This window comes from Neofelis nebulosa, chromosome 1, assembly GCF_028018385.1.
Source record: "Neofelis nebulosa isolate mNeoNeb1 chromosome 1, mNeoNeb1.pri, whole genome shotgun sequence".
Lineage (NCBI taxonomy): Eukaryota > Metazoa > Chordata > Mammalia > Carnivora > Felidae > Neofelis > Neofelis nebulosa.
In genome coordinates this window covers 80,003,964-80,148,142 of record NC_080782.1, presented here as the reverse complement: position 1 = coordinate 80,148,142, position 144,179 = coordinate 80,003,964, and the positions used below count along the sequence as shown (strand labels likewise).

General features: G+C 37.0%; 1 long non-coding RNA gene across 1 annotated transcript; it reads left to right on the top strand.

Annotated features, from left to right (window-relative positions):
• Nucleotides 1–40,373: 40,373 nt before the first annotated feature.
• On the top strand, nucleotides 40,374–116,591 carry LOC131509977 (uncharacterized). The gene is made up of 5 exons (XR_009260839.1): nucleotides 40,374–40,558; nucleotides 83,979–84,217; nucleotides 85,834–85,955; nucleotides 113,365–113,402; nucleotides 116,486–116,591. It is a non-coding gene; the product is annotated as an uncharacterized LOC131509977 (long non-coding RNA).
• The last annotated feature ends 27,588 nt before the right edge of the window (nucleotides 116,592–144,179 follow it).

Genomic DNA, 144,179 nt, shown 5'->3' with positions numbered 1-144,179 from the left:
GATAAAATAGTAATGATAAGTCCTAGTTATTGCTGGGGAATTATTCATGGGTATTCATTTTATTTTTATTTTTCATAATACACATATGTGTTGTGGTTTTCTTTTGCAGTTCTCAAATATTATATGCTAAAATGTAATTTTAAAAAACACATAATAAGCACTCAATAAATATTTGCCTAGTGAACAAAATTATTAAGATAATTGGTGTACCAAACCTACAGAACAGCCCACCAAGACTTTTAGGTGGTGACCAATGGCCAATGTCCAGAGAGTTGTTAAGATAACAGAAGCCCTTGCAGAGCCTGAAGGGTGGTAGGACCTAATACTGAGAGACTAAATTTTCTGCCATCCCCTCAAAGTGGAGGACTCAGACACAGACCTGGAATATTTAAATAAAATTAAGAAAAGTGATATTTCACACACATTGGCCAATATTCATACTTAACACACTTTTACTTTTGAAAATAGTCAACTACTGTAGAGCAAATCTAATACCCAGTGATATAAGGTATTGTATTTGACAATAGAATCCTAACATTGGAGTTCTTTCTGGATGTCACCTTCTGCATCATCATGATGCATTACAATAATATAAATTACTGTTTGGCTCATGGAACCTCCTTCTTGTAAGATGGTAACGCGTTCAGCCACAAAATGCTGGGTGATGCCGAGACTCCAGCTGTTTATTCAAAGGACCAAAAACCACAACAGAACTAAATCACAAAGTAAGGAAGGCTTTGTTGCTATTGCAAGCATCAAAACTTCCAAAAATATCTTTTTTTTAATTAAGATATAATTGACATATAACATTATATTAGTTTCCGGTGTAGAACATGTTTCAATTTACATATATATTGCAAAATAATCTCCACAGTAAATCTAGTTAACATTCCTGACCACATTTATTTATAGTTTTTTTCCTTTGAAAAGAACTTTTAAGATCTACTTTCTTAGTGACTTTCAACATGAATAGATATTGAGGGTATTAGACTAAGTGAAATAAGTCAGTCAGAGAAAGATAAATATGATCTTACTTATTGTGGAATCTTAAAAAGAAGTGTTTATTATCCATTAAATAGGGACCCTCAGTATCCAGCCTCCCTACTGTAGTGGTTTTTAAAAGGTGTTTCCCTAGACCAGTAGCATCAGTGTCACCTAGGAAATTTTCAGAAATGTAAATTCTTAGGCTTCACTCCACACCTACTGAATCAGAAAATATGAAGATAGAGCCCACCAAGCTGTGTTTTATCAAGCCCTTCAGATAATTCTCACACTCATAAGGTTTGAGTTCCACTGCCCCAGAGTAATAGAGAAATCCTCACCTAAAGAACATTTTATTGGTTAAAAGATTATTTTTAGCTGGGGCACTTCAGTCGTTCATGTATGTTTTTGTCCTTTTTAAAAACCTGAACTTACTTAATAAAGAGTTTGTTCAGGGTTGCTTTCATCACAACAATGACTCAGAGTTTTACCTTTCCTTACCTATTTTGCTAACCAAACATATGTGAGCTTCTCAGGGACGGCTGAGGAGTATTCTGCAGGGAAGGGTAAAGTAGAATTTTGAAACAAATTGAACAGTCAATCAAGTGTTTGCATGACTTACCCCAAACTCTCAGAGATCTCCTGGGTAGAGGGGAAAAGATCTTGTTGCTATGTTTCCTCCCAAAGGTTAATGAGAGTGTGGAATTTTCTTTTAATTGTCCATGTTCAGGGTAGACGATCCATGAGAGGACTGGAGTAGTTTAGGAATGAAGACAAGCTCCAGCACAACATGGTGCATCTTCCTCTCACAAGCATTAAAGATTGTCCAAAGCAAATACAGACATTTGGGTTTTTTCCATGTGTAAAAGATATCTCCCTTTTCCTCAGGAGCCCTGGTTTTGCATAATAATGTATATAGAAACTTAGGAATTCCACGGGGAAAGGATACAAACAGTTTACAATAGAGGGAGAAAGTGGATAAAAATTCTTGCAAAGAAAAGTTGATTTTAATGCGTCTATAAACAAGGACTCTTGGAAAACTTGTAAAACTATTTTAAGAAGTTCTCAGAATTTCCAAAGAGCTCAGAAGTTCTAAAGCAAAGATATGGGAAAGAACATGGGATTTGTAACTATCTGTGAGGTAGCAAGAAGGAAGTAGAGAATAGTGGGCAGAATGTAAACAAGCGATTTGACAATTAATTATGTATTAATCTGAGACATTTTCATAGGTTTAAATTTGTTGTTTTTGATTATATTATTGTTCAATATCAGTGTGTGCTTCTGCTTTTCTTTCCTAATAAACTAATAGGCAGAGACAACCGTGTCATAGAAATGGTCTTAACTTTCCATCACAAGACACCCAGAGGAAGGTTATAGTCAAGTGAATCCTTTGCAAATCTAATTATACTGTTCCATAGCTAAAATGCTGTAACTGCCATCTTCTACAACTTGAGTACATCATTCTTACTGCAGTCTGTTTGAATAAACCCTCTGGAGCTAAACAGCACTCTGGTCCCAGATTATTTAGAATGCCATAAAACTGTAGGACATTAGAACTAGAAGCTTAAAATCCATCTTATGTCAGATCCCTTTTGTTGATGAAGAAATTGACACTTCTAAAGTCACATAGTTACCTGAAAGAGCTGGAATTGAAGAACAGATTTTGTGACTCATGTCCAGTAAAAACAAAGCCTCTCCCTCTCTCCTCCACCATGGCTTTTACTACTCTCCACATTTCTCACTATGTTCTGAACGCAGTATAGTGGCTAGATTCCCTAGAGAACCAGCAGAAGCTCTATATCCCTTTATGACCTAGTTTCAGAAGCCATAAAGCACCACTTCCACCATAATCATCAAGATTCAAGAGAAAACAGGGCCAATCTCCTAAAAGAAATGTCATAGTCACATTGAAGAAAGAAGATAAGGAATAGGAGATATTGTGATCATCTTCAGAAAACACAATCTGCCACAGATTGAACACATACATCTAATTTTGTTCCCTCCAAAAATTTCACTCAAACAATAATAAATTGACTCCCACCCAAGGCATAAACCCACCAGCACAGGGAGAATGAAAAAAAAAAAAAAAAAAAGAAGCAACAGCAACAAAATTTTAGAAGCTGGAAAGCAGATGTTCAACTGGCAAAAGACTTAAGAGAACCCAGAAAACTGAATCTTAAATTAGCGAAGGGGAAAAGCTTAAAACTCATCACATTTCTAACCCAGAATTCCCCAAGGGCTTCCCCAAGGATATTGTAGCGTTAGATACCATTATAAGTGAGTAGGAGGAAAGAGCTAAAATAAGGAGGATTTTAAATAGGAGTCAAATCTCTAGATTCCCCTCCCCAGGTTTGGGGAGCCAAATGACAGCACCTTCCAAATGCTTTGCCCAACAGTGGAGGCATGTTTTCTTCTAGAAAGGAAACAGGGAGGACGTTAAATACTTCTCAGTGTTGAAGACAAAGGTAACATGACAAAAAGAAGGACGTCAAGTACAAGCACTGATGACTGAGACCTCCAGCTCTCCTTTCCTAGTGGGTTTCCTGGTAACTAGCAGTTAGGCCCTCACCCACTAGTCAGAGTACTGGAAACACTTTCTCTAGGATTCTGATTCCTTCAGAATAACATGTCTAAAGGGCATGAAACAAAACGCTCAGCTACATCACCCTACTGCGATGTTCACCGATGACAAGATCCACTCATGTCTCAGGACTTCCAATAAACTCTTTTGGTCTCCTGGAATTACCATATATTTGAGGAAAGCCTACAACATGAAAAGTAAGAAAAAATAGAAGAAGCAACTTGAAAGGAACAGACTGTGCAAAGAGGTGAGAGCTTTAAAGACAAATGTATTATTAATGTCCAGAGAGATGTAAAAGGAGATATTGCAACTGTGGGAAGAAAACAACAGGATGTTATAATAAAAGAAACATCCTGAGAACTAAAAGAGCTCTAGCATATTCAAAATATGATAGAACATAGGTTAAACAATCTCTATGACCAAAAAAAAGTAGAACAAAGTGTTAAATAGATGGTAAGAATTTCCAGATCATTTGACTTGGAAGGAGGTGATGCATTTGAAGTGGTAAATTGAAAAACATAGGTCTAATCCGGATGGCCAACAGGCACATGAAAAGATGTTCAACATCGCTCCTTATCAGGAAAATACAAATCAAAACCACACTCAGATATCACCTCACGCCAGTCAGAGTGGCCAAAATGAACAAATCAGGAGACTATAGATGCTGGAGAGGATGTGGAGAAACAGGAACCCTCTTGCACTGTTGGTGGGAATGCAAATTGGTACAGCCGCTCTGGAAAGCAGTGTGGAGGTTCCTCAGAAAATTAAAAATAGACCTACCCTATGACCCAGAAATAGCACTGCTAGGAATTTATCCAAGGGATACAGGAGTACTGATGCATAGGGGCACTTGTACCCCAATGTTTATAGCAGCACTCTCAACAATAGCCAAATTATGGAAAGAGCCTAAATGTCCATCAACTGATGAATGGATAAAGAAATTGTGGTTTATATACACAATGGAATACTACGTGGCAATGAGAAAAAATGAAACATGGCCTTTTGTAGCAACGTGGATGGAACTGGAGAGTGTGATGCTAAGTGAAATAAGCCATACAGAGAAAGACAGATACCATATGGTTTCACTCTTATGTGGATCCTGAGAAACGTAACAGAAACCCATGGGGGAGGGGAAGGAAGAAAAAAAAAGAGGTTAGAGTGGGAGAGAGCCAAAGCATAAGAGACTCTTAAAAACTGAGAACAAACTGAGGGTTGATGGGGGGTGGGAGGGAGGGCAGGGTGGGTGATGGGTATTGGGGAGGGCACCTTTTGGGATGAGCACTGGGTGTTGTATGGAAACCAATTTGACAGTAAATTTCATATATTAAAAAAATAAAAAAGAAAAAATAAAAAAAGAAAAACATAGGTCTAATAATGTTATATCAAATTAAAACCTAACAAGTAATAGAAATAAAAAGAAATTATCAAAGGCAAGAATACAAAGAAAACATTGACTTCATATGGCATAACAGAAACAAGAATAGCAAGAAATAAATTTATTTCAAGAAAACAAAAATAACAAAAAAAAAAGAAAGAAAATCAGTCCAGAAGGTATATTCCCAAAAGAAAAAGGAGGGGGAAAAGGAGGAAGAGAAAGAGGAGAAGAAAGAAGAAAGAGAAAAAAAAGAAGCGGGAGATGAAGGAGGAAGAAGGGGAGGAGGAGGAGAAGAAGAAAGAAAAAAGAAGAAAGGAGAAGGGGAGGAAGAAGGAGAAGAATAGGAAGAAGCAGAAGGGAAAGAAGGAGAAGGGGAAGGAGAAGGAGAAAAAAGAGGAGAAGAAGAACAGGGGAGGAGGAAGGGTCGGAGGGGAGAGAAGGAGAAGGAGAAGGAGAAGGAGAAGGAGAAGGAGAAGGAGAAGAAGAAGTAGAAAGAGAAAGAAAATGTGTTCCAGAATTGGGAAACTGGAAAAAAAGAAGAAAAGTAAAATAAACTTTAAAAAAATTCGAAAACCCAAAGAACATTAAGTCTCCAGGTTGAAACACCCATTACATGCCTAACGTAACACATGCAAACAGACTTGTGTCATACCATATCTTTGTCATACTTCAGAATACTGAGGACAAAAAGAAAATACAAGAAGCTTCTAGAGGGGTGAGAGTGAGAGAGAGAGAAAAGACTTCACCTAAAAAAAAGGATTAAGAATTAAAGTGGTGGGGCGCCTGGGTGGCGCAGTCGGTTAAGCGTCCGACTTCAGCCAGGTCACGATCTCTCAGTCTGTGAGTTCGAGCCCCGCGTCAGGCTCTGGGCTGATGGCTCGGAGCCTGGAGCCTGTTTCCGATTCTGTGTCTCCCTCTCTCTCTGCCCCTCCCCCGTTCATGCTCTGTCTCTCTCTGTCCCAAAAATAAATAAAAAAACGTTGAAAAAAAAAAAATTAAATAAAAAGAATTAAAGTGGCTTCAAATTTTTGTCAGCAGCAGCTTTGGAAACTGGGAACATTGAAAGCCAAAAGAGAAGTACCTTCCGATTTCTGATGGAAAGTTGGTAGAGAATTCTATATCAAGATCAACTATCAGTGAAATAGAATGAAAGTAATGACACTTTCACACAACACAAAGCCTCATAAGTTTCCCCGCCACACACATCCTTTCTTGGAGCTCCTAGGTGGCTATGCTTTACAAAAGGAGAGGAGAGAACCGAGGGGAAGGGAAGGGAGGGGAGCAGGAAAGAAAGAAAGGCATAAAAAATAGGAAAGAGCACAGGGAAGAAAAATTTAAACTTGTGCCTGAAAGGAAAAGTAATACAGTTTACTAAATGGAGCAGCTGTGATAAGTGTTTACATAATCAAAATAACATAAACAATGATTATTGATCTATATAACTTTTCTAGAAGTATAGGGAGCAGTGATGTGAACAAAAACTTTTTAGTAGTGGGAAGTCAATAGATTCTAACCTGACACTGAAAAATCAAGATGTAGCATTATAAGTACATTACTAGCAACAGGGAGAGAAGTCCCAAAACATCAGCTAAAAATGGTTTCCTCAGGGAGCGTGGTAAGGAGTGCTGTTTTTCTTGCAACCCTTATACAACTTTTTGACTTTTTAGTATATGTACATGTATAACTTTGATAAAAATAAAAAAGAATATGGGGCTAAAATGAGAGAAAGCAACATTCAGCCAGGAAGGAGCACACCAGCTTATTCAGAAATTTAAGAGTTAAAGCATATTTCCAAAGTGGTTTAGCTATGCCAGCAAGGAACTATAAACTATCAGAACTTTGCTTCCTGAGTTCTCTATTATCTGGATCTGTGTTACTCTGGCAAGAATCTTCTCTTTAAAAATCAAAGGCACTATTTATATTTTCAACTGTTTTCAAGTTAGTTTCATTATTGCTTCTTATTAATTCTTTCTCATATTATATCAAAGAGACATTTATTGGCAAGCTGCATCCAAGGAAACCATGAACTTAAAAGTAATCATGTACAATTGATTATACAAGCATATGTCTTCTAACAAGGATGGAGCTTCCTATCTAATCATGTAGTTATTCACAAAGTTTCTAAATTATCCTATAGGGATGATAATAATGCACTTGAAAATAACACTTCTTGGTCATTTCTTTGAGGCCAAATGTTTCCTTCAGTCTCCCCATCACTATAAGACTAATTTCAAATGCACTTTTCTGAAAGGCCATAAAAATTCTGTTTGGAATAATTTTGTTTGTAAAAATGTTAAGGATATTCGGTGTCCATCAAATTTTAGAAATAATTGTTTTCCCAAATAACAATAATCTAAATGTTAAATTGTGGAGTTGTATATTTTGCATTTCTGTTTCACCCAAAATAAAATTTCTCCTACTAAACCATCTGTAGGCAGTTTCCATATTAGCATTCTGGTTAGGTTCACCTCCATATATTCCATTTCTCTCAAAAACCCTGTCAGTAACTGTTCATTTCATGCCTATGAGCATAGCCTTCTGACTGCCTACAGCCTGACTGATCTGTTCATTTTGACCATCTTATCAAAGGTGCAGAAATGATAATGAATGCAACTCAAATGAAAAAAACTGTTTTTCCCCATCTGATTTGCCTACAGAGATTAAACACCCTCTGTGTCAAACGAATGTCATCCTCATTTTCCAAAAGCAATTTTAATACATTCACCATCATGAATATTATGGGTTTCTGAATAGCACAGAATCTGGAAACCTGCTTTAGGTTGATATATCATAAAAATGGGCATCAATTCATTCCCTCCTAAATCTAATCCTCTATTGTTGCTGAGATTTTCAACTTTCTTTGCTTTTCGCATGGCAGATTTAAGTGAAAGATAGTGCAAAGCCACATAAAATATTTCACCACATTAAACTTAACTCCCTAAGCATACCAGGAACTCTTGAATTTCCTAGAACTAAAAACCATTACCTTACACTTCTTGTGATTTATTTTGAGATTATATTTTGTGCAGTCCTCAAAGAAAGCATTGAGTTGCTTCTGAAGGCCAGTTGGGGTTTGAGAGATTAATGAATACTGAATCCTCAGTCTTAAAAAAAGAACAGCCACACAGATGTTAAAAACATTTTGGGCATGAAAACTATGCCAAAAGTCTCAGTGATATCATATAAATAGATGCTAAATAGTGAAAGGCTATCGTCCCAGCATCCTCTCTTCTGAAGGATTTGATTATAATCCAGCATGCATCCTTCAACCTGTAAATTATTAACTATAGCTAAAAGGAGATTTAGGAAATTTCATAGTGACTCATAGTCCTCCTTATATTTGATATTTGCATAAATAAACCCTTAGAGACTTAAATGTCATCTTGTTCATGTGAAACAGGAGGTTGAATTTTGATCTAAATCACCCTATTCTAAGTCTGTACTGGGCCAAAATCTGGTTAATGTGAGGCAAGTGAGAGAAAACAGTAACTGCATGAGTAAACAGGCTTAGAAGGAGACTTTGGCAAGTTAGATCTAAAAATGGATGAGAAAAAAATAGGAACAGGAAATGAGAGGAAAATAGAAAGAACATTGCAAGTTATGGTATAACTCAGAAGGTCTAGAAATACTCATTGCCTATCTCTGTCCACTTCTTTCCCAGTGACATGTCTCTCTTTAAAGATCGCTGATGTTGCGCTGACTCTAGTATATAGATTACACACTAAAGTAAAAAAAAAAAGTATGTTTGAAAAACAACCCAAGTCGTTAATTGGTCACGTACATCAATATGTGTGTGTGTGTAAGTGTGAGAACACGTGCCCATGTGTATATGCACATGCATGTGTACACAGATCTACTGTCCAGAGCAAAATGTGAAGTGGCTTCTGTACTAGGCCACTTGCAGCCCCAAATACAAATAATTAGCCTCACAGTGAGATTCTTAGTTTTGAACAGATGCGAGAGAGAACTTAGCATGCCCAGAAGATTCAAATATCTATACTCACAAGCTGCCTATCACAAGTCCATAAACCAAAAGAAAAGAAAAGCTTTACAGTTTACCCATGTGAATGACAGTTATCCAGCTTTATATTACAGGCATGCAAAAGATGTTAAACACCACATTTTGTTTTATTTTTATTTTCTTTTTCATGACTTTTTGAAGCTTTCTGTTTTTCATTTCTAGCAAGATCTAGTTTAGGTTTATTCTGGCAGTGAAATATTTAGAGATAATTATAATTTAAATGTTTTCATTTTATGTTGAAGCCTAATTATTTAATAAATGTCTCATTTTTATTGTATTATCAGGAATTAATCCTAATCATTTTTCAGAACAAGACATATATGTGAAAGAGCTATAGTTTTTCAGATTTCTGAAACTTCCCTCAAGTTAAATTTTGTAAAAAGTTTTCTCACTATTGTATTCAGTTTTTTTTAAATCAGAGGTGGCTTTAACATGGCAATTTCATAAATATTTTTGAAAGTGTATTGGCAGATTTGTATTAAGGTTTAGAAATAACAGAGTGTTATATTTAAAATATATGGAGATTGGTATTATATATGTACACACAGATAATTCTGAATTTCAGTTGGTTAATCAGTGCTGTAATTATTTATCCCCCAAAATTTAACTCTAAATGAAATAACTTCCAATTCACTAGAAAACTTTATTGTCCAGAACATTCTGTTCCCTACCCATGCTAGTCCTTCACTCATTTAAATAATAACAATAATAATAGTAATAACCTGTGGTAGACACAATTTAGGTTCCTATAACCTATACCTCCTCACGTATGACTGTAAATACATTGTGTTTCATGACAAAAGAGACTTTACAGATGTAATTAAAGTTACTAATCATCTGACCTTAAAATAGGGAGATTATCCAGGAGTATCTGGGTACACACAGTGTATTCACACGGTCCCTAAAAGGCAGAAGAGGAAGGCAAAATAGAGAGATGTGTTAGAAGAAGATTCCAAAGCACAAGAGATTCAAAGCACAAGACAGAGTCAATGTACCATTGCTGGCTTACTGTGGAGAGGCCCAAATGTCAAAGAAACAGGGACCTCAGTCCCGCAATAATAAACAATTGATTTTGCCACTCAGCTGAATAAACCTGGAATCAGATTCTCCTTCATAGTCTCCGCTAAGAGCCTAGGCCAGCCAACACCTTTTTTTCAGCTTTGTAAGTCCCCCAGCAGAGAACCCAGTAGAATTTATCCAGACTCTGAGCTATAGAACTGAGAGATAGTAAATGAGTGTTCTTTGAGATCATGAAATATGTAGTAATTTGTTACAGCCACAATAGGAAAATAATACTCAACCATAGAGCACTTACCATGTGTCAGGCACTAAGCACTTTATGTATATAAACTCATTAAGTCTTCACAAAAAAAGCCTTATAGGATGAACACCAATGTTTAGGCAAAAAGAATAAGACACAGAAATTGTAAGTAAACAGGGACACAAGCAGTAAGTATCAAGGCTAGATTTGAGCCCCAACAGTCTGACTCCAAAGGCTGTAATATTAAAACTATCATTGTGCCTCATGGAAGTGAGGTTCAGTTCAACCAGATGTGCAAGATTAGCTTAAAAAATAGAGGAAGAGAGAGTAAGAATGGATTGCATGGGGAGAAGAGAGGAAAGAGAATTAAAGGCAAAAGAGGTGGCTATCAGAAAACTGGAGGGAAAAATCAGAATTCGAACTGCTTTTGTCTAGCTTCCTGTCACCAAAACTAAATGATTCAGTAATGACTTACTCATAAAACTTTGGATGACTCCCCATGAGTTTGACTATTTTTATTATGGTTTTAGAGTCAACACATATATTTCCCTGAAATAAATGCATCACAGAACTTGATTCCATGGTAATGTCATATCCATTCATTTGTCTGGATCCTCCAGTGAATTCAAAGCTCCTTGAGGAAAGTGACTAAATTCTACATTCACATCCTCTACACTCCCTATACTTTCAAAACAGATAATGAATTTGTAGGATAAATGGGGAAAAATAGAACAAATGTTTTAAAACTGTAAAGCATTAGTTTTTTAAAGTAAGGCTTATTATACTGTCCTTCAAATGACATTATTTCAAATTATTTTAATTCAAAAAGCTGGGAAGCCAGTTACCAAAGACTTTTGGCACATGCAGCTAATCCAGTTAGAAAGAGCTCTCAATGCTTATTTTTTTATGCCTGTGCAGAGCTTTCTCCATAGTTCATGCTAATTTAGTCCTGAGCTCTATAAATAAAAAATTGAGTCCACTAATATCTTGGCATCATCAAGGCAAATGTTAGGATGGCCATGAGTTTTGTAGGTGGTTCTTCACATTTGTATGAGACCTACATGTCCATCACACCTTTCCCTACAACAGGCAGCTACAAAAGTTAGCCACAAAAAAAAAAAAAAAAAAAAAGTTTTATTTGAGTCATGGACTTGGATTCTAGCAGCTATATTCCACTGACATGTAGTAGATAAAAATGGACATTATCTGTGGTGCTTACTTTCTATATTTAAGACGTTGATTTATTGATTTATGGTTGCCATTTCTTGCTGGTTGACCTACTGTCCCCTTCTGGACTTGTTCCTGCTTAAACATCTTTTCTTGACACAATTCCTCCATCTTCTCCAAAATCCTTCCCTTACCCTGGGGCTGATATAACATTCTACAAGTCCATCTCCTGTTAAATGAATCTTTCCAATTTATAAATTGACCTGATTTTCCTGCTTACCGAAATACCTTTTTTATTGTTGTTATTGGAACCTCAGTCACACTATTTTGGTTTGTTGGCCTATAATATATTCTTACCCATTTTTATTTATAAAAGTGATATTTCTTTAAAAAAAATTTTTTTTTCAACGTTTTTTATTTATTTTTGGGACAGAGAGAGACAGAGCATGAACGGGGGAGGGGCAGAGAGAGAGGGAGACACAGAATCGGAAACAGGCTCCAGGCTCCGAGCCATCAGCCCAGAGCCTGACGCGGGGCTCGAACTCACGGACCGCGAGATCGTGACCTGGCTGAAGTCGGACGCTTAACCGACTGCGCCACCCAGGCGCCCCTATAAAAGTGATATTTCTATAAAAAGAGACTCCAATCCTATTTCATTGTTTTTATATAAAATTTTCATCTCTTTTTATCTCTTGCATAGAACATTACAAACTCTGCCTACACATGCTCAGAGATGTTCCTAAGCTCAAGGTAAATGTGGTGATATTTTCTACAAATACACCGAGGATCTTTCCTTGCCTGAAAAGTCTTGCATTCATTAGATTAATGCCAGTAACTATGACAAACCCTGAAATTTCAGTTATGTAATACAATAGAAATGAATCTCTCCCTATGTCTACCCAGTTTCTACTGATGAGCAGCTTTTCTTTGTGTGGAAGTCAGAGACCTGTGTACCATCCATGTTGGGATGTTATCTCTGAGGGCTTTATCATGATTTGCATCCAGCCAGCAGAAAGGAGGCTGGCACATGTCATTTCCACTCCATTCCATTATCAAGAATTAGCCACAAAGGTAGCTGGGAAATATAGTCTCTGATGAAGCAGGTACTTCCAGTGGTAATTCTACCCTGGAGGAAAAGCAGGGATTGGTGGGCATCCGAATTATTGAATGAATCAGAAAATCAGAAACTAAATGTGGCCGAAGGATGAAAAAGCATGCACCAGAACAAGTTTCCTCCCTAAGTAGAAAAGAAGAGTTAGAGAAGAGGAATTTTCAAAAATATGTAAACACAGTCCAGAGAGAGAATGGGAAAGGCATAGTGGCCTAGATACAAATAGAAATTATACAGCCAAGCAAAACTAATCAAGCTGGTCAAACTGCTTAGCATTAAAGAGAGACCTACACAGGTTAGTGCTATAGATCATACTGCTAGCACCCACACAATCTGGAATAAGTTGAGAAACTACCTCATGAGGCAGGTAGTAATGCTACTCATAAAAGATTATATAGAAAGAATGCAGTTGTTTAATAGAAGCCTGGACTTAAGGGACCAACTTTCTCCATGTTCATCTAGAATATTAGCAGAGTCACCAAAGGCAGTTGATCAATCACATGGATAACCTGGCATTGTTGCCTTTTTATCTGGGGTACAGTTAAGTGTGCCTGGGGTAGCAAGACAGCTTTCACCTGCAAAATTTGCTGCTTAAGCCATGTATACAGGAAATTCCTGTATACAGGAAATTCCACCCTTGAGAGTTGACATGTACTTCGTAGGCTCTTCAGTCTTGTGGGTACTCAATTAGTCTCAGTACAGGGATGCAAGGCTGACATAGAGAATGGGTCCCCTGTTGCCGTGTAAAAGGAGTGTCCTCAGAAGATTCTGCTCACGGATCTCAAAAGCATCTGAAGTGAATCAATAGATAAATCCCCAGAGATACTTAGGCATGAAATTGAAGAAATATTTGTCAAAACTTGCAAATATCCATTATAGGTGGGAAGTCCCTGTTACAGAAATTCTAGCAGTAGGGGCACTGTGAAAAGATGATTTAAGTTAGAACAGTAGGTAGAAAAGTGGTTAGATAAATCTCAATATGAGAAAAAGTAAGGTAATGTATTTAGCCATAAATAATGCAAGCTTTAAGTACAAAACAAAGACTTCTGAGCTAATAGTTATGACCAAGAAAAAAGACTTAGGATGTGTGGAAATTGTTTGCATTAGGTTGCCATGGTTTTTAAAAATAAACCAAACACTGATGAGAGCAATTAGGCAATTTTAGTCAAGAAATCATTATTTTCCTCATTTAAAACTATGGTGTGTCCACACCTGAAATTCAACTGTGGCAGTCATTGAAGTGTGCTGGCAGATCTCCTTTCAAAAGAGAATCTCCTGGGAGGAGTATATTCTATGGACAGCCTGTGGTGTTGCACCATATAATCCATATAATAGCCATGCTATTCCTAGATTGTTCATGGCCAGTGACAGATCGCAGAGGTTGTTCTAGATCTATGCCACTCCTGCCCCAAGTGGGGCTCCTCTAACAGGCTATCTTTTCTCTGGGGCTACCTATCAACCCTCCCAATGCCTTCTCAGAAGTGTATCACATTGTAAGGCTTTGTCCATCCCACCCTACTGTTTCCTTATATCCATTTACAGATGTCAAATGTGCAATCACACTCCTGCATAATCCTGGTCATGGTTCTCTAGCCTCATCTGGTCCCTCTCCCCTTTATTTTCTGTGGACCATTCTCCAAATAAAACTCTCACACATCTATTTCTATATTGGCATCTGCTTCCCAGGCTGACACAGTTGGTACCAGAAGTGATCCAAAAAAACATGGTAAGATGAGGTCTGGGGATTATATCCATTACTGCCCACCTAGAAGGAGGTACACATAGTCTCTGGTACAAAGAGAGGGCCCAACTGCTGAAAATTTCACCACTCGTCCTCTGAAAAATGGCCCAGCAGAAGGGAAAAATTGTGCTGGTGCAATGATTCAAGCATTTGAAATGTATAGTGAGAAAAATGCAAATAAAGACAGTGAAATTGGCTGGTTATACTAAATTGTATTGATACCCTGCAGAAAGACAATTTGAAAATCAAGTCAGTTAACAAATAATTAAATGCTAACTATGAGAGCCAGAGGGCATTTTTTTTTTGAAGAGGTCTTCATTATGTATGTGTGTGTGTGTGTGTGTGTGTGTGTGCGCGTGCGTGCGCGCGTGAGCACGTGTGCGTGGTGGAAAGGCAGACACAGCTGCCCAGGGGCCACAGGCCCTAGGATTTAGGATTGCCAAGCCCCAGAATCATTTAAAAGATGAGCTCTGGAAAGTCTGTTATGCTAAGGTCAGGGCCAGGTTGAGAAGATTTAGGCCACTGAGATAAGGGATGGGAAGAACTGGGTAGATGGCCCTAAATATCAAGGCTCTGTGACTATGTAGTTGCAGATACAACCACCTGGCCATTAAGAAATGGCCCTCCTCCCCTGCAGGAGATGCTGAGGGGCCTCTCCCCAGCTTGGTAACAAGTGCATCTCAGAAGCTGCTCTCACTGCATCTTCTTTCACAGATGTCAGACCTCCATCAGGTCTTAGGGACTCTTTGACTCATTCTGCTCCTCTCCCCTCTTGTCCTTCACTGGCATTTCCCCTAATCATTCTCTTAAAAATCTAATTTTATCTGAGCCTCTGCTTTCCAGGGGACCTGAGCTATACTCTAGTATTCCATTTCAATAACTGTACAGAGAGATAACTTGAGAAGGTCTACTCTAAGAAAGAGCTAGAAGGAACAAGAGTCTTAGAGACTACTAAATTAGTAACATGTGAAGATATTAAGACTGTATAGCCCAAGAGTTGCTGTGATAAATTCTCTAATACAAGCTGCCTTGGCTATAAGTTTATCTGAATCTCAACAGTGGGTCAGAAAGAAAGAATAAAGAAAAAAGACAGAAGGGAGGAGGGAGGTATAAGACTAGAACGGATCTCATAGAGAAGACCCTCAACACAAGTAAGGATCCCTATCTTGGTATCTAGGGAGTCAAAAAAGGTGGTAAAAATGGCAGGTGTTGCACTTAACATAAATTTTAAAAATTGCAGATAGTAGTGACAAAAGTATAACAATCCCCAAAATGTTTTGGCAAGATAATGAATGGCAAAAAATTGTTAACAGTAAAGCCATGCTAATTCTCCCATTGCATGATCTTAGAAGTGTTGTTAGGTAGTTCTGTCCAACTATCTTCTGGCTTCTGGCTCGGTTTAGCAATTTTCATTTGCTATATATGCGCAACACAAAGTCTATGATCCTTTGTCAGTCTCTATTTTGAAGTCAATTTATAATAAGAAAACATTTTTTTGTTTCCCATTAAAAAGGTGCCCATACAGAAGAAGTTTATACTCTCCCTCAATTTGTAAATTATTTGTGTCCTCAGCTTAAAGCACCAGCAGTTGCAATGGACATTTTTGCATTGGGAATGAACTTAAATTGTGAGTTGGGTTTATAGAAGAGCCTTCAGGTAATAACTGTTGTTTGCTTCTGAAATTTTAATCTATGATTTAAGGTGACTTAAATCATATGATGATGAATCTATGATTTAAGGTGATTTATTGTGAAATATTTTGAAATAAATTTAAAGGATATCAGTTCTAACCAAGGGCTCCATTTATTTTTTTTTTTACTTTTCCACAGCTAAATGTAATTTTGTAGTAGTTGTAGGTGTTAGGGAAACATGAATCATTTACCTAAATCAGCTTCAATTCCATTACCTTTCCATAATCTGAATACATAATTGTTTCAGTTTATTTTTAACTTACAAGGAAACTCAAAGGACACTTCTTCACTTGTTCTGGGTTGTTTATATGGTCAGAGTCAGTTACCAAGGCTTAGATCTAGTTTATGTTCATTGCTCTGGCATGGGGCTTTCATGTGTGCCTCTGCCTAATTCTGTGGGGGTGTGAAGAGAGGCATTATGTTCATGTGATATGATGCAAAGCCACTGAGCTCATCCAAGGTGTCAAACTTGGAGGCTGATCCTTGCTTCTTCCTTCCCAATGTGTAAAAATAAACATCCCAATCTCCGGCTTCTCTGATTGCACCAGTCACAAGTTGTCAGATGATTCCTTTGTTCCTAAACATTTTTAATGACTGGAAATAACAATTTTAGCCTCATCTTTAAAAAGCATCCTATTTCATCCAAACTTTCTAACAATTCCAAATCTGAACATATAATTTTAAATTTCTGAGTGGCAGGAAGTGAACTAAGCTTTTTTTTTTTTTTAATAAAAGTTATCAAAAGCAAAAGCTAGCTCTTTGTCAGTCTTTAGACTTGAGGGGAATTTCTGAATGGGAATTCTAGGAAAAATATTGCAAATGTAACACTATTTTATTCTTTATCAATCTATTGACAAGCTTTTCTTGGTCATTTCTAATATGCTAGATACTGGAATATACAAAGTATGTAGTGATCACTTCCTATCTGAGACTTCAAGGTATCATGGGAGAGATAAAATGAATATGCATGAAATATACACTGAATGAGTAAGGGTGAACCACATGTCGCTGAGTTTAAGAGTAACAGGTGTTTGGAACAAAAAGAGAGATTGGTAAAGATCAATGCAATAAAAGAAAGCTTTATGGAGGAAGCAGTGTTTGAACTGAGGCTTGAGGGGTGAACAGGGGCTAGCAGTCAGCAAGGTGGTTAGGACTAATGCTTCTCTAAGGAGGCTGACCTTAGCAGCCCTGTGGTGGGGAGGTGTGGGTCTCTGAGAAGTAAGATGGCTTAACTTTCCAAGTCTTATATACCTCATCTGTGTCATGGTGTTAATAATAGCACCTGTCTCACAGTTTTGTTTTATTTTGTTTGGGATAATGGCAAGATATATGCAAAGTGCTTAGCCATAAAAGTTATCTGTTAGTATTAGGCAGAGAGATGGGGACATTTTGAGGAAAGCAATACAGTAAGTCAGAGAACAAAGATGGATGGAGCTTACACACAGATCCGTTTGGCCAGAGTGAAGTACGGAGTATGTGGAGGAGTCTAAGGGGAATGAAACCAAATAGATAAGGCCACACTATGTCAAAGGGAGCTTAAAAGCTTGGTATATGTATTAATACATTCATTCAAAGATAATTAGCATCTACTATCTTAGTACATAGTACATAGCAGTAACATTGTGCTAGGGGAGATTCTGTAGTGAAGAGGCTAGTATCCTTCCTGCCCTCGTGGAGCGTCAGTCCTTTAGGGAATACAAATATTAAAAAACTACAAGGGGGAAAGGGAAATATAAAAGTTTAAAAGGTTTTATATTATTCTGGATTTTATAAGAGTTGATATTGAAAACAAAAGTCTTTTAAGCATAAAAAGAATTACCACTAACCTGCATGAGTTAAGGCATGTGGTTAGATATAATGCATTATCACTCTATCTACATAACACAAATTAGTCAGGCTGATACAAGAAAAATCAAGCCTGTAAAACCAACATGGAACTTGATCAAACTTTTGATATCAGGTAGACACAGCTTCAGTTCTTAAAAGTCCTTTGAAACCTGCACAACTAGCTTTATCTTCCCTCAAACTTTGAGCTAGGTCCAAATCATTGTGTTCCCATTTTTCTGGTCTAACCCTACTCGTATTATCACTAGTATGTGTAACTCCTGCAGTCTATGATGCCTTTCCTTCTCTCCTCATGATTTTGTTTCCCTGTCCCCCCACATTCCTTTTTCTGTGTTATAAGATGGTATGTGGACAAAAACCTCCTTCCTTGCACACTTACTTTCTCATGTAACCTAATCCAATTGAAAGAATATTTTCTGACTACCTCCTATATTCTTATCACCGAAAGAGCCACTAATGTACATTTTATTCTTTCCTGGAATATTATTTTACCATAAGCATGGAGATCACATGCAGTCGTAATAAAGGTAGAGTTACAGTTGGTCAAATATTGCAAACATGTATTTTATATATTACAGGTATTTCCAATCCCAGATGGCCAATTCATATAAATAGTACCTTTTACAGCAAATGTTATGTATTAGTTAGGACAGGCTAATTCATGTGCTATAACAAAAAACACCATCCTTTCTGTGACTTACCACAGCAAATGTCTGTCCCTCATACATAGCATATAACCCATATGGTCAAGCTTGGTTTACGATGGTCACTCAGAGGCCCAGGTGGACAAAGTTTCTGCCTTCCTGTGAGCTGCTATTTCATAAGAGCCTTAAGGTTTTATTAGGGTGAAGAGAACAAAGAGAATCATGTAGATGCTCTTCTGTCTAAACTGTTGTCTAACTTTAATGGGGCAAAGACATGCAACTCCCCCCCATGCTTCCAGAAGGATTGAAGCAATATTAGTGAGTAATATCCATCATATCCTACAAGACAAATTGACTTGCTCATTTGAGAGCAATGCCCTACAGAACACCATTTGTTTGCAGCAGACATCTGAAGTGAACTGAACTGCAACAGTTAATTCTCAGATCATTTGTCACATAGCAATTTTCTGTCAACTTCACTACCTCAAACCTTGCCATTTCATAAACAACACTGACATAAATTCTCGAATAGCTACCAAATATGGAGAACATAGTTCTCCAGCAACTTTTCAGAGGAATGACAGCTTCATGACACTGACCAGATTTCCCCAGAAGAGCCCGGGAACATCTCTTCTGCTAATTTACTTCAAGAGGCTTCAGTGGCTTTTTGGGGGCAAACCCAGTTTCTGACTATATTCCAGGAGAAATTTCATGATGTCAAATTATTTGGACTCTCCTTAACTTTGCTCTGATACTGTTCCTAGAAACCTGGAATATCAAAAGGACTGGTTATCATTTCTAGGGTGATTGTTTTTCTAAAAGTTGGCATGGGGCTTACTTAGAGTCATGGGTAATTTTAAATGTTTTATGTGTATCAGGACTGATATATTACTACAGCTGAAAGAGAGAAAACCAGTAAATGGATCTAAAATGAAATTCTTCAGCTCACCTATAGTAACTTAAACCTGAAGTTATAATCATGTTCATTAAGAATCACAAATTTTGGGGTGGGAAAGTATGTAGGCCATTTTTCCAAAAGATCCTGTCATTTTATTGCTCTCTTCATTCAGAGCAGGTGTATTTGCTCTATGTTTAATTTCTGTTATTTGCATCAGTTTGGGGTATATACTTGTCAGTTTCACACACCATGATGTAAACACCTTTGCTGGTGATAATCACTGTGGTCTTTTTATAATGATAATAAAATGATAAGAATGATACTTTGCACCATGTACTTTTCTTCTAATCAGCTCAAAGCTTATGATACAATCAATAGGATAGCTTTTATATTGCTGTCGCAGGCTTTCATTGACATACTAACACAAGCAGCTGTCATAAACCAGCCAAAGAAGAATGAGGCCATTATGTTGTTCTTATTGATTTAAACTAAGTGAAAGTGGCCCATATGTCTTTGAGTCCTTTTAGCACAACTTCAGTTATGACTTAAAACTGTTTCTTTGGAAGAAAGATATGAGTGTTAATTTTTCCTTTCATGTGTTTAAAGTGTAGTGTTCCTGTTCTTATTACAGAAATATGCAGCCACTGAACAACTCTCAGAATGATGAGTTCTTTTAGAGGGTTTTTTTCCCCTAGTTGTAATGCTCTGAATTAATTGTTCTTATGAGAGCTACCGTGCACAGAGCTATGACGTTAACTGATCTGATTGAAGGTTCCACTGATTGCCTCAATCTCATGGCCTCACTTACTAAGTGAAAAACTCAGATTTCCTAATCTACCCATTTCCCTTTACTCAGTTTATTTAACAGGTCTGAGACTATTAATTCACGTAGGTGTTGGGATTGTGTGTCTCAGTATGAATTCTCTCCATGCAAAACTTAAGACAAGGACTTGGATGCAGGCTATTTACTTAGGGGTAACTTCAAAAACAGGAGTGAGAGAATGAGGTGGATGAAAACAGGGAAGGATGAAAAAGAATTAACATAAAAATATATTGGGTACAATTTAGCCAGATGTCTGAGAGGCATGCAGAATGTGTGCCACTGTTGTTCCATTAGAAGGACAGAAGGCTGAGGACACCCAGTAGCTCACCTGGAGCATTAACACTCAGTATATTCTTGAACTGGTTTTGTCCATGGGCTGAGCATGAGCTGTGGCTTTGGAGAGGGTCCCCGACAGAAAATGAGGAGAAACATGGGAAGGCTTTGATGCAGGATGTTGTCAGTATGAAGCTAAGATCCCATAACAGTATGCCCTACAGCTGTGGCTAAAATCAGAGATGGTCTGAAGGATGGGACGTGAGGCAACAGAAGTATATGCTACACTATAAATTTGGTAATACACTAACACCTTGGTTAGCAAGCATAATTCATTTCGGAAACATGTTTGTCATCCAAAGCAACTGTATATCCAAGCAAATTTACCCATAAGAAATAATGGAAACTGTGATGATTTGTTCCACAACCCAAAAATATTCATATAAAAATTATTTCAATACTGTAAGACAATACAAAATAATAAAGAAAGTGCAAAACATAAAGAAAAATAAACAAATGAACCTGAACTTATGTTTGAAAACCATGGCTAGTGTGAGGGAGACAGGACAGAGGAGGGTTATTGTGTAGAACGACTTTCACTATCACTAATAGAATCACTGCTATCTATTTGCTCAATGGATTTTTTTTTTCTTTTCATGCAACTTTAACAAGGAACCTATCCAATGGTACTTGCTTTTCCCTCCTTTTGAAGATTTTGAGGAAATGTGACATTGCATTGTCATTAAACAGATTCATCGCTCGCAATGCTACAGCCTTATTCTGGTGGTGATTTTCTAAAATTTTGTGTTGTTTCCCACATTTTATACATCTTCCTAATCTCATTTGAAGTGAGGGATTCCTCTGCCTTTTTCTCCTCCTCCTCTGCATCCGAGATATAGACATAGACTTCTTATAAAATCTTGCAATTTCGGCTACTCTCATACCTCGTTCATACTTCTCCATGATTTCCTTCTTAACTTCCACCATAATCATCTTCTTCTTCTTACCGGCTTTCTTTTCAACGTTTTTCTGCATGGGGGCCATAGTATACGCTCGCACAGATGTTGACTATAGTAGAGTATTAATGAACTAGTGTCATAATACTGTATTTAATGTAACTGGCAATAAGGCAGCAGAGGAGAGGGTGTATATCTGCAGGCAGCCTGACCTAGAAGAAGCAAAGCATTCCTAAGCTTACTCTTGTATGGAAAAGCAAAGGTGCTTTGAAGTGACAATAAATATGCTAGTGCCAGTTGTGGGTTCTGAAAAATCACTGATTTCTGCCAAACACCACAGCCTGAGACCAAGCATCCAGGCATGGGAGAAAATCATCCACAATCCCACAGCAAAAGAGAGAGAGAGAGAAAGAACCATTGGCTCAGTTGTGATCATGTGATATTCAGCATCGTGTTCTTGCTGTAATGCAAGACATCGTTCATTTATCAAGTTAAAAATTATTAGAAATGTTTGCTCGTATCGCAGAACACTAGCAGAACAAGTTACTCATGATCCAAGGTTTTACTTTACATATTAAATATCTAAAATTAATTTTTCATATCTTATTATGCAGAATATAGCATATTGGCCTCACAACCTGAGAGTTTTTTGAAAAATGTACAGTTCAAAGAAACTTTGTGACGTGTTACCCAGAAATTATGATACAGGCCTTATAAACTTTAGATACCGTATGTTATTGTAATTAAGGAAAAGGTGTAAACCCTTTCTCACCAGCATGCCTCCTCTTTAAAAATGGATTTTGATCCCTTTGGGCATAACCAAGGGCAAAGACCTTTGCTGGTCTCAAGGACAAACTCCACCAGTGCCCACCCTGTAAGACATTCAGCGCACACACTATGGGTACAGAACCCTCCATCTGGCAATATCCACCAAGCTGCCAGAAATGTCCCAGAGACGCTGGCAGACAGCAGTTAGTGCATTTTATCATGTTCTTATGTATCTTCAAAACTTTGTTCTTTTTCCTCTGGAAAATTGATTCAAAACTATTTCAATATTTGTAATTCACTTATTTATTGGTACAAGCTTATATAATATATATTATTACAAATATGTGCATTTATTGGCTTTTGGGTCTGGTTCATGAATATCTTTTAAGCTCCCCAGGACAGGGACTATATATTGTTCACTTTTGTATATCCCAGCACCCTGCCAATAGAAGCAGAATAAATATTTGTGGAATTCAAAATTGTTACCCATCAAGTGTCATGGAGGAGAGAAAAAGACAAAAAGTATTATGAAGTACTCACTGTGTTGGGAACTATCACTAAGTACTTGGTAAAAATGATTTCTTGTAAGGTTCACAATAACCCTGAGGTAGGTGCTAGTATTAACCCTGTCTCACCAATGGGAAACTGTGATTAAGAAAAATATAAACAGTGGACCAAAGTCTTAAAGGCAGTTAGTTGTGGAATGGTGGTTTAACCTGAGACCTCCAGACCACTGGCTTCTGCAAAATATTCTTACAATATTTTCCTGCTTCGGAAAAGGTTAGAGTGGAGGCATGTTCTTTAGAATTTGTGAAACCATTGTCTGATGTGACAGAGTGGCCTTCCTGAATTCATACCTTTCTGGCCTTTAGTGCTGTCTCTTCTACCTGTACTTTTGCCACTTTCTTATAAAACTACCCCTCAACACTCACTGTCTGCCTTTCCCTGAGCCACCAGCATCTCGCTCGGCCAGTAGATCAATGCAGGCTCCAGACTAAAACACTTGGAGGTTTCTGCACTAACTTTACAGTCCATTCAAATTCCTGGTGTTCTTTTGTCCATTTTTGGATTAATTCCTTTCCTTTGTCAGGTCGCCACCATTATCTCTCGGTACTCCTCAGAAGGGAGTACTGCTTCGCGTTACATTACAACAGCAAAATGCTGACACAGTGGGGGCAACACTCTCCGATTGTTGTTGTGATGTCTGCGTTTCCTTCTGAAACAGCATGAATCAGTAGTTCCAAGCCTGCACTCCCTCCGACAGCCTGAGTTCAGTCCCTGGCCCTATTCTGTGACCTTGGGCAAGGTGTTTAAATCTTTCTGGGCCTCAATCACGTCATGTGTATAGTGGGGATTATAAGAGTATCTACCTTATAGGACCCTTCTGAGGATTAATTAGTAATTACATGCAAAACTTAGAACACAGTGCCTAGTAGATAATGAGCTCTGTATAAGGAGCTGACAAAGAAATGCAGTCCCATCTAGGAGTATGAATGCTGGGTCTTCCATTGATCTAAATGTAGTATCACACATAAGTTTTTGAACAAATAGAACTTGAACGTTTGACAATAGGCAGAAATTTTAGTTACAAAAAACAAAGAAAAAAACAAAAACAAAAGAATCCCAAGTGCCATCCTCAGTAAGTGGCTCCTGGAAGATAAACTGTCTTCAGCACTGCTCTGAAATGACTCTCTTGACTCTATTACCTCACTTTCTCTCTCCCTTTCTCCAGTCCTTCCCTTCCTCTTTCCTTCCCTCTCTTTGGAGCTAAAGACTGTTACTTCAAACCTTTATCACTGCTTCCCATGCATAGATATCATGCCCAGAGTTAGTTCTTTGACAAATTTTCCTGGAAAATGGCTGAAGATGAAGGCCACATTAACATGTAGGAGTACTGTGCAGTCCTAAGCGGTCCATTCCAGGCTGTGTCTTACTCCCTTGGAAACACCTTGCCTCAGTCAGGCAGGACTTGGCCTCTATTCTTATCTTTTTTTCCTTTAACATTGACTGCCCTCACTGCCTGAAAAAAGAACACCTCGGAAAGATTAATTATTAATTAAAAAAAAAAGTTACTTCAAACACTTCAAAAGTCAGCCCAGGAGAGGGAAAGCCCCAATAACTGGTTGTATAGTCACACTTGACATTGACTTCATCATTTTATTTATTCTTTTTTTTCTGTCTTGAAAAACAAAAGGTCATTTCTGTTTTATGGCATCTGAGGTATAAATGCATATGAGGTTAGGGTGGGCTGGTGTTAAAATATTTATTGGTTAAGTCTGACACTCATATTTATAGTCTTATCTCCAAAGACCTGTGAAGTGTATATTATTAAATGGAATCTATACTCAGAAGTTTTGCTCTCAGAATACATAATTTACTTATTTAGTTTCTTTGCACATACTTGTTTTAAGCTAAAGAATTTCAATGGCTCTGGATATTCAACTATTCTTTTTAAATGTCTGTGGAATCGAGTATGCAATAAATCACTATGATTGACAGTTTTGGCATTTCACAGAGGTGATTCTCTAGCACTAACTATGGGACTGAGGGTTTCAACACAAGGTACCAAACCTGTCAGAAATTATGTTTTCCATTTTTTTCAAACAAAATATCAGGTTACTTGGGCCCACATGCTCCTTCAAGTAGCTATAAAAATGACTTAAAGATGATAAGTTATCAAATATTCATAGTTTGGGTATTTGGTATCTTTTCAAGCTCCAAAGATTTTAGTACATTTGACACATATTTTAAGTGTCTAAAATGTGCAATAAGGTGAGCCAGTCTCTATCAAGATAAAGCAAGTGATTGACAATAGCTAACATTTCCTGGGTGCTCACCTTGTCCAGGGCACTGTTCTAATGGGGATTCATTCATTGGATTTTTCCCACAACCCTCTAAGAAGGTGGTATCATATCTCCCAGAGGAAAATAATTTGCTAAAAGTCACACGTCTAGTAAGAAGTAGAACCTGGATTTAGAATAGGCTGTCCTGTCCTAAAGCAGCTCTATTTATATTTTACTTTGGTCCTTGAGGGCCTGTCAACATACTGGAAGAAAGGAAGGAAATAAAATTAAATATATAAATAGTCATAGAGCAAACTATCAGATGGAAAAGTAAAAGCGTTATGAAGTTGAAAAAAGGAGGAATTACACCCATTTTCATCAAAACTGAAAAGTCTTATTATTAAAGTGGCCTATTGACTGGCATATTGAGGATAGTTTATATTGGAAGAATTGGAGCTGATTCAAGCCATTATGAGTAGAAAGAAAAGTAAGAGCAGAGGTGTATGGCAGGGTATGAGGCACGTTGTAGGATGAGCAAGTAGTCAGTTTGGTAAGGTATGGGCTAAGGAACAGTAGTAGTAGCTGGTGAAACTGGAGAGGTAACATGAAGAATAACCAGGCAATGTATGGAAGTGTTGAATCACTATATCATACACCTGAAACTAATATAACACTGTATATTAACTAACTGGAATTCAAATAAAAACTTTAAAAATGTGGAAGAATATTAAATGCTGGGTCAAAGAGTTTTAGAACTTAGCAATGTTGAAGTTTTAGAATTCTTTAATAAGAAAAATGATTAAAGCACTGTTGGGGAAATATTACCTAGCCCTGGGATTTTATCATATTTATCATTGATTCCACTTCTAGTTTTAAACTATACAAGAGGAAATATCTATATGAGGATTAGGGAATAAGGAAAGGAGAAGTGGAGATGAGATGCACTTTTAGTAAGACCCAGGAGGAACCAGTCACTGTAGTGGTTATCATGTTAATTCTGAGTGAGTGGTTTGCAGGATGGACGGGACAGAGGAGAGCTCATGGCTGTTGATCACTGGTTCCACTCCCTGGCCACACTGTAGAATCAATCACCTGGGGCACTCTCAGTATCCCGACACCGAGGGCACATCCCAAATAAATCACATCAGGATTCTCTGGGATTCCAATTCAGATGTCAGTATTTTTAAAATTTCCAGAGAGATTGTATTGTGAGACTGAGAACTATTGCTCTAGTAAGTCATGAGGATTTGATCTTCAGGGCTGACAGTGAAAATGGAAAAGAGAAAAGGAATCTGAAAAATAGTTTGAAAGGAAAATCAACATTTCTTTTTGAAAACACTAGGAAAATTGCTTCCACAGCCCATTCATTAAATTAAACAACAACAACAAAACCCAAAAAAACGCCCAAAACTTCCACAGGATAAACACATGCAGAGAATTTGACAAGCTTCATCAGAACATAGAGCTGCATTGATACCAAGGCAAAGAGTCGTCCAGGGTGGGTTGCTTAGTAATAACCCCAGAGTGAGGAAAACTTCTCCTATCTCCTTCATAGAGGGTGTAGGAGCATCAAATGCAGTAATACAGGATAAAGAACTCAAATGAAAAGGCAGCACTCTATTCATGTGAGCCATTACTTTAAGAATCCAGCTTACTAGCTTTGCATTAAACTTAGATTCCCTCTCCCCTGGGATAATTTTGTGATTCACGGTGTAATCCTTAAAAACACCTTTGGAAGTTGTTTCTGGAACTTCAATAAGTTGAACCCCAAATTCTAAGTTCATATGTTGTACCTATTGCTCTGCCAACAGAGTTGATTCCTTTGCTACCTCACTTTCTTTTCCTTTTTTAAATTAAAAAAAAAAATTGAGTATAGTTGACCCACAATATTTCATTAGTTTCAGGTATACAACACAGTGATTCAGCATCTCTCTATATAATGCTATACTCACGCCAAGTGTTACTACCATTTGCTACCTCATTTTAAATAACAACAGCAACAAAAGCTACCTAAATTTTTGATAATCACTTACGGATTCAGCTCTTGGTTACCTTTGACTGAATAAGTAACTAGATGCCAACAGCCAAGGGGTTTGTCCCTACTGTCTTTGTGAACCTTTCCTGTGTTTTCCAGGGGAACATTCAAACTGGTTGCAAGACAAATCAAGTGCCTTTACTCTACCCTTTGACTACTGACTGCTATTACTCTTAGAAGTTATTTTCAAATGAATTCCAATATGCTACCAAACTTTAACTAAGCAGGTTTATGTTATTTTTTTTTAAGTTTTTATTTGATTTTATTTTTTGAGAGACAGCACGTGAACAGGGGACAGGCAGAGAGAGAAGGGAACAGAAAATCTGATGCAGGCTCCATGTAGACAACAGTGAGCCCAATGTGCGGCTTGAACCCATGAACTGGGAGATCATGACCTGAGCTGAAGTCTAGCACTCAACCAACTGAGCCACACAGATACCCCAAACAGGTTTCTGTTATATTTTTACCAGCATATAAGGAAAGGAGGTTAGAAAAGGAACAAAATGAATTTGAGCCACCCCCTTTAAAAATGTAATACAAATGCGACTTGCCTCCCACCATTACCTTTGGAAACCCTATCCAGTCTCAAAATTATGAATATCAATTATTTTATCCAGTACTTTATACCCCCAAAATGTTTTACAATCACATTTAGCTAATCCTCATAAAATCCCATTGAGGCATACTAGAGTTAATATTCTCATTTCGTAGCTAGAGAAATCATGGTTCAGAAACATTAAAGAACTTCTAAGAGACTGAACAAACCAGTTGAAAAGTGAGATTGAAGGAACATGTAGCCACTCACCCTTCTGATGCTCTCCGCCCTCCCTAAGAAATTTTCGTGTTAACGTATTCCACTGGACGAGTTTTCTTTCCTTTAACTCCATGGATTTACTGGGCCAAAATCTTTATATTTGGTAATAGGTCCACTAAGTAATCAAAGACAGAATTTTTGAAAGGTTACTTAAGTTCTCAGCAATCCAAGCATCTTTGTAAAAAAAAAAAAAAAAAAAAGTACTGATTCAGAAGAGTGAGAAACTAGGTCTAAGATAATTCCTGAAATCACACACTGCTTCACATTGTTGGAGTGGTAAGAAGTAGAACACCAAATGCAGGGTCGAGGCCAAAGAAAAATTTATGGATGTGTGCAATGAAGTCAGTTTTCCCTGTTTTGCCTTATTTTCCTGTTTCTTTCCTCCCAGCTATATCAGTGTTTAACCAACCAAATTTATTTATTCAACATACTGGGAGTCTATTATGGGTCGGGCACTTCATAAAATACTGGAAATATACAAGGATGAATAATAAATACACTATCCCAGTCCTGTGGTTCACAGCTTAGGAGGGGAGATAGATACATAAACAAACAGCTAAGGCTACAATGTGTCACACACTGGCGGCTGGTTTGGAGTAAAGGAGGGTGAGAGAACACAAAGGAAATGCTAATTAAGGGTCCAGAGAAAGGAAGCACTGGCTGTGGTAGAAGCCCCCTCTTCCCTAGGTCTTAAGTGAGTGTGTAGGAGTTTGCCAAGGAGAGGAAACAACACATTGAAGGGGGGAAAAAAGGTGATGTGCTTTCTAAGCATATTTAATTACATTCTAACAAGATTCTAAGTCTTGGCTGGAAAGAGTAAGTAGTGTTTTCCTGAGCTGAGGCCTTCTCCACATGCTCCAGATCAAAGTCATATTCAGCAGCTCATTATACATTTTCAAATTTGCACAGCCTAAGTCTAAGTAGTAAGGGACCACAGAAACATCAGAGGGTGAAAAGACAGGTGGTTTTAAAGTTAGGAACCTCAAATTCAAGGTCATGATTTGGGGAAATAAGAAGGGAAACAAGAAAAGCGAGAGAGGCTAGAGAAGGTAGAAAAGGGAGACAAAGAAGAACTGGCATTTAACATTTACAAAATTGTTCTCTTGGGTGTGATCACCCAAGACCGGGCCTCATAAGACCGGGTCTTATGAGGTTATTGTATCAAATGCATTAATGATGATGAAAGTGCTTTGTAAAATGCAGAAGCTGTCCAAACAAATACCATTATCACTGAGGGTGAGCTTCAGCCCATAATGGAGAGGGGGCCCATTCTCGGGTCCAAACGCAGCTGTGCTCCAAGAGCTGCCATCTCTGAAGAGAAGACAGAGATGAGAGGACTTCTGGGAAGATCTGAAAGGGCATATGCGTGCACGGGGGTGTGACCTCCCTCAGCTCTGTTGCATTGCAGAGGGAATTTCCTGTGCCAGCTCAGCCATAGCCTGCCTTTCCTACAGGATATCAAGCTCCAAGTTTACAGTTCCTATCAGGGAGTCTCTTTGTTTGAACAAAGCCTCATTTGTTAGGAAGTGTCACAGATCATCGTGTATCAGATGCAAGATTGAATGTCCCTCAAGCACAAAGACATGCAAAGCTATGCCAGGATACCAGCAATGGGGCTTTTCACCATGAGAAAACAGATGGTCAGAGGGAAAAAGGCCAGTCTTTATGGAAAAGAAATTCTTCCAACCCACCCCCACCCATTCCCCACTTCCCTTTTCTCCCCCACCCCACCCCCTGCTCTCCTTTCACTCCATTGCCCTGACAGGGAAACATTCGATATGCTGCAACATCATCTGATGTTTGTGTCCTTTTAATTAAACCAAGAGATCTGGAATAGGGACGCCCTTGTCTTCGCAGAGAAATGATTTCAGAAAGAAGATAATAGAACCTCTTTTTCTTCAGGCTTGCAAGAGCCTTGTGTGTAATTTGTCCTTTGCAAGAGCAATCAAAGATAACCGGTACGCAATTGATTACGGGCTTTGTGTCCTTTTAATTACTTGTTTCTACACACTGGTTTAGTTACATGCTGAAAGCAGATCTGTCTGAGTTCTCTCTAAGCTGCAGTGCTTTCTTCTGCTTACATGGTTGAATAATAAAGCTATTAGTAAGCCACCACCACATAGAACAATCCTGTCAGACTGAGATAGATCTTGAATCTTGCCTTTCTTTATTCTTCCAATAGGCTATTAGATGTTTTTATGGAAAACAAGGTTAAAGAACACAACACCATTGCTTAGCTATACAAAAATACACTACAATTTCAGGAGAGTAAAGTCTTCCTTATTCCTCAAGGAGAGTTCACAAAGACAGAAAGGTTAGAATTTATAGAGCACATTTTTAGTTGGTTTTTTTTTTTCTTAATTGGCAAAGATAAGAATGCATTTTTTCTCTCTTTTTGCTGAACACTAATCTATTGACTGGTGTAACTGAATTACTTTAAAAAACCATAGGAAAAACCTAAAAAGTTAGTTAGCACAATACATAGGTCAGAGTTGTTATTTTTGTATTTCATGTACTGAACAATGCTGTCAAATCAGCAAATGCCAGATGAAAATATAGGAACAATTTTATTATTTTAAGCTCTACCTAAAAACAGACACAATAAAAGATGAGTTTGCTAATGATAGAAAACTGACCAAATCTCTATGCCGCTATTTACTTATCTGCTACTAACTTCTACCCTAGAGAGAAAGAACAGCTAATGGTAGTAACCACATAAAACAAAACCATCTAATTTCAGTATGTAGACTCTGAGACCACAGCTGCTGAAATAGGAAATGAATGCAAAGCTTAGCCAAGTGTGTGATCCCCAGTAAGCACACTAGATCCAAGGGCCCAGCCTCCTGCTTTATCAAATCTCCAGAGATGTGAGCTACTGCAAATGGTGAACCTACCCCAAAGTCTGGGGAAACCTCGGAGTCTAGATCCCCACCCACCTGCCATGCTCAGATCCTTTATGCATCACTTCTGCCATGACATTAGATTCCTCCTCCTTCCCAGAAATGCTCTCTACTTGGCAAGCATGTATCTATCTCAAAGTGTCTGATGTGTGCTTGGTGACATGGGAAATACCAACACTTACCTTCTTTGAATTATGGTTCCTTCTGACAAGGAGTGTGTAGTCTAGGCAAGGAAATGAGCTTTGAACACACGAAATAGTCAACGGAAAATGAACATATGAGTTCTAACCTAGAGGAGAAGGAAATCAATATAAAAAGAGCAGACAGATGAGACCTCGTGTGGGATGTAAACTGTGCTGAAGCATAAGGGACTATAAAGCAGATTGGGAAAGGCAAAGAAAAGAGAAAGCATTCTAACATGGCTTCATGAGGCAGTGAGGAGTAAGGCAAGAGTATGAATAGGGAGAAATGTAAAGTTAGAAACTATGGACAAGATCAGACTGATTACAAAAAAGATCAGACTTATGTACCAGACCAACTTTTTTTCCTTTTTCTTTTAACAAATATTTATCCAGCACACTCTGGTAGAGTGTTGAACTAAGCCCTGGAGATTATAAAACACATAAGATACAGACTCTATTCCCATGAGACTCCTCATCAGATGGAAAAGACAAACTGAGTATACCAACCATCAAAATGTACAAGTATCTGTATGCCATTCTAGGAGATCTTCATAGTTACATTAACAAAATAGTACCGTTCATTTGATATGTTTATCTTATACCCAATATAACGTATTATCTTGCTAATAGCTATAACATGTGTTCCTATGTCATGTTCCTCCCTGCTGATTATTAGTTGATTAGTATTTCATGAATCCTATTCCTATCCTAATAGGATTCAGAAATCCTATTCTGTTTCTGTTTTCTCCCCTCTCCAACTGTTTCCTTTTTTCAGCATTTTGTCTTCATTATCAGACAATTTCATTTAGTTCTTATTGGATCTCTCCTCTGATGTTTCACATTATTAGGGTTCTTCCCCAAGTTTCAGTCATTGTTTCTTAAAACAACTAAGTGTATATATATATATGTATATATATATATATATATATATATGTACATAATTAAAAATATGTATGTGTGTGCATATATATATGTATATTATGTGTATTTATATATGTAAAGGGGTCTTAGAAAGCTGGAGTATTGATATGAAAACCACAGTAAGCTGACCTTTGGGAAAATATACCTAAGCGTTATAAACACACAATTTAGTGAAATACATGTTTAAACACAGTTTTTATATGGTTCTATAATAGAGTTATAAGCAAAGTACTATGGGAGTACAGAAGGAAGGCCAACCTGCAACTATAGGGGGTGAATTTGATACAGATCTACCCCTTTGAGTAGCAAAATGAATATTCTATATAGTATAACCTAAAAACAGATATTACAGTTTCCTTATCTGCCCCTCTTCCTTTGGTGAATCTTCTCCCAAGTTATTTAGAAATGAAGTATTTCTGGTTTCCTTCTCTTATAAATGCCCGCCCAACAGAATGTGCATTGTTGGTGGGTTCTGATGCAAATCGCTTCTCAGCAGAAGCCACTGTGCCATTATAGTCTAATTTGCAGCCAAGCTGGCTTTCAGCTGGTGCCTTGTCCTTGGGCGATCGTTCACTGTCAGGGCCTCTCCAGGGCGCACCAGCTGTTATCTTAACAACGGAGAAGGAGGGAAGCAGTCATAGGTCACTGATTCCCAAGAAAAGCCTGCCTTGGCTGCTGCCATAATTCCACCTTGGTTCCGGGATGGATAATTGTGTAGCTAGGATCAGGGCCTCCCTTGGACAAGCTAGGGAAGTACGTAATATATTTCTTAATTAATATCCATTTTTCCTTGGCCCCTACCTTTCTCAGGCCTCAGGCCAGACTCAGCAATTCCTGAACTTACTCAGGATACCCTCTTTGGATAAGGATTCAATCTATATAACAGTGATTTTCAACTGAAGTGCTAATATTTTCCCCCAAAATAAACTTCGCACGTATGTATGCATGCACACACAAACACACACAAATGTAAAATTTTGCATACAGTGTCAGGTAATTTACAAAATTCTCTGTGAGGCCAGCCTAGGATAAGAACCCCTGTCTTAACATTTTCTCTTCTTTGTCTTTTTTCCATCTCCATCCTGATTCCCGTTCTTTCACACCGCATTCTTTGATAAGAAAGAACATTCTAATCTAATTTAGAAGAAAGTGTTCACAAATATTTTTAAATAGATACCTTTTTAAAATGTATTTACTTTTTTTAAATTTTTTTTTTAACGTTTATTTATTTTTGAGACAGAGAGAGACAGAGCATGAACGGGGGAGGGTCAGAGAGAGAGGGAGACACAGAATCCGAAACAGGCTCCAGGCTCTGCGTGGTCAGCACAGAGCCCGACGCGGGGCTCGAACTCACGGACCGCGAGATCGTGACCTGGCTGAAGTCGGCCGCCCAACCGACTGAGCCACCCACGCGCCCCAAATGTATTTACTTTTTAATAAAAGGGTCAATGAAATAACTGATTCTAGAGCTGGTTAAAACCAAACTCCAACCAAAAGGAACTATGGATTTATTTCCTCTGCACCCTCTGCTCATGCAAATAAGACAACCGTAATAAACTTGTTTTGTGAAACTTTACTTGCAAGGAATTCTGAAAAGAAATTTCTTACTTTGCTTCTGAGGGTAATTAAGTATTAAGTTGGAGAAACCAATGGCTAAAATCCCCTTCCCTCTGACTTGTGAGCAATGGTGATCCAGTTTTAACATTTGCTTACTGCCCCCCAATGACTATGTTGTCTGCAAGCACCACTTAATTTATTGCACAGCTGTGGGTAGTACTTGATCATCTGTGGGCAGGTGTCTCAAACGGCTATTGGTATCGTCGCTTCTCCTGGTGGCTTTCAAAATGGCTCTGGCCTTCTCTAGGAAGGGAGAAACTAATAATTAGGTTCATGAGAGTACACCACTAACTAGGTAAATCTATGTGCAGAAGAACTGGGAGCTAAAGGAAGACTTTTAAAAACTGTAATCCTACATTGCCATCCTCTCCCAGAACGCCAAAGAGTAATAGGTATCTCATCTGAGTATTTCATAAAATGAGTTGGCTCTGAAATCCTGCTTAATTCCATCTGATAAAATATGTTAAATGAGCTTATCATTTCTATACTAAACTTAAACAAAATTTTTGAAAAAATGGGCAAGTGCATTGGGTGACTCCTGAGCCAAACTTGGATCTTTGTTAGGCTCTTGAAAAAAATCAAGCTAGAAAAACCTTTGGAAGCTCTAGAGTGAAAAAGTTTCAGTACCTGAAGGATCAGGCCATGTTGGTCCTGTATGTTATAAGACAAATGATGAAAACATGAGGTATGCTACTCCGTCTTCCTCAGTGACTGTTTTAAACGTTGCTAATTGATTATGACATATTTTTCTGTGTAGCAGAGACATAGTCTCAGAATCCTTCTGAGCACAATTGTACAAGCATTCTCCACCAGTGTTTAAAAGTGACAGATGAGATAGAGCTCATTTGCTATTTCTGTGCTAGATCATTTATAGAGTCACTGGGCTATCGCAAATGCAACAGAACTACTTGTGCTACACTGGATAGAGGACAACAGTCCAATGTAACTGTTCTCCATGCCATGTGACTGTAGCTGGAGCAGGAGTCCCAAACCACAGCCTCTGGGCCAAAGCTGACTTGCCAAATGATTTTGTAAATAAAGGCTTATTAGAACAACAGCCACACCCAATTGTTTATATACTATGTATGACTGCTTTACCTACTTTAAATTACATGAGCCAATAATTCAACAAACTAGTTTCAGTTTAAGTTTTCATTTTCATTCAAGAATGACACATAGTTCAGACCTCTAGATTCTGGTTTGGACTCCATGAAGATCTTTATCTCCTCCAAGGAGTTATTATGAGAACTTTCTATAATAGCAGAAAAGACAAACCAAGAAGCTATGATTGGCTTATAGGTCCTAGTGGCATTTGTGTTGAGAACCATGAAAGCATGCTCCAACCACCAGAAGCAGATATGGAAGATGATGCAAAACCAGGGTTCTTTTCCCTTCCTGTTTCCCTTGCCTTCCCATCACCTCTTTCTCCAGCATAGGGATTCAGGTTTGGCTTTTACAGAATCCATGAGACTTTTTCTAAGACGGAAAATGAATCCCTGGTTAGCTCTATGGTCAAACAACATGTAAAACCTTAGCAACCGCCTAGCCCTAAGGGTCACGAAGGCTCTGATAAGGAGGTATGCCTGTTAACACAGCACCAAGCTGCAATTATAGATTTCTATTTGTAAGCTGCTCTATATATTCATGTTTATGTCAACTCTGATAAACTCTATGTAATTCTTTTCATAGCATTCTGTTCTCAATTTACTGTTTATAAAGGATCAAAACAGAATAATTCCTTCAGGAGTTGTAAGACACAAAAAAGAGAAAGGGAAGTAACATTTCTTGAACACCTCCTCTGTGCTAAATACTGAGGTTTATGCTTTCCCATGCACAATTCCATTTATTCCTTGTAACATCCGGTGGCACAGAAACAATTCCATTTATTTTATTAAAGTTTTCCTGACACGGATGAACTCAACATACAACTCTGATGACTGAATAACGAAAACTCAACTCTCATTCTTAAAAAATGTTTTCCACAGAGAATGATTCCTGGGTTTCTGTGAAATGCCATAGATTTTTTTTTTTCCGTTGTTCCAAACCTCTGATATCCAAAGAGAAGGAAATGGGGGCAGGGGTGGAAAAGGAAAGGGGAAGAGGTCAAGAAAATGTTGGGAAAGGAGTCAACAGAAAAATCTGGGAAAGAAAAATGAAGGATGCTATTTCTCATCCTCAAAACTACTGTTAAAGCATATTCTCAAAAGACATGCCTGTCCCTAGCGAAGGAACCAGACGAAACTACGTGTGTGCCTGATATGAGCAGATGTGTTTCCACAATCAATGGTGGGAAATAATAAAATCCTTTGATGGGAACTTCAAGGAATACAGTGTCAGCCTGGCATTATTTAATCTCACCATACCTGGCAGCCACGGGGACAGATTTCTGAGAGGTTTTGCTGTGACAAGAATAAAAGGATTCCAAACAGGAAATTCCTGCTGATGCTCTGTAGCTGGGTCTATTGTAAAGACTTCAAAATCAGCTTAAGCAACACAGCATTGGAGAATGGCTAACTGCTCACTTAATACCTCTGCTCCTTTGCCACAGTTCCAAAGCCACAACGACCTCGCCGCGGTAGAGGGTGATAATGCTGGGAGTGGAAGAATAAATAGGCGGAGTTCTGCACTTGGACAGCAGTGCACTGGAAGGGACAAGAGGTCAGTCAGCTTTAAGAGGCATTTTCCAAGTGACTGGCAAATGCTTAGCGTTTTCATCCTGGTTTACCAAGGAAGGGAGAATGAACTGCAACCATATTCTGCTGAGTTTTAGTGGCAGACAGACTTGGTGGATATCTTTCAGGTTTATTCAGCTTTATTCAGCACATTCTTCTGCCAACTGAGCTGTAAAGTAACACTGTTTGACAAAACCAGCATAGATATCATGCAAGTCATTTGACTGTTTCTGCTTTTTCCCACCCCCCACACCCTCTAGCAACGGGTAGATTTAACCAAATGATAGTACAATGCAGAGCTCTTCTTTTTCTTTTTTTTTTATGCCAATCCAGATTTGGCCAATCCGGATTAGCAGTTAAACTGCTTTTTCTTTGGGATGTTTCCAAGTCTTTTTTCTTTAGCAGAATTCACTAACCCCTAACAACTAGTGCTTCTCCATGCTGCATCTTCCAGAAGTTACAGGGGAGTGGTGAGTGGTGATGAGTGTATAAAGTCTGTGAAGTCTGAAGCAAGACTACTTGAATTCACATTATGGCTCTGCCACTGTGTAATCTTGGGCGAGATAATTAACCTATCAGTTTACTCATCTATAAACTAGGAAGCATCCTGCCTTGTAGGGTTTTTTTTTTTTTAATTTATTTTTATTTTTGAGACAGAGAGAGACAGAGCATGAGCAGGGGAGGGGCAGAGAGAAAGGGAGACACAGAATCCGAAGCAGGCTCCAAGCTCCGAGCTGTCAGCCCAGAGCTTGACGTGGGGCTCGAACTCAAGGACCGTGAGATCATGACCTGAGCCAAAGTCGGACGCTCAACTGACTGAGCCACCCAGGAACCCCAACTGCCTTGTAGGGTTTTTATGAAGTTCAATGTGCTGATGCAGTCATATCACTTAGCAGAATGCCTTGAATAGTATAGGAAAAGCTCTAAACACTCTCTCTCTCTCTCTCTCTCTCTCTCTCTCTGTGTGTGTGTGTGTGTGTGTGTGTGTGTGTGTGTGTGTGTGTGCTGTTATTGTAATCATTTGTTCCCATCAGGAAGTTTTATGATGGTCTTTTTTAAAAACCTTGTGGAAACTTCATCTCCCCCTGTATTGAAACAGTAGTCAGCTTTTTCTTTAGTGCTAAGCAACATGCCACAAGTTCCCTTCCCTCTACCCATGAGCTATGACTTCTGGCCCATTTCTAATGGAGTGTTTCCTGGCTCTCTGTGACTCTAACAACAGACTGTTATTATTTCTTTGTATCTTGCAATGCAGTATTCTTTCCTCTATATCTAGCAGGAAAAAAGAATATAAGAGGGGAAAGCACAGGCACAGGTGAAAAAAAAAAAAAAAGACACTGAAAAGAAAGCTAGATGTATCTCATGCTATGAACTTCTCCTGGTTTCTCATTTTGATAGTTGAGATTAGCCATCTATTTATGATGCATAGGTCACTTGCATTAGGGAAAAAAAGAAAAAAATTACAACCCTTTTGTCTTCAGATCTTATTTTAGTGTAGCTGTGCATACTATTACACTCAGTAATTGATAAACCTTAAATTGTTAGGTGGTTTTAATAGAAACCTGGACCCATTAAAAAAAAACCCAAACAAGTCTATCTCTGCAGATAGTAGCACCACTTTCTTGAGGCTTTCTGTATAAAGCGACTTATATTCACAAAAGCAGTGCCTTCAGCTAGAGGAGTTATTTTCTTATTGGTGCTCAATATCCCTGCAATTCTTGTTCATGAAAAAGAAATTGACTGCAAATGAAGAGAAGTAGGGAGGGAAAAAGAAAAGACAAAAAAGAAAGGAAAATGACTGATGTGCTCAAGACATCGGTGTGAAATCCACATCTCCCTTTCGATTCATTCTGAATTCAGCAAGTGGTACATGACACATGTAAAGTTGGATCAGGAGTACAAGCTGTACAGATGTGCCCATCTGGTATGCAGGTGTTTGCACTGAGTCTCCCCAGCCAAACTTCCAGGGGGTAGCATTTTTGTGGAGCTGGCTCCACGCTAGTAGAGGGGAAGAAAAAAAAAAGGAGACCACCCACTGATACTAAATAAATGGTGCCACTTCTTGGTTGACCACATACCCTCAAAGAGTGGTTCTTAAATTTCATATGCACCAAGAATCACTTGAGCAGCTTTATAAAAATGCAGAACCTTGCGCCCCTGCCCAAGAGATTTATATTCAGCATGTACCGATGTATGTTCCAGAATTCTCTTTTCAACAAACATTCTAGGTTGTTCTAACCTAAGTGTTCCTTAGTCTGCAGTTTGAGAAACATTACTCTAACACATAGAATAAAATGGGTAAAAGAACATCTAGGGGAAAGAAAGCAGTTTTATAAAGTTTGCAGTCTTCCTCCTCATTGTGTGAGTACTCCTCGTAACATTCACAAACAGAATATTTAACCCGAAAACCAGGGGGGAAAAAGTGTTTGATAAAGCAAACTCTGGGTATTAACAAATCATTTCAAATTGTTTGTCTCTATCTCTTAGGTTTTATATGTACAAAGGGCAACTAAGCAAAACTCAGTTTTAGAATGCAAATGATGCAGAGGTAGCAAAGATGGTAGCCTTGAACCCATTCACAAGTCCTTCCCCATTTCACATGAATATTTGGCAACTGGTAACGATATCCTATGCCCTGGTGTTCAGTGCGTCTCTGTGAGAGCTATAAAGTATGAACAGGTGTCCCTAATAATTCTTTGAAGTAGTTCTCAGCAACCAAGAGCCACTTACCTACTCACTTATCCGAAGATTGGGAAATAGAAGGAAAAGATAGAACTTAGGGAACATTCAAGAACCAGATCATGGAAGTAATTTTTCAATCACGTTGAGTTTAGGCTTTATTCAGTAGGTGATAGGAAATCATAGAAGCATTTTTGATTAGAGAAAGGTAATGATCACAGTTATTTTAAAGATTCCACATAGGTTATAAACTCTGAGGGTTTTATATTAGTGTATATGAAAGAATTCTGCTGAAAACAAAAATGATGTGTTTAATAACATATTGATGTGATTAAATTACAAGTCATTAATATAATTATTCACATATCAATACACTCCTCCCTCACCTAAAGTAAAACAAACAAAAAACCAAAATCAGAATCGAGCTCTTCTCATTAGCTTTAAGAATAAATTTCTAAGAATAATGTCCATTCAATAAACATTTATTTTCATGCCCATGTTATGTTAGGCACTCTGCTAGGTGTTGGGGAGCTAAACAGGGAGGGCCTCCACTCTCAAGGTGTTTATAGTCTGCTGAGACAGACACTGAACAAATAATCAAACAAGCTGTGGGTTTTCCAAAATGGCTCTTTGCTATTCCTGCTATTCCTAGCAATGCTGTGCTTTCATTGCTTTTAACGTGTGAGTCCTTTCCCTATTCCACCTTTCTTTAAGGGCACCTTTAATCATCAGAGGTCTCAAACTTGCTGCCTACAGATCTATTTTATTTGGCCCACACAATGGTAAGGTCCACTTTCTTAAAAAAAAAAAAAAAAATAGGGGCGCCTGGGTGGCGCAGTCGGTTAAGCGTCCGACTTCAGCCAGGTCATGATCTCGCGGTCCGTGAGTTCGAGCCCCGCGTCAGGCTCTGGGCTGATGGCTCGGAGCCTGGAGCCTGTTTCCGATTCTGTGTCTCCCTCTCTCTCTGCCCCTCCCCCGTTCATGCTCTGTCTCTCTCTGTCCCAAAAATAAATAAAAAACGTTGAAAAAAAAAAATTGAATTCCTTGCCAACATAAAATATAAGCGTCTAGTTTCTCTTGAATAATTGGTCATACTGAACCTCAATTACCATAAGGCAGCAAGTGTCCGGAGTTGCATAGCAGCTGTCCTCTTCAGAAATAATGTGTTCCACCTAGTTAGCCGCATTTAAGCCCGGTCCAAATCACCTCCTGACATGTGGGCCAAGGATCTATTGACATTGATCATCTCCCTTCAGTTGCTATTTTTCCTACCCCTGGCTCAGTTCACTCATCTACAGTACTTGCTAGCCTCTCTGAGACAGTTTAATTTGCAACTCCCACTCCACAGAGAAAAACTCAGCAATCTTTTTACAAAATCCTCTCCAGCATGCTCTCTCACCTCGTTGTACTGCTTGTCAAGATTCTAGGTTAAGTAAATAAACAAAGATTGTTCAATTTACTTATTCAAATATTCCATCAACTTCTCTCTCCAGCTGTGCCTTTCCTTAGATCCATTTGTCCCAAGCAAACCAGATTACTTATTGGTCAGTCCCAAATATGACCTGCTATTTTCACTGTCTTCAATCCTACTGGAATTTCTGTATCTAGAACTCAGGCCAGGTCCCTAAACTCTGTCCAATTCTGTCTATCCTCAGGTCCAATTCAAATCCCCCACCTCTTCCAGGAAGCCATTCCTGACTGCCTAGCTGGATGTGGTATAGCCTCCCTGTGAACCCTCATACCACCATACCAGAATCTCTGTAAGGACCTTCAAGCTTTCTACCTCACAGCATACTTTCTACATTTCAACTCTCTGAAGGTAGGAATCCCATCTAATTTATCCTCCTTTTCTCACTTGCACAGCACATAGCAGAAAACAGTGGTCACTTGCACAATAAATGAAGAGAGATTTTACAACTCGTAAGGGGAATAGGAAGATGCTAAATGTATTAACTTCCTGTAAGTTATCTCTAGCTGTTTTCAATGCTCAAGCCACACAGAGGTGCACTTGTTTAGGATTGTTTTATAATTGAATTATTATTCCCTACTTTTCCCATTCTACACGTGTGTCCAGTGGAAACATGTTCATCCATTTCATGTGTTTTTTCAGTCCCTTACTTAGGAATCTAGTCCAAGAGATTTTCTCTTTCCTCTCTTTAAAATGTTACACAGAATAACTTTAAGTCTTGGTTCTAGACTCTTGAGTTATAACAAAGTTTGGGATTTATCTTGTTTTCCTTGACTCTAAGCCCTCAAGGGCACAAACTCTTAGCCATCATGTCTTGTGTGCCTAAATAAATGTTTCTGTTACAAGTGCCTTTCATTTAAATTTACAATCTATTTAGACATTGAATTCTTTTGAGCTAGAATGTATTCTTGTGATTTTGGTATGGATATTAGTTTCTCCCCGTGTAAAGGCTATATGCTTTTCTATAAAATGAAAAAAAGAAAAAGATATGCTAAGAAGTTAGGTTTCTTATGCAACTTCACACATTTAGTTACCAGAACCACCTAGACTATTTCAGTTGTGACTGGAATGGGCAGAAAATATAAGTCTATCATTTTGAAGAGTGACCTTGTGTACCCCCACCCCCACTGTTCTAGGCAAGAGTGTCCTGAAACTACCAGTTATCCATTCAGCCATTCAATGAGCACCTCTTGAGAGCTGTGTGCTAAAGTACCTGAGGCACACACACAAAATTTCCGTGTGTTCTGTACTTATCAGTTTCACTCCCAAGGTCAAAGGAGATTAATTTTTTTCTTCTTTTTATAAGGCAGCCTTTCAATCACAATCTTGATTCCAACAATCTTGCCTCCACACTCTTGGTCTGTATACTTTATTCTTTGTCAGCCAGCCATTTTAAAGTAAAAATAAATAAATCAAAATAAAATGCAAACAGTTCTCTTCTAGAGGGTGAGAGATTTCAGAGCCCAATGAGCCCACAGGCAGATCACTTATAACTATGCAGCTTAGTCACAGAGTCCAACTTGGCAAATGGTAATGTGCAAGCCTGTTTTTTAGTTCCAACCTGTTTCATACTCAGGCTAGCCCAGCTATTTCCCTTATTTCCAATTCCTTGGGGATGCCAGATCCTTTCTGGCTAAATCCCAAGTGCAACGCCCTAAACTCAAGGCACAGCTTTACTTCTTTGCCTCAACCTGAAGCCCCTAAGCTGATGGCTTCTCCTTTTGTTGTTTTGTCATCAGACCCTCTCCTGAATGCCTCTTAGCACACAGCCCAGGTCTATTTCCACCAATGCCTGTCCCCTTCTGCTCTTAATTCAAATCTCATTTCCTCTCTCTTTACTGTTTCTAAGCAGATTCTCTAGTTCTCTTTCTCTCCCAAACCTGGCCAGTCACATTGTGTCCTGGTATCATTTCCTGATGTCAGTCAGCCCCAACTCCTCTTAATCTTCTGTTGATACATGGCAAGCTCTTTTTTATGATTGTTTGCCAAACCCTTGTGTTTCTAATATAAGGAATAAAGAGGTGAAAAAAAAAAAAAAACTAAAAGTCCTTCCATTAATGTACTTTTGGTGAGGAAAGTTAGCATAGAATGGGTAAAGAAACAAAGTCATTAAGCTTAGAATATTAGTTATTCAGTACATATAAATAACAAGCAGATATTAAGGCAGTGTTTCTCAAAGTGTGGTTCAACAGACCACCTTTCTCAGAATCATTTGTGGGAAAGAGAGTGGGGCAGGGTGCTGCTTGACATAATCTTGGGCTGTACCCCAGATAGACAACCAAAATCTCTGAGGACCTACTAAGAATCTGAGTTCTTGACACACTCCTAGTTCTTCTTCTAATGCACAAATTTAAGAACAATATACATTGTCTCTATTGTCCTTTAAAAGCAGTTATTCTTTACCTCATGTTTGCTCCACTTCTACTCTTTAGGTTTCTTCTATACTCGATACAGTATTTAATATATGCTTTTATAGATATTGGAGATATAGTAGAGAATAAATGGACAAGTTCCTTCCTCATGAATCTTACATTTTGGTGGAAAAAAGAGACCCTTGGTCATCATATTAAGAGAGCAAAATGAAAATTGATGAAGAGTCTCAGCCACTTCCTGGGGAATAAAGATTATGTATAAATACACACAAGGGCATTAATATATATATATATATATATATATATTAATATAAATATATATATTAATGTATTTCTATAGTCATATAAAATCAGGAAACACAAAATGAAAATTTTACAATAGCTAGAACAATTGGTTTTTGTTATTTTAATTCGGAGGACTTGCTTTAGATTTTTCTAGAATGTTTTTAGAGTATTACTTTAGAGACTTTCATATAGACTAAAAATTTATCCATTCTTACTGAGATTAAAATTTTTAGGGGCACCTGGCTGGCTAAGTCAGAAGAGTGTGTGACTCTTGATCTTGGGGTCTTGAGTTCTAGCCCCATGTTGGGTGTAGACATTACTTTAAAAAAAATTAAATACCAATCAGTAAGAGAGAAATTCCTAGTGATGAACATAAATCTCAATCCACCCATCAGAAAAGCAGCACCAAGAGAAAACATGTGATTCAGCAAACAGGCACAGAGCATGTATCCAGGGTATACACCGCTGGATGTGTACACATGCCTGCTCCCCAGCCTCCAGGACAACCATTTGCTACAAATCTACACCAGACTCACTTGAAATTGTTGGGTCTGATATAGATATAGACATAGATATAGATATAGATATAGATACAGATATAGATATATTGATATGGAGAGTCCATGTCCATATGGATATGGAGAGTCACAAATACCTTTCTGGATTTAAGTAGCAATTAAGGGAGGCAAAGGTGAAAAGCATAAAGGCATAAAAGTATCTCTGAGCCAAGCTACCAGCTTAACTCAACTTCTTTGCTCTTGCACAAAGGTATATTTCATTTGGCAGTGAGAATATATGTGTGACCAATACAAATGCTGAGGATCTAAAAATCAGCCAGCAATCCCTGGGCCATTTCAGCTGTTTTTACTTCACAAGGCCTCTTGGGGACTGGTGGGAGCAGGTGTGAAGTTCCAGTTTATTAACAAGTTAAGTCAGTGTTGCTGTGCATTTTGAGGGATCTAATAGACTGGCCAATCTCAATGAATATAGAGTAGTGTTGCACTGGACAGACACAAAAAAAATTAAAATACTACATTATTATTATTATTACAGAATGACTGGTTAGATGTCTACTATATTCCAGACATTGTGCTAAATGATTTAGAAGCATCATACAGTTTGTTAAATTATTTAAATAAATCAGTAAGTATTTTTTTTCTGGATAAAGAACATTGACATTTGTAGCTGACTATGAGGATCCAGCCTATATCTAAGAGAATCTCTAATTTGTCTTCTCTACATAGGAAGTCTTAATTCCTTGCTTTGCTTTGCCAACAGAGCTTAAAATTGGACCATGCCTATCTGCTGAGTACAGTGTAACCAATGAGACTGATCCATGAAAAGATTTCAGAATGTTAACATTGATTTACTGTAATTGAGAGGGCACCAGAAGGAAGAAAATAGAACATAAGGTATTAGTGTTAGACACAACTTTAAGACCTGTTTAATCCAACCCCCTAATTTTTAATTGAAAAAAAAAAAAAAAGAATGAGGACCAAAGACATATTGATTTTGTATGGTCTTCCATATTTCCTTATGTATTCATTTTTTGCTTTCAACATGGTTCCCAGCCAAATAGAACTCATGTACTGTTCTTGTCCTTTCTAGAACTTGTCGGCTATGTAGCCAGCTCACAGGACTGAGAGGCTAGAAAAGCCACCAGTCTTTTTAGAACTGGCAGCCATGGAGGATCATACTGGCATACTTAGAACCACAGCTATTTCTAATTGTGGCTGGCTGGAAAGGATTTTGTAACTTGGAGGTATTAAAGTTTATTTGGACTAAAATTTATGCATTGTGGCATTGGGATATGATGAAGAATTAAGGACAAAAGAAAATACATGTCAATAATGACTCCAATTATCTTGACTTATATTTGTGTCAACTGCATCAAAATAGAGCTTCTCCATTCACAATTATTATTGGAGGGTGGAAGATGGAAAACATCGTCTGCTAACACATGGATTTCTGATCATTTAGCCCACCATTGAAAAATGTGTAAAGTTCTTTTCTGTTTTCCATTCCTTTTATAAACAAGGAGAGTAGTTCAAACCTACATGTACCAAAGAGAGTCCTAGAAACCAGCCAGCCCCCACAAAGACTATGGAATTCATTCTGAGAAGATTCAGAGGAACATGTTATCTCCAAATATCTGAAGGCCTATCATGCAGGGAAACCAAGATTTGTTCTTTTGTTGCTAAGGAATAGTATCGATAAGAGGTCCAGTTATTGTTGAGTACCCACCAGTATCAGGCACTGCAAGGGCTTTTAATACATTATCTCTAATTCTTGTATCCACCTCAAAGTAGATAAGGCTAGCCCATTTTATACATGAAAACAAGGGGTGAGGGCACAGAGTGGTTAAGCTGTGTTCTCAAAGTCACATTCTGAGTAATTGACAGGAATTCTAATTAATAGAGGTCTCTCTCCACATCAATAGGCCACAATTTCACCTTTCCATTTGCTCAGGCCAAAAAACTTGAATTCACCTCTGAGTCCTCTTTTTATCTCACACCCAGTATCTAAGCTTTCAGCAGACTCTATCTGCTCTTCTTTCAAAATATATTTGAAGTCTGAGTCATTCTCACCACCTCCTCTATCTATTGCCAGCTTTCTCTAAGTGCCCTGCACATCCCATCCGTGTTATTAGATACTTTCCTCCAAACTGCCTTCCCAGCTTCTGCTCATGGCCCTGGCTGGTCTGCCTTTAATACAGAAAAGGTAAGTTCAAGTGCATCAGTCCTCTTTTGAAAGATATCCAGTGAAATCCTAGCTCAATATGGATAAAAACCTTATTACTACAGTTGGCTATATAAGACCCTACCCAATCTGGCTGCTCTTACGTCCAGCCTCCTTGCCACTCCTCAGTAACCCTGGCTTGGGGCCTTTGAACTTGCTGTATCATCTGCCTGAAATGCTCTTCTCTGAAATATCTGATGAGCTTTTCTCACTTATACCTCCTTCAGGTTATATTCAAAATCACCATCTTCAGTGAGGCTTTCCTGACCACTCAGTTTTAAATTACAATCTGCCTACCGAGCTTTATTTCTTTTCCTGTAGTACGTATCGCCACCTAACAGACCACACTTTTTAAATTTTTCCTTTAATCTGTCTTCTCTTCTCCTACTACAATGTGAGTTCTATGAGAGCAGGGTTTTTTTCTGTTTACTTCTGTCTGTCTAGCACCTAAAAAATTTTCTGGCACCTACTAGGCATTCCATAAATGTTGAATAAGTTACTATGTCCCATGACCATGGGGTCCCCCTGAACCACTCTCACTTGAAGACAGACATCATTAAGTCAAGGCCCTCAGCATTATGGAAATACAAACTATCAAGGCTGAAATAATTATCTGATTTTTCCAAGTAGGACCAATGGGGGGAAACTAAAGGAAACGCAGAAATTTTTCTCAGAGTGGATTCAAAAATGTAGCAGAGCTATATGAAGTCAGGTTGGAACATAAACCACACATTAGAAATTAGTGTGGGTAAGGGGAGGGATAAACTATTAAACTTAAAAGACCTTCCCAAGCCTGGAATTCTGTGATTCTCAACTTTGTTCAACCTTAGTATGGGCTCATGTTCTGAAGCCATAATATCTTCTCCACCTGGACACTCTGAGCTACCCTCCAGCAGATACAGGGCACAACAGTATCTGTTTATGAGGGGCACTGTGCATTTTCCCCTAGCATCAGACTAAAGGTTAGAGAATGAATGAATAAATATCCCATTGTGCCCCAGATCCTAGGGAACAAGGCAAGTCAGGAGCCAGAGTGAGTCTTTAGGGAAAGTTCATAAGCAAGGCATCCAGGAAAGTGAGATTGCCTTTTGTGGCTCACATCACTGCATTTTATTGTCTCTGCAGTATGGTAAGAATTCCTTCCTAGGAGACATTAAAGGGCCTATGTAATCTCTGGAAGTATCTGGAAGACTTTTTGACTGATCATTCCTCCCCATATTTAGTACCTTGCAAACAATCTCAAATTTTCTGAACAGATACAATAAAATCAGGCAAAATGATTCTTTCATTTACAATATGGTAGACAATTGAACATTGTAGGGGTTAGAGGCATCAATTCCCCACACAGGTGAAAATCTGTGTATAATTTATGACTCCCCAAAAACTTAACTACCAATAACATACTGTTGATTGGAAGCCTTACCACTAAATAGTTGATTAACATATGTTTTGCACATTATCTGTTATATATGCTATATTCTTTTTTTAATGTGTATTTCTGAGAGAAAGAGAGAGAGAGAGAGAGCAGAAGAGGGGCAGAGAGATAGAGGGTCCGAAGTGGATCTGTGCTGACAGCAGAAAGCCCAATGCAGGGCTGGAACTCACAAACCGTGAGATCATGACCTCAACCGAAGTTGGACACAACCAACTGAGCCACCCAGGCACCCCATATATACTATATTCTTACAATAATGTAAACCAGGAAAAAAGAAAATGCAAGAAAATTGCAAGGAAGAGAAAATACATATACAATTTCTGTACTATATTTATTGAAAAAAAAAATCCGTGTTATAAGTGGGCCAGCTCAGTTCAAACCTTTCCTATTCTAGTGTCTACTTTTTTTTTCAACGTCTTTTAAATTTTAGGTAGTTAACATGTAGTGTAATATTGATTTCAGGAATAGAATTTAGTGATCCATCACTTACACACAACACAACAGTGCTCAACACAGGTGCCCTCCTTATTACCCATCACCCATTTAGCCCATCCCCACTCCCACCTCCCCTCCAGCAACCTTCAGTTTGTTCTTATAATTAAAGAGTCTCTTATGGTTTGCTTTTCTCTCTTTTTTTCCCCCTTCCTCCATGTTCATACATTTTGTTTCTTAAATTCCACAAATGAGTAAAATCATATGGTATTTGTCTTTTTCTGACTGACTTATCTCGCTTAGCATAATACACTCTAGCTCCATCCACGTTGTTGCAAATGGCAAGATTTCATTCTTTTTACTGGCTGAGTAATAATCCATTGTACATACATACCACATCTTCTTTTTCCATTCATCAGTCAATGGACATTTGGGCTCTTTCTATAATTGGATGTTATTAATAATGCTGTCATAAACATCAGGATACATGTACCCCTTCAAATAAGTATTTTTGTATTATTTGGGTAAATACCTAGTAGCACAATTGCTGGGTCATGGGGTAGTTCTATTTTTCACTTTTTTGAGCAACTTCCATACTGTTTCCCAGAGTGGCTACACCAGTTTGCATTCCTACCAATAGTGTAAGAGGGATTCCCTTTCTCTGCTTCCTCACCACCATCTGTTATTTCCTGTGTTGTTAATTTTAGCCATTCTGACAGGTGTGAGGTGGTAGCTCATGATTTTGATTTATATTTCCCTGACAATGAGTGATGCTGAGCATCTTTTCATAAGTCTGTTAGCCACCTGGATGTCTTCTTTGGAAAATATCTATTCATGTCTTCCCATTTCATCACTGGATTATTTGTTTTTGGGTGTTGAGTTCAATAAGTTCTTTATAGATTTTGGATACTAACCCTTTATCAGTCATTTAATTTACAAATATTTTCTCCCATTCTGTAGGTTGCCTTTTAGTTTTGTTGATTGTTTCCTTTGCTGTGTAGAAGATTTTTATCTTGATTAAGTCCCAATAGTTCATTTTTGTTGTTCATTTTGCTATTACCGCCTCTGGCATGTCTAGTAAGAAGTTGCTACAGCTGAGGTCAAAGAAATTTAATGATTTCCTGTCTCAAATTTAGGTCTTTTGTCCATTTTGAATTTATTTTTGTGTATTATGTTAGAAGTGGTTCAGTTACATTCATCTGCATGTTGCTGTCTAGTTTTCCCAATGCCATTTGTTGAAAAGACTTTTTTCCATTGGATATTATTTCCTGCTTTGTTAGAGATTAGTTGACCATATAGTTGTGGGTCCATTTCTGCATTTTCTGTGTTGTTCCATTGATCTATGTGTCTTTGTTTTTTCATTTTTGCCAGTACCATACTGTTCTGATGACTACAGCTTTGTAATATAGCTTGAAATCCAGGACTGTGATGCCTCCAGCTTTGTTTTTCTTTTCCACAATTGCTTTAGTTATTTGGGGTATTTTGTGACCCCATACAAATTTTAGGATTGTTGATTCTAGCTCTGTGAAAAATGCTGGTGGATTTTGATAGGATTGTACTGAATATGTAGATTGCTTTGGGTAATGTAGGCATTTTAACAAATATTTGTTTTTCCAACCCATGGGCATGGAATGTTTTTCCATTTCTATGTCATCTTCAATTTCTTTCATCTTTCAATTTCTTTCTTTCAAGTTCTATAGTTTTTAGAGTACAGATCTGTTACCTCTTTGGTTAGGTTTATTCCTCTAAGTATCTTATGGTTTTTGGTGCAGCTGTAAGTGGAATTGATTCCTTTATTTCTCTTTCTGCTTTTTCATTATTGATGTATAGAAATGCAATTGACTTCTATATGTTAATTTTATATCCTGTGACTTTGTGGAATTTGAGTACCAGTTCTAGCAATTTTCTTGGTGGAATCTTCTGCTCCTATTGACAGGATCATATAGTTCTTATCCTTTCTTTTATTAATGTGATGTATCATCTTGCTTTATTTGCAAATATTGAACCATCCCTGCAGGAATAAATCCCACTTGAGTGTGGTGACTAATTCTTTTAATGTACTGTTGGATTAGATTTGCTAGTATCTTGTTGAGAATTTTTGCCTCCATATTCATCAAGGATATTGGCTTATAATTCTTCTCAATTGGGGTCTTCATCTGGTTTTGGAATCAAGGTAATGCTGGCCTCGTAGAATGAGTTTGCAAGTTTTCCTTCCATTTCTATTTTTTGGCACTGAGTCACCTGGGTGGCTCAGTCAGTTGAGCATCTGACTTTGGCTCAGATCATGATCTCACTGTTTGTGGGTTCAAGCCCCATGTTGGGCTCTGTGCTGGCAACTCTGAGCCTGGAGCCTGCTTTGGATTCTGTGTCTCTTTCTCTCTCTGCCCCTCCTCTACTTGTGCTCTGTCTCTATCTCTCTAGTTTGTCTGATTAAGTATGGCTCCTCTGGCTTTCTTTGGACATCCATTAGCATTATAGATGGTTCTCCATCCCCTCACTTTCCATATGCAGGTGTCTTTAAGTCTAAAATGAGTCTTTTATAGACAGCATATTGATGGGTATTGTTTTTTTTTTAATCCATTCTGACACCCTATGTCTTTTGATTGGAACATTTAGTCCATCTACATTTAATTATTCATAGGTATGAATTGTATTCCCTCTAAAGTCAGTGTTTCTGAAGATTTTCTCTTATCCTTTCTAGTTCCTGTCTAGTTTTTGTTGCTTTTGGTCTTTCTTTCGCACTCAGAGAGTCCCCTTTAATATTTCTTGCAGGGGTGTTTAGTGATTATGAACTCCTTTCATTTTTGTTTGTCTAGGAAACTCTTTATTTCTTCTTCTATTCTGGATAACAGCCTTGCTGGATAAAGCATTCTTGGCTACATATTTTTCCCATTCAACGGGTTTAATATATCATGCCATTTCCTTCTGGCCTGCCAGGTGTCTGTGGAGACATCTGCTGCTAACCTGATTTGTCTTCCTTTGTGTGTTAGGGATTTCTTTTTCCTTGCTGCTTTCAGATTCTTTCCTTATCTCTGTATTTTGCAAATTTTACTTTGCTATGTCTTGGTATTGGCAACTTTTATTGATTTTGAAAGGAGTTCTCTGTGCCTCCTGAATTTGAATGCCTGTTTCTTTCTCCAGATTAGGGAAGTTTTCAGCTATAATTTTCTCAAATAAGGCTTCTGCCCCTTTATCTCTCTCTTTTTCTTGGACTCCTATGCTACATATATTGTTATGCTTTATGGAATCACTGAATTCTTTAACTCTACATTCATGATCTAATAGTTTTCATTCCCTGTTCTTTTCAGCTTCATTATTTTCCATAATTTTATCTTCTTAACCACTGATTTGTTCCTGTTTCGTCCATCCTTGTGGTCATGACATTCAGTCAGGTTTGCATCTTCATTATAGCCTTTTTTATTTTGGCCTGACTGTTTTATAGGACTTTTATCTCTACGGTAGGGTTCTCTCTGGTTTCTTCTAAGCTTTTCTCAAGCCTGCTAGTATCCTTATGATTGTTGTTTTAATTTCTGGTTCTGGCATGCTCCCTGGCCATGATCTCTTCTTATTCTTTCTTTTGGGATGAATTCCTCCATGTTGGCATTTTATCTGGAACTTTGTCTTTTGTGTGTTAGGAAAGCATGTGTCTGGCCCTATTTCCAGTAAAGCTGAAGACTTGAAGCACTCTATGATGAGTAGATCTGGTGCATTCAGGGGGTTTGCACTGGTCTTCCGGGGGAGGGGTCTGCTGCTTCTCTGTCTCTCAATCGCACTTGCCCTAGTAAAAAAGGCACTTGCACAGCACAGAGGGACAGAGCTTCGTGTGTGTGCTCAAGCCTTCACTGTGTGTGCTATGCTGCTTGCTGAAGTCTGTCCATGCTGATGGGAGGGGTGAAAAATGGCATCAACCTACTCTCTTCCCTGGAAAGGGGACCTCTGCACTGTTCAGGAAGCTCTCACAGAAGAAGGAACAATCTTCCCTCTTGTGACCAGGCTTCTGTTGATCCCTGCCTTCACCCTATCTGTGTCTGAGTGGTCTGCAGGCCTAGCAGCACAGTGCTCCTGTGTGTTATATCAGACACATGGCTGGATTTCAAAACTCCAAATTTTAGAGATGAGATGTGGCACAAACATGCACTGAACCCCTGGAAGAGGGTCTCACTAGCTGTGGCTAGTACTAATTTGTACCAGAAAAAAAAATCTCACGACAGCACAGGAGCTTGGATTTTATGGTAAAGTTTAACAAAAAGGTGGCATCCAGGTTACCTGCCCTCAGCAGGTGTCTCTGCTCATATGCTAATGAACAGGGCAGCCCAATGTAGCCTGCTGGCTCTTTTGTCCCCTGAGAGACAGTGCCACCTCTACCAAATGCACTCCAAAAAGGTGAACTGTCTCTCCCCGCACAGACCAGGGGATCCTCAGAGCATGCTGTCCACTCCTCGGCCTCTGCCCTCCTTCTACACAGGAGTACCACTATGCCTGCCAGGCTCAACCCAGGCGATGACACGGAGTTCTACATATTCAGACTTTCAGCTCCACTACTTGTAAAAACTTGCAATAATCATCCCCTCTTATTTTCCCAGCCAATGGTTTTGGAAAGTGTTTTTCTTGTGCAATCCCCTGTGTACTGCTTCCTCTCCCTCCTTCTCTCTCTTTCTTTCTCTATCTCTCTACGGTCTCTGTGATCAAGGCTTTCTCCTTTCCACAGTACCCATGATTCTTTTCTTCCCCAGATCATGTCTTTGTACCCTATAACTTCCGTGAGATGGCCTCTTTTCTCCCTCTAGTTGTGTAGTGTGTTCTGTTAGTCCTTCGATTGATTTCCTGGGTGTTCAGAATCATTTAATAATTACCTAGCTGTGTTCGAGGGATGAAGGAGGAATAAGGTTTTCCTACTACTCTGCCATCTTAACTCCTTTTTAACTGTAAATTGCTTTTTACCCAAGGTTTAGAAAATGTTGAAACTTTCCCCCTTTTTAATGAAGGAACAAGAATTTAGGAAGATCACAATCTTTGTGTAAAAAACCCTATACAATTCCAACTCTCATTTAAACTTTCTTAATTTTAACAGTCATGGCTGTCTAAAACCAAAGACTTTGCCAATGCAGAGAATATTAAGTACAATTACCTCTGGTTCTGAACTGAAAGAGAATTAAAATTCTTAAAATGATATTTCATCCCACACTACAGAAGTTTCCTTTTGAAGTTGACATAACTCACACATCAAAACCTCCAACAAAAAACATCATTGGCTGTAAGATACAACTAACTGATTTCAAAATCTTACCAGGGGTAACACTTCTTTTTCTTATTTTTATAGACCTGAGAAAAAAATTGTTCTTAAAACAACTGCAGGGTTCAAAAGTATCAATTTATTATTGTACTCAAAGAATCCTTTGCACAAAGGCACAAAGTGTCTCCTATTTTCTTTTTCTCTTGTCTTCAAACCAAAGATAATAGTCTCAAAGACAAATGTGAACCTTGAATGAAAGATAAAGCATACCCAAGGAAGTGAATTTAACAAGGAACAACATGAATCACTAGATTTTTTATAATGAAATTATGCCATATCATAAGTTCTTTGCTATAAATAAGTATAAAAATGTGAATGATACAAAGATTCAAAAGGCCTATATAACTGACAATAAGCTGAGACTTGGAAACATTTTAGATCTTACTCTTTGAATGTGACAAAGGTTAAATGGAAAACCCCACCTACAAGAGCAAAAACATTCTTCTATATTTATCAACTTAATTGCTTTAGATGGTCATGATCTGTGAATAAGACAGGTAGTAGAGAACAGACAACGTATTTGACTGTTTAAGCATTATTGTTTCATGCTGCATAGTAAGTATTGAGTAAATATTTGTGGAATAAGAAATAATGTTATCTTTACTATTCTTCTGCAAGATACCATTGTCTGTCAACTCTTTACACTGACAAAACTTGTGTGTTCAGGAAGTTCAACCTAGAAAATTCTGAGGGTATTACTTTTGCACATATTTCTGGAAAAATGGTACTCACTTCAGAACTAGAGAACAGACATGAGAACATTAGAAGAAATGAAAGATATCAGCATGGCTTGGGTTTAAGGGCAATATAGCAGGAGGAGTTCAAGGCCAATGGTCTAGGAATGCACATGATCCAAGCTAATGGCATTTTCTATTAAAACCTCATCCAGTCCAGAGTTCTGTGTGACTTCCCAGGGAATACGTGGCTCTTCAGCAGAGGGAGAAAGGGAGAGGGAGGACTCTATGTTTACATCTACACATCCCATGGTAACTATTTTCAGACTATCAGGGCACAGAAATCTCTTTACAAAGATGTAAATGTCTTTGACCAAGACTTGTACAAAAAGAAGAGGTGACAACATCCAAGAGAGACAACTCTAAAACATCTACTAGAAGTTCAACTACTTGGGCCTACATAGTTAAAAACTATGACTATGACTATCACCAGAGGCCTTACCAAAATAACATGACACTTAATTTTATTTTAACATGAAGTAACAGGAAATGGTTTCTAATTCTGCAGTGCTGGGTTTTTTCAGTTTTTGAGTTTTTTGTTTGTTTGTTTGCTTGTTTTTTAGGGTGTTTTAAAAATAAATTCCATGAGATAGAATAAAATGCTGAAGCCTTCCCTATAAATCATTCCCCCTTGTGTTTACATTTAAGTGCCTTGCTACATTCATCTAATGACTTTAGTCTGTTTTCCTTTCGCAAACTCAGCATGGTTATAAGTACAATAAAGAACAGCATTTCTTCCACCATCACCATTCCCAAAATAGGCTCAAACAGTGCAAAGATTATATCCTCTTTAAAGCTTTCTTATTTCCCTGACACTTTTTACTATTTCTATTAATAAGAATTATTGACTATTCTTCCCCAATCTGGATTGGCTTTATTAATTCATGTAGAAATGAATGCCTTTCAAAGCAAAGGCTTCTTGCTTGTCAGCACTTTACTGGTTGGGTGAATCTTCCTTGAATGCTTTACTCAGAAATCACTAACAAGAAAATCTGAGGCCTTGAGTTTTCTTGGCAGAGTGGTCACCTGTTTCCTGTCATAATAAATTGTCCTTTTGGGGGCGCCTGGGTGGCGCAGTCGGTTAAGCGTCCGACTTCAGCCAGGTCACGATCTCGCGGTCCGTGAGTTCGAGCCCCGCGTCAGGCTCTGGGCTGATGGCTCAGAGCCTGGAGCCTGTTTCCGATTCTGTGTCTCCCTCTCTCTCTGCCCCTCCCCCGTTCATGCTCTGTCTCTCTCTGTCCCAAAAATAAATAAAAAACGTTGAAAAAAATTAAAAAAAAAAATAATAAAATAAATAAATAAATAAATAAATAAATAAATTGTCCTTTTGGTCTTCAGCTCACTACTTCTTGACAGCTTACTCCTGTCAGGTGAATACATTTTCAAAATAATGGTAGGCAACTGAATCACATTTAATCTGTGAAAATCAACGCATTTTTAGTGATGCTTTCCAGAGAAAGTTGAATGTCTGACTTGTCAATATTTAAGATATTTAATTAAACCAGTTACTTGCTTTGAAAATTGGTGTATTATGAGAAATATTAGGCTTTCCAGTGGAGCATACATCTTAAGGTGGTCAAGAAGCCTCAGTTGAAAGCAAAAGCTCTAGTTGTAAAAAGAATTCCAGCTAATATATGTAGAAGGAGTGATAGAATTAACAAATTATCACTTTGTAAGCTTTAATGAAATTGTTGATTTTGTCAAGAATTATCAAAGTGGTATTAAAACCATAAGGTAAAAATGTATTGAGGGATCAGACATCCTTGTAGCACCAAACTACCAGCATACAGATTACTTTCTGGAAGCAAAGAGAAATGCAATATTATAATGAATGACTAGGAAGTCACTAATATATACAGTCAAAGCAATGTAATTGGCCAGAAACCCAAATGTGTGTCCCATGATGTAATACAGTATGGGATACATGACAAAAGCTAGTATTTACTCCTACCAAATTGTTTACTGTGATTTAACCAAGCCTTTCCAAAAGCATGCAAGACAAATTCAGAAAAATAGCATATTCTACAGAATAAATGATCCTTTACTTTTGGCAAGTCAGTGTCATGAAAAAGAAAACTCTTTTAAACTAAAAAAAAAAAATTAAATGACACAACTCTGAAATGAAATATGTTTTCCTGGATTAGATCCTACTATTGACAAACCAGCTGAAAAGGACATTTTAGGGATAATATTAAAAATTTTGAATTTGGGGGGCGCCTGGGTGGCTCAGTCGGTTAGGTGTCCGACTTCGGCTCAGGTCACGATCTCGCGGTCCGCGGGTTCAAGCCCCGTGTCGGGCTCTGGGGTGATGGCTCAGAGCCTGGAGGCTGTTTCCGATTCTGTGTTTCCCTCTCTCTCTGCCCCTCCCCCATTCATGCTGTGTCTTTCTCTGTCTGGAAAAAAAAAAAAAAAAAAAAAGTTAAATAAATAAATAAATAAACGTTAAAAAAATTAAATAAATAAATAAAATTTTTGAATTTGGGACAAAGATTAGGTTATAAGAAGTAATTACTGTTAACTTTCTCAGGTATAATAATTTTAGTGTTCTTATACATTTATAGATATGTAATTTAGTATGTATGACATGTGTTATGATATCTATCACTTTCCTTAAAATACGTCACCATAGTAAAAATGAGTTAGTTGAAAAGGAAAAAAATGAAACACTTCTTTCTGAATAAGTAAACATAAGCACTAGAGGATATCTTCAAAGGAAATAATTCTGAACTCTGATTTCCCATCATAGTTAATATTGCCCTAAAAGAACAAAGAATTCTTTTCTAAATTGGACATTTGTTCCTTCCTCTTTATTCACTTTTTTGGAAAGAAGACAGAACATTCCAGCACGAAAGCATCTTTTCCATTTTCTTCATATATTTAAAGGCAATAGTTCTTCAAGGATAGTTCCCAGAAAAGCAACACCACTATCTCCCAGGAAGTTGTTAGAATTACAGACTGTGGGCTTTAACTCTGGGTCTATGGGAACAGAAATTCTTGGGGTGGAGCATAGAGAACTGTGTGTATAAAGCCCTCCAAGCGATGCTAATGCCCACTGAGGTTCAACAGCCCTTATTCTAGAATTTCTGTTTCTCCCTGTGTAATTCACTTTGTCAGGGCTAAGTTGGCCTACACACTGGAGATAAACAAAGGAAGAGCCAGAGTTGTAGAATTGATGTGTAGTTTTGATTCTTCTCTATTGATACCTTCAGCCATGAAATAAGAAAATGAGAAAACAATACTTGTTATATTGGATGTTCTATTTACAACACTACGTATTGGAACATTATTGAAAATAACAAACATGTTCTGTGTAATCATTAGGATGCTTTCCAGACTGCAGGAAAGCTCTCTTTGCAAGATAAAATAGGCCCCATTGTATGGAATGAAGTTTGTGACAACAATGTAAATTATCCCTGCCATCAAGCCCTTCTCAGGATTGCAACTGATGGGAACCCCTAGCATACCCATTTATAGTGTTCCACCTCTCCAGTGGTCGCCCTGTCTCCCCACTAAATAGTACATTTGGAAGACTAGTGACCATGTCTAAATGCTGTAAAACCCACTGCATCCTGTAATGACTTCTGGGTACTCAGCATATGTGGGATGTCATGCTGATGTTTTCCTATTATCAGCGGGAAGTCAAAACCCTGAGTGATTCCATAATCCCATCATTTGTGCACCAAGCTGGAAACCTAAACCAATGTGCCTAAATTTCCATGCAGTGCTTTGGCCCCTGGACATACCTCCAAGAGAATGTATAATATAGAATTATAGGCCCATCCTCATGTCAGAAGTTTAGGGACACATTCAGCTATTTGATGTTCATATAAGAGGCGTCCGAGACTAATGAAAATCAGGCACTATTCATAGTACCAAATAGTGTTAGACAAGGTTTGTGTTAAAGCATGACCAGCCTGCTCCCCTATTTCATTCTTTCAGGAACGAGGGTCTCTTAGGCTGTGCATAAACCACAGGCACCAGTCCTCAGTGTCTGGGAATTTTGTGATGCTCTGCACAGACCTTCAAAGGTGAGACCACTTGTGAAATGATGTTTACTTTCCTGAACATATCCTTCTGTTTTACCACAATCCATTGATGGGCAGACATAGCAGTTAATGAAGACACTCAACACTGAAGGCAGATGTGAAGAGAGGGAAAAAGGAGAACTCAGGTATGAATCAATGAAAATTAATATACTCACAGGAAATAAGTAGATGAAACCGTAAGAGAAGGCATCAGGGAAAGGATAGCAAAGACAACGATGAACTGCTACACATGAGAGAATCCACTGTGAAGTTGCCCTTCCTTTACTCTTTAATCCTCCAGCCTCCAAACACATTTCTGTGACTAGTTATGCTATGACCATCTATCCCATACCCTTGCAGAAAGCTGTCCTCACCTCCTAAACATCTTATCTGAAATCACAAACTGCCTATGGGAGAAATTACTATGTGTCTTTGCATATACATAAGTATGTATACATATATCACCCACACACACTCACATGCACACTTACCATAAAGTTTAAAGCACAATAATAGATTAGGTAGAAATGAATTTGAATTCTAGTTCTGCAATTTCACTGTTTGATAGATGATGGACAGCTAATCCATATAAACCTCAGATCCTCCCTCTATAAATGGGATAACAATTCCTCTATCAGTATTGATTTAAGGTTAAATTAGATACTGTATGCTTAAAGCTTTTCCCAGTTTCCAGCAGAAAGCCAGTACTCAATAAACAGTGGCTATTATTGTTATTATTAATATTTATATTTTATAACCCTCTCTGTCCATCAAAATTTCTCCACTTACTTTTCTTGTATCCCACATTACAAACATTAAATCTTTAATTTACTAGTGTCGAGCTGTTGTTTACCATAAAAGTATAAAAAATAAATTCTTTATTATATTGCACATCTTTTATTTCAAGCCATCACTAAATATTAAACTATAAGAAATACATCATTATAAATCCCATATTTGACCCTCTTGCAATATCTCTATTATAGTTGGTGATTTGATACTATTCTTCAGACAGCAACCTTCCTACAAATGAAATATTAAAACTGGTTGAGAGATCATTTGTCTGTGATCAACAATGAAAAATAAATTGGGTGCATTGGTTAGCTTCAAATGTAAACCAGAAGAGAAGTGTGTGTGTGTGTGTGTGTGTGTGTGTGTGTGTGTGTGTGATCTCTTTGTGTGTCTATGTGTCTGTGTGTCTGTGAGAGAGAGTGGGAGGAGAGAGAGAAAGAGAGAAATAAGAGGGAAAAGGAGACAGAGAAAGAGAGACCAAGAAAAAGGATCAGTGTCATAAATAGCTGATAGTTGGGTGGATTCAGTATCACAAATATAGCCAATTAGTAGAGTGGATAAAAATATAAATTGTATTGGGGCGCCTGGGTGGCGCAGTCGGTTAGGCGTCCGACTTCAGCCAGGTCACGATCTCGCGGTCCGTGAGTTCGAGCCCCGCGTCAGGCTCTGGGCTGATGGCTCGGAGCCTGGAGCCTGTTTCTGATTCTGTGTCTCCCTCTCTCTCTGCCCCTCCCCCATTCATGCTCTGTCTCTCTCTGTCCCAAAAATAAATAAAAAATGTTGAAAAAAAAATTTAAAAAAAAAATATAAATTGTATTTACTTCATTTCTGCAATGATACTTGAAATAATTTTGCCTTAGGCGTGTCTTCAAAGTGTTTCAAGTGTAGCAGCAGAAAAGAAAAGCAAAGGAAGAATTAGTATCTGAATGTTCCTGGCCTTTCTTCCCTCCCCTTCTTCAAGACGGTCCTCATTTTGCCTGTACAGTTTCTCCCCCCATCTTGTGTCCACTGAGGACTGGATATGATAGGACATTACTGAGTGTTATGCATAAACTAGAGGCTGGGACGGGGTGGGGGGGGAGGGTGTTAACAAAGGAATACTGGCTGCAGTAAAGAGAGAGGAGATTTAAAGGACCAGGGAGAAAGTTGAGAGGGGTAGTTTTATCCAGAGCAAGGAGGTGGTAAGTGCTATTGTTTTGAAGTAGAGAGAAGCAATGGAAACATCCATAAGAGATTAAGTAAGTGGAGATAATAAGAAATGAATCTTCATGAAATATCACTAAGGATCACATGTCTTCCTCACAGTGTTTTGAGAAACTCAAAGCACACTGCAAAAGCAGGCAATTTGCAAATAAACCTATCTTTAAAAAAAATTGAGTTTCTCATCCTTCTAAAACTAGGCTTCAATGTGCTTCATTGTGTTTGCACAGTTTCAATAACTTCCTTTATTTTCATTTGACTAATATGCAACTCCCCTATCTCCGCTCGCTGAATTCTCCCAAATGTTTTCTCCATATTCGTCATCACTTCACCATCCAACATGTGAGTGTACATTTCTCTTTTGCTGTTTTCTTGAAATCTATGTCATCAGATAACTTGTAAGCAGTTTCTTGCTAAATTGAACAATAAATTTAACATATACATGCATGTGCACATTTGCATTCATGCTTCTGAATGCGCATCCGTGAATGATAAAGTAAATTGGCATATAGCCAAAAGTAGCCCCAGTCAAATGTCAGGAAGCATTAATTAAGGATTATTCATTATTAAGAGAAGTCTCAGCACTTTCTAAGTAACAGAATTGCAAATGTGATTACTTGGTAAATATAGCAAGCAAAAGCAGTAGCCCAGGAAAAGGTAGGTTGCAGGATCTTGGGATTTCATAAATTTTGCTTTGACAAAGGGAAGAAAAAGGCAGCCAATACTATGACTTAGTAAATAGCATTCATTTTACAGACTTAGTTAGGTCACTAGTAGAACATGGCCTGCAAAGAGACCCTCATATCCTGGGAGAAGTGTGTGTGTGTGTGTGTGTGTGTGTGTGTGTGTGTGATCAACAGATTATAAAATAACATTCTGATTGAGTCCTGTCTTTATTAACCAGGCAAATTATACAATGTTATTAAATGTGTTAATAAAATTAACTTTGGATGATTGTTCTAAAGATTAAATTTGGTAATATTTGTATAAAAACCTTGATACATTAATTGCACATAGAAAGCAAAAAAAAAATATCAACAACAAACACTTGCATAGCATCAACTCTATGTTGCATATAGGTCTATGAGCATTTGTATACATTAGCATATCAAATCCTATGAGGTAATTACATATGAGACAGGCACCATTTTCACCTTCATTTAACAGGTGGGAACAGAGGCATGGGGAGGTTAAGTAACTCCTCCAAAGCAATATAGTTAAAATATGTTAGAGCTGGGATTAAAACCCAGATCCATTGGTTCCAATATCAGTGTAGTAGGTTATCTTCTTAACGATAACAGTTTTTCCTTAATCATTGTTAATCTTCATCATTAACATGTGAAAGAAAAGGCATATGTTAAATAGAAGCTGATTTCATAAACCATGCAGCTATAATCATACTGAATCTTGCACCAGACTGCCTATCAGCACACCCGCCTATTTTTCTTTATGATGGCCCCATAAACTACTAGTGTGGCGTGCTGAATAAAATGTAGATTTGAAGCAGTAAAGTGCAAGACAAACAAAATGAAAGACCTTACCAAAGGTTTAAGGTTTCTTTTGAGACACATAAATAACTATGTTTTTTGTGCTTCTGAAAGTTGTAGTTAATAGTATTTGAGCCATTGACACCCAAGATATCTTTTGTTAAAAACAGTGTCACAGAGTAGGGTTGACAGATTTTGCAGATAAAAAATGTAATGTTTGGAATGTACTTATACTAAAAAATGTTCTTTATTTATCTGAAATTCAAATTTTACTGGATTCTCTGTATTTTATCTAACAACCCTAGAGTCAGAATGCTTGTAATTTAAGCTTTGGAGACTGGTATCTCTGGTGTTTATGAATTCTACCAGTTATTAGAAATTTGGGGAAAAAGTCTATGAGTCTGTCCTAAAACAAAACAGAAACAAACAAAACCTTACATCATATGTATTTTAATAAAAGACACTTTCTCCATATTTTTAAAATAGAAATCAGAAACTAAGAAGAGAATTTGTATGATCAGTAAAGCTTTATACTTCTTTAATGCTTCCTCAAAAATGAGTTCAATGTGCTAGAGTAAAAGATAGATTTTCAAACTCCTACCCATGAGGTTGTCTCAACTTGACTAGACCTTTCTGGACATTAAATTAAATCTTCTCAGTTCCATGACAGTCAATTTCTCATTCTGGAGATAGTGAAAACAAGTAAACAACAACAAATAAAAACTTCACATATATAAAAATATTTCCATGGAGCAGTACTGTAGACCATGCAGTAATATAAATCACTGAGAAATTTGCTTAAATTTGTCCTTGGGAGAGAAGAGGGAGGAGAAAACGGATAGCAGGATGGAAAATCTCAATTTGGTCAATAAAAACAAAACAGCATTGAGTGTCATATTTTCCATTGAAGCAAATAAAAACTAAGCAGAATGTCAACCTATGCATCTCAAACACAGTTTTCTGAGTTTATTTATGATACAGAGCAGGTTGGGTATATCCATTTTTCACCAGTGAAGATCTGTCATTTGGCCAAAGCAACCGCAAGCCCAAACTCCGGTCATTGTGTGCCTGTCCTTGCAGCACAGACATCATCTTTTTCAAAGCACAAGGGAGGCACAGTTTGTATTGCACGTCAGGCAGCTGTTCTGTGAAGAGAGTCTCTCCTGCTGATAAACAACACAAAGCCTTGGCTGTGCCCTTGCAGGTGCTTATGTGCTAGCAGGGAGAAATTTCTTATTTTTAATGTGCAATAATGGGCTTAATGTTAACCTGGTGCAGCACCAGAAAGTTTTACATGTTGACCATAAAAGGAAAGAACGATGTCTTCACAACACAATTTGTTTTTCATTCTTACCATTATTAATGATATTCACAATATATAATCTATTCTGAAATTGTTTCCAGGCTTCTTCTTTTTTAGAATCTTAGTGGAACATGTCTGGCAGCATAAGCAATCATAAATTATTATAACCATTTTGAGCAATGATTGGTGTTGCAATATTAGTAGTCAAATATTTATGATACTGTATTGGAAAAATTGATTTATTTAAGTTTATCCAAATAATTGACTTGGAAAAAAAGGAGAAGCGCCTGGGTGGCTCAGTCGGTTAGGTGTCCAACTCCTGGTTTGAGCTCAGGTCATGATCTCAGGGTTCGTGGGATTGAGCCTGTGCTGATGGCACGGAGCCTGCTTGGGATTTTCTCTCTCTTTCCCTCTCTCTGCACCTCCCCTGCTCACTCTCTCTAAATAAATAAATAAATAAATAAATAAATAAATAAATAAATAAACATTTTTAAAGAATGAAATTTTCTTCCAGAAAGGCAATGTAATGAAAGAAGCATTTGAAACTCAGGTTTTTATTTATTTTCACACAGTTAATGACACCAAATGCAAAGGCAACAAAAGCAAAAATAAACAAGTGGGACTACATCAAACCAAAAAGTTTCTACACAGCAAAGAAACTATCAACAAAGAAATAGGCAAACTACAGAATGGGAGAAAATATTTACAAATCATGTATCTGATAAGAGCTTAATATCCAATATATATAAAGAACTCCTACAACTCAATAGCAAAACACCAAACAATTTAATTTCAAAATGGCAGAGGAACTCAATAAACATGTTTCCAAAGAAGACATACAAGTGCCCAACAGGTACAGGAAAGGCTGTTCAACATCACTAATCATCAGTGAAATGCAAACTGAAACCACAATGAGATATCACCTCCCACCTGTTAGAATGGCTAATATCAAAAAGTCAGAGATAATACATGTTGGCAAGGTTGTGGAAAAAAGGGAACTCTTGTGCACTGTTGGTGGGGATGTAGATGATGTGGCCACTATAGAAAAGAGTATGGAGTTTCCTCAAAAATTTAAGAATAGAACTACCATATGTCCAGCAATCTCAATTCTGATTATATATCCAAAAGAAATGAAAACAGGATCTGAAAAAGTCATCTGTACTGCCACATTTTGCAGCATTATTCACAAAAACTAAGATATGTAAATAAACTGTGTCCACCAGTGGATGAACCAATAAAGAAGATATGGCTTATGTGTGTGTGTGTGTGTGTGTGTGTGTGTATATATACATGTATATATATATATGTATGTATATATATATGTATATATATATATAACTATATATATATATAGTATTTATATAGTATTTATAGTATTTATAGTATATATATATACTATATAGTATATATATATAGTTATATATAGTATATATAGTATATATATATAGTATATATATATACTATATAGTATATATAGTATATATATATATACTATATATAGTATATATAGTATATATATAGTATATACTATATAGTATATATATATAGTATATATAGTATTTACAGTATATATATATACTATATAGTATATATATATAGTTATATATAGTATATATAGTATATACTATATAGTGTATATATATATATAGTTATATATAGTATATATAGTATATATATATATATATATATATATATATATATATATATATATATATAAAATCCAAACATGAGAAAGAAGGAAATCCTACCATTTGCAACAACTTGGATGAAACTTGAAGGCGTTACGCTAAGTGAAATAAGTCATACAGAGAAAGACAGATACTGTGTGAAATCAATGATAAGTGAAATCTAAAAAAGCCAAACTCTTAGCAACAGAGAGCAGAGTGGTGGTTACCAGGGGCTGGGGTTGGGGGGTGGAGGTGAAGAAATGTAAAAGATGTTAGTCAAAGGGTACAAACTTTCAGGTATACGAGAAATATATTCTGGGGATCTATTGTACAACATGATGATCATAGCTAAAATCCCGTACTATATACTTGAAAGTTGCCAAGTGAGTCATGTTCAATGTTTCCAGCACAAAAAGGAAATGGCAATTATGTGACATGATAGAAGTGTTAGGTAAGGCTATGGTGGTAATTCATTCTGCAATATATGAGTAAATCAAATCAACACACTATATACCTTAAACTTACACAATGTTACATGTCAACTGTACTTAGATATAGCTGGAAAAATTACAGTATTGCAGTGTTACAGCAAATAATATGACACTCTTATAAAACTATAATATATATTCTTTATGGCATATATAGTTATAGAGCAAAATCATACAAATTTGCAAGAAAACAGTAAGCGTAAAATACATGGTGGCAATTAAATCTGGGGAGACAAGGAGAAGAATGGGTTTGGAAAGGAATATTCTAGAGCCTCAAATGTATCTGCAATTTTTAACCCTATAAACAAAGATACAAGATATAATAATAATAATAATAATAATAATAATAATTAATAATAAATAAATAAGAAAAAAGCAATAAAGAGCTTAATAATTTAAAATCATTACCCAAAAGCAGCAGGAAAGATGTAGTGGGAGAGAAGAAGGCTGGTGGGAGAATATTTTTTATAATAAACTGTATGGAACTATTCACCTTGAAACTATGCTTATATAAAACTATGATAAAATAAAAATACATTTTTTAAAAAAGCAATTAACTCCTTAAAACATACTTAATGGTCAATGGCCCATGTCCACTATTTACTAGGAGTCTCCAGATATCTTACGACTCTTTTCTTTTTTTTTTTTAATTAAAAAAAATTTTATGTTTATTTTTGAGAGAGAGAGACAGAGACAGAGCGCAAGTGGGGTAGGGGAAGAGAGAGACAGAGTCACAGAATCCAAACCAGGCTTCAGGCTCTGAACTGTCAGCACAGACCTGATGCAGCACTTGAACTCAGAAGCCGTGAGATCATGACCTGAGTCAAAGTTGGCCACTTAACTGTCTGAGCCACCTAGGTACTCCCTTACTACCCTTTTCATAGTAAAGGACCTCATAGGGTTTTTTTGTTTTGGTTTGGTTTGGTTTGGTTTTTTTTGGTGGGGGAGAGTTGTTTTGTTTTGTTTTTCTTTCAGAGAGAAAGAGAGAGCACATGCATGAACAGGGGAGAGGTGCAGAGGGACAGAGAGAGAATCTTAAGCAGGCTCTACCCTCAGCACAGAGCTCAATGTGGGGCTTGATCCCATGATCCTGAGATCATGACCTGAGCTGAAATCAAGAGTCAGATGCTCAGCCAACAGAGCCACCCAGATGCCCAAGGACTTCATAGTTTTGACTGTGAACTCACAAATCTTATATTTAACAGCAGAGTACACAACATCTCTCACCTGTAAGAGAGGACACAGAGCTGAGGGTTTGAGTATAACATCTGGTTGATAAACAAAATTTCCTATTTTTCAATGTATATGATAAATTTCTTGTGTCTCTGTCAGACTGGATGATAACTTTTGTGAGGATTAGAGCGCTATCTATCCTATTTTTTTTCAATTTAAGTTTATTTATTTACTTTGAGAGAGAGACAGAGCGAGAGAACAGGGGAAGGCAGAGACAGGGAGAGAGAGAATCCCAAGCAGGCTGTGTACTATTGGTGTTCAGCTGGACACCGGGCCAAACCCACAAACTGTGAGTTCATGACCTGAGCCAAAACTGAGAAAGAGTTGTATGCCCAACCAACTGAACCACCCAGGTGCCCCTATCCTATTCTTTATTATATTTCCAGCACCAAACATGGCAAGGTACATAATAGGCATTGGAATTAATTAATAAACATGTATTTGTTTAACACAGGTGGAGGATAAATATGGCAAATAAAATAGCCATCTTCACTAGGGAAAGAATGATAGCTTGATTCCATCTATATTAGTGACCAGGTCAATATTTGGTATCACCAAATGGATATGGGCATGATTATTCAGCCTAAGCAGCCCTGTTTAAAAACATACTGTTATTCTTAAGTGAGAGTTAATTTTAAAATTTTAGTGGAAGTGTAACAACATATTCTACTTTATGGTCAATGTTATGTTATCAGTAATTCTTAGATCAGATATAATAACACTTCTTTTCCCATCATTTGTTAAACCTCCTTTGGTTAAGTTCAAAGTGAAACATTTTAGATATTTGCAAGAGAAGGAAAAAATGTTCCTCAACCTTTGTGTCTCAGTTAAAACCATGGTAATCCAATGTGTATACATGCATCTGTTCTCCCATTTGACAATGAAGGACTATTTTAGAGATTGTATAAAACATAGATAGTTACTAAGACAGAATAACTGCTTTCTGGGGGATGTCTTACAGTTATATGTCTCCATTTAGGCACAGAATTGAAACAATTACCCATTTACTTCAGGGCCACAGTTTCTACTGGCTGTGGCATTTTGTAGTTCCTTCCCTTCAAACTTAACTGAAAGTATTGATGACTCTTAAATACAAGAATGCACTCAATGAGACTACATTCACCTTGAAGTTGACTGTGCTTTTTTTTTTTAAAAAAAACAAGGTTCTAAATGAAGTAAAATATGGATTTTAAAAGTGCACGCGTTCTAGGTTCGCCTGGGTGGCTCAGTCGGTTAAGAGTCCCACATCCGCTCAGTTCATGATCTCTCGGTTGGTGAGTTCGAGCCCTGTGTCTTCGAGCCCTGTGTCAGGCTCTGTGCTGTCAGCTCAGAGCCTGCAGCTTGCTTCAGATTCTGTGTCTCCCTCTCTCTCTGCTCCTCCCCCATTTGTGCTCTGTCTCTTTCTCTCAAAAATAAAGAAACATTAAAAAAAATTTAAGTGCACACATTCTAAATGTATAACTTGAATTTTCACAAAGTGAAAACATCCAGCATCTAAATCAAGAAATAGAATATTACCAGCTTCCCAACAGCTTTCCTAGTAATGCCTTGTAAACACCCACTCCCCACCCCAGGAGAGAGCCATTCTAAATTCTAACATCAGTGATGAGTTTAGCCTGTTTATGAACTTTTATGTTTATGTAAATGAAACCACACAGTGTTCTTTTGTGTCTGTCTGTCTTCTTTTGCTCAGCATAATGCTTGTGAGAATCATCAGTGTTCTTTCATGGAATCATCATTTGTTATGAAATGTTGCATCTTCATTATGATTTACTTTGAAATATTTCCTATTTTTTATCATTGTGCTATATTTATAAGTATATGAGTATATGGCTTATATTTCAAGCAGTTCGTGATTTTCTAGTTTATTTCTTGTTACTGATATCTAGGTTAATTCCACTGAGGTAAAAATACATACTCCTAATTATTTCAATCTTTTGAAATTTGCTTCATCACTTATCACATGGTCAATTTTTGTAAATATTATATTTTCACTTGGAAGGTATTTTTATTCTGTTTTTATTAGGTGTAGTCTTCTATGTTACGTCAAAAAGATCCATTGTGTTCATCGGCTTTCAGATCTAAATCTTTACGGATTTTTTTTTCATTTATTTTATTACATATCTAGAGATCTGCTTTAGTCCCCAGGGATGATTGTGGATTTCTCTATGTCTCTCTTTAGCTCTGTAAATGTGTGTTTTATGTATGTTGAAGCTATAAAATTGGATGAGTAAAGATTTAGGGCCTTATACCTTTCTGTATATCTTATACGTTCCTTTTACCCTTTTGTCACTTGTAAACATCCCACTTTATCTCTACAAATGCATTTTTATTAATGCTTACTTTGTCTTATATTAGTACACAATTTTTTTGTTATTGATTGCAAAGTACATCTAGTTCCTTTGTTTTATTTTTAAACAATTCTGTCCTTATATTTATGGTTTATCTATTATAAAAAGCATATAGATAAGGTCCTCTGTTTAACTAGTCTGATAATCTTACTTAGTCTTCTACTTGGAGAATTGAGTCCATTTACCTGTAATGACATTGCCACATGATTATCTTTATATCTTACTCATTTTCCACTTAATTCGACTGTTTTTATATATCACCTTCCTCTCTGTTCTTGCCTTTATTTGGATTAATCAAAAATGTTTACATTTTCTCCATATTAAGTCAATTATGCATTATTTATAAATTCTTTGGGTGATTACAGGCCAAAATACATCAGTACCATTGACTGATTTTCAAGTTATTACAATTTTTTTGGCTTTCCTGATAATCCTAATATCTTCAACGGTTTAATTATATTTATTCCTCCCATATTTTGTTATTACTCTCATGCATTTTAATTGTACATATTTTTAAATACCAAAGACATTATTATCATTTTGAACAATCAATATTCAATTATATTTATCCATCTATTCATTATTTCCTGGGCTCCTATACCTCCCATTCCCATGTTTCTGTCTAAAATAATTTCCTTTCTGCATAAAGAACTTCTGTTGATACTTCTTTTTTTTAAATTTTTTTAATGTTCATTTATTTTTGAGAGAGAGAGAGAGAGAGAGAGTGTGTGTGTGTGTGTGCATGGGTGGGGGAGGGGCAGAGACAGAGGGAGACACAGAACCTGAAGCAGTCTGCAGGCTCTGAGCTGACAGCACAGAACCTGACACGGGGCTTGAACTCACGGACCGTGAGATCATGACCTGAGCCAAAGATGGACACTCAGCCAGCTGAGCCACCCAGGCACCCCAGATATTTCTTTTAAGACATGCCTGCTAATGACTAATTTTCTCAAGCTTAACTTCTAAAAAATATTTTTATTTTTAAAGATATTTTCCCTAGGATAGAATTCTGGGTTGGAAATTTTGCTTGTTTGGTTTATTCTTTAAGCACTTTAGAGCTGTCACTCCTATATCTCCTGTTTCTCTTGTTATTTTTGCTCTTTTGAAGATCTGATCTTTTTTTATTCTTAACGTTTATTTATTATTGAGAGACAGAGAGAGACAGAGCATGAGCATGGGAGGGGCAGAGGGAGAAGGAGACACAGAATCAGAAGCAGGCTCCAGGCCCTGAGCTGTCAGCACAAAGCCCGACGCAGGGCTCTAACTCACAAACTGGGAGATCATGACCTGAGCCGAAGTCGGACACTCAACCAACTAAGCAAGATTTTCATTCTTTGTTGTGGCTGAATAATAGATAGATAGATAGATAGATAGATAGATAGATAGATAGATAGATAGATAGACAGATAATCTTAGTCATATATATATATATATATATATATATATATATATATATATATATATATATACATACACCACTCTTCTTTATCCATTCATTAATCAATAGACACTTGGGCTGCTTCCATATCTTGGCTATTGTAAAGCTGCTATAAACACAGGGGTGCATGTATCCCTTTAAATTAGTGTTTTTGTATTCTTTGGGTAAATACACAGTAGTGTGATTACTGTATCATAGGGTAGTTCTATTTTTAACTTTTTGAGAACCTCCCCCCCATACTGTTTTCCACAGTGGCTACACCAGTTTGCATTCTCACCAACAATGCAAGAGGGTTCCTTTTTCTCTATATCCTCCCCAATACCTGTTGTTTCTTATTTGTTGATTTTAGCCATTCTGACATGTGTGAGATGATATCTCATTGTAGTTTTGATTTGCATTTCACCGATGGTAAGTGATGATGAGCATTTTTCTTGTGTCTGTTGGCCATCTAGATGTCCTCTTTGGAGAAATGTCTGTTCATGTCTTCTGTCCATTTTTTAAATTAATTATTTATTTTGTGGGTATTGAGTTTGATAAGTTCTCTATACATTTTTAATACTAACCCCTTTATCAAATATGTCATTTGCAAATATAATCTCCCATTCCATAGGTTGCCTTTTAGTTTTATTGATTGTTTCCTTTGCTGTGCAGAAAATTTTTATTTTGATGAAGTCCAATTAGTTTATTTTTGTTTTTGTTTCCCTTGCCTCAGGAGACACATCTATAAAGAAGTTGCTATGGCAGATGTCAAAGAAGTTACTTCCTATGTTCTCTTCAAGGATTTTTATGGTTTTATGTCTCACATTTAGGTCCTTATTCCATTTTGAGCTTGTTTTTGTGCATGGTGTAAGAAAGTGGTCCAGTTTTTTGGGTTTTTTTTTTTTTTTTGCAATTCTATCCTAGTTTTCCTAGCACTATTTGTTTAAGAGACTGTCTTTTTCTCGCTGGATATTCTTTCTTCCTTTGTCAAAGATTAATTGACCATACAAGCATGGGTTTATTTTTGGGCTCTTTATTCTATTCCATTGATTCATGTGTCTATATTTGTGCCAGTACCATTATGTTTTGATTACTACAGTAAGTAAATATTGTAGCATATCTTGAAATCTGGGGTTATGGTATTTCCAGTGTTGTTCTTTTTCAGGATTGCTTTGGCTATTTGGGGTCTTTTGCAGTTCCATGTAAATTATAGGATTATTTGTTCCAGTTCTGTGAAAAATGCTATTGGCATAGGAATTGCATTAAACCTGTAGACTGCTTTGGATAGTATAGACATTTTAACAATATTTGTTTTTCTAATCCATGAACATGGAATATCTTTCCATTTGTTTGTCATTTTCAATTTCTTCCATCAGTGTTTTATAATTCTCAGAGTACAGCTTTTTCCACCTCCTTCATTAAGGTTATTTCTAGGTATTTTATTTTTTTGGTGTAATTGTAACCGGAATTCTTTCTTTAATTTCTTTTTCTGCAATTTTATTATTTGTGTATAGAAATGCAACAGATTTCTGTATGCTGATTTTGTATCCTGCATCCTTACTGAATTCATTTATCATTGTTAGTATTTTTTTCATGGAGTCTTTAGGGTTTTCTATATAGTATCATGTCATCTGCAAGTAGTGAAAATTGTACTTCTTCCTCACCAATTTGGATGCCTTTTATTTCTTTTTCTTTTCTGACAGCTGGACCAGGACTAGATGGCTAGGACTTCCAGTATTATGTGGAATAAAAGTGATAACAGTAGGCATCCTTGTCTCTCAGTTTTTCCCCATTCAGCATGTTTGCTGTGAGATTTTCATATATGTTTTTCCTTATTATGTTGAGGTATGTCGCTCTAAACCTACTTTGTTGAGGCTTTTTATCATGAATGGATGTTGTACTTTCTCAAGTATTTTTTCTGCATTATTGAAATGATCATATGGTTTTTATCATTTTTCTTATTGACATGTTATATCATATTGATTGATTTGCAAATATTGAACCACCTTTGCATCCTGGGAATAAACCCCATTTGATTGTGGTGAATGATTTTTTTATTGTGTTGTTGGATTCAATTTTCTAATATTTTGTTGAGGATTTTTGCATCTATGTTTATCAGAGATACTGACCTGTAGTTCTCTTTTTATGTGGTGTCTTTATCTGGTTTTGGTATCAAGGTAATGCTGGCCTCATAGAATGAATTTGGAAGTTTTCCCTCCTCTTCAATTTTTTGGAATAGTTTGAGAAGAATAGGTATTAACTCTTTAAATGTTTGGTAGAATTCACTCATGAAACCATCTGGTCCTGGACTTTTGTTTTTTGTTTTTGATTACTGATTCAATTTCATTGCTGGTAATTGGTCTGTTCAAACTTTCTATTTCTTCCAGAGTCAGTTTTGTAAAGTTATGTGTTTCTAGGAATTTATCTATTTCTTCTAGGTTCTCCAATTTGTTGGCATATAATTTATTCATATAAAATTCTCTTATAATCCTTTATATTTCTGTGGTGTCAATTGTTATTTTTTTGCTTTCACTTATAATTTTATTTATTTGAGTCCCCCACTCTTTTTGATGAGTCTGACTAAAGATTATCATTTTTTTTTTTATCTTTTCAAAGAACCAGCTCCTGGTTTCATTGATCTGTTCTACTGTTTTTTTTTTTTTAGTTTATGTCTTATTTCCACTCTAATATTTATTATTTCCTCTTTCTACTGGTTTGGGGTTTTGTTTGTTCTTTTTCTAACTCCTTTAGGTGTAAGTGTAAGTTGTTTATTTGAGATTTTTCTTGCTTCGTGAGGTAGACCGGTATTGCTATAAACTTGCCTCTTAGAACAGCTTCTGCTGTATCCCAAACATTTTGGACTGTTGTGTTTTCATTTTCATTTGTGTGTATGTATTTTTTTTATTTCTTGTTTGATTTCTTGGTTGACCTATTCATTGTTCTGTTGCATGTTATTTAGCCTCTATTTATTTGGGTTCTTTCTAGGCTTTTGTGGTTGACTTCAAGTTTCATTGTGTTGTAGTTAGAAAAGATACATGGTATAACTTCTATCTTTTTTAATTTGTTGAGAGCTTATTTTGTGGTCTAATATGTGATCTATTCTGGAGAATGTCCGATGTGCACTTTAAAAGAATGTGTATTATGCTGTTTTAGGATAGAATGTTTGTACTATATATCTTAGGTCTATATGCTCCAGTTTGTCATTCAAAGTCACTGTTTCCTTGTTGATGTTCTATTTGGATGGTCTGTCCATTGATGTAAATGGGGTGTCCATGTCCCCTACTATTATTGTATCACTATCAATTACTTCCTTTATGTTTGTTGTTAGCTGCTTTATGTATTTGGGTGCCTTCATATTGAATTCATAAATATTTACAATTGTTTTATCTTCTTGTTGGATTGTTCCCTTTATGATTATAGTGTTCTTCTGTGTCTCTGGTTACAATCTTTGTTTTAAAATCTACTTTGTCCAATATAAGTATTGCCACCCCAGCTTTCTTTTTACTTCCATTTGCATGGTAAATGCTTTGCATCCCTTTCAATCTGTGTGTGTCTTTGGGTCTGAAGTGAGTCTTTTGTAAGCAGCATATAGATGACTCTTGCTTTTTTATCCATTGAGTCACCCTATGTCTTTTGTTTGGAGAATTTAGTCAATTTACATTGAAAGTAATTATTGATAGGGATGTATTGATTGTCCCTTTGTTACTTGTTTTATGGTTGTTTTTGCGGTTCTCTGTTCCTTTGTTCTTTTTCTCTCTTCTCTCATAGTTTGCTGGCTTTCTTTAGTGAGATACTTGGCTTCCTTTGTCTTTATTTTTTGCCTATCTATTACTGATTTTTGATCTGTGGTTATCATTGGGTGTGTATATAATATCTTATGCTTATAGCAGTCTATATTAAAATTTATGGTCACTTAAGTTTGAACCCATTCTTTACTCCTCTCTCTGTCCCCCCAAGTTTTAGGTATGTGGTGTCATACTTTACATTCTTTTATTTTTTTAATCCTTTGACTGATTTTTATAGGTATTCTTACACCTGAGGCATATTTCCCTCTTGGGGATAGTCCCACGTGTCTGTTTAGCTACCAACTACATCTCTGCCCTTCCTACCCTCTTAAATGTGGTCTCTTCTGTACATTTGGCTGTGGAGAGTCTGTTCTGCCAGTTTTCTGAGCATTTCTTGGGGCATTTATACTGATATGGGTGTTACCTAGTTGCAGCCATGGGACAAGGTCCTCCTACTCCACCATCTTCCCCAGATGTCCAGTCCCACTACTGAGTTCTTGTTTGCCATATTGTGCCTCTCAGTTTGACTATTTCCAGTTGATTCATTTTGCAGATTCGAATTCTCTTATAAAATTGTTTTGTTTTGTTTTGTTTTTTACCTTTTCTTCTTTTTTATCTCTTCTGTTTCTTGAACCTGAGTCATCATTACTCTAAAGTCCTTATCTACTAATTACAATATCTGGGTTATTTTGAGTCTGTTTTATTTTCCATTTTTTCTCTTGATTTTAATTCATAACATTCAAGTCCTCATTGACTGAACACAGAGAGTTGAGCTGGGTTTTCAGCTTTGGAAAAGTTTAATATAATTCTGTTCTTAGGACATAGTCCTGCAGGGCTATCATCTGATAGTGTGGTGCATTTGCTGTGACCTCTCTCCCTGGAAAGTGTAAAATTCTAATTAATCATTGTCTGCTTGACAGTAGAGACTAACACAAGTTTTGCTCTACTTTTTAGAGTTCTTTGCTTGTGTTTTTAGCCTCAATAATTACATAGTTTCAGAATTTGGTAAATAACTTGAGATCGAAACAGCTCTGTATTTGAAGCTCCTCTAATCTCCAATTTTATCACTCTATATTTCAGTCTACCAGAAGCTCTGCTGGTCTTTCTGACATCAATTTTCTGTCTGTGCATAACCAGTGTATTCATCTTTGTGCCTACACTAAGAATTATCATATGCACACAGCTATAGAATACAGAATATCGGACTTTTCTCTCCATTATTTTCCCTTTTTTTGAGTATTAACTCTTCTAGTTCCTGTTTCTTCAGCAGTTCTCATATGCCTTTAAAAAATATTTTTTAATCTTTATTTATTTTTGAGAGGGATAGAAAAACAGAATGTGAGCAGGGGAGGAACAGAGAGAGAGGAAAGCAAGCTCCAGGCTCCAAGGTGTCAGCACAGAGGCCAACATGGGGCTTGAACTCACAAACTGTGAGATCATGACCTAAGCCAAAGTCAGACTTAACTGACTGAGCCACCCAAGCGCCCCTCAGATGCCTTTAATAGATTAATTTTTTGAATTTGTTTAAGTTTTTATTTTATTTTTGAGAGAGAGAGAGAGAGAGAGACAGAATCTGAAACAGGTTCTAACTTGAGCTGTCAGCACAGAGCTGATGCAGGGCTCAAACCCACGAACCTCAAGATCATGACCTGAGCCAAAGTGGGATGCTCAACTTACTGAGTGACCTAGATGCCACCTTTAATAGATTGATTTATATTTGATTTGTTCACTTAGTTAGTTTTTGTTTTATATTTTATCCATTCACCCTAGCCTTGGTTGGCCACAGCCATTCCATTCTACCCAATAGCTTTTAATTTTATGTTTGGTTATTTAAGTAGTTTTTCATCCCCACTTTCACTGAAAGAATATTGCCTAACATTTTTGGAAACAAAAAAAGGTAAATATTCAGTTTATTTGTAGGCACAAGAGGATCTGTTTCTATTTAAAATGTTTTCCTTTTCATTCACGTATTTTCTTAATTAACAGGTCTATTTTTAATTGTGAACATATCAAATGAGTTAGAAACATTTGAGAATACAGTAAAACCTTGGTTTGCAAGCATAATTCATTCTGGAAACATGCTTGTAATCCAAATCACTTGTATATCAAGCAAATTTCCCCTTAAGAAATTATGGAAATTCAGAGGATTCATTCCACAACCCAAAAATATTCACATAAAAAGATTACCATACTGTAATACAATACAAAATAATAAAGAAAAATAAACAGATTAACCTGCACTTTCCTTTGAAAACTTTTGTGGCTGGTGTGAGGGAGACAAGAGAGAGGAGGGTTATTGTGTAGGACAACTTTCACTATCACTAACAGAATCACTGCTATCTATTGGCTCAACAGAATCTTTTTCTTTTCATGCAATTTAAACAGGGAACCCATCCACTGACAGTTGCTTTTGCCTCCTTTTGAGGATTTTTGTGGAAATGTGACATTGCATTGTTGTTAAACAGATTCATTGCTTGCACTGCTGCAGCCTTATTTGGGTGGTGCTTTTCTACAAAATTTATGCTGTTTCCCACATTTTACAAATCTTCGTAATCTCATTTAAAGTGAAGGATTCCTCCGCCTTTTTCTCCTCCTTCTTTGTAGCAAGAGAGAGAGAGAGAGAGAGAAGAACCGTTGGCTCAGATATGATCATGTGATAGTTGGTGTCATGTACTACTCATATTTCAAGACATCACTCATTTATTAAGTTGAAATTTATTAGAAATGTTTTTTCATCTTGCAGAACACTCGCAGAACAAGTTACTCACAATCCAAGGTTTTATTGTATTGACTTTACTGTCAAAATTTTACATGTTCTACATTTTTTAATGTGGCTAAAGATCAACTTGTAGTTGCATTTTTGACAGCATTATATTCAAGAATCTAGTCAATTAGACCATAATGAGATATAATTAATTTATAATGAAAACATGCAAACCAAAAAAATCAGCAGAAACATTAGTAAACATTGTATCAAGAATTGAGACAAAATGGCAAACTGCTAATAATTATTATTTCTAAATCAGCAGTATGAAATATTCCTTTCAGAACAATCAAAAGAAATAGAATGATTCTAGGCCAGCTAGAATTTTCTAGGTTGACAGATCACTGCTGCATGAATTTTTTTTTTTTCTATCAAGAGAAAGGTAAAGTCTTAAGTTACCTTCAGTCTCATGACCTATTATAAATAATCATGCTTCATTCCAAAAAAGATTCGGGATAACTTACATTAATAGAAACTAAAAGTGCATTTTGAAAGAGTAAAATCTATTAAGGCAAAGAAGAAAAGGCAGATAATTAGATAAAACTAGGAGGAAGTGATGCAGGCTCTAAGGATCATGCTTTATTCAGACAAAAAACACACAGGTTTTATTTATTCTTCTCTTCATCCTTTACAGTAGTATTGAATTAATGAATGGAAGTAGACCTAATGCTCATGGTTAACTTCTTACAGTTTGAAAAAAGAAATTCCTCAATAGATTGGCAGGTGCTCTTTATGATTACTTCCAACATTACAATTCTGTGAGTCAGGCAACTCAGGAAGGCAAGTGCAATTATCACCTATCTATGAAATGTGGTACGAGGAAAGACTTTCTGTTCCAAATAGCTTTCTACTACTCCAAAATTTCCTTTTCCCCAGACGTGGTCTACACTGTGCAAGCCATCTACTATTTAGTGATTCATAAAACCTAAATTGAGAAGCAGGAGATTAAGAGAATTAAGATCCCTGCTAAATGCATACCTTTGATTTAGAAAGATAGAGCTCATTACCAATTTAGCACTGTTATTTATTAACTTTAATTCAAATGAGATGCTTCCTGACTCTACCCTACCAATTTCAATTACTTCAATGAGCTACTGACAAGCCCAGTGCAATGGATTATATAAGTACCTACTCATCACTTCCAACCAGTTGAAACATCTTAAAAATGTGATTAAATATTTCACTATGATCCATTATTTTGACGAAGGTATTAAAAATGTTTAGTCATAGGGGCACCTGGGTGGCTCAGTTGGTTAAACATCTGCCATCAGCTCAGGTCATGATCTCACGGTTTCTGAGTTTGAGCCCCACATTGGGCTCTTTGCTGTCCATGCAGAGCCTGCTTTGATCTTCTGTCCTTCTCTCTTTCTGCCCCTCTCCCCACTTGCACACTCCCTCTCTCTCTCTCTCTCAAAAAAAAAAAATGTTTAGCATTTATCCATGTATGAATCTCTACAAAAGTTAGTAATAGACTCAATATTTTCTGACTCTTCAGATTGATGTGGTATATTATATTCGATTTGGGGCATTATATTTTAAGGAGACTATGAAACACTAAAGTATAAACTGAGGAAAGTGGTAAGGGGAATAAGTAAAAATGTGACTAAAAATATTGAAAAGATTGAAGATGGCAAAAAATGAAACATTTGTGAAAATAATCACTATCACCAATAGTTAATCTTTTGGCAGAAGAAATTTATTTCTCTCTGCTCTTCTACAGACAAACGAAAGAATAAAGTTGAATAAATGAAAATAAAAAAATATTCATTTTCTAACAATTTTAAAGCATTTTAAAACCATATAGAACCTTCTAACAAGGGAAAGGGTTGCTTTATAAAGCAATGCCCTTCTTGTCATTGAAAGTATTCAAGCAGAGTCTGAATTATCATCCATTCCATGATTCATTCATTTAATAAATATTCATGGAGGGCTTATTATGTTCAAGGCACTGTGCTGAGACTACAGGAAAGGCAAAGATGAATCAGACTGAATTCTTCCCCAGTAGTGGAGCTACGACTTGAACTGAATAATTAGAATACAAGGTAAGAAAGAAAAAGTGCCCTAGGAGACATACAGATAATTTTGTATAGGAATGCAAAGGAAGGAGGCATGACTTTCAGTTCATGGATATTGGACAAGTATTCTCCTCTACAATCCATTCTCCACAGAGCAGCAAAAAATCAGTTCATATTACATTTATGATCAAAACTCTTCAACAGGTTTTCATTGCACATATTATAAACCCAGAGCCATCACGTTAGCTTCTAAGGTCAGATGTGATCTGGCTTCTGCCTCTATTCTCTCCCTCATGTGCCCTAGCCAGAGCAGTGTTTCTGTTTCTCGAACATACCAAGCTCACTCATCCTCAAGCTTTTCCATTTGTCAGTTCATCTGCTGAATGCTCTGCTCCCAGACTTTGGTTTGGTTGACACTGTCCTATTTTCCACCTTCCAGCTCCCATGTCACTTCCTCCATGAGGCCATCCTTGAGCACTCCAGCTAAATTAGCCGAAGGTACCTTCCTTTACCCTCCATCTCTCCATAACTATCATCATTTTATTTGCTTCCTAGCACTATCAAAATCTGAAATTGTCCTTTCTCTTGCCCATGGATTTATAAATTGTCTATCATCTGTCTTTCTCAACTAGAATGTGACAAGAGTAAGGATTTGTCTGGCTTACTTGCCATTGTGTCTCCAGATTAGAACAATACCTAGCACGTCACCAGCCTGCAATAAATGATTCTTGAAGATTTACTGAATAAAGAGTTTTCTGCACAGGGTAAGAGTTTAGACAAGAATATTTAACTCCTTCCAACTCTAATATTTTATAATATCAATTTTCCATGCTAATTCCTTTCAGCTGGATTAATCATTTCGTCACACCTGGGTTTTGGGTCATTGTTTTTCTCTTGCTCAACAGACAGTGTCTTCAACTGTCAGCTTACATGAATGCATGTGTTTAGGTGATTCACTTCTAACTCTTTCTAAATCATGATTAACCTTTTAAAAATAAATTCCTAAAATCTCGACTAACCAGTCATACTCTTCACATGTTTTTTCAATATTATTTTGTACTTGCTTCTAGTTGACAGATGTTGGGTTGCCTGTGCCAGTGTTAGCCAATTGAAATAAAATGCATACCACATATGTCATTTCTCAGTAGCCCCACTAAAACAAGGTAAAAAGAAATAAGTGAATTTAATTTTAAAAATGTATATATGTTTAAAGTTTATTTATTTTGAGCTAGAGAGAGCATGGGAGAGGGGCAGGGAGGGAGAATCTTAAGCAGGCTCCGCACTGATAGCACAGAGCCCAAAGTGGGGCTCAAACTCACAAACCCATGCGATCGTGACCTGTGTTGAAATCATGAGTCGGAGGCTTAACTGACTGAGCCACCCAGGTGCCCCAAATTTTAATAATATATTTTAATTTAACTTAACCTAATATATCTAAAATATTATTTTAACATGCAACAATATAAAAATTATTCCTGAGATATACATATAAAAAAAGGTTGTGTTTAACGACAAATTATTTTATACTGCTTGTGTATTAAAATTTAAAGTAATTCAAATTAAATAAAATTTAATATTCAGTTCCTCAAACACACTAGGCATGTTTCAAATGCTCAGTTAACCAAATATGGCTAGTGGCTACAAAGAGGTCAGCGTACTGCTACACAGCTATGGTAGGTGCACTGGTGCAGGAACTGTCTCTTTGACAAGTACTTCATTTGCTGGACAGGTAAATTAATGAATAAGATGCTGTTTAATTTTCAATAAACAAATGGTAACACAGAAATTAATCAGTTGCACTGTTTCTCCAAATATGTATTTAATTACTGGTTTTGCTGGGAAATGTCATCAACAATAGCAAAAACAGCACTAGAAAATAAAAATACTAGCGTAATTAATGAACGTCGTGAGAGTATGCTGTTGTAAAAACAAGTGTTTCATATGCCTTAGGCAAATTTAGTCACAGGGAGAGTTAATTCAGGGCTGTCCTAAGTGTGTCAAGATTCTGATTCCTTCCTTAAACGTGCTGAGAGCTCTGTTACACACAGGCAGAGGAGCGGCTGGAGAAAGGCTACCTCCAAATGTTTGTGATAAGAGGAAGCTATAACCACTCATGCAGCCTTGCATTCATGTGCGCCTCTGCTATAAAAACCAAATCATAAAATAAATCAATAAATTCATACACACATACATGTATACATCAGTAGAAGAGGAAATGAAGAAAAAGAAGCTCTTAGCTTCCCCAGTGAAGAGGTAAGCCCTGGTCAGAAAGAGATTCTTACTCTCCTCTGAGGCTCCCCTGGGATGTAAAGATGTGTGAGTGCACAATTAATGTGAGATTATTCATGGAGGAAAGAAGAGATGGAGAGGGAGCTACAGAATCACACCAGATTAGTGGCCTCAAATACATGTAACCTGAATCCGACTGAAAGGGAAAACCGTGTTCCTGCCCATGCCACTGGGATAGAATTTACCCAGTACCAATATGCAACACAACTGAACTCTCTTTGATGGATTTTTTTTTTGCTATTTAAAATTTAAAAATTATCTAAAAAATGAAGAGGAAGACAGATTAATCAGGATACACAAGCCATAGCCCATTAGGAAAGGAAGAGAGCAAAATAAAATGTTAGCTATCCTTAGAGAAAATAGATTGAAATGGCAAAATCACCTCAGACAAAAAATACACATCAAAAAAGATTTTATTTTATATTTTGAAAGGTTTATTTATTTTTGAGAGACAGTGCACAAGCCATGGAGGGGCAGAGAGAGAGGGCAACTGACATCGAAGTTGGCTCTGTGCTGACAGCAGCGAGACTGAGCCCAATGCAAGGCTCCAACTCAGCAATGACAAGATCATGACTTAAGCCGAAGTTGGTTACTCAACTGCCTGAGCCACCCAGGCGCCCCATAAAATATTTTAAAACAGGGACACCTGGGTGGCTCAGTCAGTTAAACATCTGACTCTAGATTTCAGCTCAGGTTGGTGAGATTTTAACCTCACAGTTGGTGAGATCCAACACCTCATCAGGCTCTGCACTCACAACAGGAGCCTGCTTGGGATTCTTTCTCCCTTCTCTCTTTCTGCCCCTCCCCAACTCGTTCGTGTTCCCTATCTCTCTCAAACTAAATAAGTAAACTTAAAAAATAATATTTTAAAACAACCATGATATTTAGTCAAAGTAAAATTAGGCCACAAGTGATCACTTATGGTAAATTTACTTTTTCAAAGAATGTTTTCATGATTTTGTAACTTATTTATTAGTGGGCTCTAAAGTGTTCGTTTGTTTTTAATCTTGGTTCTTTTCCATGTTATTCCAAAGTGCAGGGTTTTTTTTTCCCCTCAGTGAGTTTTTGGGTTTTGTTTTTTTTTCTGAATATTTTTCTGGGATCTTCTCCTCCAACCTATCATCCCACATACATTACTTTAAGTTGTGTCTTATGTTTTCTTAATAAACATCAAATTAATATTGAAATCTAATTGTAGAAATGGTATGGGTAATGGCTAAGAGCACTGTATTAGTGATAGCTCTGGTTTCCATGAGCCCAATACCACCAGAAAGGGATTCCTATGTAACGAGGATCCTAATGTTCTTGCTGGGGAGCCTGTTTGGTCTTCCTCTAAAGTTTCTACTGATTTTACAACTGAATCAGAGCACATAGGAAATGTTCTATCAAATTTTTACCCTATTTTGCATTGCTTCACCTGTCTCCCAAATAAAAAATCTGTGGCTTAGCATAAAGAACACTGCTTTAAGGAAGAGGATAGGGTGAATTTTAGTCTGATTTCTTTAAGAATGTTGCTGATGAGACCCCTCCAGTCACATCAGGGACTCTGAAGTTTTTTTCTCAACTTTCACTAGACACACAATTTGAAATAAAATCCTCACTGTTTTTTAGGAATGGGTAGATTATAAATTATAAATGAACTCAAAGCAAATAACTCATGAGAAATAAGCCACACTCTTAGAAATTGTAAAATGACATTCTAAAGTATTAACATACACTTTGCTAACTGGTAAGAAAAACTGAAAAAGCAATGAACTCATCTATCTTCTATGTAATATTTGATTTTATGTAGGAAAAAAATAAAAGCCCAAATAAAACAACACAAATATTCTGACTTGGCTTGGAATGAACTCCAGCTTTAGTAGATATGAGTACATCAGACCATCATATGTTGATTAGACAACTCTTTAGAACAATATAAATCCTTTAACTCAACCTGGGATTGTTCACACTTGCCTGATGATAACAATTACTTTGACTTCTTTGGAGATTCTGCTTTGGTGGGTCTGGGCTGAAACGTTGAGATCTGTAAATTTTTTTTAAGCGTATTTATTTTGAGAGAGAGAAAGAAAATAGACTCCAATTGTCAGTGCAGAGCCTGATGCGGGGCTTGATCTCATGAACTGTGAGATCATGACCCAAGCCAAAATCAAGAGTCAGACGCTTAACTCACTGAGCCACCCAGGTGCCCCCAGATCTGTATTTTTGAAAAGCATTCCTAGAAAATACTTAGGATCAAGTTAGTTTGAGCAACCCTGCTTTATATTACAAGATCCAGTAACCTTACTAATGTTAATTTGGTTCCTGAGTCTCTTTACTACTAAAAAGAATTAGTGACGTCTCAGCTGTCACAAAAATTCTGATGAGTTTGAAAATCGTATTTCTCAATGGGGAAAAAAAACAAAACTTGGTAAGTCATTTTTAGCTTTGTTTGTATAAATGAGCACCATCCACCCACTTACCCCTGCCCCCCACAGCTAATTTCCCCCTTTGAAAACTGAGAAAGCGGTGCCTAGGACTCCACCATGTCAGACTAGATAGAAGTGACTCTGCCAAGATAATCACATTGAAGGCTTTACCTGAAATCATCTACCGACTTCTGCCTGTGAATTTAAACAGCTCAATTTTGATATAAAAAGTGAACAGCAATTATTGAGTACTTGGATGTGAATAGATCTTCTCCGTGCATACTCTCCATGGACCAGGAAAAAAAAAAAAAAAAGCAGGACGTGTGGGAGGTCTTCCTGTGGTTCCATCTCATCCCTCTGCCCCATCTTCAAGCACAGCAAGACAGATTTACCCTCTTTTATCTTTACCCTCCTATGCAGTTTTCCACTAAAGAGTCTGTTGGTATTCTTCAACTTCCTATTCTAAGCTTCCTCCACCTATTAACAAACCCCTTTTGCAGGGTGTTTTAGCCATGAGTCCTCCCAACATGCTGTCCTTTGACAGTGTCATTTTGTTCCTCCATGACACAGGGTTCTGCCTGTTAAAGTGACTTCTAAGCAGTAGATAAGCACTAAATATTATCAGAGGGAGTATTATCATACTTTGTATTTGAAATCATAAAATCTTATCTCTGTTTTCTCACAGGAGTACCCATTATCTCCATTTTCCACAAGGGGAAACAGGCCCAGAAAGATCGAGTGACTGCCTCCTTCAAATCAGTAGCAAGCCTAGGACTGGCGCTTACACACTTCTACTTAATTATGTTTTCCAGTTAGCCCATGTGCCTGTCACTCAGATATTATTTCATTCAAGAATTATTTGCTCTTTCTTCCAGATCGTTAATAAAGACATTAAACAAAACCAGACCTCACGGTGACCCTATAGTCAACACGTTGCCCTGAGTCATTAGGACTTGTCCTCCAGCCAGTTCTCAGTCCATGTGACAGAGCACACAGCAAAGCCAATGCTAATTAGGTTGGCAAATAAGATTTATTGAGATACTGTATCAAATGCATTACAAAAATATAAATACATGTGTGTTAAGGTACATTCACTGTGCTCACTGTTTTTAATTCTATTGAGAATGCTATCGAGACTCTCTGGCACTATTTGTGTTTGTAAACCTATTCTTCTATAGGAGAGCTCTTTTAGCTTTTTGATTCCATTCTCCCCTCAGTGTTTCAATCTTAACAGTGGTTCTGTTATTTTTTTTAAAGGATTGCTTTCATAATGGTGACTCAAATACAGATTCCTTATTCCAAGATGGGTATTAAGAAGATGAACCATCATTAATCCCATGAAAGAACATTGGGCCAAAGAGAATTGTGGACATCTTATAAGCGCCTCGGGACTGGAATGAGGATTTCTGATTTCCAGATCTCCTCCCTAGCACTAAACAACATGGCTTCAGGGCCAAAATTGTGATGCTCAAAAAAGAACTCAGAAAACTATGCTTGTAAGTGTGGCCTCCAAATGGAGCACCTCCCATTCATGTCTGATTTTTAGACCCAGTTTTCTACGGCTCCACTCCATTGAGTTCATTTCCTTGTCCTAGAATTCCTTGTACTTAACTGCTGCATATGAACCTTTGTTGATACGCTGAAAAGCTTTACCTACACATTTTTCTATGTACATATTTTTCTACCGGCTTAAGCGATTCGTTTTATAGAATTCTTCTATCTCTTAGTGAAAATGTGAAATGTCATAAAAGGCAAGGAAATTCCATGTAAACCAAAGTCCAAGTGGTCTCCTGATGACTGTCCCAAAGCATATTTTATATGAATAGAAATTGGGTCAGCTAGGAATTAACTAACAACCACCATATTTCCCTAACCACAATTGCACAACCTTATGTCCAGGACATTCACAGCTGAGGACTTTGCCAGTGACTTGCCAGAAAATGCTATGCACATACAGTTTTGGCCTGCCTTACAAAAGGTCCCTTCTGGGCAGGCTTTTTGTTTTTGCTGTTGGCGTGAGCCATTTCACTGGGATCATACACTGTACGTATGTGCCAAGTAACACGAGTTTTACAATCGTAATATCCATTAACTAAGTAGCTATACCGGAAAGTAACAGCTAATTTAAAAAGTAGATATCACCTATAAAGCTCTTTGCTAATTGGTGGCACTACTCACTGGAGTAAGAGCAATGATGTTTCTATTAGTTTGATTTTTTTTAATTACAAGTATACAATATTTAAAAAGGGTTTGAGATTTGCATGGGAGAGACATGAATTACACTTTAGCCCACCAGATGAAGAGATTTCACAACTTTTGCTATATTGTTTGAAATACATACATAAGAACCATTTTATATGTGAAATAGTATGAATTCATTTCTCTATGATAATTGCAAGAATTGCTGCAATTATAAGTGCTGTTTAGTAATATCAATTAATATGAAATGATATTTACATGCAAGAAAAATGCATGATTCAGATTTGAAGAGTTGCTTGTGGGGTCCTGTCCCATCTGTTGAGCTTGCTTTTATGCCTGAGGGACATTCTGCACAGACAAGTTTACAGTTGTCCTAGACCGAAAGACCAGGGTGCCTTATTATTAGCAACAAACGTATGTGTGTTTTCCTTTAAGGATATCAGCTGCTGCAAGAACAAACTTGCAAAGCTTTTTCTGGGTGTACTCCTATGTGGCAGTGAAATAGCTTGAAATAGCTTTCTCTAAACTGATTCTTTTGAGTGGTACTGTGTCATCATTTTTATTAACTGTTGAAATACAGAAACTAAATATTCATATAACTACTTTAAATACAAACATGAAAATGGTTTCATAAAGATTGATAATATCAAGACCTGATTCAGAACGTAATTTACATTCTTAAGTAACATGGTTTCGCTATTGATTAACATTTGTTTACAAGTTTCGTAAGAGTATGATATGGAAAGAAAAGTGAAGTAGAGTAGAACTATCTTATGAAAGAATAATGCTAACTTTTTTTTAGCATTTCCTAGGTTTTGCTCTGTGCTAAGTACATTATGTACATACCTTGTATCATTTCATCGACCAACAGCAAATATCTAAGGCAAAATCTATTACTATCTCCATTTCACAGATGAGGAGTATGAGGCAGAGAGGGTGTAATTTATCCTGAGTATACAGCCGGAAAGCTGAATCTGAACACAAACAGTACTCCACAGAACTCTTGCTTTGGAACTCAAGCTACCAAAAGATAAGGTAGGTTGGTGATTCTCAGACTTGGGGAGAGCTCAAAGTCGTGTGGAGGGCTCATTAAAACACAGATTGCTGGGTCTGACTATCAGAGTTTCTGGGACAGGAAGTCCAGTCTGAGACCTGAGAATCTGCATTTCTATCAAGTTTCCAGGTGATGTGATGCTGCTGTTTTGCAGACCACACTTTGAAAACCACAGATGTAGATTACTCTGGAAGTTAGAATGTTTGAGATGTGCTGTGGAGATTTCAGGAAGTAGAGATGCTACCATGTGACAAGAGAGAGAAAAGGGAGCGAGCAGACACTAAGGTAGAGAACAAAGCAAGATGTTCAGGAAGAAGAAGGCTGAGGAAGAGGAAGGTAGGATGTAGGGGGCTGTGTCAGTGTGCAAGTCTGTGGTCAGGAGGAGAGGGCAGGTGGAAAATAGTTGTCGAACCCAAGGAGGGAACTTTGAAAAGGAACACTGAAAGTGCCACAGTAATTTCTACTTCAAAACTCAACCTTGGAAAAGTATTTGACTTTTCTAAAGCATAAGGACATAGCAAATAGCAGCTAGTAGTGGCAAAGGTGTCAATCTGGGAAACAGAAAATGATACTCAGTCCTAAACTGCTGGCAATCCTGTGGCAGCCACATTACCTCTCTGGGCCTCGGTCTTGTAGATCTTCATGTTAGTTATTCTGGTTCATGTTTAGAATCCTTCCTTGTTTTTCTGGTCTCAGTTTCAATTGACAGGGATATTGGGTTATGCCTTTCCAGTACATTTGCTTTATAAATCTGCTTCTCTCTTTCATGTACGTTGCTTATGAATTGATCATACCGTTACCCAGCCTGAGTTAGAATGGAGACGTATGTTATGAATTTATCAATGTTTTATTAAAAGAAGTGACATTTACATTTATCTCTAGTTTTGGCTTGAGTCATTCCTTAGGCAGTGCTGCAGATAAACTTATTTATTTTTAGCAGCTGGAAAAGAGAGGACTGCCTAATGTTTGTTGCTTTTTGGGCCTGCCTTCAATGTAGAAGTCTGGGAAAGCCATCGATACAGTCAATGAGAGAAGTGAGGCACGCCAAGGTTGTTTTCTTGGTTATAATTAATAGAGGCCACTCAGGGGCATGTAACATTTACTCTCAAATTAAGATAGCATGCAACATCTCCAGCTCACCCACTTCTTTGCATTAAAGAATTGAGGCACTTTTAAAATCAATAGGCAAGGCAGATGGGTTTATTTCCATGTCTGGGTCTCAGAAGGATTTAAGAGGGAGATGTTCCAGTCTGAGGGACCAGCAGAGGAACATAGGGGGCTTGTGTTCCTCTTATCATCACACTGGAGATGTCCTCTTCTCCCCCAGGGTGGGGCCAGTCATCTTTCAGTCTCTGTCCCTGTACTATTTTAACCATAACCTAAAAAGTGTGTGATGAGGGGGCTTGAGCCTACCTTTGCATTTCTTAACCATAGCCTCCTTTTTCCGGCTGTATATTCACCTTCTAATGTATAGTAGGGCAGATGAAAGAGAATCATAACAGCAATTTTGTGGTACTTTTTGTGGTACACAGAATTTATAGTACTTTTCATATACTCATCTTTCAAGTTTAAAAACTGTGATCCAAGAGACAAGAAAGTGGCTTCTCAGGATCACACAAGCTGAGCTGGTAACAGAAGCCAAACTAGAGCCTGGGTCAATTTGAGCCAAGAGATCCTCTGGCATACGACATCTCTCAGACCTTGCTACCAGTGAAGGCTTTCCTGTTGTATTTATTTCCCACTTGCACACACACTTACACGCTCACACGCACTCACATGTGCTCAGAGCCATTCACATACTTCTTCACTCTCACACGCAAACACATTCATAGTCAACACATATAGTCTTCCCTGTCACACACCCTCAGAACATCCCCTTCCCGATGTGGCCGATGTGGCCTGCTGTTGGAGGCTCAACTTGTCCACGCACATTCCTTTTTTTCAATAAAAGTGATCCACGCATGGTTTGAGACATCCTATCAACACCCAGCCAAAGGTGCAAACAAGGACTTGGCCTGCATGGGAGTTCCCTGTGGAGGCTCTAACTCTTGTTTGGTAGTGCCAGATTATGTGGCAGTCAGTGAGAAATGGAATTTTTGAAAGAAAGCAGCCAGAAAAGGATCCAGGGATAGGATTCTCAGGTGAAGTGGTCTGGTCAAAAGGGAGTTGGTGACAGGGAATCAATGACTTCAAGAGTGAATTTTAAAGATAAGAATCCAGTGATTGAAGGGGACCAGATTCCAGAAACAAAATCCAGGTACCTAAAAGTGAGGTGACGGAGAGAATTAGGTAGTATTGAGGCCTTTGTGGCATCAGAGAATAACTGGAGTGAGAGGTGCTGTCCCAAAGCTCTGCATTAGCCACGACGGAAGGTGGTTTGGTTGGAGCTGGGTTTTACTGGCCTCTATCAGGTGATCCTTTTGCTTTACTCCGTGGCGAGTTCTGACACTTAGGGTCTTCACTTCTTCCCGGGACAAAGGAAGCAAAGGTGACTATAACTAAGTCACACAGTGACAAAGCTTAAGAAAGACTTAGATTTTATAATTCTTTGGGGGCAGTAACTATAGATCTATACCACTCTCTGCTGTCCTAGGAGGCAATCTGACAAGTGTCAGGTGAGACATCACTTCCTGAAGCTGCCCTGAATTCTGCGGGGCCAACAATAAAGTTTCTCAGGAAGCACCTGACATCTGGTGTGAGAACAATCTAGAACATGTTCTCACAACCTCCCAGAAGCTGAATATCAAGTTCATCCAGACTTGGATCACAATGATCCCTGTACATAGCTTTTAATTAATCAACAAATTAGTCAACAATATGCAGATAGTTAGGATAGTTATTTGGCACATCTATTACCTTCTCTCTTTATATACGCTGTTTTACGTCTAAGCAAAGTGGGTGGCCACAGGTTCAGTGAGATTTAAGCAGTACAAGGTAAGAAAGGACATTGCCTCAATTATAAATTCTACCTCTTGTTGGGGCATAGCCATAATGTGCTTTATTTAAGGGTCTATTTCTTTACCAATAATAATGAAGCCAATAATAATGAAGCCAGAAGTTTTTCACTCTACAAAAAAATGTATTTACATTTTACCTTGCTCTATGCTTTCCTAAAAAATGTTCTTACTAAGAGGTCACATAAAGATAAAAACAGAACTACCAAGTTTCAGTTCAGTTCCAAATGCCACAGTGAATATACAAGTATGGAGGTCTCACATTTTGATGAGAAAAGGGTAGACACCTCTTAGAAATGAAAAGCAAGTATCATTTCCTAATGGAACTTGGCTTTTATTATAAGTTGACATCTGGACCAATTGGCCAATATAGGTTTTATGTTTCAAATCTTGAAAGGGAGAAATAGACTAAATAAATTTTATTTTAGGATTGACCTGCCACCCTAATTTTTATCTCCACACAAACCTTCACTTAAGGTTAAATTATGATATGGCTCTCCTTTGATCTCTCTACATCAGTTGAACGGTGAGTCAGTTCTCAGTGTTTACATTATATAACAAAATATTGCAGCAGTTCTGTTTTACTCTTCAGACTTTCTCAAAGAAGTGATCCTAATGCCAAATGAGTAATCAAAAACACCAAAGTGTTCTGTTGTTAACATATCAACCACCAGAAAATCTGTCTGCAGGAAAATCACCTTCTACAAGTGACTAAAACAGCAATCAACTGGATTATTTTTTTTTTTAGTTAGCATGTTAAATCTGTATAACAATCAAAAATATAAATATCATGTTTTTACATAATGTTCACTGGATATAATTCTTTTCTCTGGTCCGTAATAAGTTATTGTTACAACTCATGCTTCACTTGTTTTTATTTTGTTTTTCATTTTTGTATTGCCAAAACGTGTTACTGACCATATAAGGCAAAATCACCCCGTGTGTAGAATACCACGTGGCAAATGCTTGCATTTCAATTAAAACCAGATCTCTTGACATCTTTATGCATCTGAGACCTAGCCATATGAGGCTAACTCTGTCAGCCTCCCCCACTTGATCAATGTAAGCACATCTATTCTTAGACTATGAAATATGTGCCGTAGGTGTCGAGGGAAGAATTGCTGGGTTGTCACAGCTGCAGCCTGGTGGGGAGTACTTTGTGTGGTCTGTGAGCACAATGTTTCTGCCTCCCTTCCCAGCTGTACTCCTCTGAGTGGGCGAAGATGTACCCCAGACGCATCTTCCTCCTTGTGTTCTCACACTAAACTGAGAAGGTTAGGAAAAGCATAGAAAAGAGGCCAAATGATTGTTCCTCACAGATTGCCTGGAAGAAACAAGAAGCCACTGAATGAATGAATCATTCTTGGGGAGTGGCTGTACCAGGCTGATAACTATTTGAGTCAAAACTAAATAACTTTAGGAGGAAAAGAATCTGAAAAATGTTAGCTAGAAGATACTAGGGGAAAAAAACAAACTGGCATTTTATTTTGGAGGCCTGGGTGGCTAAGTGGGTTGAGCGTCTGACTTCGGTTCAGATTATGATCTCATGGTTCGTGAGTTTGAGCCCCGCGTCGGGCTCTGTGCTGACAACTCAGAGCCTGGAGCCTGCTTTGGATTCTGTGTCTTCTTCTCTCTCTGCCCCTCCCCCACATGCACTCTGTCTCTCTCTGCCTCTCAAAAAGTAAAAAAAAAAAACTAATAAAAAAAAATTTTAATACAATTTTAAAAATAGCATTTTATTTTTATTTATTGGTGATTAACTTAGAGTAGAGTCATTTGATGACTTCTAGGGTTGTGTAAATGGTAAAAAGACATTTTTCCAATATTTCCAGGCTAACAAAAGATAGGTTTTTGTATTGCTACCCCAGAGTGTGTTTTCTTTTTAGCTAAAAAACAAAAAACAAAAACACCCTATTTTATACTAAAGTCCATTGCTTCCAGAATCAATCAGAAGCAATAAAAGAGTAGATGTGATGTGAGAAATGATAATTTTCATTGGGTTAAAAGTAGAAGAATAAGCTGAAATCCTAATCACAGGAACCACCACTAACAAGGTCCATACCATCTGAAGCCTGGAGCTTACACGGCCACTTATCCTAACTCAGGCTTCCAGTACCTATTAGAGATCATCATGAAAAATCCCAGAATCTCCTGTTTCTAGTTATTTTGAGTATATGACCATTATTGACTTTGTTCATTAAATGGTCTAAAATTAAAGAGTCTAACATGCAAAAAAAATCAAAATCTGAAAAACAAAAGAAAGGTAAAAATGTCTTCCAATTTATCTTAACTCTGTCCTATAGTTTATGTTTGAGTAACATTTTAAAAGATTGTACAAACCAGTTTATCACCACTAGTATGGAGGAATCAAAATATAACACAGATTACTGTAATGATAAAAAAAAAAGTGTCCTTAGACTTAAAAAACAATCTTGGAAGAAAAAATTATTCTAATTCACTTAGTTTGATTGAGTTTGCCCTGGTAGCTAAACACTGTTTATTTTTGTTGGAATACATGTAACTTTTAGAAATGTAAAGGTTTTTTTGCCTTTATTATTAGATGAAATAACATACTTCAGGTTCAAGCTGTTCATTTGAAAACCACTTTTGTCTTCCTTTCAGAGTAAAATTTTTTCCAGATACCCTGCACCTGTTTTCACAACCATGACATAGCCGGAAAGTTTTCTTCTGCTTAACATTAGTTGCTAAGCAGAATGTATTTCAGTATGCCAGCTGTAAAATTGTCAATCAAGCAAACATTGCAAGTGTTTGGTAATCTGATAACACTTAACAGCCATTCTCTGATATCTAGCAATCAATGCTAGGATATTTAACTTGAGTAGAGTCATGCTTTTTATTGTGTGAAATCAGAGATGTGATGAAAAAAGTCTGAAATCTCAACAGTTCCTGGTGTTTCACTGAGGTTCTTGTTTGATTCTCTTAATCTCTTTATTGGAAGCACTCTGTCATGACTGACCATGTTCACAAAGGTAGAAAAGGTTTTATCAACAGTAGCAAAGGTTTCCTCTCAAGTATCAATAGGATAGAAATTGTTTTGTAAAAACACATTTTTACTTCATTTTACAAAAGGAAATGTGATGTGGATCCAAGACTTAAATTTGTTTTATAATTTTGGTCATTTGTTCTTGTCAAATGTAAGGCAACACACAGAGGATGCATGCTGTTAGTAAACCCTAGTTTTCAGGGTTGCTTAGTAAAGTGTGGGGAGTAGAGATTTGTCAGAGATTATTCATCATCATAGCCAGAACGGTGGTAAGTAGAAAGCTTTGGTATGTGAGTGTTCCTATGAGTGTTTATTTTAAATGTGCCTTACGCAATCCCTATGCAGGAAGACAGAAAGTGGACCATAGGAAGCTGTTCCCCTTACCTTGAGTGCAGAGATACCAATATAGGGATTATACACTGGAGCAGTACTTGTTATAATGGAGCTGGGTATTGGGTACTGTGTTTGTTATTGCCTTTACATTTTCCAATAGATTGCATGTGACTGTGATAAAGAAACAGTCTATGATAGCTAAACAAAGGGGTAGTCATTTCATTTTATGTTTGAACTTCCACTCTTCTATACAAATCAAACAAAGTGGTATCCAGCTGCTTACTTACTCCAACCATAAAGCACTGTTTTATCATAAAATTCTATGCGTATCTATAAATATATTATATAAACCATTGAAATATGAGTAAGTTGAGGTTTCAGTTGCATCAGAATCAGGAAATACAGGGTTGGGATTGCCAAAGCAATTTAAACTTGGACCCCCTCTTCTCACTATCAGTGATATAATAGTGCCTTTCATTTCATGAACTCATAATTTCTTACTGTTTCTATTATAGTATGAGCATCTGGTTATGGGTGACAGCAAGATGGAAAACCTGGGGAGAACCATTCTTCCCTAGAATTGCAGTATGTTCTAATTTATCATTTTACACGGACAATCGCCAAATGGTGCAAGCCTGAGACAGCTGTGAGGGTCTTTCTGTTGAATGCACCTATCCTAGTGCTCACAGTGTATCTATCACATGTGACACAACCTCTGAGTTCAAGTAAATTACTGGACTCAGAGAAGGCCTTTAAATATTAATGAGTCTTTATTAATAATAATTACGGGATTATATCTAATCACATAAGAAAACACTCAAAAAAACTTGGAAAATATAAAAAAACATGGAAAGAAAAATAATGTTTTACATTTTGTTAAATGTCCTTCCTACCCTTCTGGATGCTTCCACATTTCTATTTTACATGATAGACATACTATTGAAACAGCTTATAGGCTACATCTTCCAGTTGTTAATAGTTTATGACCATTTTTCCCCAAGAATAAATATGTTTTTATGACATGGTTCTTTAAAGGTACATATTTCATTGTATGAATACAAAATTATTTGTTTACTCTCCCATTTTTGGACTTAAAAAAAAAAGTCCTATTATAAATAAGTCTACATTGTACAAACTTTCATTTTTTTAGAATAACTTTTTTTAGAAATAAACTTCTAGTTCTTTGGCAAGCAACTTTTTTATTGAAGTCTAATTGACATACAATGTTATATTAGTTTCAGGTGTACAATAATTCTATACACAATGCTTACCACAATGAGTATAGTTACCATCTGTCACCATACGAAGTTATTACAATATTATTGACTGTATTCCCTGTGCTGCACTTTTCATCCCTGTGACTTATTTATTTTAAAACTAGAAGTTTATACTTCTTAATCCCTGTCATCTATTTTTCCCATCCCCCTGACCTCCCTCCCCTTGGGCAACCACTAGTCTGTTCTCTGTAAGTGGGAATCTGTTTTTGTTTTTATTTGTTTTCATTTTCCAGATTTAACATACAAATGAAATCATATGGTATTTGTTTTTCTCTGCCTGACTTATTTCACTTGGCATAGTACCCTCCAAGTCCATCCATGTTGTCACAAATGGCAAGATTTCATTCTTTTTTATAGTAGAGTAATATTCTGGCGTGTGTGTGTGTGTGTCCATGTATGTATGTGTGTGTGTGTGTATACATATAATATTGTGTATATATACATATGTATATATATTTATGTATATACACACACATATATATACATGTGCACATATACATATATATACCATATCTTCTTTATCCATTTATGTATCAATGTATGCTTAGATTGCTTCCATACCTTGTCTATTGTAAATAATGCTGTGATAAACATGGTGGGGGGGGGGCGCAAATATCTTTTTGAATTAGTGTTTTCCTTTTCTTTGGATAATCATATGACAATTCTATTTTTAATTTTTTGAGGAACCTCCGTGCTGTTTACCATAGTAGCTGCTCCAGTTTAAATTCCCACCAACAGTGCACCAACAGTTCCTTTTTCTCTGTATCCTCACCAACACCTGTTGCTTCTTGTGGTTTGGATGCTAGCTACCTGACTGATTTGAGGTGGTATGTCACTGTGATTTTGATTTGCATTTCCCTGGTGATGAGTGATGTTGAGCATCTTTTTATGTGTCTTTTGGCCATCTATATTGTCTTTTTTTGGAAAAAATGTCTATGCAGAGCCTCTGTTCATTTTTAATCAAATTACTTGGGGTTCTTCTGGTGTTGAGTTGTATGCGTTCTTTATATATTTTGGATATTAACCCCTTATCAAATATATCATTTGCAAATATCTTCTCCAATTTGGTAGGTGACCTGTATGTTTTGCTGATGGCTTCTATCACTGTGCAAAAGCTTCTTAGTTTGTTGTAGTCTCTATAGTTTAATTTTGCTTTTGTTTCTCTTGCCTAAAGAGACAGATCCAGAAAAATGTTGGTAAGGCTGATGTTCAAGTGATTGCTTTGAGATAAGACAATTTCAAAGGTTTTTGAAAGCTGTTGTCATATGGTCTTTCAGAAAGTCTATCCTGTACCAATTTGTATTTCTAGCTCAATATTTCTTTAAGTATAACTATTTATGAAACCTTTTATGCTCATATTTTACTAGGACACTTTTTTCAAGAAATTGACCACTTATGTCTAGTCCTGCATTATAAGCAGAATGATGAAAACAACATCTAGACCTAGCCTTTTATTCTTATACTGAATGAAGGCAAACTGGAAGTTACAGTTTAAGAATGTACCTATTTCAGCCTTGTTGATATGATTTTACTCTTTGCCTTAATATCCTGACTTTTCCACACTCACAAAGTCCCCTTGGATTTGTAAAGCTTTCACTGCTGCTGTGTCACTTCTCATTTCCTACACTAAAGGCTGCATCTAAAGATGTCTCTCTTCTTTAAGCTACCTGAGCCAGTAGAATGGAGCCAAAAATGCACACTTTGACAAAACTACCAATGCTCACTTGGCATTGGTTATATACACACAGAAGTGAACAGGCAGGTAAGTTTTGGCTTTGGTCGTGGAGTGTGCCTTCTCTGCCGTGAATGTATGCAAGTCTATATAGGTGGTGTGAGGTGGCTGTGGTCTTAATGATGACCCCCTTCTCTCTCTCTCTCTCTCTTTCTCTCTCTCCCCCTTCCCCTCCATCTCCCTCTTCCCCCCTTCCCCTCCTTCTCCCTCTCCCCCTCCCTTTCCCTCTTTCTCTCTCCCCCTTTCTTTCTTCTTCTCACTCTCTCTTTTATGATGAAAGAGTCACAAGAAGGAATGCAATCAATGAGAAAACACTCCAGTGAAGGTAGATGACAAGCAGCTGTTGCCTGATGCCCAAAGATGCACAGATGAGGCCCAGCTTTGTTTTGCATGTGAGTTCGGATGGATCACAGTCTTTAGCACAATCATTTGGGGATAATGCTTCTTTTTTTAAACTTTTGAATCTCTCAGTAAGTGAACAGTAGAAGGGAAACTTGGTCATAAGGTGATGCAGAAACACTGAGGGTATGAGCTCACCAACATAGGCATGCCTCTATGAGTGTTTGTGGAGTTACCTTAACCTGATCAGACATGAAATTAACTGGTAGGTTGCTAAATGGTCAAGAATAAAGAACACAGAAAATATAGTGCAGTAACTGAGATATTTTATGACCATGATATTATTGTCCCTTTGACAGAGGGTAACAGACACACAGATTTATAAAAATGAAGTCTTCTGATTTTTAAGCTAAGGATCCATATTTCCAGTTGAGTACCTGCATCGGCACACCTCCACATTTCTTTTTGAAAAATAGTATTTTATTTCCCTTTGTCTTACATTTCAGCCAAGTTCCTGCATCCTTTCCTTTTTATTAACTGTGGATAGATTCCAACCCATTCACCCTGGTAGTGAAGGGAGATTTTTCAAGCTTGTAGCAACTGTTTATCTAATTGCATTTTAATGGGCCGCACATTATTGTTGGGTATTTGGGCTGGGACACAATTTTAACCCTTTTAACCCTTACAGTGAGTGCATCTTGAATTGGTGTGCTGTTGTTATTTACAAACTCCAAAGGCCTGTACACACACACACACACCCCACATACAACACCATGGGAAAGTTAAGGAGAGCTCCTATTGAAAGGAAAGGTTTTCTTTGGGCAGGGAATATCCTGACTCAAGAAAGCCAAAGTGTTCAAAAGCCAGCAGTTTTCTCAGGCTCTATTTGTCTTCATGAAAATTCAGTCTCAAGAAAGCACACACAGACACACCCACACTCACTCACTCGCTCACTCATACCTATACCTGGGAATCCTAGGCACTTCATAGCCTGAAGCATCATTCCCCAGTATATGAATTGAAAAGGGCTCTCCTAAGAACCCTATACACTCACACTGCATGTTTCAGGTTCATCGTTGTTTGGGTGATGGTGGTTGGTTTCTGTTGGACCCCAGGTGCAGAGACTTGATTTGATCACCAGTGGTCTGGATGAAGCCCCTCAAATATATGTATTTATTCCCTTTTGGCTCCATTTTCTCTCCCCCGCCCAGATAGCCATTCTAGTGTGCTTAATATATATCTTTCATTTGAATGGGTGCTCTGCAAGACATTTGGAAAGTGTGTGCTATCATTCTATTAAATTTTAAAAGAGACAAAACATCTATTTCTTTCAGCTTTTAAATGTTTCAAAGCACATCTTGGGTTCTCACCTTTGTACAAAAGCCTCTTGCTCCAATACCAGCACTGTTAGAAATGAATGAATCCCCCTGGGTGACTTTTCTGTCTGGTCCTGGTCTGCCTGTTACTCTCCTAGAACAAGTCCCACAGGTCATTGCTCCTATCCTCCTGTTTCTCTTCCAGCAATTTACCAAAACACAATGAAAATCACACACATTATTTTCAGGAATACTAACTCATGGATAGAATCAGGAAGTTTCCAACAGATTTTTCTTAATAAGCCACATTTGTCTTGACTTTTGTTTGTATGTTTTTCCATATCCATCCCCTACACCCTGTGGTTTGTAGAAAGAACACAGACTAAAACTTATGTGTAATCTGTGCTAAGTGCTTGGGAAAACAAAGAAAAATGCTTCCTCTTGAATCACTTCATGTTATCATGTTAAGATTTAGGAAAACACATATTAGAATACAATCAAAGCAATTTTTGATTAAGAATGAAATTTTCCAGATCTTTAGTAAAAGCATTGGGGTTGATGTGGTCAAACAAATCTTCACTCTAGACCTCTTTCCTTTTTGCCACAGATCCATTATTTACAGATTTAACCCTAATAAACAGATGAGGAAGTTGAGACTTAAAGGGTACTTACCCATGGCCATACAAGTTTTCAGGACTGGATCTATTTTTTTTTTTTTAACCTTAAGATCTATGCACTAAAATGGATTATCCAATGGTTTATTACTATGGTCAAAAACTTGGTTTGACATTATAGGTATGCCTACATTACTCTTCAGTCAGTTACTCTTTTTTTAAGTTTATTTATTTGTTTTTGAGAAAGAGAGAGACAAGAGCAAGGGAGGGACAGAAAGAGAGAGACACAGAATCCAAAGCAGGCTTAGAGGCTCCAAACTGTCAGCATAGAGCCCAATGCAGGGCCTGAACCCACAAACCATGAGATCATGGCATGAGCCAGAGCTGCATGCTTGGCCAACGGAGTCCTTTGCCCAGGCACCCCTATTCAGTTATCTTGTCCCATCCTATGCGCCACGTGTTGTGCTGAGCACTGGAGGTGGAGGGAGTGGCTGGCATAGAGTCTTCTCTAGTGAGCTCGAGGTCTAAGCAAAGCCAGCAAGGTGCTTACCTGTCTAAGCTCAGGCATTCTTACTCAGGCAAAATTCAATAAAGCGCACATCAAGGGCATCCTAAAGGGGAAAAACATGTTATAAGGAAGCCTGAAGAACAATGAACACAAAATTGAACCCCCTTTTGGTGTACTGCCGTATCAACTGCTTTTTCTGCAAAATGAGTCTCCCATTCCTGACTACAGACATATTGGACTCAATCTCATAACTTTAGATCAAACGTGACATACTGGTACACATTTTTTTATCCTGATTACCCAAAACAACGATTTGGATTTTAGTATCCATTTCCTAATTTTATAGACATAAAAACATATTAGAATCGGCTTCCAGTTAAGAGGAAGACTTCCTAAGATCCATGTAATGATCCATTTGTTCCACTCCTCAAAAAACTCTTCATTGAAGCCCATAAAGCAGCAACATATTAATATCAGGAAAGTGCCATTTTGAAAGTCATTTCCTAGAATTTTGTGTCCGTAACCTAGAATTTACTGCTCGTGAGGCCATAGTTAAGATTCCTAGCCTGTCTGATGCTACCAACCAGGTCATCAAATGCTATAAGCAGCATCCTAACAAAAGAGACACGATATGGAAACAAATATCGGTCAAGAGGCTCACACGGGTCACCTCCAGGTCACTCATCCACATGAGCAGCATTTTATGATTTGGTTCAGTGCTGCCCTGAGGTACACATTAACTTTAACTGAAGCGAATTGCTGAAAATTTCCTCAGAAATGAGTCCAAGCAATTTCCCTTCTTTCTTCATTTATAATGTGTTGACATTAATTAGTGCCTAATTCCTGGAGTGTGTTCAGGCTTCAGTGACAGACAGAAAGGAACGATTTCTGAGCAGATTAGGCACACAGCCTCCTGGCACAGTTCCAGGGGATAGAGGTACAGCCTGGCTGCTCTCAGGAGCAGGTCCTCATCAGGCTGGCCCACATTCCTCATTAGGACCCAAAGATCTTAAAAAGAGTACAGGAAATGTTTCTACTTAATAGTAATAATCGCTTTTCCTTAAGAAATTCAAGACTCTGAGTTATTGGCTAAGATCTATGAAGAGAAAAAAGGTAGAGTCACTTAATTACCATGCATGGTGTCTGAGCAAGCCAATGTCATAAGCAGGTCTGATTCCAGCACCTTCTGGCTTTATGTTATTTTAAATTTATATATTTCTTCATGTATCCCTGATCCCACATCTGCACAAGCAGCTTCTATGTTTCAATGTAAATGAGTGTTCTAAAGGATAGCTCTCTAACATCAGTTGGTCTATATTTAGATTAAAGCATAGGGAGACTGGAAGAGTACTACGGGGTATTTCATGTGTATTATGTCTTCATCTAATAAAGGAGGCCCTCTCTTTGGTCAGAGAGCTGTGAGGTTCCTATGCCATTACAGAGCTTCAATGGAAAATGTTATTAAAGGCTGCTGTTTTCCCTCATGCTACTATGTTAAGATTTTCATTTACAAACCATTTTTTGATTATTAAAAATATGGAGACAGAGAATGAACACGTTACTAAATGGCAAATATCAGGGAAGACAACCAAAATTATGCTTTTGAAAAGCAAGTGTGAATACTACACTGATCCTAATAAGTGATATAACAGTGAACAGCCTAGAGAAGTAGAAAAACAGCCAGCAACATAAATAGAACCTGAGTGAAACAGAGAAAAACTGATTGAGATTTATAACCTAGCCCCACTTATGAAAATTAAAAATGCAAGGACACAAAACAATACACATTTGACAAGAGCACATACAAAGATACATAACAAACACATTAGGTTATTTTTTGGAGGAAAGAAAGAAATAGGCATGGAAAGTGGGAACAAGATAAGGAGATGGAGAGGCTTCCCCAGGAATATTAATTATAATGAGCTGTAAGATGAGGGATGCAATTAGCTCTGTGTGTGTGTGTGTGTGTGTGTGTGTGTGTGTGTGTGTGTGTATGTGTGTGCCCCACTAATGTCCCAAGCAATATAGACAGCTTGGAACTTTTGGCTTCCAGTTTTAATCCTATTCTGTGCTTTATTAAGATATAAGGACTGTGAACCAGCACATCACAAACAATCTCCTTGCTATGCATGTTCATAACTATCATTGTTCATGGTATGTTTTAAATACACAAAGCCATTTTATTACAATACTACAGAGTCACTTGTAGGAGAGGAGACTATGCCTCTGCTATACACACTGAATTCTCAGATGTGATACAGGAAAAGCGCCACTTTCATGCAGAAACAGAAAGAAGCAAGTCCTTGAATCCATGTGATCTTCTTGAATTTCTTTGAGCTCTTTTAGTTTGCTAGCATCTATTAGAGAAGTATCAGCTAAACTTGAGCAACTTTCAGGCAAAAGCAAAATTACCTATTACAGTGCATTTATTTCCCAGCCGAGAAATTTAGATTCACTAGTCAGAATATATATATTAAAGAAATATACTGTTTTTTGCAGCAAGACAAATATTCTCTTGTTATCTTAAAATTTAGCCCACAGTCCAAGGTGTAAGTGCCCATATTCATCCAAGGCCTTTAAGATAGTCTAACATTATGAATAACTTGTCCAGAAGAGGAGGAAATAGTGATATTATTAAAGCAAGACTTCACAGCAATTGTAAAAATAGAATCCTACTGCAAATTAATTTTTAAAACAACTAATGGATATTTTAAGCATCAGCTTTTTTTTTGGTCTTTTTTTCCTACATGTTTTGCGTGAAAGTTTAATATTTTCGAAGCCTTCAGATTTTATTTTACCAAAACATAATCCTTATGAATACTTACCAATGGAGACCTCTAGCCTGGAGCTTCCTTTCAGAAAAGAGTCTGAATATTGAAAACTTAGCGATCCAGCTTTTAAATAGTTGAGATTGTCAACGGATGGGTACTCTATCATAATGGAACATTAGCTTCACTTGAAAAGTATACATTTATGGTTCTCTTTATATGGCATCATTATGATCTTTACTCCTAGCATTGTTATTCTGCAACCAGAGTATGAAAATAATACAGAATAAGTGACAAGAGAGTTCAGTTGCCAGTGACTTAGAGTTGTAAAGTTATTGGCTATTAGATTTTGAATACAACATAAAAAGGAAATTATTATCTGTCATTGTCAAAGAAATGTAGGCTGCACTTCACACAATTAAAGTAACTTCTAATTACATGAGATTGGATTTGCTTTCTCCATAGTTCATTACAAATCGAATGAGTCAAAGAATTCATCCATTATTTTTTTTAAATATAATTAGATTTGTGCCTTTCTGAACAAGATATATGACATAGCTGGAATGTGTGGGTCAATCTAGTGACATGCACAAAATGAAAGAAAGTTCCAGCATTACCTCCTTCAGAAGTTGGAAGTTATTTTTAATAGACTACTGGGCTTTTCTCTCCCTCCTAATGTAACTTGGCCTATACAGATTCTTTGCACTTAAACCACTGATCCATTCCTTTAAACCCTTATTCATAAAGGAACCCTAATTGTACAATCAAAACAATATTTATTAAGCACTCACAATAGACCAACCATTGTTCTAGACTCTGGAGGTGTGTCTCCGAACCACCTGCAACTGACTTACTGGAAGTAATGCAGACAAACTAATGACCACTCCCCAGCCCAGACTAAATCAGGTCTTGAAGGGTGGGACCCAAGAATCTAAAATGTTGACAGTACTTCAGGTAGGCAGGAGATGAGCTAAATGGGTAAGGAATATTAAGGAGGGCATTTATTGTGATGAGCCCTGGCTGTTTTACATAGGTGATGAATCACTAAATTCTACTCCTGAAACCAATGTTACACAATAGGTTAACTAACTAGAATTTAAATAAAAATTTTAAGAAAAAAAAGAAACACATTGAAAAAATTGCATAATGCTAAAATGACCAAAATAATTTGTTTTGTAATATCTGCTAACAATATTTTCTGGGTTTTTTTTTTCAAAAATAATTCAACCAGCTCTCAAAGTATCTACCTTGTCCTTAACATCACTTTGCATCTGTATCTCTATCTACCTCAAATATATAAATTGTTAAAAGTACTTCAAATTATTTTGAAAATCCCAATAAAAACATTTTGTGCCTGTCAACAAGGCCTAATAAGAACATGGGAGTACAGATAGAAAACAGCAGATCCAGATCCAGACTTACAGTCAATAAAATCTGAGCAATGATTTGTGTCCTTTCTGGGATAAATCATTTAATTGGCAATGCTCTACTATCTATCTTTTCTTCTGACATGGCAAACCCCAAAACCTCATGTTGAGTTGGTGGTATCATAAAATATTAGCATCTCTACAATGAGTAGAACCTTCTTGCCAATCCACACTGGCCATGTAGCATGAGCAAAAAATACATACCCGTTGTTTTAAGCCACTGAGATCTGAGGGGTTGTTTGCTACTGCACCATAACCAATTTATCCTGACTGATGCAAATGATACATCTTCCATAATTTTTCCTATAGGGAGTGTCGTTATCACACATCTTTTACTAAAAAAAAACTGTGTTAAAATTTTTCCATGTGAAAGTCTACAGATAGAGCTTGTCATACAGAGGTAACAGCAAGAGCAAAGATCCTAATACCACAATGAACTTGCCACCTTTGTAGAATAGAAAAAAAAGGCCAATGTAACTAAAGAATATGGGAGGGTAGTGGAAAGTGGTGGAGGAGAGTGGTAAGAGGTAACATCTGAGAATTTGTTAGAGATCAGATTATGTAGGCTTTGTGAGCCCTGATAAACACTTTAGATTTTATTCTTTGTACATTGGATGCCACTGAAAAATTTTAAGCAAGAAACTATACAGTATGAATTACATTTCCAACAGATCACTCTGAATACCTGGATGACAGTGCAGAGGAGCACAAACCTTTTTTTATTATTATTATTTTTAATGTTTTATTTATTTTTGAGAGACAGAGAGACAGAACATGAGCCAGGGAGAGGCAGAGAGAGAGGGAGACACAGAATCTGAGCAGGCTCCAGGCTCTGAGTTGTCAGCACAGAGCCCGACGCCTGGCTCGAACCCATGAACGGTGAGATCATGACATGAGCCAAAGTCGGACTCTCAACTGACTGAGCCATCCAGGTGCCCCCAAGGAGCACAAACCATCTTAACTTTAGTCTTTAGTCCACTTTATTTGTGTTCCCTATGTAGTCAAATTTAATTTAGGTTTTATTAAAATATTATTTCTCCAAAGTCCCAGCAATACTTCTTGCTTCATTTAACAAACATTTTAAGAGCTTTTTACATGACAGACACCGTGATGCAAAGATAATTGAGATGACATATCAAGACCCTGTAGGGAATCTCACCTTCTTTCCAGTGAGTCCTTCCTTTGTCTTCAGCTAACATCAATCTTCTTTGTTTACAGACTTCCCTGCAAATTCCTCAACTTTCTTGGTTCCTTGTCCCTCCACCCACATGCCCCTTCCCCCATGTTTAACACCACTGACCTGACCTTGACTTCAAAGATGTATCCTCTTGGGACTGTCAGAGACTTGGCCCTTTAGGACTTGAGGTATGTGTTTGTTTGTTTGTTTGTTTGTCACCATCCATGAAGGGTGTGTAGGCAGTGTGGGAGTGTGAGAATTATAGGAAACAATCAGATCCCCATGTTGAGCTGAAATCCTCACTGAGCTCTGCTGTGCTGTGACATCAGAGGAGGAAGAAGTACACTTTCTACAAATTGCAACAAGTCACCTGATCAGCACAATTCTCCCCTTTATAGCTGCTGCAATAGTTAGAAACCTAGGTGCATCATATACTTCAGGTCCCATAAAACCACTGTTGCCCCCTAAATAGCTCGGGATAGAGGGGGCTGCCTTTCACAGCCTATCAAAATCCATTTGGAAAGCCATCCCCTTCATTCATCATTTGTAAATACATACAGGCAGTCCTTTCTTTGCACATTTCCAATATACACCTTTCAGTTACCATGGCATAGCTAAATTGCTCTGATCCCTGACAACCTGGTTCACATTTCTATTACCACAGTACAATTAACTGTGAGTAATTTGTATAAAGTACAAATTTTGCAGCTAATTTTTTAGTCCACAAATCACTGCGTGAATAACAGAGGCATATCCTGATCAATGGTCAATCATGTCATTTCTTTCAAAATTTGTCAGTGATTGGTTGGTTACTGTCTATGTTATTCAATTCATGTACAGGCAGCAAAGCATATAGTTTTGCCTCTTTGCCTCCCAATGATATATCCACGTGAAATTTTATAATAATGGATAATTAAGAGAAGGACTTGGCCAATGAAGATGAAAGTACAGCAAAGAAATGAAAAATAATACTGCTGAAAATGAAATCTAATATTATGGAGTTATAGGAGAAATAGGTAGTGGTGGTAATCTTGATACTACCACTGATGGACATGCTCTAGGTGTGCAGTCAGAGGAGTTTAGGGAAGGCAAACGTATGGACATAAATGAGGAAAATGGTGACAAACAGGATGCAGGTGTCCCAGAGGAAATGCCCGATGTTGGCAAAACCCTTCATGTGAAAGGCACTCTCAGTGGTAATACCGCACATTGAAAGAACCAATGATTAAATGTTAGAAGCTGATCAAAATTTGCCAAGGCAACGAAAAGATGCCTTGAATACATCGTAAGTTATTTACAAGAAGAAGGCAAGCATTGTTCAAACAACTTTTGATGACTTTTTTATAAGGAAATAAAACATGGAATTCTCAATATCTGTAATATGTTACATTACAATGTACTAAATAAGCATTACTTTTGTTATTCTTTTTAATTTCATTATACAAGTACTTTTATATGTTTTAAGTTTATTTATTTATTTTGAGAGAGTAGAAGTGGGGAAGGAGCATAGAGAAAGAAGGAGAGAGATTGAATCCCACGCAGGCTCCTCATTGTCAGCGCAGAGCCCAGTGCGGGGCTCTAACTCACCAACCTTGAGATCATGACCTGAGCTGAAGTGGATGCTTAACTGATTAAGCCACTCAGGTGCCCCAATAGTACCTTTATAACAGATAGAGAATTTTCAATTTTTGGTAGAAATTTTTAAAGGTCATGGAACAACCTTACATTTTCTCATTCATTATGAGTATTACTTTGTATGGTTGCAATCAGCATGGCTGTTTTCATAGTCCTGCACTCCTGTTCAAAGCGAGAATTGCCTGTACTGAGAAACTCAGCATGAATCCATATTTCCTTCTCTGTCTATTCTATGGAGGTTGTAGCTTCTGTTTAAATGTATTTTGTCTTAGAAGCTTGTTTTTATTCCCCTGTGTTGTTCTCTAATGCTGGTAAGTGATTTCACATATAATAATTTTATGGGGATAATCTTGCTAGAATATAGAGCTTGTATATGCTACTCACTCAATTCCTTTCAAAATTTTCTCTTTTAGCTAAAAACTGTTTAATAGTGATTGTTTAACAATAGCAATAAAATTGGAAACTAACTCTCAAAAATTAGGACATTCAGGAAATAACATTTTGTTTCTGCAGTGAATTATGAACATCTATTTAAAAGAATCATGAAGAAGAACATTAAAATCATGTGAAAGAATTTTAGGAATATTTCACTAAGTGGGAAAATCAAGTGACAAAATCCTTTCCGACGTGATTCCACTTTTTGCAAAATATACATGTATGTGTATGCATGTATATACATGCTCATGCGTGTATATATGTACATAAATAATCATAATGAAGGATATTATCAAAATGTCAAGGGTAGTCATCTTTACATGGAAGGATTATAAGAATTTTTTTTCCTGTTCTCTGTGTTTTCTGATTTGTCTACAATGAGAATATAACACTTTTGCAGGTAGACTATTTCAAAAAAATTCTGCTCTTACCTCTACATTTTCTTAATATTATAGTAATTAAAATGAGCAATAAAGCAGACATTAAATTGTGTTTTTTAACTGTCTCAACCTTTCCTACTTGCTTCCTTCCTATCACAGAGCATTCCCTAATGAGTCAGGCAGCCCTGATTATGCTAACTCTGTAAAAATAATAATAATAATAAATAATAAATATATAATAACAAATAATAAATATATGTGTGCATATATATTACATATATGTATATATATTACATATATGTGTGTGTGTGTATATATGTATGTAATATATATATATAGAAAGATCAACTCTTCCAGTATCAGAGGTGAAGCATGTAGGAGTTTAAAAATATTCCAGGAGTCTCAAAATTCAAAAGGTCAAATTTTCTTGCTGCTAACTTTTTTTTTTTTAATTTTTTTTTCAACGTTTTTTATTTATTTTTGGGACAGAGAGAGACAGAGCATGAACGGGGGAGGGGCAGAGAGAGAGGGAGACACAGAATCGGAAACAGGCTCCAGGCTCCGAGCCATCAGCCCAGAGCCTGACGCGGGGCTCAAACCCACGGACCCCGAGATCGTGACCTGGCTGAAGTCGGACGCTTAACCGACTGCGCCACCCAGGCGCCCCTCTTGCTGCTAACTTTTAATGTGCCCTGTCCCAGGCATTGCCAAACCCAGGCATTGCTGATGGATTGAAGAAACCATCTGTACAGTGTAGATGGCACTGCCTGTGTCTGATTAGTTGCAAATGACAAAATCCACATGGTTAAATAAATCAGGAAAATGGTAACCAAGGCACAGATGTTTATAATCTTCCTGTGCAGTCCTATAAACACAATCTGTCAGGAAAACAATGCCTGCTGGACTGTTTCTCACATTCACACACCCAAGTAATTTTCTAAAAACTATTTATTGAGCATTTACTATGCGCCAAGTCCTATGCTTAACACTGAAGTTCATTTTCTCATTTAATCCTCATAAGACCTCTGAAAACAGGATACTCTTATTTTCACTTTATATATTTTATAGGAAATTACAGCTCAGAATGTTGGGTAACCCGTCCAGGGTCAGACACGAAACACATAATAATAAACACTTAATGAACAAGATTACAGGGTTTTATTGCAGGCTTGTGTGTCTGTTTATTTAGAACCATATTTGGTTTAAAAAAAAAAAAAACTTTTCCTCTGCAAACAACCAACAAAATATGACATGATAACTAGTTGTAAAACAAACAAGTGACTGGGTGTAAAAAATTGTATTCTAGAAAACCCCACGTATGTATATTTATTTGGTTCAATTCTTACATAATTGCCAATTGCTTATAAAAAGGCAACAGATTTTATTTAAAGCATAAAAATTTTAGCACTGTTTTTAAAAGCAGCTTTGGATACAATTTGACAAAACTGTAATGAAAAACACTAAGGGGACAATAAAATAACTTTTTAGTTTTACTAAGTAAGGAAAATTGCTTTGATGAGCTAAAAAGACTATTTTAATTAGAAATCATATGACAACAGCAAAATCACCCAAAACCATTTCTTTTAGACAATTCAGTGGATCTCCCACCTTTTCAAAAAAACAAAATTCTATCATGTTGATGATTCTTAGAGAAGACATTACTCCTATACTTCCGTAACTACTATATTCTTGCTGATTGTTGGTTCTCACTGCCAAAGCTCAAAGCCCTTTTTCTTCCACCTTGGCCTTCCATCTCTGACCTTTCAAGTCTCCCTGAAATCAAATTGCCAAATCCTGTTTTCTCCTTACAGAGCATCTCCTAATCCTTCTAATGTAATTTCAACTGACAGGACTGAGCTACAATGTTCAATAATATATCTGCAGATGAAAAGAAGGGTGGTCCGAGGGGTTCTCCAAGGAAGTTTCCAATTGGACAAACCAAAGCAGAGAAGGCCTATGCCTGTCCCCACCCCTGGGTGTGTGAGTCACAATTGCTAGCCATTTGCATCCATGACTTGTTCCTGGCCTCCCGTGTTGGGTGCTCAGGCTTCTCACTATTAGGGAACCAGATTATTTTTATTAGTAATGATATTCTCATTATGTGCCAGGCACCTTGCCAAGTGCTGTTATATGTCTTTATAGGACTTATCTAATTATACTATATATCTTTCTGCTTTCTGCATCCAGGGAGATTAGCTTATTCAGTGGCCTAAATCGTGATTAAGAACAAAAAAAGGACTTTGTTTTCATCTCTTCCTCATTGTTTCACCAGTAAACTTTTAACTGAACACCTGCTATGTGTTAAGAACTGCATTAAGTATAGATCTAATCTTTAGGAATAATGATGAAGCAGAAACATACAAATAAATACTATAATGTAAATATATTAAGAAATATATATATAATTCATATTCCAAAAATTCATCTTTTAAAAATGTACAACTCCACGATCTCGCGGTCTGTGAGTTCGAGCCCCGCGTCAGGCTCTGGGCTGATGGCTCGGAGCCTGGAGCCTGTTTCCGATTCTGTGTCTCCCTCTCTCTCTGCCCCTCCCCCGTTCATGCTCTGTCTCTCTCTGTCCCAAAAATAAATAAAAAACGTTGAAAAAAAAAAAATTTTTAAAAATGTACAACTCAGTGATTTTTGAGTTTATTCACAATGTGCAACCATCTAGTTCTAGAACATTTCATCATCCCCAAATTAAACTGTTATCTATTAGCAATCATTCTCCATCCCCTTGCCTCTGGAAACTACTAATCTACTTTCTGTCTCTATGGATTTGCTTATTATGGACATTTCAAATAAATGGAATAATATTTAAAAAAAGGAGAGAACGGAAAGGAAAGAAATATGTAGAAAGAAATCATATTTATGAAATGGGGATTGCCTGAGTAAATTAGTTAAAAGCATCTTCTACCTTTTTTAGCTTGCTCCTTTATTAGAGTTCTATAATGGGGTGGCCTACAAAAGAATTTTTATCACCTTGAGTCAGTCATCTTGCTACAGAGCCGTCTAGAAAGATCTGAATCACAAATATGTGCCAAATTACTCTCACATTCAGTCCAGTATTTAACACCCTGCCTCTCAGCTCTTTCTTTGGCCAACGTTAGCTGTCACTCACAGATAAATTATGTTTTTGACAAATAGTTATGGATATGTATACATGATCATGTACATAGGAAACAACAAGGAGAAAATTGTATATGAGTTATGATCCCATATTGAAACAAAAATAAAAACCCACTAGATAAACACATATATGCAAAGAAAAATATTAGGAAAAATGTGATACAGTATAGGATAATTGGATATTTTGTTTTTCTCTATATTGTGCATATCAATAAATATAACCATTTAGGAGTTTTATAATCAGAAAAAGTAAACATTTTTATACATATAAAACCAAAAGAAGAATGATATAAATGTCTGCTTGGTATAATATATCTCTCTCTAATTATTGTTTTATTGAGTTTACCAATGAAACAGTTTATGATTTTAAGTAGTATGTTTATATTATTTCAAATAATTTTTTTTAATCCAAAAGAAAACAAGAACAAATAGGTTTTCTTTAAGTAGAAGTTCCTAACTGTAAACAGATTCTATTCACTATCTTGTCATCAGACTTGAATTCACACAAAATGGTCTCTTACTAACTACCTATTAGAGAGGAAAAGAGGAGAAAGTTGACTGGCTACTCAGGTCCCTTTTTGAAGATTATCATTCCCTTCAAAGTTCTTCATCTTCCTTGAGGAGAAATTTAGCATACACACACACACACACACACACACACTAAGAATTTATATATTTTTTAAAAGTTCCTTTAAAATATAAAAAGTGCTGGAGCTAGTGATGAGAACAGGGAGTGACTAGAAATGGGCACATGAAACCTGTTTGGAGTGATGGAAATATTTTAGAACTTGATTGTTGTGATGGTCACATAACTCTATAAACTGAGTAATAATCATTTGTACTGTACACTTACAATAAGTGATTTTTATACCTCAATAAAGCTTACAAAATAAAAAATAAAAATGTATAATTGCATTAGATATAGGAAAAAATATTATAGCATAATAAAATGTTTAAGGAACCCTAAAAGCAATTAAGGAATCCAGATTGTATTGAAAGCCATATTAGACAGGCTCAGCTTCATGATTGGGAAGGCCCAGTGCAAAATAAAAATCCAGCACCATTGTTTAAAAATTATTAAGAATTTCAAGACGGCAACATTAAACCAAGTATTGGGCTCTTCTAAGTGCTAGGCCCTAGGGGACTGCTTAGATAACATGCCCCTGAAAACAGCTGTGAAGACTGGAGAAAACATAGGCTGAAACATGGAAAGGAGAAGAATTCTATGGAGTTTGAATGGTGCTCCAAATGAAGAGTAAATAGATCCAAAAAGTGGATAGGACTTGGTGGTGATCACCAGGATAGCTGGAGAAGACACATGTAGCAACATGGTAGGTCAGCCCCCTCTTCCACTTCTGCTTATGCTGAGCAATAGTTGAGAAATAAGAGAAACATTTATTTCTGGACTAAAGCATTGAATGCAGGAAACGGTTTGCAGAGGCAGAGGAAAGCCCCAGGTTCATGGTATTTACCAAGAGCAAGAGGAACTCACAAACTGAAGACATATTCCCTGCACTTCGCACCCTAAAGGCACAAACTAACCCTCTTATACGATAACTGGAGGGAAGTTGCTCTAATCAGAAACTTCGTACACAAATGGGAAAATAGGAAGTTTAAATACCAGTGTGAAATGAACAAGCAATAATCATAACATTTCCAAAAACCAAACAGTGAAAGGAAGAAACTCTGAAAACCGAAAAATGATAATCTGTGAAAAAATAGAAAACATTTAAAAATCAGCTTAATTTGGGGCACCTGGGTGGCTTGGTCGGTTAAGCATCCGACTTCAGCTCAGGTCATGATCTCACGGTCCGTGAGTTCGAGCCCTGCGTCGGACTCTGTGCTGACAGCTCAGAGCCTGGAGACACAGATTCTGTGTCTCCCTCTCTCTCTGACCCTCCTCCGTTCATGTTCTGTCTCTCTCTGTCTCAAAAATAAATAAACGTTAAAAAAAATTTTTTTAATTAAAAAAAAATAAAAATCAGCTTAATTAACCTTTGAAAATAAATGTCAGGGATGATCCTAGCTAAAAATATAAGCAAAATAGGTGTTGATGGAATAAAAACATTCATAGTTATTGTTTTCTAAAACCATAGACAATGGCTTACCTGTTCAGTCTATTCAAGGGATGTTTTGTGGGTGCCTGGGTGACTCAGTCAGTTGAGCATCAGACTCTGGTTTCCACTCAGGTCATGATCTCAGGATCTTGGGATTGAGCCCCACATCAGACTCCATGGAATCTGCTTGAGATTCTCTCTCTTTCTCTCTCTGTCTCTCTCATCCTCTGCCTCTCTCCCCTACTCATGTCTCTATCTCTAAAAAAAAAAAAAAAAAAAAAAGATAAAAAGATGTTTTGATGGATGTTTCTACTTTTAATATATTTTAATTTCTCAATCTTATCCTTTATAGTTAGTGATTTTTGCAGTTGTGTTTAAGAAATCTTTGATTCATCTATGGGGCACCTGGGTGGGTCAGTGGGTTGAACGTCAGACTCGATTTCAGCTCAGGTCATTATCTCAGGGTCGTGGGATAGAACCAGCCCCATGTGGGGCTCCGCACTGAGCTTGGAGCCTGCTTGAGATATCTCCTCTCTCCCTTTGCCCCTCTCTCCTGTTCGCTCTCTCTCTGTCTAAAATAAAGTAAAATAAATATTAAAAAAAAAAAAAACCAAAAGGTATCTTTGATTATCCTGAGGTCAAAAAGGTACTCCCATATGTTATCTTGTAAATGCCCTGTTTCTTGCCTTTCACTTTTATAATGACCATCCATCTGGAATTGCTTTGTGTGCTGAGTAGGGTGAGAAGAGGGGAGGTTGTCAAGTTCCTGCCCCCACTGCGTGCAGACACTGAATACACCCACACCATTAATTGAAAGAACTGTTCTTTCCCCACTGCTATGCAGTGCTGGCTGTATCACAGATCATCCACGTAGGAGTTTCCTCCTGGGTTTTCATTTATACTTTGTACAATATCGGTGTCTTAATTGTTCTAACTTCATATTAAAGCTTGATATTCAGTAGTTTGTATCTCTCAACTTTGTCATTCTTTTTTTTTTTTATTTTTTTTTAAAAATTTTTTTTTTTCAACGTTTTTTTATTTATTTTTGGGACAGAGAGAGACAGAGCATGAACGGGGGAGGGGCAGAGAGAGAGGGAGACACAGAATCGGAAACAGGCTCCAGGCTCCGAGCCATCAGCCCAGAGCCTGACGCGGGGCTCGAACTCACAGACTGCGAGATCGTGACCTGGCTGAAGTCGGACGCTTAACCGACTGCGCCACCCAGGCGCCCCTCAACTTTGTCATTCTTAAAAATTGTCTTGGCTCTTTTGGGCCCTCTGATTCTCCATATAAATTTTAGAATCAGCTGTTTCATTTCCACAAAGATAAAACACTGAGCTTTCGTGTGGAAAGGCGATGAATTTATAGATCCATTTAGGGAAAACTGATATCTTTAAAATGTTGAAACTTTTCATCAGTGAACATCCCTCCATTTATTTAAGTCTATGATTGTCTCAATAATGTTTTCTAGTTTTCTTTTTTGGGGATTTGCCTAAGTACTTGAAACTTTTGATGCTATTTATAAAGGGCGTTTAAATTGTTTTTTAATTTTTTTTTAATTTTATAGTCTTTGTTAGTTAGAAATAAAATTGGTTGTTTTTATACCGACCATATCTGTAGACTCCTGGGATTTCTACATGAAGAAATGTATCACCTACTAATAATGACAATTTTATTTATTATTTTCCAATCATACTTTCTTTTTTAAACCTTATGGCTCTGGCAAGAACTATAGTATGAAGTTGAATAGAAGTGGTGAGTGCAAGAATTCTTGTCTCATTTCTAATCCCAAAAGTTTTATAGGGTATGGCTAAGTCAACTTCAGTAAATTATATTATATGGCTTTCCAAAGTAGTTTTATGATTTTGTACTTCTAATGGCAGTGCAATATTTCCAGTGGGGATACTAAGCATCTATGTGTATTTAGACTTTTAATAGTCTGTTTTAATATTTCTCCATTCTCCCTTCCATTTTAAAATTCAGCCCCTGGAAGAAAAACAAAACTATTACAGAGATTTGCTTCTGAGCATAAAGTGAGAATGGAGAGGTTTGAGGAGAGGGGTGGGGTTGGACAGAAAGCAGAATCCAGAAGGAGGTATCTGGTTCACTCCATATTCTCCAATATTGTTACACTCTTTATATCTCTAATATATTCTTGTGTATTGTTTTTATTTCCAAGGAAAAGAAATTGGGAAAAAAGATAGAAAGGTAAAATAAAAATAGGACTTTAAATGAACAAACTTGAAAACATTAAAATTACTTAAGTGTATATGAGAAAAAATGCATTTTTATCTTTACTTGACAGGATCTTGGCTGATGACACAAAAAGAAAGCTAAGTGCAGGTATGTACTCCACAAATCCGGGTATAATTGCATCCTCCCACAGCCCTCCCAGTCTGAGGCTTTCCTTCACACCCCAGAGAGAGACTTGTGTCAGGATAAGATATGAGGACACATCTTCACAAACTTATACTTCATTTGAAGTTTTTTATTTTAGCTTTTCTACAAATTATTTGGATATTTAGATACAGGTTTTAGAACATTAAGTAAGTATATGGATCTGAATGTTTGTTGTTTTTTTTTTTAACTGATTTTCAGGGTGCCTGGGTGGCTCAGTTGGTTAAGTACATGACTTTTGGTTTTGGCTCAGGTCATGACCTCATGTTTCATGTGTTCGAGCCCCACATCAGGCTCTGGGCTGACAGCACAGAGCCTGCTTGGGATTCTCTCCTCCCTTTCTCTCTGCCCCTCCCTCACTCATGCACGCACGTGTGCATGCTCTTTCTCTTAAATAAATAAACTTAAAAAATAAAAAATATAAAAAATAAAAAACTGATTTTCTTCCCAACTAAAACTTCATAGTGATTTTTCACTCCTAAAAAAACCACATTTATATTTCTTTTCCTACATATTTTGAAAAATGAAACTAATGAGACTCTGGAAACCAGAGAGTATTTAATCTTGAAAACTACACGTAAACATAATTATATTCAGATCTCCTCCACATTTTTACCTGCTTTGAAGCTCTCTACCACAGCACAAACAATTTATTGGGGGATATTGGAGAGCTTATCGGCTGACATGCTGTTAATTCTTTTTGTCAGTATTGCTTTCATTAGTGCAACAGAAAGAAAATTGCATGATATTCCCCTTTCTAAGTTCAATTCTTATTACAAGTTTTGTGTACTTCTCTGTTCCTTGGCAAAAAAAATTTCTTTTAAAGAATGCCAAGTTCTTATGCGAACCTAAATGCAATGGTGATGAAAATAGCATTTGAGTGGGTTCTTAGACTCCTCATCTGAACAACTGGATAGAAGACTGGCCTTTAAGTGCAAGAGGACAGTGAGCATGTCCTTTAAATGTGGTCTTCTCTCTAAGCCATCCCTTTTTATGAAGAATGAGCTATTGAGCTATTGTTCGATTTCTAAATGACTCCATATTGTATAAAAACAGAGCATGTCATTTCATGCACACATTGAAGAGAGAACTCAACTGGGCAGCAGAAGACCTGGTTTTAATCTCTGTTGGTTTGTACGAATCAGCTAGATGATTTGGGGCAAGATGCAACTTCTTGAGGCCTGATGTCTCACCTGGAAGTGAGGCATTTGTATTTGATGATGACTAAAAGCCATTCCAGGTCTAACAATCTATGTAAGCTTAGGAAGAGAAAACTAGTCTCGTAATTTCTTAATAATGCAGCTTTAAGTTGTATTAGAGGGAGAAATAGGTGGTTATAAAATTTTTATTTATATTCAGAACTGAATCAAACAGGTAAGAACGTTGGAAAGTAGCAGTGATGCATTGTGATACCTTTTGTTGAAAGAAACCATTTGAGTGTGCTTCCCCTCCTCACTCCTGGGCTTCCTACACAGCTTTCAGTTTCTAGAAATAAGGGGAAGAACACAGTATTTAGCAACTGATTTCAGACTGGGCCTGGAAAACCCTAGAATTCTATGTAGCCCTTCGGAGAGATTGCAAACATTTGATCTGAATTTCACTTTTCAAAGTAAACATTATATATTTTATATACAAACATGTATATCTTTATTTTACAGTGTTTGCTTATTTAACAAATATTCATGGAGTGCATATTATATGTCGGGAAGAGTCCTCAAGTCTCAGAATTCAGGAATGAACAGAAACAGTCAAAAATCCTTGCCCTCCATTAAATTTATATTCCAGTCATGGTAGAAAAAAAAAATTAAAAAAGAAACAAAAAAGGTAAATTATATAACATACTAATATTGTATAAGGGTAACAAAGGAAAATTAAGCAGGAGCTACAGAATCAATCAGGAGATTAGAATACATCTGTCTGAGAAGACGTGGTTTAATAAAGACTTCAAGGGAGTGGAGAGGCAGCCAGATGATAGCAGATGTGAAGGCCCTAAGACTGGAGGGAAATCGAAAGAGAAGTAGCCAGAGGAACAGAGGCCTGTAGGCCATCACAGATCTCTGGCTTTTAACACAATGGAAAACTTTAAACCCTTGATCAGTGCTATGTGGTCCAGTACTTTTATGTGAAGCTCATTTGTATTCTCTTCATGCACATTGGAATATGGTACTGAACAAGAATATTTTATTTCTAACCTAACTTGTTCAAAATCAGGCCTGTACCAGTCCACTCGAACAAAAACTATATACATTTTTATGACAACAAATGTGGTTAAAGTTAAATTACATGCCAGGCAAGACTTAGGTACATCTGTTTATGTCACTTTTCCAACAACAAGCAAATCCATAACATATTGGTAATGTTAAATTGTGATTAGCTCTAACCATCACTTTAGGTTTAAATGACTTCTAATCAGACTTCTACTTATTGATTAAGAATACAAGCAATTTTTAAATATTGTTGTTCCATGCAACTCAAAATTTTAAAAATTCCATTTACATCCTCTCAGGCTTCCAGAGAAGGTTATTAAAAACACCTTAAGGGGCACCTGGGTGGCTCAGTCAGTTAAGCATCCTACTTCAGCTCAGATCATGATCTCACTGTCCCTGACTTCAAGTCCTGGGTCGGGCTCTGTGCTGACAGCTCAGAGCCTGGAGCCTGCTTCAGATTCTGTCTCCCTCTCTCTCTGCCCCTCCCCCTACTCATTCTCTCTCTCTCTCTCTCTCTCTCTCAAAAATAAATAAACATTAAAAAAAATCTTGAGACTTCACAATAAGCTGCTATGTTTTACAAAATTGGTATTTTTTTCTACTGAACAATCAAACAGAATCCAACTGTAAGTGGGGTGTTGAAACTTACATGACTGCAAATACCATCCAGAGACCCCAATATCAAGTCATTACATTCATTAAAACAGGCTCATAGATCTCACAAACTGAATTAATAATAAGCAAATGCTATACATTTGAAATTACAAAATAAATTTATGTTAGTAAAATTGCCCCTTTGGTTAATCTATGTAATTTTTACAGAGTTGGTCCCTAGTGAGAAACGGATGGAAGGTGATTCTGTAGAAATTGCAAGTGCAAGCAAGTAAGAGAGTGTATTCTCTTCTTTTAAGTCTTCATTATTCACCACCACCCCCCCATTGTAAGTAGAAAAATGAGTTTTGCATTTACGTGTGTGTGTGTGTGTGTGTGTGTATCTCCATCCTTGATGAAGCCATTCATGCTAAATCATTTGGTGAAAGTTTGCCGGAAAACAGAATATTCTTATTATTTATATGATACCAAAGAATTACCTCATAAGTTAGTTAATTTCTGAAAGGATAAAGAGTGCCTTTGTGAAAGAGAGCTTTCATAAACTACTTTAGCCAGGTGATTAAGTTTAGTGTTTGTGGCTCCAGAGATGATGAAATGGGAAGTACACAATGCCACCTATGTAGTATTGTCAACATTTCTAGAATCTAATCATGAGGAAACAGCCAGTAAAATCCAAACTGTGAGACATTCAAAGATAACTGGACTACACTCTTCAACATGTTTCTGTCATAAAAGACAAAAATTGTTTCCAAATTAAGGAAGACTGAAAACATATCACAACTAAATGTAAAACATGAACCTTGATTGGATTTTTTAAAAAACTATGAAGGATATTTAAAGAACAATTAAAATTTTTAATATGTGCTATTAGATATTATTGTATATTATACCACTTTTTAAATTCTTGAGAGTGAAAATGGCATTGTGATAACGTAGGAAAATGTCTTTATTCTTGGGTAGTAAACATTGAGGTATTTAGAGAAGTAACATGATGTTATACTTTATTTTCAAGTGGCTCTGGGTGGCTGAGTCGGTTAAGTGTCCAACTTTGGGTCAGGTGATGATATCACGGTTTGTGAGTTCGAGTCCTGTGTCAGGCTCTGTGCTGAAAGCTTGGAGCCTGGAGCCTGGTTTAGATTCTGTGTCTCCCCCACTCACATTCTCTCTCAAAAATAAACATTAAAAAAAATTTTAAATCAAGTGGCTAAAAGGAAAAAAAGAAACTGGAAAGGATATATATTTACATAGATAGATACATAGATACATAGATAGAAGGTAGATAGATAATAAAGAGCACACAAATGTTATAAAATTTAACCATTTGTGAATATAAGTGAATGTATTTATTTATGTGTATTTACATATGAGTGTATGTGTATGTGGGTGTTCATTGTGTTATTCTTTCAACATTTCTTCAGGCTTGCAATTTTTCAAAACAAAAGGTTGGGAACAACATAGTCTGAATAATTCTGACCTCAGAGTCACTTCCCACATCAGGGGAATGTTTGCCCACACTGGTCACCAAATGAGACTAATTAACAGCAATGATTAGGCAAGAATGCCTAAGTCACACCGTAGAAGGGCTGTAGACTCAATAGCTTTGTCCAACTTCAGTCTAGCTCATTTTCTTGCCTTAATTCACTTAAAAAAAAAATGCCTGGCAAAAATGTAAACTTCTCTATCCAAACCCAAGAAAGAGCTTCAGAGCACATGGGATTTAGCACCAAAGGAATTATGAAGTGATATTTGCTCAGATTTTTTATGTTTATTTACTCACCCTAAGAAAAATATCTGCCTTTTGTAACAGGATTCAGAGGAGGGCATGGCTGATCCTGCAAATTTCATTGTGGGGAATATCAGGGGAAAACAAATATACATTTTGGAATCCTAAATCATGGCCTCCAGGAAACATAGGCCCTTTGCTTTCTATCCTGGAGATTCTGCTCTCAAGGTTTAAGAAAAATGTTGTGCAGGTCCTAACTGCCCAGAGTTCATCATAAAGGGAGCATCTGTATTTACAATAGGACTCTGGCTTTCAATTCTAATCTGCCCTTCAGTGCCTGATCTACACGAAGCGTCCTGGGCTCACAGGCAGCATTCTAGCTAGCCTGTTAGTATTCAAAGGGTCATGAACTACAGCCATACCAGAAACCAAATGGAATCGGCAGTCACCTCAACTGTCATTTGTAAGGCTGAGATAAACAATGAAACTATTGAATAATAGAAAAAGGTCTTTCTTCCTCTCACTGGTGAAACAAATCTTAAAATATGAAGATCAAGGATTGCTAGAGATAAGAGACACCAAAGAACTGAAACCTCTTAACAGCAGGTGGTATCAGTGGGGTCTGTCTTTTGAAAAATGTGTCAGGTCCTTTTGGGACTATGTAAAACACTTCTGGTTCCTATGGTGACACTGATAATACTTTGTCAATCATTGTGATATCGAGATCTACATTAAGCAGTTTAAAAAGCACCTTGAAATGCCTGAAGGTTAAATTAGTTTCTCCTCTAAATTGCTTGGTGTCAATTGTAGTTGTGATCATTGGAGGAGATATACTCAGTTGGTGAGAAATACTGACCAATGTGTCTTACCTCTTATAAAGCTCTGGAAGAGACAAAGCCATAAACTGTGAGTCCCTTCACAACAGCCCCAGACGCTAATAAAAGTAGTGTCTCCAGAGTGAAAGAGACTAAGTAATTCATTAGTCTTCGGGCTGTGCCCAGACCCTCACTTAAGGAACCCCATTCACTGCAGTATTTCCCCTTCTAAATATTCTAAAGGATAGCGGGTTATTTGCCTGGCTCTTCCTTAATTCATTTGTTTCTTAGGAAAGGGCATTCTGTAACAAACTTTTGTGGAAATATTGCCACAATTTCAAGCAAGACTCCTGCCACTGCCCCACATCAGAAACTTTTTTTGTGGGGTTCGATTAACCATTAACCACAAATCTTCCACAAACCTGGAAAAGATGCACTTTCTGTTCTTTCTCTTTTACTGCCTTTGCACTTCTTAATTCTATTAACAGTAAATAGAATTTTGCCAAGTTGTGAAGCAAAAAACTGAATTTCCAAGTATACAGACATCCGGAGTTTTGTTAGGCGCATTCCTTCAAAATTCGAGATTGGCCACTATTTAGTTTATGTACCACACTCTGAACCTTTGCAGGCTTCTCTTTTCCAGCAGGGCTGGACTGACTGGAGGAGCCCTTTCTTCTAGTTCTGTCCCATTTCTCTTTAATGTGACATCAGTGTTCCAATGGCTTTGACTGTAACACAGGTATTCACCACAGGCCTCAGTGTTTACAGACTTGCTGTGTGACTTCAGTGTCACTTTTGAGAAGCTGTTTTCAATGAGATTGTGAATATCTGGCTATAAAACAGGTAATTATTCTTCAGAATAAGGAATAGGTTATTAGGTATTTAACACACTATCTGACCTACCCTGAAAAAAAATCATTTTAGTATACCATTAAAAATTTTCAGAAAAATAAAATAGTTCTACCACCAATACACTTCCAAAATAAAAAGAAAAACTCGGTTTCATTTGCACTATTAAATCAGAATTGTACCAAATCTTTTATGAGTATACTGTTTGTGATTTTAGTTTATAAAAGATAATAAACACATTTGTTCATTTTCAGTACATGAAGTTGACACAATGTTTTGCCTATTTTCATGTCATAATAATAGTAATAATAACTAATATTAACTGAGCACTTAAGGCCTGCTGTGATTCTTTTACTCCTATGATCTTTGTATTTATCTCATTAAGTAGAATCCATTACTGTTCCAATTATACAAATGAGGAAACTAAAGTCTTGTGAGGTGACCAAACAAAGATAACAGGAAAGCTGTTCTGACTGACTCTAGTTTCTGAGATCTTAATTGCCACACTGATAATGTGCCACAGCCACCCTTGTCCCTAACGTTCATGTTTTCTCACATTTCGTACAAGTTTACAGGGATGTTAGTCCACCTGGGGTACCATAACAAAATATCATAGACTGAGTAGCTTAAACAACATAAATTTATTTCTCACAGTCTTGGAGGCTGTGAAATCCAAGATCAGTGCCAGCAAGGTAGGTTTTCTTCTGAAGCCTTTTCTCTTGGTCTATAGGTGGTTGCCATTTTGCTCTGTGCTCATATGACCTCTTCGTTCTGCATTTACAGAGAGAGAGAGAGAGAGAGAGAGAGAGAGAGAGAGAGAGAGAGAAAAGAAAGAAAGAGAGTTCCAATGTCTCTTCTTATAAAGACACTGATTTTATCTAAACCTCTCAGACAAGAACCCCACCCTGATGACCTCATTTAACTATAATTACTTTCTTAGAGGTCCCATCTCCAAATACAGTCACAATGGAGGTTAAAGCTTCAACATATGACTTGGCAGGGGAGGACACAAACATTCAGTCTTTAATAAAAGGTAACTTAGTGTATTTCCAAAAGAAAATTATTCCAAGTTCATTAAAATGCTAACAAATAGGAACCTCTCAACTCTGAAATTTCCCCTTTAAAAAACCTGCAATATCACACGCACTGTAGACTTCATACGGACAGAAGATTAAAGAAGTGAAATTCTTCATTGTTCGCATCAGACTTAGCTAACTGGTTGAATGATAGGTGGCCCCTGAGAGGGGATTGTATCAAAGAACTAAAGCAAAAATTTAAGCAAAACAATGAAGCCCTGCCTGTGTCTTTGGGAAGACAACTTTGATCAGACTGGATAAATTCATCAGCCCCTAGTGGATACCTTCACTCTGCCTGGGCTATGTCCTACGTTCACGTAGTATGATAGAAAAAAAAAAAAATGCATAAATCTAATCACATGCTGTAATCTAGGCACACGTATATTTATACACTTAGAGATTAGCATACAAATTCCAAATAACAGAGTAAAAAATGATCAGTAGTGGCATTTTCTAGAAATGTAGTTTGTATTTTTTTTAATTACGCCTAATCATTGCATGATTTATGTGGAAAAACAAGTCTAAGAGTAAACATGTGCATTATGTACAGTTTGTTCATTCATAAAAAGGAAGATATCTAGACACAAAGCTTTGCAGCCTCTGTAAAAAACATGTGCTCTGTTAGAATCTCAATTGTCTGACATGGTTCAGATCCTACTCAACTCATTATGTTCACGGTCGATATTTTTCACCAGCACAATGAAGCATACCACAGTATTTGAAACCATAGCCTGTAAACATTACTGTTACACAGCCTTCTGCTCCCACAATGGTGAATCAAGATAAATGCTATGGATTTTCTTAAATGTATTCTTTCTACTTCATGCAGTAGCAGGCCAGTCAGGCAGATACACCTGTAAGCATCTATGCAACAAATCTAGAATATCTATTAGCAGCCACAATATCTATTAGCAGGTGCCAAATTAAGAGTATTCCACAAGAAACATTTTGTCCAGATGAATATAGTGGCAGCTTCCTGATCTCATAGAATTTCAGGGTGAGGGATAGCAAGTTGGCTGAAAGTGCAAATCATTTACCAAGCATGTAATTAAATAGATAGATGAAAGGTAGATGATATATGGATAGATAGATAGATAGATAGACCTTCTTATTAATCTACCAGACTTCCAATTCAATGGCACTTGGAAACCTTGTGTTTCATGTGTATGTGTCACAGGGAAAATTGGCTTAACTCTGAATTTATTTCCTTTTGGATACACACATTTTTTTTTCTTTCACTCTACTTCTGTACGTCACTACGGTGTTACCTGTGAACCAGATCAAAGTCAAGAAATATCATATTTAGAGGAATATAATTCACACATTTCTAGCCTGCTAATTCTTTCCTAGTCAGACTGACAAAGACTTTTCTCTTTGGAATAAATATGTTGGAATCAAATGCATTGCCAGAAAAGGGTGTTGTGCTTTGTTCTGTTTTAATTCCATTGCACATGGCTTGACTCTTGTTTGTCTTCCTGTCGGCCTCCTACACTTACCTTGGCATTTCTCCTAATCAGTGAGCAGGACTGCATAGGAATGTCAGCCTGCAAGTCAGTTTAGGTAAACCTGGCCACCTGCCTTCCTGCTAGGACTTTCTCACCAACCATCAGCTCATATTATCCACTGCCAACCAGACAGAAATAACCACAGGATTCTAAACTTGCCCTTCCTTTGGATGGGTCACTCTCCCTCTCCCCACCCCTTTCTGATGGCTCTTTGGGATTCTTCAGTCCTATAGTATCTTGCTCCTTTGGCAGAGGAATGTTTTCCATCACTAGACCATTGAAACTATGAATAATACTATTTTTCTATCTCCTAAAAACTACATTTCCTATAAAAATAAGATTCCCAAACTCTACCCAGATTCCACAGATTCTTACTATGCAGCATATTAATGGATATAAGACATAGTTCTGACTAATAGAGAAATTGTGCATAAGTAGTAACACTGTGACACAAGGCAAGTGGATTCTGAAAGGTAAAAAAGGTCCAAGTGTGATGGAGCACAGAACAAAAGGGGAGATTAATTATGAATAGGAGAATTACCACTATGGGGAGAAAAACAGCATATGAGCTAGTTCTTTAAAAGGATGCCTGGAGAACTGAGGGGGAAGGAGTGGGGAGTAAATTAAGAAGCTTTCAATTTAGACAAAAGAGAATGGGCAAGGCAGGGAAGAGGGAATTTTCAAAATGCATTTGTGAAATAATAAAGAATTACATTTTGCCTACACAAGCTAAAGCCTCCTATAGGCCAGATGGATTGGGTCTTAAATGCTATGCTCAGAATTCTTACTTTACCCCGTAGGGCCAGTGATTCCTAAAAACCGGTCATGGGCCGGTGGTGGTTTAAGTCTAAGTTTTCACCAGACTGGGGAGAAATGAAGAAAATAAAGACAATGTGTAAGTTGGTTTTTTTTTTTTTTAATGAAACAAAATGCATTCTGTTCAAAAGTCTTTCCTTTATTGTTGGATTGTATCTTTCCTACATTTGGAATCAAATGCAATTGCCTTTATGAAATGATGATAAGACTAGATGGCAGTTTGGTAGGAGGTTCTAATGTTCTTACTTGGCAAGATGAGAACTGACACTATTTTGGGATCCCTAATATATTTTTATTTTACTTGACCCATGTGATCCAAGATTTGGGGGCTACTTCCAAAGGTAATGTGGCTCCTGGGAAGGGAGATAATGTCATCAGAATTGTTCTTTAAGAACAATAATTGTGGAAGTAGTAACATTAAAAGAGAAAAGAAAGGGAAAAGAGAAAAAGGAAGGACAGAAGGCAATAAATTCTACAGCTCATGGTAGGATATAAGGAAAGTAGTTAGAAATCTATGGCAAGAAGCAATGAGGACCTAATCCAGGACATTGACATAGAGAATTGAAAGAAAGCAACAGATACAAGGGATAGACTCTACAAGACTGGCAATTGTTTAAAAGTACAAGCTAAGATTATATTTTGGGTCAAGAGGCTGAGCCACTGGGATTCCAACAGAGAGGTGGAAAAGAGCCAGCAGAGACTTGGAAGAGACTGAAGGTGTGACATGCTAGGCTGAGAAATTGGTCAAGCCTAGAGAAGTACACCTGGGAGTCATCTGCCTAAAAGTAAGAGTTGAGAAAGAATAAAGACAAGATGGTGGAAGAAAGAACTCTGAGTAGAGAACACCTCTACCACTTGATTTTCTTTCATTAGTTTAGGTCATCTGTTGAGAACAACCAAGGTTGAAATTTACCTTTTCTGGATGTACTCTGATCAGTGACCTTGGGTATTTGCTGTCTTCATTTTATTACTGGTCAACCTCTAATACTATCGTTTTGAAAAATCTCTTGTTTCTCCAGATCCTCTCTATTAGCACATTTCTCTGTTATCACAAACTTCAGGTAAGTCAGCATCACATATTGGGTATGCTAGGAAGTTAGGAAATAGCAGTTATTGGGCCTAAGGAATTTAACTCCGTCAAACATAAGGAGGGAGAAAGAATGAAATTCGAACTAGAATGACACTTCAGCATTGTAAGAAATTGTGTAACAATGGCAAAAGGAGGACACTTGAATTTTAAAGTTCTTTGGAGATATTTTTTTATCCTGGATATTAGGGTTGTGGTACACTTTATTTTCTGCATGGTAGCAATATTTAATATTTATTGAGCATTTACTATAGTCAGGCACTTGACAAGCACATCCTCACTTAATCTTCAGAAAAAAACTATCAGGTGGGTGATTTTAGTGTAGCTTTTTTTTTCAAGTAGTGGGAGTAATACTGAGAGAAGAAGGGTTACTTGTCCAAAGTGACCTAGTAGAAAGTGACTGAACTGGGATTAGAACTCATTTGTATTGGCTAGGCTTTATTCTTTGGCAAATGACAGAAAACCCAGACACAAACAGTTTAAGGAAAAAGGGAATGTATGAGTTTCTATAACTAAAACGTCCAATAGCTGGACAGGGGCTAACTGCCCAGAAGGAATGTAACGAGCAACTCACACCATGTCATCAGCCTACAGTTTCCCTGTCTTCATCCTTATTCTGATGCCTCTGTGTTGGCTCCATCCTCAAACATGCTCTCCTGTTGTTTTGTCAGAATGTCTCCAACAGATCTGGCCTCATAGCCAGGCTTACCCAAGACCGGCAGGAAATCACTACTGTCTCTGGCCTAGCAGTCCTAGGAAAAGTCTCATGAAATCTTTTCATTGTGATTCAGTCAAAGCCTGCCCCTGAAGGAATCACGGGCATCTAAGCAAGGTTAAAGCCTTGGAGCCAAGGGTACAGTAATCCAGGATGCCATTAACAGAAGTAGGGTGCACAGCTGCTAGGTGGCATGATCTGCAAAGATCTCTGACCACTGAATTTTCTTGCTGAACAACCTGAGCTTTAACCACTATATTTTTCCACCTAAACAATGAAGATCCACAAAGAACGGAGATGAGACTTTGTATATTAAAAAGACAGTACTCGTGGAGCATCCTTCATGATAGGGGTAAAAGGCCTGCAGGAAGAACTAGATCTATTTCTGCTGTGATAACAACATAAGTGAACACACTCCTCCAAAGAGACTTCCTTTTAGGGGTCAGGAAGGAGGGGAATGGGAGTTGTACATTTGTTGCAGATTGCTCTTGAGTTGAATGAGAAAGCACAGGCCTCAATTTCTCCCTTCTAAGCCAAGTGTTTAGTCCAGAGCCCAACTCCAAATTCCTGTCCATCTAGAAGATTTTCTTCCATTTTTCTCTAATACACTGGATTTAGTTTGAGGTAGTGAGGCATTAGTACCCTTCGCTCTATTTATCCTTTTAGAGCCTGTTGAAGATCCCACAAAAGACCCAATCTCATTTCTGTAACAAGTTCCTCCCTATGAGAAAAGGACAAAAGAGAGAAAGCTCTGATCCTATTTATGATTGTCTCTTTCTATTTCTCTAGGAATATTAATTAACTTGCTGGTTGCCTCTTTGTCTCAAAATCCTTTTTTTCCCCTTTAATTTTAACTGACTCTCTGACATATTATGGTAAGAAGAGAACAAAGGGTGTGGATGCCTGTTATTTCAAGGATATGTTGATGAAATGGTTTATAATGCAATTAAATCCTAGCTCTCTGTGCTCAAAAGAGAGGAAACACTCTTCTGGGCCATCCTCTAGCAGTAAAATTTCAGCTGAAAGTCTATTACTTCCTTTTCTTTAAAACTCCAACTTCCCTGCCAATATTGCCAGACAACTGAAATAGTTCATCTCTGCCCTTTATGTTGTAGTGAATGTAGAAAAGAAGAGTCTGTACTTCAGTGGAGTAGGTTTTAAATGAGAACTGAAAAGCCTATGTTCCTTTATAGTTTCAACGCCTCATTTAACACTTTGCTTACCTTCAAAAATCCTGTAGGAATAGTGAATACATATACTTTTGCACTTAAAGAGCAAAAATGTACCTCTTAGAGTTTAAACATAAGACAAATGGTGAACCGAATCCAAAAAGAGAAGTGAGCTATGGTTTCTCTTTTTTCCAGAAGGCTGTCAGATATGGTTGCAACAGGTTAGGAAAACATTACTTTGTGGGGTCCTTTTATTCTTCTAGTCATTACTTTTTGCCTCCCAGTTGCTTGCTTTCTTCTTTTTTTTTTTTTTTTTTTAGTATTTTATTTTTAAGCAGTCTCCACACCCAATGTGAGGCTTGAACTCACAACCCCAAGATCAAGAGTCCCCCACTTGGGGTGCCTGGGTGGCTCCATTGGTTAAATGTCAGACTCTTGGTTTTGGCTCAGGTCATGATCTCATGGTTTGTGAGTTCGAGCCCCATGTCAGGCTCTGTGCTGGCAGTGCACAGTCTGCTTAGGATTCTCTCTCTCCCTCTCTCTTTGCCCCTACCCTGCTCATGCACTCGCTTTCTCTCTCTCTGAAAATAAATAAATAAACTTAAAAAAAAAAAAAAAAAGAGTCCCATGCTGTATTGACTGAGCAGGCCAGGCACCCCCCACAATTGCTTTCTAATATTGAAAAATTAAACTCAAGTTTCTCAAATGAAAAGAAAAAGGAATTAGAGAAAATAGGCATTCCTATTCTTCACTTTCATTGTTTTACTCTCAGATAAAAGTGTTCACTAGGAGCTTGAGGCCCCAACTGGCTTCATCCATCTCCCATCCCAAACTTCACCCCCGCTGAATTGACCAGCACTTCTCCAGGCCACACATTCTGGCTTTCCCCTGCTCTGTTGCGGTCTGTGACGCTGATGCCTACACCACAACTTTTACACTTGTTGAATGAATAGGTAGAACTTTAGAACAAATGGGATGTCCAGTTAGGAAAGGGCTAGATAAATCTCTAGGCAGAGTCAGCAGGCGTTAAGTGCTCCTGCAACACTGGGGCACCGGACACAGAGACAAAGAAAGCAAACATTTCTGCCTTGATGAATCTACTCACAATTCTAATTCTCACAATCAGAGTATCTCTGGAGGCTATTTTAATTTCGGCATGCATAGTTTTTCATGACATCTGGACAAATAAACTCTTTTATATTAGATATGGAAGGATATAACTATCTTTTTGAAGCCCCTAAGTCAGGCTCTTCAATTAGTTCCCCAAAAGCCAGTTGGCAGCTATTGTCTTGACAGTATATAGAAAGCTGCAGTCTTGCATTAATCCTAGAGACAAGTTCTGGGGAGGGAGAGTATCTGGAACAAAGTCAAACTTGGGAGCACAGAGTTCTCTGAAAGCAGTTTTCTAACTTCCTGGGTCCAATTCCCAGGGACCCCATGTAGTAGCATCAAAAGGTCAGGATTCCTTTTTTTTTTTTTTTGCTTCCAAAAGTAACACCTACGGCAGGGTTTCTCAAAATGGACTATGAGTCACTGGCCTCAGCATCACCCAGGGTGCATATTTTTAGAAGCCTGACCCTCCAACTACTCCATCTGACTCTGAAGTTGGGGACTGAATGTCTGCAATTTTACAAAGAGCTACCACACCATACTAAAATTTAAAAACCACCATGTGGGAATGTACATTCATTCATATATATACATGCTTGGTGTAATAATTTAAGTATAAGGAAAATATTAAAGGCATGAATTCAAAGAAGTCTGTGATACAACTGTTTAATTCTGCCAGAGGCATCTCTTATTTGGAGAAAACTCAAAGCAGAAATCATGACAATTAACCTCAGGAAAGTTATAAACCTATCAACAATTTTCCTTCCACCCATCCAAATAACCCTACTTTTTAGTTTCTATTAGCATAAATAAATAAGTCTTACATGATGTTGGCATTGTTGTCTTAAGAGGCCACATTTAAAATATATTAGTCATGAATTGCATGGCATTTAAAAAATTGTTAATAGAAGAACATAGAAAACAGAATGATGATTATATTACAAGGAAATAGAATAGAATTCTTGTATAGAGTGACTAACGTATAATAAAAGGTAATTATTTTTAGTAATTAACTATCAAGTCCAAGTCTGGAAGCAAAAATATAATTTTTGAATATCTGGCTCTCCTTGTACTGAAAATAAAATTAAAAAACAAAAAACAAATATTCCCTCCCAACACAGAGACATTTTCTATTTTTCCTTCAGAATCCAACCAGCAAGAATATCAATATATTTCAAAGAGCTTTATTTCAGATGCAGTTCAAAGAGAAGGCAAAATTAACAGCAGAATCCTTTATGGGAGCTAACCTTATGCGAGAATCTAATAAAGGATGCCATGTATTTGTAAGGGAAAAATGTAACCTGAAACATTTTCAGTTGACAATGCACAGAGAGCAAAAAGCTAATATGGCATAAACAATCTGTATTAGTTGGATTTCACTGTGGAAATACTGAGATGTTGAGGATAAATGATGTTTGACTATGATCACCCTCCCATCCTGTGGATTTCAGGTATCCAAAATCCCCTGCAGGTAGCATGCCTACTTCTGCCCCTCCGAATACGTCTTTCTCTCACCAATAATTGCAATAATTGATTTTCCTAATATCAAATTCACTTCTTCCAAGCAAATAGAAAGACCCCAGAGCAATGAACAAATCTTTGGGATTTTTTTTTAAACCAAATCTAACAAATGCATCATATTGATAAACTCACTCAGGTGAAAATATTGATGAGTTATCTGAAACTTGTCAAAATGTGACTTGTGAAGTTCTTTCTACTAGAAAATAATTGATGCATTTCACTTGGGTCATCTAGGCGTTTATGTACATGAGATTTACTTTATATCAAAGAGTTTACCAGCACGATAGCAGTGTGCTTTAGTTATGGGAACAGCAACCCTGATCAGAGAGTTCTTTGGCTCCTTTCATTCATTTACCGCTTAATCCTGTTGTTTAATTGTGGTGTATGTGGCAAACACTGCCTGGTGAACTGGAAGGACCCTGACTTCCCAGCCTCTACTGGAGTAGATGAATGAAGAAAAAACAAATAGGAAACAGAAAAAAATAAAGAAAATAATTTCAAATTATAAAGTATTATGGAATAAAAACACAAAAGCTACAATAGAAATGAAGCTGTGAGAGGCAGGAAGGTCCTGCTTTGCAAAACACAATTTGGAAAGGCTTCCCAGAACACATGATATTTAAAATAAATAGGGGCGCCTGGGTGGCGCAGTCGGTTAAGCGTCCGACTTCAGCCAGGTCACGATCTCGCGGTCCGTGAGTTCGAGCCCCGCGTCAGGCTCTGGGCTGATGGCTCGGAGCCTGGAGCCTGTTTCCGATTCTGTGTCTCCCTCTCTCTCTGCCCCTCCCCCGTTCATGCTCTGTCTCTCTCTGTCCCAAAAATAAAAATTAAAAAAAATAAAAAAAATAAAAAAAATAAAATAAAATAAAATAAAATAAAATAAATATGTAATATTTTATTTAAAATAAATATGTAAATATTTAAAATATTTTATTTAAAATAAATATGTAAATATTTAAAATAAATGTAAAGATGATAAGAAGACAGCCATGTGCAGAAAGGGGGCAGAAGTTTCAGACTGGAGACACAGTGTGTGCAAAGAGCCTGCAGCAGGAAAGAGCTTGGCATCTTTAGAGAAGTATACAGTGCCTAATGTTTCCAAAGTATAGTGAGGAAGAGACAGACACGAGAGAAGATAGATCAAAGAAATAGTTGGGGGCCTGATTCAGAGCCTGGAAAGCCATGGTAAGAAAGTTGGAACATATTCAAATGTCATAGGGAATTATAGGACAGTTTTTTTAACAGAAGCTATTTGTCCATTTTTAAATGTTGGGATAGAGTATGAACTTCAGAAACTCTTGTACTCCAGGGCACGTGAGTGGCTCAGTCAGTTAAGTATCTGACTTGCGCTCAGGTCAAGATCTCATGGTTTGTGAGTTTGAGCCTTGCATCAGGCTCTCTACCGTCAGTACAAGGCCCGCTTCAGATCTTCCGTACCCACCTGTTCCCTGTTTGCACTCTCTCTCTCTCAAAAGTAAATACATTAAAAAAACTCTTATACTCTTCCTTCAAAAAACAAGGAGGACAAAGCCTATCCTCACTGCCACATTCTTGCTCTCTTATTTATAACCCCAGTTCCCTTAGAGTGAACCTGGTCCTATCTGTCTGGAGGCCCTATATATTCATATGCTCGAAGAAACATTCACTACACCCAATACCATTCCTTCACAGCCCATCTAGAAAAGTTATTTTCTCTGCTTATTTCTTCTGGGTAATAGCCACCTCTATATTTCCCCTTTATTTCTGTCATTTTTCAAAACATGATCACAATGTAATGATTGCTTGGCTTTCACTTATTTACTCTTTGTGTCCACTATGAGACTATAAACTCCATGAGGGCAGGAATCCTGGCTAATTTGGGGCAAAATTATATCCTCATTCCCCTGCAAAGTGCCTGGCAGTGTGGAGTAAATGAAAGAGTTTATGAATCTTCACTTCATCTATGAGAATGTTAACAGCAATTTGGATTATATTGAAAACTTGGGCAACTGTCAGTACTCAGTTTTGATATAAGGACAGATTTTTCATTTGCTATTAGACTACCAAAGTCCAATAGAGGCATAGAAATGGTACCTATGATTTCCACAGTAGCCTAGTCTTTCTTTCCTTTATCTACATTTCTAGACCTTTTGTCTTCCCTGATGTGGAGAGAATAGACTCTACTAAATCAACAGTCTCAAAATCTCCAAGAACCCTGTGCTGATGCAACCATGATTAGTATTTTAAAACTAATGATGTGGGATGTGGGAAAGGAATTAGAAAAAAGAAATATAAATGTTCTTATCAAAACATGGAAGACAGTGGGGAAGATATAACAAAATATATACAAGTATAAATTCCCATTCTAGTCAAAAAAACAGCCCTCCTCTTCTGGATCAATATTCTCTTATCTCCCTTGTCACTAAAACAACTAAGGAGGATGAGTAAGACCCCACTGCTTTCCAAAGCCTCTAACTTCTCTAGCTTTTAGGATATAATAAGAAAAACAGACACAGTTAATGCCCAACTATCACTTCACAATTTTCAATCATTCATTATTATTGATCTTTGTCTATGAGAATAATGAAAATTTCATAGATTTTGTTTTTTCACCCAACTAATTTATATTTTAATTATCTTTTTAATGAACAAGTAAAATGAATGTGCATTTTTTTTGCCTATAAACCAGATAAAATATCCCCAATAAGTATTAGAAGTGCATACTGTCTGGTCATACAAGACAGTTCTTGCACATAATCAGTATTCAGTAAATAAGCCAGATATACATGTATGTTGCTAATTATTCTGCTAATCAGTAGGACTTGTTCCACACGTGATTCATCACAAATTGGAGTATATGGGTATGCTTACTCCAGCAAATATTTTTTGAAATTCTTTGTTAATTTTCAGAACAATAATTCTGTACCATGTTGACCAAAGTTACAAAAACAGTTTACACACACAAATAAAATAAACTAAGTCTATCTACATATAGTGAAGCGGCATTTTCTATAGCACGCTCTAAAAAAGGTGAGCCATTTCATACTTCGATAGATCTGTGCAGAAAGTATGATGAGAAAAACTTACCAAAATCCCTTCAAGTTACCATCTTTCCGGGGAACTAAACTGATTTAAGTACACTTGTCTTTGCAGTTTTCAGTGCTCTCCTTTCTTGGAACTTTCACTCATGGGAGATTTTCAAAATTATGTTTTATTTCACAATTTATCACTGCTGTGAATTAAAATATCAGGGAGAAACAAACAGGCCAAGGTGCATAGGCGTTAACAAGTTGTTGCTCAGGCTCAGCACCAGATAGATGACTGGCAGTAATTAGCTGCAGTTCACAATTCTGAGATATAAAAATTGCCTCAAAGGATTAGGTGAAGCTTGACATGGAAGGACTTCTTAAAATTACATGGAACAGAGGGCCTGCGAGAAAGCTTTCCTTTGTAATGTAACAGGAAAAACCTGAGAGTAAGATATCTATATACCCTTTGCAAGGCTTTTGGAAGTATTTTAGCTAGTTGGTAATACTTTGATCTGGGCAATATTAACTGCTAATAAGTTTATGAGGAAAAAAGCTTCCTAAGGACTTTGTTTTATCGGATAAAATGACATTTGAAAAGCTGAGTCAAAGCTCAAGGGAAAAGAAAAGTAAACTTCAGAATGCTGTTGTATTTTCTCCTAAAATAGGTGGGCGTACCCAGTCATGAACCATGAACTATATTGTCATTCAAGTTACTTTTTTTTTCAGGATGTTTATCTTGAAATATTCTCAAGCTTACATAAGAGCTGCAAATAATCACGAAGAACTTTTCCAGAACCATCGAACAGTAAGATACTCCAGTGGGTAGTGCCCACTAGGAAAGACATTTTTCCACTAGATAATCACAATATAACCACCAAACTTGGGAAATTACATGGATATACCACTGCCATCTCATCCTCATAACCTATTCATGTTTTTCCAATTGTCTCAATATCTTATATATTAAAAAAAATCACACATCATATTTACTTATGTTATTTCAATGTCTTTCAGTCTGGAACCATTCCTCAGTCTCACTTTGGGCTTCATGATCTTGATGGCTTTGAAGATTATGGGCCAGTTATTTTACCAAAAGTCCCTTAACTGGAAATTTTTGAAGATTTCTCCTCATGATTACATTAGATTATGCATCCTTGGCAGGATATCACAAAAATGAGGCTGTAACTCCTTTTTCCTTTGAAATTAGTAATTAATTTTGTGAGAAACTTCTTTTAAGCTATGTGAAAATCACATTTCTCATCATATTTTCAATGTATTCATTTATTTATTTATGCATTCTAATTATTATCTGTGTTGATGTTCAATTTATCCCAAATTTAGTGAGTGTCAACCTCTTTCAGCTGCATTCTCCATCCTCTGATATGCCCGTCATTCTTTGAGCATTTCCTTAGTTTATGGCATAACGTCCATGTCCAACATCATCTGTTATTCCCCCCACCCCATTCAAGACCTGAAATTAATGATGTCTACCTTTCATGTCATTCCTTTAAATAAATGGTATTTAGAAATCAAGGTCTGCACATTAGATGTGCCCACTGTCCATTAGGGACTTGCTGCTCCCAAATCCACTTTGTGGACAAATCTAGGGAATACGTGCATGCGTGCATGAGTGTGCATTCACTTACAGTGATGTTTATTTCCATATCTGTCTACGTACTGAATCCCATGCATTAAATGTTTTTTTTCACACCTATTGCAATCGAATGCCATAAGGTTCATTCTAGTTTCTCCCCATTTTGTATTTGTAACTCCCTCCTCTGGCAGCAAGAAACTTGGTTTGTGTTAACCTTAACATACATATTCATTTGATCAATTCCCCCATAATTAACCAGTTGCTCATCACCACTGTGGCCTCCTCCCTTGCATGGGAGTTCTCCTCACCCCTTTTGGGCTTCACGACCTGCTCTGAGCTGCCACCTCATATAGACATCCTCCTACTTGTGGTCAGCTTCAACCACGGTGTGAAGCTCACCCGTGCATACATATCCTCCCCACCAGGCTCAGGCTCTGATCCCATACACACAAAATATTTCATGGTATATGAAGCCTTTTTCCAAGGAAATATCATCACCATATTAGGATAAGTAAAAGAATCTTCATGATGGGGAGATATTTTGTGGACAATTTACCTCAATTTTTTTCTGTCTGTGAAGCATTTATTAGCAAACCTAGACCAATTTGCCCCTATGGACATTTGTGGAGAAGAGAAAATGATGCAGGGAAAGAGAGCAAAAAGAAGGATAGGGGATGAAAACAATGGTGGACACTAGCGTTGTCATGAAGTCAAATTAAACTTTAATAGTGAAAGCTATATTAATTCATAACTTCCCAGTGGCCCTTCACTAAAAGATCCAAGGAACAAATGATGTTTTCTCAACTCTTTTTTATTCATGACACATAGAAAAATCTTTTCTGATTTTGGAAAACCTAGTTTTCATTAATCACTTTTAAGTATTTTTAAAGCACAAGAAGGAATTGGTTGTGTTTTTGTTTCTGTTTTTGTTTTTTCACTAAACAGAGTTGATTGTTCTGGATAATCTCTCTCAGCACATACTACAGTCCTGCCAGAGATGTGGTCTCCTTGTAATGTTTCCTACCTTTGAGCTAGCTCTGAGTCTATTTTTCTCCATATAACCTCTCCTCAGCCCCTGTAAAATAAAGAAATACAGTAATAAGGCGCATACAAAACCCTTTGATTTGCTGAATCCTGTTTCTGAAATTTAGTACTTTGTCATGCATACCACTGAGATTTTTTCGCCATTTTAAAGTGTAAAACTGAAGTAATTTATTTGGTAACTTAAATGATTAAACAGCCTCTGCAGGTAAATTAACTTTTGTCAAATAATAGAAAATAACTTCACGTTTTTAATCTTGGAGTTATTTTCCCCAGAATATATGTCTCCTCTGTGTCTCTCATCTTCCAAATCTAATCTGTTCCTTAGGTCCAGGTCAATGTGTGTTTTAAATATCTCTTGAATATGTCCCATCCTATCTATCCTGGCTTAACTTGGGCTGTGTTTGGAAGTTTTCTGACTTTCGAAAAAGCAAAAATAGTTATCAATCCCCTTTCCTCTGACTTGCTACAGTAAGAATGGAAACAGTAGAGAGCTCTAATTGAATGGACAGACATACAGAGCTATAGAACTATGACATAAAGAGGGAAGCTCTTTTCTGGGTAATAAGAAACTTGAGACAGATATTTATAAATTATGTTGGGGGCTAGTAACACCCTGGAAATATAGCTGATAAAACTGTTCTTAGCAAAATCAAATTTATGTGATCTCAAGTTCTAGAACTTCTATAAAAGACATCAATATAAATAAACAGTCATTTCAGAGAGCACCAACCTGGAACCTTCAAAATAGCCAAAAAACACAGTGTTTAAAACCAACTGTATAAAAAATTAGAGCAGAGGAGAGACATTTTCCTTGATCATACCTAGGTTAAGCTTTTGCCAATTCTCTAGCAAAATAAACTAAAAATTAATACTAGCTTCATATGTACTATATGTGTATATATGTCACATGTATTATATACATGTATTATATATAGTTGGATTATACAATAAACTTCATGTATTTCTCATTCCACAATATTTTTAATTACTTTTAATTAATCTTCTGTTGCATTCATAAATTACGTATAATAAAGTCATTTTAGTAATTGTTTTAGGTAGATGATTAGACCAAGTAGACCTCACATGGAAATTATGGGAAAAATTCTGGGGCCCAGAGTGAACAGACAAGATAAGCTGGTTTCTTACTGAAGTAGGCACCACACACTCTCTGTGAAGAATTCATTCAAATATCTGTGCCTCTGCACATACTATACCTTATGCTAGGAAAATTTTACCTACTCATAAAGGCCACATTCAAAAGTCATATCATCTTTGACTCCTTCCTAAACAACCCAGTCTAGTTTCCTTTTTTTTTACTCTCCTCTCCTTCCATTGCCCTTTGTACATTTCTCTGTAGTACACAGAGAAATGGTCTATGGTCACAATGCACTATAAATACTGGTTTAGTAGGTAAGATAGGGAGGATTTTGAGAAATTTTATGGATATTATTAGCTATTAGGTCTTAGAGTAAGTAAATTTGACTCTATATTTCCTTCTGGTAAATAAGACTTTCTCCTCAAAAACTCATCTCTTCCATGTCAAGAGTGGTTAGATTTTTAGGAGAGATGCAATCCACAGAACGTATGGAATTTGCCCTAAAAAACAGATGGGCAGAATGTAAAACTAACAGCAAAGTAGAGTACAACCTAAATCTATGAACATTTTTTAAAGAATACGCCCCTAATAAGCTCTTTAGTTAAAAAGGAAATTGTATTAGCTTATGTACTTTCATAGTCTCTCTGCACCCTCTCTTAATGCAGCCGTACCTGTGGTAATCTGTGTCACAGAAGCTTTGAGTATAGTTATGTATAAGCACTTGGGAGCACCCTGACCTTGCGTCATGAACTATTCATTTCTCTTCCTGCCCTGGGACTTCTCTATATTTTGGCACAGGACACACATGGGGACCTCTTCTATACTTGGGTATGTTCGTTCTTGAAGTGCAAGGGACTTAAGACCCATAGAACTACCCTTGGACTATTGAAGATTGGGAGCTAATAGGTGAGCATATCCCCATTTTATCTCCAGGTGGGCAATTCTAAGACATATTTCAAAATACCCCTCCAAAGTTTCCATGAGATTGAGCCTTTTGCCTGTCTTGATGATGCAACCTGATCTTGACATTTCTTTCTTCCCTATTCATTCCCACTGCCCCACACACCTGATACCTACAGTCACATTCCCAAACTATTTTGTCTCAGGCACCACTTTCAAGGAAATCCAGACTAAAATGTAAATCAAAACTGCAATTAGCATCTATTTAGAAATGAACATAAATAAGAACACTATATATCAAAAATGGTAGGAGATGGACAAAAAAGAACTCAGAAGAAAATCTGTAGCCTTAAGTACATATGTGAGGTAACAATAGAGAATGAAAATAAATTAAGCTTTTATTTCAAAAAGCTAGAGAAGGGGGACTCCTGGGTGGCTCAGTCAGTTGAGCATCTGATTTCGGCTCAGGTCATGATCTCGCGGTTTGTGGGTTTGAGCCCCAAGTCGGGCTCTGTGCTGACAGCTCAGAGCCTGGAGCCTGCTTCAGATTCTGTGTCTCCTTCTCTCTCTGTCCATCCCCTGCTGTGCTCTGTCTCTCTCTGTCTCTCAAAAATAAGTAAATAAATGTAAAAAAAATATATTTTTAAAGCTACAGAAGGAACAACCAAGTAAACCCAAAGAAAGTGCCAAAAAAGAGATTTAATAAAGATCAAATCAAAAATTAATGAAAAAGAAAACGTAAGTGTAGACATAACCAAAATAGTCTTAAATTAGTAGCAAAAATCAAGAATCTAAAGCTAGCCCTTTGAAAAGACCAATAACCTAAAGAAACTTCTGACAAGTGTAATTAAGTCTAATCAAGCTCATTTAATGATTAAAGCTAAGAACTAAATGGATTTCCAATGTTTTTAATACATTCACTCTCCTAGAAAAAGAAGCAAAGTTATACCTGTCCCCATTACCCACCTAGGCTCAAAAGAATACTGGTATTGAAAAGACGTGTGTGTTACTTATGCTTTTGTCATATCCTAAGCCTGAAAAAGTAAAAATACCTGAACACTTATTTGGAATCCTACCTTTCATCTTCATGTTAAATACATCTGTGAAAATTGTTTCCTGGAAAAAATCCATTTTTTGCGTTTTAAGGTTAAGTGATAAATTATTTTTCTCTTTTCCCTTGGTAAAGTGAAATGTTTTTCTCTATTTCAGCAAATGGCACTGAATATCGACAAGTGGGGCAAAGACCCAATTACTATCTCTTGACCATGTTCCTACCAGGTGAAGGACAAAATGAACAAAAACAAACAAAACAAACAGAACAAAAACAAATGACATTCAATCAAATAGTACTTTCTCATTCTCACTGAAATATCAAAATTCAAGTAATTCAACAGTATATAGGAAAACATCATTTTGAATTTATCAGTTAATATTTAGTGGGCATTCATTTGGCACTGTGGTAAATTTTATAGGTGCATGTATAGTAAAATCTCTAAATTAAGAAAGACCTAGAATTAAAATATGGCTCCCACTTGCTGTGGTGTGACACTGGGCAAGTCAATTAATTTCTCATGGTCTCAATTTCCTCATTATAAAATAATAATAATAATAATAAAGAATTATGCTTTCTACACAGATAATACCTATAGGTACTGGAAAAAAAATACAGAAGACAACTACTTGAAGACTTTAGAGATTTTGGAGAAAAGTTGAAATTTTAAGTAAATAACCAGCATGTAGTAAGTTTCTGATTTTTCTTGCTATCCATAAAAAGTCCAAAGGAATCAGCAAAACAACTAATAGAACTAGCAAGTGAATTTTTCAAAGCCATAAGATATAAGGTTAATATACAAAAATCAATTATATCAGCAGACAATTAAGATATAAGATTAAAATATTTCTATTTACAACATCAAAAAAATATTTAAGAATAAATATTATAAAAAAATTGTAAAAAAATTAACAAAAGGTGGTTTAATAAATCTAACCCAAGACCTCTACACTAAAAAGTATAAAATATTTCTGGGAGAAATTAAAACCTAAATAAATTTAAAATTACATGAATTCATGGATTAAAAGACTCGATATTGTTAAGATATCAGTTCTCCCTTAAACCGATCTATAGATTCTATGCCATCCCGATCAGAAATCCCAGGAGGCTCTTTGTAGAAATGGTCAAGTTGTTTTTAAAATTTATACGGAAATACAAAGAATCTAAAGTAGCTGGTCATTTTTTTTTAAAAAGGATAACTCAAAGGATAACTCCAACTCCATTGGAAGACTCATTTTACCAGATTTCAGTGCTTTCTATAAAACTACAATAATCAACAGGGCGCCTGGGTGGCTCAGTCGGCTAAGCGTCCGACTTCGGCTCAGGTCATGATCTCGCGGTTCGTGGGTTCGAGCCCCGCGTCGGGCTCTGTGCTGACAGCTCAGAGCCTGGAGCCTGCTTCAGATTCTGTGTCTCCCTCTCTCTGTGACCCTCCCCCGTTCATGCTCTGTCTCTCTCTGTCTCAAAAATAATAAACGTTAAAAAAAATTAAAAAAAAACAAAAAAAAACAAAAACTACAATAATCAAGACACAGTGGTATTGGTGAATGAGTAGACCTATAAATCAGTGGAACAGAAGAGTACTCAGAAATAGACTCATGATCAATTGATTTTGACAAGGGTACCAGGGCAATTCAACAACAAAGAAACTCTTTTCAACAAACTGGTACTGGAACAACTGGGTATTATGTGGGAAAAAATAGACATCACACCCTACCAAAAATTAACCATAAATGAATCATAGACTTCAATGTCAAACTAAAAAGTATCAAACTTCTAGAAGAAACCAAAGAGAAAAGTCTTTGTAACTTGAAAGTATGCAAAGATATGTTAAATACCCCACACAAATAATTGATAAAAAATTGATAAATTATACTTCATCAAAATTAAACATTTTTGCTCTCTGAAAATCACTGTTAAACCAAAATTCAAGGCAGAGACTGAAAGAAAATATTTACAATACATTTGCATGATAAAGGATTTATATCCAGAGCATATAAAGAACACCTATAACTCTATGTAAGAAGACAGATGGCCCAATAAAAACTGATCAAAAGTCAAACAGTGGGGGGAAAAAATGACCATCGACAAGTGAATAGGTAAACAAAACACAACATTTGTACACATCAATAACTAATTGATTGACTAATTAACTCCTGTTACACACAACTGTATGTATAAATCGCAAAATCATTATGTTGACTGAAAGAAGCCAGACCCATACAGTATGATTCCATTTATATAAAATTTATATAAAATTCTAGAAAATGGAAACCAATCTCTAGTAACAGAAAGCAAAGCAGTAGTTGTCTTGGACTAAGGGAAGAAGGAAGAATGAACAGCAAAGGGACACAGACATTTTTACAAGTGACAGAATTGTTCAGTATCAGGATTATGGTGTGGTTTCACAAGAATATAGAGCTCTCAAAACTCACTAAATTTATTGCACCTAAATTATACCTCACGAAAATTTATTTTTAGAAATAAATAAATAATATAAAGTTGGGATAAATAGTACCTACTTCACAGAGTTTTTGTGAGTAATATATGAGATAATGCACTTAATGCATTTATTATAATGACTAGCACATAATAAATATTTAATGTTTGCTATTTTTATCATTATTATTGATAAGACTAAGATTAATCAATAGGTCTATTGTATGTAATGAGAAACTGAGTAGGTTCCCATCTCTCTTTGATGATGGTACTGATTTGCATATTAATTGAGCCTCCCTACAATTTTCTATTTAGTTCCAAAAATGAGGTCTTGAGCTAAAATGACATCAGAAAGTTGGTTCTTCTGCTTCAGCTGCGTTCGTGGAGTCTGGGTCCTGGTTAGTTGCAGTCCATTTTGCCAACCCCACCCACATTATTCTTTTGTTTAGTTGTGAGGTTTTTTTCCATTTCAGAGGCAGGTAACCTATGGGTGCTAGTGTCTTTACCTTCAAAGAAAAGTATGTGTGGATCTTATTCTGGCATTTTTAGATTCTTGTCGCTTGCTCAGAAAGGCAAAATAATGCCAGGGATTCTCCCACCAGAATTTAATTAAGAACAGGAGAAAAAGTGCTCTATATTTTACATTGTATCATCTCTAAACCTTCCTGATAACCCGCTAATAGAGCAAGAACATAGATGCTGCATGTGAGAATGATCTTGATACACTTCTTTGATTCCAAGCTTAAGTAATCAGGAAATATGATAGAGATGCTCACAGAACCATACAAATATACCTGGATTTTAAAGCTCTTGAACATTACAACCAGGCCCTGAAAAGCTAAAGATTAAAAATCTTAGGAAGTAGTTAATAACCTAATTAAGAATAATACATTAATACATTTCATAGATCTTCATTCAAGATGAAACAGTTATTTATTGTTTGTTTCTTCTTCTTCTTGGTGTTACATAGATTTTAAGTCTGTTTATTTGCTTATGTGTTTGAATAATTCAAATTTAACAGGCTTTAGGACTTATGGCTCCTTGAGTATTCCTGGAGAAAAATATTTAATAAAGACCCAAAAGGAGCTGTAGCCAGTGGCTCTCCTACTGGACCTAAAAATCCACAAGAATACTCAAGACACTTTCTGGACAGTTTTCTTAGCCCAGTTTGCAAAATATCATAAATAAATTATAGAGCAACAAATGCTTTGAACATAGACAAAAGCCTTGAGCACAGGACTCATGGGAATATTTAAGAACTGAGTGCAAAAGTACGGTGTGTATGAGTGAACATATGCTTAAAGTATACTTGTGTGTAGGTGAACATTTGTTACTCGGATATCTGTGGTTGACTGACTTTGGGAAGGAAGTTTGGAGAGGGTGAAAGAGGAACATCTAGAATCTGGAGAAAACAGAAACTTTTGGACTTCCCTGCAAACTTCACTGATTTTTCTCCTGCTCGGGCATTTCTTTCAGAATAAGATATTGCTCAGGGATGGCCTGTTTGTCTAATAAAGAGTACAGTGGGTCCTGTGCCTTCTTTTAGGGTATGATTAATCTGTTTGCTTTTTGTAGACTTTCAGTCTGGAATCCATTCAAGGTATTTACATAATTAACAAGTACTTCATCTGATGTATGAGGACCCATAAAAACCAAGAACTATTGCTATCCTGGGTTAGCATTACCAGAGCCATGAGTGTCTTCCAGAATGATGTCTGTGCTAAAAGTCAGGAAAACATTCCTGGATGTGATAGTCATTAGGCTGTAGACTCTCCCGAAAGGAAAGCCTAAGAAATTTTGCCGATTGACTCATTTAAAACCAGACTGCAACTGGCTCTGGGGGCCACTGGCACAGTCAGAAAGGGGCTGGCCAAACCCAACCAAATGGGCCTCTTCTTCTCCAATTCCTGTATTCTTTCTGGAACTGTGTTCTTATTATTATTAAGCTGAAAACTACTAGTAACTACAGAAAAACCTATATGATTTGATATCTAGAGCCCTGATTTTCTTGTTGATGTAAATGTTTCTCTACTCTGGAAGTCCCTCATTTGTATAGGGACAAAAGCTTTTAGCCAAAATTGAAAAATGTGGGCTGATATTATTTCTAACTATGAGACCAACTGCTTGAAATCCAGGCATTATGGTCATCATAGCTACTAAATCTGGCTACACAGAACAAAGTCAAAGAAAAACAGCAAAATAAATCTGGATATCACCAAGTCTATGTAAGAATAGTCCAGTACTCACTCATTATTATTCCTCAGGCTTCTACCATAATCATTTCAATTATTTTAGACCCAACAGTCTAATGTGATATAGTGATATATAATAAGAAATAAATATTTGGTCTTATCCCCTATTCCTGGCTTATGTCTCCTAAAACCCATGTTAATTTCCTGAATGATAGGAATAATAGGATCACCTTTTGTTATAATTCATTTATAGCTAGTTGGTCAGAAATACTAGTGGCCCAGACTTGCAACTGGTATCTGAAGAGTAGGCAATCTTACATGACTGAGCCCGTAACCTGTGGGGTTGGCATTGACTCCTGAATAGTGTCAGAACTGCTTTTGTAAGACACCAAGTTAGTACCTAAAGAGTTGGAGAACTGGCCAGTGTGGGGGAAAAAATAAAACCACACATTTGGTGTCAGAAGTGTTTTGTGTAAGAAATAGAGCCTAGTATCCACCTAAACTGAGCCTTGGGCCCCTCAGTGATTATTAGAAGCAACAAAAATGGGGACAGGAAGAAAGATTCACAGAAGCAGGCACATGGACAACAGGGAGAAGTGACCCATCACAGATTGATATGGGAAGGGTATGAGAATTATCAAAAACTCCAAAAGCTTATGGTCTTTTCATTGCATTTAAATGATGTCTAATGTAGTTAGAGGTTGGGGGTGGGGGGAATACTAGACACAAAAATCCTGGGGTCTCCTAGAATGCAGTATAGCATTGTCATTAATTGCACAAACCCTGGCCTGGGTTTGACTTCTGGTGCCTCGGGTCTCAGTTTTCTCAAATGTAAAATGGGGCATAAGTGCCATATCTACTTCATAAGATTATTGTGATAGGTCTATGATTTAATATATGTAACATGCTTTGAACAGTGCCTAGCACATGATAGGCAATATGAAAAGGTTAGCTATGATGATTATGTTTGTATATTTAAACTGAAGAGACTGGATCATAATAATACTTATACTATAATACCGCAGAGCACTTCAGAAGATCCCTGAGAAGTAAGTAGGACAGACATCATTGTTACAAACTCCCCCTCATTTTACAGATTAAAGAAAGCAAAGCTCATACCTTAATTAGCATCTTCTCTAAGTCATGAAAACAAAGTAATGTGGTGTGATTTTAGAATGGTGAAGTTAGATGGTTCTTAATCCATTTTAAAAGTAATCTAAGAGATTTTTTGTTACTGTTATTTACAGGAATAAGATGGACATATCTGAAAAAAGTCGTATATGTAGATTTTATCACCTAATGATGCCAGATAAAAGGGGTGGCTCATATAGGACACTTATATACTTTATACCTTATTCTGGATGACATTGTTTTATTTTCTGAACTCTAAAAGCAAAAACAAAACCATGGGGCACCTGAGGGGCTCAGTTGGTTAACTGCCTGACTTCAGCTCAGGTCAGGATCTCACAGCTCGTGGGTTCGAGCCCTGCATCTGGCTCTGGGCTGACAGCTCAGAGCCTGGAGCCTGCTTCAGATTCTGTGTCTTCGCCTCTCTCTGCCCCTTCCCTGCTCATGCTCTGTCTGTGTCTTTCTCTCTCAAAAATAAACATTAAAAAACAACAACAACAAATCTACTTTTCTATCACCTATCTTACACAAAGATAGTTCCTCCAAAAACTCAAACAGAATTTTGAACTCAAAGATAACCCACTGTGGGAGCAACTAACAGATGATCGTTGGCTTGATTATTTAAACAAAGCACTCAAAGAAAATTGAGAAACACCAAGAATCTATACTGGAACTTACCTTCTACTCTTCACTGAAATTAATCTTCTCAATTATGTCATATGTATAGATTTGTCACAGATTTGTCATAACTGTGAAACATAATTTCTAATAAATGGCAATATCAATTACATTCTAAGTTAACTGTCATTAATGGACACACAGGAATCCTATATACAAATTTCATGGGACGTCTTTTAGATGGTATCTAATGGTTAAATACATGTACTAGGAGATGAGTTCAAGTCCTAAATATATCATTTCCTAGCTGTGTGATTTTCAGTGAAATCTTTAGACTCCCTAAGCACCAGTTATTCCATTTGATTAGCAAGGAGGCTTTGAAGCCCACAGAGGTTAAGTAACGTATTCGAGGTTACATAGTTAGGAAGTGGTAGATGTAGTAAAATGC